Raw genomic sequence first — 113,536 nt, 5'->3', positions numbered from 1 at the left:
GGGGCCTGGAATGACATTAGAGTCAGAGGAAGGCTCTGAGGAGCTCCAAGACTTACAGTCGAACGAGGAGCCTGGCTCCTCTACTCGCGCTCAGGCTGAGACACAGCTGTGCTGGGAGCCTGAGTTGGACAGTGATGAAGAACAGTTGGGATAAATCCAGGATGCACGAAAGTGCAGGAAAGAGAAGAGAGTAGGACAGAAGAATGCAATGGGGTGGCTCCAAAGACAAAGGAGAAGGCATTAGGAAGCCACGCCTTGGCAGAATTATAAAAGGGAAGGTGTGGGAGGTGCTGTTTGCTGAAGGCAACTGTTCGTGTTGAGGATCGAGTTTCTGTGGACTGTATTTGTTTGCCTTGGACATTGACTCAGGTCTGTGAGAATAAAAGGGGTTGGTTTTTTCTTGCGGTTCCTGCCTGTTTCTTGGAAGAGGGGTTTCTCCTGAGGATTCACGTAGACTGGGACAGAACATCTTCAGTGGCAGACAATGTAAGACTTCTGGCTTTGTGAAGGAGATGATGCTGAGATACTCTTGAGACAGCATCTGGAGGACCACTGATTTGTCTATTTAACTGAGAGTTTAGTTCTATTGATCTTTAAGGCTTGGTTCAGGTTACAGCTATTCTGTGATATTGCAAAAAAGCAGAGGAGGACTAGATGGCAACAGAGTTAGAATTTGGCTGTCAAGGTGTCAACTGAAATCTTTGTAACCCAAATAAAATGGGCCCGATTCATGTATCACACTGATTTAGTTCAACTGAATCAGTGAATAAACCACGGAGGTAGTCCTCATTGAGTAACCATTTCAGTTACAACAGTGATAAAAAAAACTGACTTCTCAACCAATCCAACCAATATACAACCTGCAAAATTCGGCAGAGCAAAGGCAAATTGAAGTAAGATCTTAAGGTTAGTCGTGCTTCACTTAGTGACTGCTTCAATTAACAAGTTGCCAGTCCCAATCATGGTCTCTAAATGTGGACTGCTTGTTCTGGCTTACACCAGGCTTTGTAAATCATTGTAAGCCCAACCTCACCCATGTTATGACATATCATGTTGCAGTTACTCAACACCAATGAAGATTATGCTCTGTAAATGTACGAATGTAAACAGGATTGCAAAGATCAAAGTTTTGAAAACCAAATCAAGTCTTGATTTAGGTCCAGTTGTAACAAAATGCCCTGGTTTTCATATTCTCTCACAGCAAAGCAGATGCTCTTATGCTTTGCATTTGTTGAAAAAAATAAATTCCCCAAATAGATGCTAGTGGTGACCAATCCCTGGAATTTGTTAGTCCAGATGCTGTTTGCCTGTCCCAGTGACAAGGAAGATCAATAACTTCCCCACAGCTTCTCCTGTCTCCCAGTAACTCTTCAGATCAGTTGGACCTTGAGTGGGAATGACTGAACTAAGGTTTACATCTGGAGGACATCAGACTGGCTGAGAGGGGACAAAGAAGTGGTTTGCAAATATATCCCAGTGTAGTTTTTCCCCCCATGCAGTCGCCTGGGTTGTTGCTAAAGAATGAAGGCCACACATTTGGCAAGGCTCTCGTTTACCATGGTCTGCTGAATAAGCTACAATTAGCTGGACTCCTAGCACAGCACATTAAGCCTCAAATCTTTCTTCACAAGCCACAGTGGCTGGACTTGCACCACATGCTAAGTTAAAATGAAACACCCTGCAATAGGGCTTAGCATGGGCATGTAAGCCAAGCCACCAGGCACTGGCCAGAAATGGATTATAAAGTGCAAGACAGAGAGCTCAGGATTGGCACTTTATTGCTGGTCTCCTCCTGACGGTGTCTTTAGTGGACTCTAGAACCATTTCCAAAAAATACTGGAACATAGTAGGAGCTCATAAAGTCTGGCTCCCAGCTACGTGCCCCTTGATGCAAAGGGAACAACTGCATACATTTTGTATATTCTGGCTCTATTTTGTATGGTGGTGTCTGTTTCCTTCTTTTACAGAGATTCAGTCTCCAAAAGATCCTTTGAAGAGCATGAGAATATAAGCGCAGCATCAGTCTGCAACACTTTCAAGTAGCTGGGTATCTCCATGGGATAGCCATTAGCTGCAAATAGTAGTTACAGGATTTTTAAATTTATTTTTTATTTGTTAATTTAGATGCCACCCATCTCACTAACTCTGGGCAGCTTAAAGGTAAAAGGTAAAGGTTCCCCCGCACATGCGTGCTAGTCGTTTCCGACTCTAGGGGCCGGTGCTCATCTCCGTTTCAAAGCCGAAGAGCCAGCGCTTGTCCGAGGACATCTCCGTGGTCATGTGGCCGGCATGACTAGACGCCAAAGGCGCACGGAACGCTGTTACCTTCCCACCGGAGTGGTCCCTATTTTTCTACTTGCATTTTTACGTGCTTTCGAACTGCTAGGTTGGCAGAAGCTGGGACGAGTAACAGGCGCTCACTCTGTTACGCGGCACTCGGGATTCGACCCGCCAAACTGCCGACCTTCCAAATCGACAAGCTCAGCGTCCTAACCCACTGAGCCACAGCTTACAATAATATAAAAACATAAGACTGAATGATGGCGCAGTGTTTAGAATGCAGTATTGCAGGCTACGTCTGCCGACTACCAGCAGTTCGATTCTCACGGCTCAAGGTTGACTCTGTCCTTCCAAAATGAGGACACACATTGTTGGGGGCAATATGCTGACTCTGCAAACCAGAGAGGCCTGTTATCAAGCACTACAAAACAGTACATAAGTCCAAGGGCTATTGCTATTGCTGTAAAGGCATTAAAAGCATTAAAATTAGGGTTAGACATCCCAAGAATAAGACTAAGTTGCTTTAAGGAAGTGTTGACAGATGCAATGTTTGCATTTTGTACGAATGTCCAGAGGGTGTGATCAAATAGTCAAGAATGGTTGCACGTGACAAAAGCTCTACCTGGATTTTATGTGCATCCCAGGGGTGCCAAAGTACATTTTGGAAGTTGCAACCAAAATACTGCACACTCTTGCAAACAGGAATCTTTAATAGCAAAGGTGTAGAAGCTAGATCTGTTGGAAGAGGTTTGACTACCTTGGGACAGGCCAATCAGCATGAACCAGTGCCCACCAGTGACTTAATGTGGACAATCAAATTGCATCATCTAAAATGGAAGCATCAAACAGGCAAACTCAATCCAGGTAGCATCAGAACCAGAAACCTGCTTAATGTCCAGAACAAAGTGAGACAATTGTTGAGTTCTGGCCCTTAAAGAGAATATTGCTTTGATCTAGGGCTTTAATTTCCAGCAGCACTCATATCAGAGCGTCATGAAATCCAGAGATAGCTTCAATGCTTGAACAGCCCTAATATAAATATTGTTTTGATTCAAATGTCCTTTCATTTGCAGTTGAAAAGAAGGATAAAGGCTAGAACGGTTTGATTAGTAAATACAGCTAACAGGATCCCTCTCCATGGATTTAATCATTTTCTGCATTTGGTGGCTTTCAAAATTACACTTTGGTGCCAAGTTTTGGACTAGGTTGGAGAATCATAAAGAGCCTTGGGCATCAGAAGGTGAAAAAGGAACAATCTGAGAAGTCTGGATGAAATTCCAGGTAGTAATAACACAGTTGGGACATTGGTGGTCTTCTAGTCCAACCTGTCCCCCCTGCACAAGCAGAAGACCCTATACATTCCAAACAAGAGGCTGTCCAGTCTCTTCTTAAAAGCCTCCTGCGATGGAGCACCCACAACTTCTGGAGGCAGGTTGTTCCATTGATTTAATTTTTCTCACTGCTAACGAAGTTCCTCCTTAGTTCTAGGTTGCTTCTCTCTTTGGTTAGTTTCCATCCATTGTTTCTTGTCCTGCCTTCTGATGCAATCATCAAATAAATCAATCAGTAAAGGGTGCAGATAACTTGAAAACGTGGCAGGAAGACTTCAAAATTTAATTTCAGGTTTTCATGGGTAATGTAGATCAGCTTGAGTTTCCAAACTTTAACATTTCCTGACAGGCAAGAGGAGCAAATGGATTTAGGGTTCTCTATTAATCTTGCCCACTTGCCTTGGGATGGGTGCTGGGAAAGAGATCTTGGAACAAAACACAAAAATGCAGACTAGAGAAAAAGGTTTCCCTGCACCATTCCTTGCAGATTTTTTTTAAACTTACCTGCCTTTCAGTGCTGACTATTAAAGCACCTAAGCGCTTAGTAAAGGTAAAGGTTCCCCCACACATGCGTGCTAGTCGTTTCCGACTCTAGGGACCGGTGCTCATCTACGTTTCAAAGCCGAAGAGCCAGCGCTTGTCCGAGGATGTCTCTGTGGTCATGTGGCCGGCATGACTAGACGCCAAAGGCGCACGGAACGCTGTTACCTTCCCACTGCAGTGATCCCTATTTTTCTACTCGCATTTTTACGTGCTTTCGAACTGCTAGGTTGGCAGAAGCTGGGACGAGTAACAGGCGCTCACTCTGTTACGCAGCTCTCGGGATTCGACCCGCCAAACTGCCGACCTTCTGATCGACAAGCTCAGCGTCCTGGCAAGCTAGTAACTTTTTTGAGGGGACTTATTTGCATGATTTGTTATAGGTAGTCCTTGACTTATAACCATTTGTTTAGTGAATTTTGGAGTTATAACGGCACAGGGAAAAAGTGATTTACAACCAGTCCTTGCACTTAGGGCTGTTGCAGCATCCCCAGGGTCAAGTGATCAAAATTCGAGCATTTGGCAACCTACATTTATTTACAATGGTTGCAGTACCATGTGATTGCCATTTGCAACCTTCCCAATCCATTCCCGACAAGCTAGGTCGAGGAAACCAGGATTCACTTAATGACTGTGTGTTTCATGGGTGTGACTCACTTAACCACCATATTGTTCAGCAATGGAAATTCTAGTCACAATTGTGGTAGTAAGTGAAGTATTATTTGTAAAGTCCTCCGCAGCACAGCCTGGATTAATCTTTGCCACCTCTAATTAGTTTCCTTTCTCTAAAATTTCCTTTCTCTAAAAGACTGTCAATTATTTTGTGCTTCTTCTACCACAGACTGAAATCAGTACTGCCTGCCATGGTTACCTTAAACCAAACCTGTTCATTCACAGGTGCAGACCCTTCAGCTCTTCCAAAAGCGACCAAGCTGCACGTGTGAACCAACCAGCCTGCTTTCAAACTCACCAGGCTTGGCGTTCAAGGTGAACACACCTTTCCCGGGGGTGGGGCTGGTTTATTCTGCTTCAGATTGCCTTTATATTCTGTCGATCGATCGAGAGGCGTCCTCACCGGGTACCCTCCTCCTTCCGCCTTCTTTTATACCAGAACCCGTAATTTCGTTTCTATTTCAAGCCGAGAGTCAAAACTATACATTGGGAAAAGGGATCCTATTGTATTATTATTGTTGTTGCTGTTGTTAAGTGGGCTTCACAAAAAGGGACTAGAAATGCCAGGGGCAGACACACACACACACACACACACAAAAGAAGGGGAGGGGGCGTCAGACAGTCCGGGTCTGTCCAGCCTTTTATTCTCCTGCTGCAAAAGCTCTCTCGCCTCTTTCGAAAGCAATTGGGGAGGGGAGGGCGCCCAGCAAAGGCGAGGGAGACCCAGCCCACCCACCCACCCCCTCCCTCCTTTCCCCCCCCCCTCCTGTCTGGCTGGCAAGAACAGGGCGTGGGCAGCCGCCGCCGCCGCGCTCTTCTAACTCCTCTGCAAAACTGCCCTTCCTCGGCTCCCGTGCAAGGCTTGCGGCGCAGACTGCGTCGGCGGCGAGCCCGGAGACGCTGCCCGTGCCGAGGAAAAAAAAAAGGGGGGGCGACCGCGGCGGTGGAGAGGCAGGCATGGCACCCATCAGACCCCCCCCCCACACCCCCACTCCGGCGGCTGGCTTTAATGCAGATCGTCTCGGAAGTCCCCGGCCGTGCAAGCGGAGCCCTGCTACCCGTTTCCCCCAACCGCCGCCCCCCCTTGAGCCTTGCAGCGCCTGCCCGCCCTCCTCCATCCCCAGCCCGGCCGGGCTCTGCCCTCCTGCGCGCTACCGCCCCTCTCCGCCAGCCGTCGTTTCTCCCCCCGCGCCCCCCCCTCTCTCTCTCTCTCCTCCCCACGCCCCCCTCTGCAGCCTCGCGTCGCCACTGGCTGCTTCATTGCGCCACTTTACATGTTACCGCTCGGCGCGCTTCCCATTGGGCGGGCCGCGGGCTTCATTTGCATACCGCCGAGGGCCGCAGCCAATCGGCGGCGGGGCGGCCTGAGCCCGCTTCTTGGACAGAGTCCAGGGCGTGGCGGAGCGCGCAGGCGCGGTAGGACTTTTCCTTGTGCGGAGGCTCGGCTGGGCGGGCGGGTGCGCTGGCTTGGCTGGCTGGCGAGCGAGCGAGCGAGCGGCGATTCTCTTGCGCTGCTTCCCTCCTTCTTCCTCCTCCTCCTCCCTCCCTCCTCTCCGCCAGCTTTGAGGCTGGGCAGGGCTCGGAGCAAGCAGAGGGAAGAAAAGGCGAGCGCGACTTTCTTCTCCCTCCTTGCGGGGTTCATTGAGTGGGCTTTTGCCAAGCTCGCCCGGGCTTTGCACGGCCTTTCTTCGCTTTTGTGTTGCAGAAAGCCGCCTCGCCTCCTCCTCCTCCTCCTCCTCCTCCTCCTCCTCCTCTTGCAGCTCTAACGCGTGCAAAGAAAGCAGGGAGAACGGTTGGGGTCTGCCCCGATCCCCCGGGTTGTTGGGTTTTTTTTTGTGTGCCCCCACCCCCAACCCGCGATCGTAGCTTTTTAAATTCGCGTGGAAGAAGAAACCTCTTCGCCCCTTGACCATTGCCTTGCCCCCTCCCACCCCGAGGACCGACCGATTTTTCTTTTCGCTCGCGGCGGGAATAAGCCTTGCGTGGGAGAGTTGAGTTGCTTCCCCGGGAGAGCTCGAGATGTCTTATCAAGGGAAGAAAAACATTCCACGCATCACGGTGAGTGGCGAAGCCGGAGCCCGGTAGCGGATCTAGGGCGGTGCGGGAGGGAGGGTGGGTGGGTCAAGCCCTTTGTGTGTACATCTGCAGGCAGGGAAGGTGGAAAGCGGAAAGGCTGAGGATGGGTGGGGGGTGGGGGTGGGGGGAAGCCAGCCAGCCGGCTTGCTGGCTCTTCTGCCCCTCGAGAAGAAAGAAGTGCGCCAAACCTGATTTTTTTTTTATTTGGTTTGATGCACCGCCGATGGAAATAAAAAGTTTTGTGTTTTTTTTTTAAATGCTGGTAGTGGGATTAAATCGGGATGAAACGATGGTTTGCCTTGAAGTTGCAGTAGTGGGGGGCACCAACGAAACCTTCCTTCCTTCCTTTTTTTCCTTGCTTTCCTCGCTTCCTTCCCCCCCCCCTTCCTTTTTTTTTTCTTCTCCTTTCGGATCTGGCAGCCGCATCTCCGCGAACGGCTGTTGCATTTCACAGTCCAGCCTTGGAATAAGAGGCTTGTCCTGTGACTGCACCGTCAGGCGACGCGGTTTTATAAGCCTGGCCGGAGCTGCTCTTAAAAAAAGGGAAAAAAAAAAGCAAAACCCTCAAATTCTGGATTTGATTCTTCTGCTCTCCCGCGGAAGAAAAGACAAAAAGCCTTGCCCCTTTTGTTGTTGCAAACCCATCTTCTCTAAGAAGGTGATACTCTCTCTCTCTCTCTCTCTCTCTCTCTCTCTCTCTCTCTCTCTCTCTCTCTCTCTCTCTCTCTCTCTCTCTGTGTGTGTGTGTGAAGTGGGGGGGAATGAATCTCCTACGGCTGGGGATTTGGGGGCTGTGGCAGGAAAACCGCCTGCCAGTGCATGCAGACAAGCGGGCTGCAACATCTAGTGGGTGCAATCTGCTTTAAGGCAGCTCCGTGGGAAATAGAAGAAGGAAATAGAAGAGGGGGCAGTGGTGGCAGGTTCCTCTCGTGTCCCCACCCACCTCCTCCCAGCTTTCTTTTTTTGTCCCCCTCCCTTTTTATTCATACAAAGGAGGCAATGCAAGCAAGCCTTGGATGAGAAGCCTGGACACCCCCCCCCCACTCTCCCAGTAATGGCGCTTGGGCAAATGAAGTGCTCTCTTGGGGGGAACTGCGTTCATCCTTGGCTCCCCCCTTCCCTAGTAAAGAAACACTTCTGGGGAAGGTGTCCCCTCCCCAACTGGCCACCTTTCCCTCCCATCCAGCTCTCCCTCCTTTTTTTTTATAGAGCAAATAGGATGCTTTCCTCTCTGAATCCGAAAGAGGGGAGAGGAAATGGAACAGTTACATAAAAGTCGGATGATGGGAAGGGATGGGCTTGTCCAGAGAGTGTGTGTGGTTGGATGTGAGCTTGCATCAGTGATGATGGCTGGGTGTCAACATAAAGATTGATTTCTTTATCATTAGCCCTGATCTGATGTTCTCCTAAATAGGAAGAGGCTTCCCCTTTTATTTGACAGCCAAGTATCCCGGGGGCCCTTCTTTTCAAAGCAGGTTTATGTCAAGCTTCAAAGCTGAATCTTGATATGAAAGAATCCTCTCCTCTCCTCTCCTCTCCTCTCCTCTCCTCTCCTCTCCTCTCCTCTCCACACAAGGGCTTTGTGTGTTTTAGGGTTTAGAGGTCAGTTTGTCTCTGAATTTATATGGTCACAGAGTATTCAGATCCGAGATTTCTGATCTACCAAAGATAATGCACAGAAGAAAGAGAACGAAAGCCGAATTGGTCTGATGGTGCCACCAGGCTCCTGAGGATAACGCGCGGGCCTTCGGAGACGTGCTTTATTTCCATTTTATTAAGGTGGTGAAAATTTGACAATGCAGGATTGATAACAATACTCAAATGGAGAAGGGGAAATCCTTTGATCTCTTTCCTTTTAGCAGAGAAGTCTATTTTAACTCTGCAGGGTTAATGGTGTTACAACAATGGAAAAGGGTTGAGCACGTGATTTTGCACAGAGGCTGTTTTCCCTGGAAGCAAATGCTTTTTTGTCCAACTATTAACAGAAACAAAGCCTGGATCGTGATGGAAATTAATTTTGTTTAGTTTATAGCACCAGAGTTTATTTGCGATAGTCAACGTGCAACACAGAATGAGGCTTACTGGGTTGTTGTTAGTGTGTCTTTATATATGTTTAATGAACTTTATATTTTCTGGACTTTTTTTTTTGTTTGAGTTACACTTGGCCTTTCTCAGTTCCTCCCTTCCCAACCCAAAGTCATAGTCCTTCTGGTTCAGGACACTTTATTTAACTTTGGATCAGAAGTTGTGAGCTGTGGATTGAAGACAATATTTAATTGGTTTCCTTGAACCAAACACCCATAAGAGATGAGTCCCTTGGTACACATTAACAGATAATGTGTACATGTGTCAGAATGCAGAAATATGTTACTGAAATGTGTTTAGAGTTGTAGGAGAACCTTAATGTCAAGGAGAGGAGACATGAGACAAATATATGGGGCTTCAATTGAAGATGTGTAGATTTTTAAAGGGCAAAAGCTCTTCTCTTGTATGGTTCTTTCTATAGTGCTTCATTGTCCAGAATTCACTATTAAGCTGTGATTGGTTTAGTGACAGTGCATTGAATAAGCTGCAGTTTGTTAGGTTTACCTATTATACAAAGCCATAAACTATGCTTTACAAACCAAACTATCTGGGAACCCCATAGCACACTAATTTATAGCTAAACTACCAGAACTTTGTATTAAAAGAGAATCTACTTTAGGCTAAATTGCTTTAGGATTAAAGCCATGGAATTCAACTGAAGAACAGTTGAATAGACAATCATAATCTGTATAGTAAGACTATCAGAACTCAGATGTGAAGTATCACAATGTCACTGTGGGGCACATGCACAGCTAGCCTTAATTGGGAGAAAAAGTTACTGTTGTGTTATTGAGAGCAACTTGTAGGTTATACTAGTGGGCTCAGAAGAAAGCCGAGGGACTAAATCTTCTGAATCTTGATCACTGACTTCTTGGAGTCATCTACAGAACCTCAGAGATCTGCTTTCTCTGGTACCTGGGGCCACGGTTTCAGATTGTGCATTTCTGGGTCAAGTTAAGGAAGTTGCCATCAAATACCCATATGATCCACATACAGTCCTACTGTCATACAATCCACAAATGCTGTTACCAAGTCATCACTAGGAGACCTCAGTCTTAATTTTGGAATGTTACTTGGTGGCCCTCCTTCTGCAGGTCCTCAAGAAGAATGGAAACTTCCCAATACAAATATTCTATGCATTGTCTTGTTTTGCTCCAAGGCAAGGTAGCCAAAAGTTTAAAAAGACCTTCAAATGTTAAAAAAACAACCCAACAACAATTAAAATGACCATGAAGATTAATTGAACTGAAAAGGCCTGGCTAAAGAAGATCATCTTTATCCTTTCTAGAAGTTGAAAAAGCTGCATTCCATCACTTGGGAGAAGCATGAGACAATAGGTTTGGTAAACAGATCTTAGAAAAGGAGGACTTCTTTAAGAGTATCTCTCCTTCCTGGAAAAGAAAACAAGAGGTACCTTCAGATATTCGGGCCCTAGTTTGAGTGCTGTACTTTCTCTTCTTTTTCTGGAAAGATGCTTTGCAGTAGGAAGTTAGCATACTTGGAGTACCTGCATTGGACACACAGATTCAATGTCCAGCTCAGGGTGACACCCTCCAGAAAATAGTTCAGCAAGAGGAGTAGGCTAGACCAGGCAAGAGTGCCTTGATTCTGGCTGGGCCATTCATTATGTCTGGTGCTGAGGACCAGGTTGAGATTGCTCTGGGGGCAGTGCAGGAAGAGCTGTCCAGTGGGAATCCTGGGTCATCCAGATAGAATAGGTGTGACCTTAATTCATTGATGTCCCTCCTTGGACTTCTTTTTCCCAGTTTGAGAACTCTTGCTGCCATCTCCTCATGTCCCAACTTAACATTTCTGATCCATTTATCAACCTGCTCTAAATTGTGGACTAGAATCTGCTAATCAGCCTAGGGATTAGATTTACTCATCAAATCACAGCATGCTATTCCCATGGAGATAATCTATATTTTGTCCCTACAAGAGAAAGGTCATCTAAAGAAATGGTCTTAGCAAGGCTTTTAGATTGACATGGGTTCCACACAAGACCGTAAGAACGCTCTTGCATTTCTTCAGGATGGTTGTAGTCTAGTGTAGCACTTCCCCATAATTACTCACGGGATGGGATGGAGGAGCTATAACGGGTGTCAAACTCAATTTCATTGAGGGCCGCATCAGCATTGCGGTTGCCCTCAGGGGGCCAGGTGGGCGTGGCCTACTGGGTGGGCATGGCTAGAGTGTGTATGGCCTACTGGGTGGGCATGGCCAGCTCTACATCGTTCGCATCAAGGGTGCCTATGGGGGCCTGGGCAGGAGTGGGACAGATCTGAGGGTCTCTGGCAGGAGGAGGGTCTCTGGGCCAGGGCCAAGGCAGTGGGGGCCGTTCCCTCACTGTTTCCAGGATGGCTTCGCGGGCCGCATGAAACCACTTCACGGGTCGAATCCGGGCCCCGGGCCTTGTGTTTGACATGTCTGAGCTATAAGATCAACTAAGCTTTTACTTTCTCCTGTCCTCTCTCTCTGCATACTTGTTTCCCTCTTTCCTGGATGCAGTCGAAAGATTAGGAAGCGCTTCCAAGTCTTTAAGACATGATACCTAAAAATGTCTTTAAAAAAAAAACCATCTAGGTTTTACTTCATAATACGATTTCCAGAATCATATTATGGATGCAATAGAAAGGCATATTATGGATGCAATAGAAAGACTTTAGGATAAGATTATTTATAGTAGTCAACTTACAGGGATGTAAGGACAGGATATAATTTGTCAAATATAAGAACAGAATATCCTTCTTCTACAAGGTGTTGGCACTGATTCTCCCAGCAATCCTCTTTTGCTGATGGCTTTGCTTTTTGCTTGCTGACTTGCTTTCCCATCAGATGTCAAAGTCCTTAAACTTCATTAGATGTTGCCCATACTTTTATGAACAGATGTATGTTACACATTTGTTGTTGTTAGCTGCGAAGTTGTGTCCCATCGCGACCCCATGGACAACGTTCCTCCAGGCCTTCCTGTCCTCTACCATCTTCTGGAGTCCATTTAAGCTCACGCCTCCTGCTTCAGTGACTCCATCCAGCCACCTCATTCTCTGTCGTCCCCTTCTTCTCTTGCCCTCAACCTTTCCCAGCCTGAGGCTCTTCTCCAGTGAGTCCTTCCTTCTCATTAGGGGGCCAAAGTATTTGAGTTTAAACTTCATTAAGTTACACATAATACATTAGTTATCAAGGATTTTTTTTTAACCAGTAATGACAGCTAAAATATTTGCATAGTTTTCCATTTTTCCTAAAAAAATTTGTGGAGGAGGGAAGATAATATTTTTTATCATTACATTGCAGTTCCTGAAGATATTATATCTCTAATTGTGCTCATTGTTACTTAATAAACATATGAACAGAAAAAGCTGGAATGTATTTCCTAGAGGTTTTCAGATAGAAGCTAGATAGTCATTTGTCAGCTGCTGTAGTGAATCTTGGGAGCTGGAAGGTTGAATTAGAAGACCTGTAAGGTCCCTTCCACCATCTTTTTAAAACTGTGGTTAATGATGTAATTTAACTCGTGTATGAATTCATTATTTTATATTAGTAGCTTCTTCTGTGTCTCGGGCAAACAGGAAACCAAAGAGCATTTTCTGAAGCTTCTTCTTTCAGACATTGTGTATGTGGGGTTTTGTGTGTCAGAGAATATATAATTGTCCCAACTAAATAGATCTTTTCTTGGGATTAAAATGAGAGACTGTAATGTGCAATAAAGAGCTCAAGCAACCTCTGATTCCTTAATCACTGTTGGTGAGGCTGTGAGAGGTTAAAGGAACTTTTTGTACGTAAACTAGGCATGAGTGAATCTGTTCTGCTTAATTTAATTTAAGACCAGTTTTTGTCAGCCTTTGTCAGTTTGTAATATATTTTTATAGGAAAATCTGCATTATATTAACACACATTATTTTGCATGTGCTGCTTCCTCATGTATACTTTTTTTCTGCATGTTCTTTGGTGACATCAACTGCATCACAACATTTGGGAAAATGCACATAGAGACATCTGACTGTACTCTAGTCCAAGAAGGTATTAATTTTCCCCCCCAACGCTAGTCCCAGCTTGTGTAAAACTGGTCAGTGGTAGGAGGCAAACTGCAGATGGGTATGAACCTCTCCCATGTTTTTCCCCAAGATGTGAGAAAGCAGAGATGAATTTATCCTTCTCTAAGACGCAATAGGTGAGATTAGCATGCAACAGTTACATTTGTACAGCAGACTTTTTTTGTGGTAAACAAACACAATTGCCAGAGCTGCTAGTAGGTGAGTAAGGATTTGATGTCCACCCAACTGTTCTGAATCAGTTCCAGAGATGGATAACCACTTCCTATGTTGCTGAGTAGATTTGTCTCAGTGTAGGAAAGATGCCTTGAGATGTTAAGCAGCTTGCAACCTGGATACAATTGGAAATTAATCACTAAGGGAAGGTCTTGAGGACGATTTCCGTGGTCTTGTTTTAGGAAGGACTTCGATCTTAAGCTTTTGGTGTGGGACAGATCTATGCCCTGAAGATTTGCATCAGAGATTCTGCTTGCTTAGCTCATCATTTGGACTGACCAGGTTAACAGATCTTAAGAGAGATGTCCTTTGAAGTAGTAGCCTTAATCCTAGTTCCTTTTTAAAATACAGGTAGGGTTGAGGGAATTTATGTTAATTTTCCTTCTTGCTCTTGGCTTTTTTTATATTTCGGTGTTTGTAGATTGCATTTTACCTATTTGTAACATGCCTGCCTTTTAGTACTGTCCATAGGGTTTTCATGGCAAAGATACTGGAGTGGGTTGCCACAGAAGAAGGGGACGACAGAGAATGAGGTGGCTGGATGGAGTCACTGAAGCAGTAGGCGTGAGCTTAAATGGACTCCAGAAGATGGTAGAGGACAGGAAGGCCTGGAGGAACGTTGTCCATGGGGTCGCGATGGGTCGGACACGACTTCGCAGCTAACAAACAACATGCCTGCAGACAGTGTTGTCCTATACGGCAGCCAAAAAAATAAAAAACACAGCCAAAGCTTTCATTGAATCCAGGATGGGATCCAGGATGGAAAGCAAGACATGCAGCTGTTTGCTCATATTTGCAAGATTTAGTTCTTTCTTGCCCAATACAGGTGTGACAATGCACTGATTGCATAAGTTTGCATTTGAACACATTGAGTTGTCTTTGGCTAGAATTAACCCATAACATTTAGTATTTATTTTCCCATATCCAAATTATGAGGCAGATGCTGTACTTAAAAGCTGCAGATTCCAGAGTTTCAACTGTAATATCCTCACAAAAATCATATGCTTTACACCAGCGGTCCCCAATCTTTCCAGCCTGGGGGTTACGGCATGGCTTGGGGTGGGTGGGATGTGAGTGGCAGACGCGCATGCGTGTGCACAGCTCCATGTGTGCAAGCTGTGGGTGCACATCCCCTCCACTCGCACTCACATGTGAGTGGAGGGTGCTTGCGCTCGTGCACAAAGTTCCACTAACATGAGCGGAAGCCACTTTTGCGCTCACGTGCGAAGCCCCCTTTGCACAAGCGCAAGTGGCCTCTATTCACACAAGTGGAGCTTCACACGTGTGCACTTGCCAATCTCTCCCATGGCTCAGTTTTGAACACGCCGCAGCCCAGGTGTTGGGGACCCCTGCTTTACACCAAATAAAATGAATGCAGCTTTTTTCATCTTTCTGTCTTTCATGCTTTCTGATTCTTGCATAATAAAGTAGACCTTCCTATCCTGGTCCTGTCCAGATGTTTTGGATCATAACCCTCCAGAATTCCTTTCTAGCATGTGGCTTGCCGTTTTGAGGATGGCTGAGGAACATCCAGAAGGCACCGGATTGGGAGAAGTCAGCCCAATTCTACAGCAAGGATTGATTGGTCTACTTCTTGCCGTTTTGTTTCACTGACAGAAAATATTTGCAGTGTCCCCACTACTGTGCAGCCAAGCCATAACATTAAAGATTAAATTAGATACTGTACATCTACACAGGTAGTCCTCGGTTTACATCACTTTGTTTAGTGACCATTCAAAGTTATAACGGCACTGAAAAAAGCGACTTACGACTATTTTCATAGTTGCGACCATTGCAGCATGATCACATGATCAAAATTCAGACGCTTAGCAATTGACTTGTATTTATGACGGTTGCAGTGTCCTGGGATCATGTGGATCTCCTTTTGTGATCTTCTGACAGGCAAAGTCAATGGGGAAGCCAGATTCACGTAGCAACCATCTTACTAACTTAACAACTGCAGTGATTCACTTAGCAACTGTGGCAAGACAGGTTGTAACATGGGGCAAAATTCACTTAACAAATGTCTCACTTGGCAACAGAAATTGTGATCGTAAGTTGAGGACTACCTGTATAACAGATACTGTAGTAAATTTAATAGATGCAGGTGTCTGTTCTCACTTCCCCTCGAATTAGTCAAGATTGTTATATCAAGAAGAGTGTGGAGAAAGGGAATTTTACCCATAAAGGAGAATATTTGTAGTTCTGGATTAAAATGAGGGGTGCTTGGACTTGGTTGCTTTCTTGCAGACATTTCATTATCCAAACTGGGTAACATCATCAGTGCTAGTAAGAAATGGGAGCAAACCCTGTGCCTTACTAGGACTGATGATGTTACCTAGTTTTGGTAATGAAATGTCTGCAAGAAAACAGCCAAGGTCAGAGAGCACCAAGGGCCCCTCAGAGGGAATTTTATCCAATGGTGACATGATGCAAAAGATGCAGATTCTATCATTTGTGATGATTTATATCATTTGCATAATGGTATCATTACAGAAAAGTTGCAAATTACATTACAAATAATGTAATTTATAATACAGTTGGACATTTGCAATTTAATGGACACAGGGGAGCAAGAGATAGTCTATTAAATTAAGCTTTTGCTTCTATTCTGTTGTAGTTTATAAAAGATAAATAAACCTGTTAAAATCTTCTGGGTTTTGCTTTATCTTATTTTTTAAGTAGAATGTTTATCTTTAACATTCCAAGTGAGAAACAAAAGAGCAGCTGGGCTTTCTCTGCTTCTGGAACCAAACTAACTAGGGTGATAAGTTTATATAAGGGCAGATTTATATCTGAGGATTTTCAAAAACCATTCTCTTTCAGATCGAAGTAAAATAAATAACTTTTGTTTTGTTTTCCAAAAGGGGAATAAGGTTTGGAATTACAAGGGTTCTTAAAAGTTGGATGGAGAGCTGTGCTACTTGCTGGAGTGATAAAAAGGGCAGGGCGAGTGTGCTTTTCTTTGTATTCCTATCATTCATTGGACAACCCACAATCCGTTCTCCAGTTGTTTAGATCTCCCAGGATGCCTGATTTGGAAAAGCAGAAAAGGTGTATAACAGACAAGCCCAACCCCACCATAGCAGCAGTCATACTATTTATTTATTTTAGAGAATTTATATAGCCACCTACTCACGTGCAGCCACTCTATGTGGCCTACAGACAATATAATAATTATCATCATCATCATCATCATCATCATCATCATCATCATCATCCCCCATCCCTCTCAGCAACAACAAACACTCAAAGTAGCCATTTAATGGGCTCCATCCCATTCTGGCTACCCCAGCCCCACAGGCAAAACCACATCTTCAAGGTCTTACGAAAGAGTGTCAGAGTGAGGGCCAGTCTAATTTTTGGAGGGATAATGTTCCAGAAGATGGGAGCCACTATGAGAAGGCCTTTCTTCTGGGTCCTGCCAGACATACCTCCTTAAGGGACGAGACCCGCAATGCTAGCTCTATCTTAATAACAAATGTATTCAAAAAAGGACACCAATAATATTCTATCTAAAGAAGGGGTCCCCCATCCGCGAGATGCAGGCAGCACACAAAACCACGCACTCTCCGGTCCATGGAAAAAACCTCTCTCCACAGAACCGGTCCCTGGTACCCAAACAGTTGGGGACCTCTGATCTAAAGCATCCTGATAAGGACTTCCAAAACAGGTGTCTTTTTTTGTTAGGGAAGAAAACTTGTGGGAGATGGGAGGATAGGCTTCAGCCCAAGATTAATCCAAATGCTAAACTCTGAACTATTTGAAAAAATGCTGAAAGGCAGCCAATTTATGGTCCCTTTAGAGCACTGACGCTGATAAAGATGTGTTTAGCCCATTTTCTTGATAAATTGCCATGCAGTAGAAAGGCTTGACAGCATAATAGCCAGATGTCACGAACAGACATTGATCAAGCTTCTTCCTTGGTTTTTAGTGTGCAGAAAACTCAAACAAGGCAGACAAATGAGAAACAAGCCGCATCTTAATGTAATGGTTGTTAAGAAGGAGCTTGCTAACTGAATTGCTATGGTCCCTGCAGAACAATGTCATCTGGGAGAAATGCAGTTGTTTAGATTTGTTCCTTCTCCCCTGTCCAGCTTATCTAATGACTGTGAACAGATTTGTTTTCTCTGGAACATGCAGTAGCTTCATCAGACGGGTGAGCCAATATGTTTGATTCAAACCATGCTAAAATCCAGCTGGGAAAAATCTGTTTGGCATGCCAACTTCCACGGCAACAGGCTTTTGGTCAGTTTCCTTGACAATCCCTTAACTCGAAAGAACCGAGTGAAGATTTTAACCTCAGTGGGTTAACTGTGGGTGATTTCAGGAAGAAACTTGGCAGTTAAATTAGCATTTTTATAGGAAAATGTTCATCCCCCCCTTTTTAAAATGGCACAGTTGCCTTACCCTTTGGGGATTCTTGACATATTTTTAACTGGTGGATGTAGTTTTAATAAAATAGGTCAACCAATGAATGTAGCTTCTTTTTTCTTGAAAGCACACTTCAGGGGCAGATGACTGAAAGGCATTTGTTTGTGATTCTGAACTGTTTTGCTTTGAAAGTAGCTGAGTGTTTTACAGTATACGGAATGCCCTCTGAATCATCCAGAGATACTTTCTCTCTTCGTCTGGGTCTGTCATGGAGAAAGAGGGGGGTCAAGCTATTCTTCAAAGCACCTGAGGCCAGGACAAGAAGTAACCAATGGAAACTTATGAAGGAGGGATTCAACCTAGAACTAAGGGGAAAATTCCTGACAGTGAGAACGATTAATCGGTGGAATGGCTTGCCTCTGCCAGTTGTAGGTGCTCTCCATCACTAGAGATTTTTAAGAAGACTTTGGACAGCCATTTGTCTGGAATATGGTATATAAGATCTGCTTGAGAAGGGCGTTGGACTAAAAGACCTCCCAGGTTGCATCCAACGCTACTGTTCTGTTCTGTCCAACCCTTTGTTCTTGTTGATGCATTGTTTGATGCCTTTGTGTTTCAGAGTGATCGCCTTTTGATCAAAGGAGGCAAAATAGTCAACGATGACCAGTCCTTCTACGCAGACATTTATATGGAAGATGGGTTGATAAAGTAAGTACCCTATGATTTTGTTTCCATTATGGAACTAAATAAAAAAATGTCTTCTCGTAGAAACATGCTGGGCTTCACAGAAACATTGAAATCAAACTTAACTGATGCTTAGGGATACAAGAAGTGAAAAGAGCGATTTTGGGTTGAGTCCCTGAGAGCAGGGTCATTAAATTTTACTGTAGTCTGCCACAGAGAAAACTTTCATTGCACTGTAGTCCAGGTATATAAGTACAGATTTAAGGATGACCACAGAGATTGGCAAGAACTGGAAGACTTTGGTGCTTTTGACAGCATGTAGATTCTGGCATTTCTGCCTATTGGATGGAAATCTCTTGTGAAGAACTGAATTGTAAAGAGCAATTGCAGCCTTTCTCACTTGGCTTCTGGGCTGTTACTGAATTGGTGCTATACTTGCTGTGATTTAGGAGTATAAAAATTGCCCTCCAGGGTCTGCAGCGAGAGGCAATTCAAGGCATTTGCTGCAACTCTCATGAGAAGATAACAGGCTATCTGGCAGTCCCAAAGGTGTTTTTCAACAGGCGTTTTGGATTTTCTTGTTTTTCTTTTTCTTTTTTTTCTTTTAAAACATTTCACTTCTCATCCCAGAAGCCTCCGCAGTTCTGACAACCATGATTTGGATAATTGGGCATCTCCATAGACATTTAGGCTATCTGGTAATTGTTAGGAGTAGAAGAAAAAAGGCTGCAGACTGGACTAGAATAAATCAACGTTAACCTTTTGAGTTTGCGTCTTTGCTCTAAATCTCTCCTTTTAAGACTTTGAAGTCTTTCCCTTAATCTGCGTGCAACATCTCAAATTCGCTGTCCTGGATCCCAGTTTATAAAATGCAATATGAGCGAAGGGTTTCTCATTCAGTACATCTGGATGGAGGTCAGTTTGTTAGGTGAAATTTGCATACCAGGGATAAATCTTTGGAGATGGGGAACCAGGAATAATTAAAAGGTCTACATGATCAGTACACTTAAAATTAACTTACGAAAAAGACAAAAGAGAATAAATGATCTTCGCTTGGGACTGAAAAATCAGCCAAGATGGTGCCAGGCACATCTTTTTTGGAAGGATATTCCAGAACACGTGGGAAGCAGCATTTCCTGCACGGTGAGCTTACTAGTAAGATAGTCCTTGATTTACAACCACAATTGGCACCAGAATTTCCATTGTTAAGCAAGGTGGTTGTTCAGTGAGATACAACCAATAATAGGACCTTTCTTTTGCTATGGTTGTTAAGTGAATCATTGCACTTAGGTGAATCACAAGGCTGTTAAGTGAATCTGGCTTTCTCTGCTGACTTTGCTACAAGGGAAGGTTGCAAATGGCGATTTTGTGACGGTGATATTGCATCTATCATAAATAACATGCTGGTCGACAAGCGCCCAAATTTTGATCGCATGATTGGGGATGCTGCAACGTTGAAAGTATGAGGACCAATTGCAAGTCGCTTTTTTTCCCCAGTGCTGTTGTAACTTCAGCAAACCATTAAACAAATGGTTGTAATTTTAGGACTATCTGTACTTTCTGTTGGGACTAGGAGCAGATTGGAAGGCGGTGAAGATCATAATCAAACTGTCATATGTTCGTAGCATCTGATTTCTCCCTATGGTCTTGCTGCCCTAACATTTGATGTACATTAAAAAAATATTTTGAACCCGTGCTTCTCTCTATGCTTATGATACTGATACGAGAGTGCCTCTTACCTCAGACAAATAGGGGAGAACCTCATTGTGCCAGGAGGGGTAAAAACCATCGAGGCTCATGGACGAATGGTGATCCCTGGAGGAATTGATGTCCATTCCCGTTTCCAAATGCCGGACCAAGGAATGACCTCCGCTGATGACTTCTTTCAAGGAACAAAAGCAGCCCTGGCTGGAGGCACCACTATGATCAGTAAGATTTAGTTTATCTAATTGAAATGTAATAGCCAGTTTTGTCTAGTAATTAAGGTACCAGGCTAAAAACTGGGAGACTGTGAGTTCTAGCTCTGCTTTAGACATAAAAGTTGGCTGGGTGACTTTGGGCCAATCACCAGGAGACTGAGCATTCTAGTCCCGCCTTAGGCATGAAAGCCAGCTGGGTGACTTTGGGCCAATCATCAGGAGACTGTGAGTTCTAGTCCCGCCTTAGATATGAAAACCCGCTGGGTGACTTTTGGCCAATCATCAGGAGACTGTGAGTTCTAGTCCCGCCTTAGGCACAAAAACCCGCTGGGTGACTTTGGCCAGCCTTTCTCTCAATCCTTACGGTTGTTATTGTGGGAAAGAAGAGGAAGGTATGTTGGATATCTTTGCTGCCTTGCGTTAACTTGTAGAATAATAAAGGTGGGAAACAAACAAATAAATAAAACATGGAAACCACAAAATGATGCTTGTTGTGCAAGAATAAAAGGGCAGAAAGGGACATGATCCATGGAACAGATGTTTCAGTTTTAAAATGCTGTTGTGTAGAGAGAATGAGTGTTTTAATTGTTCAGGATGCTTCTAATTTTCCCTCAGGGCAATGTTTTGTAAACGTTTTGCTCTTAGGACCCCTTTCCGCTTATTAAAACATACGGATGCCCCCCCCCCCTTTAAAGAGCTTTTGTTTGCATGGGTTACATTTATCTATATTTACTATATGAAAAATGATGCATTTGTTAACACGTTTCATTATTGAACTGTGTAAAAATAACAATACTAAACCCATCAGGTAATAACATAAATATCTTCATGAAAAAAAATCCCCACCTTTTTTAACAAGTTAAAATAAAAACGAGAAGAGTGACGTTGTTTTAAATTTTTGAAATTTGACAAGATCTTCTCTGTGTTGTAAGTTTTTCACATAAACAGTGATATTTGAAAGAAGATTATGCCCACGTTCTTCTGAGATTTCACAGACCAGGCTCCTAGGCAAAGCTAATATAGCATCATCAGGGTTTTGAAAGAGAGAATTGTCATTTGATTCTTAAATTTTTTGGTCTCTTGCACTCTGCTAGCAAGATAAATTAAGCAAATTGGGCCATTTCTATATTTGTGTTTCTATAGTTACTTCTCAACTCCCAGTATTTCTTTTCCAGCTAATGTAATTTTATCTGCTGCTTCAATATTGAGATTCTACTCAAGTTGTTCCCTCGGTGAAAGCATTAAAGCACAGAGGCTTGTAAAGCAGCTTGGCAATTAGCCCTAGAGGGATTAGATGCTTATGTGTTCGTATTATGTCTAGATTTGTAAAAATTATATTTATATCTATTACAGCTGGCTGAGTTGATAGGATGTATTATGTCTAGATGCCTGGCTACTGGTGTATGGGCTGGGAAGTCTTTTTTTGTTGAAGGAATGGAATAAACAAAGATTAGAGTCAAGCCCCATAAGACTTTGCATTTTATTTCTTGAGCTTATTTAGGATATTATAGGCAATGCTGAGTTCTAAAGATTTTAGCAAATTGGTTGCTAGCAAGTCCATTGCTGGATTGGGAAGTCCTGGTATAGATTGGAGATGTCAAAATGTGAACCTTGGCCTGGGAAAAAAATGGGTGTCATTGTGGTTTGCATTGATTCAAAAACCCAACATGGGGTTTGTGTTTCAAAGCCCAGGATTATGAAAAAGATTCTGCTGCTCATCTTGGAGAGATTGGGGTATTTTTTTGAAGAAAAAAATCAGAGCTGTAAACATTTACACTTGTCCCAGGGGATATATTGATGAGTCCTTTACAGTCCACGTTCCCTCCTCCTCCGCTTTCCTCCTGGATATTTTTTTAAATTCCAAGGTCCAAGGAAAGAGAATGGAGGAAAATGTGGGTTGTATCTCATGTTAAAGTAGATCAGGGGTTTTTCAAACTTGGCAACTTTAAGACTTGTGAACTTCAGCTCCCAGAATTCCCCAGCCAGCATGTCTGGCTGAGGAATTCTGGAACTTGATGTCCACAAATCTTAAAGTTGCCAAGTTTGGAGACCCTTGAAGTCGATGGATAAGTATTGATGTACTGAAGCTGAATTCAAGCTTTTGCTTTTACCTTTGTTTATTGCAACTAATTACGTCAATTGGACAGTTACTACGATTAGCATCAAATCATAGCAACCGGGGGGGTCTATCAAACGCATATGCAAAATTGTCCAGAAGTAACCAAGAGAGGGATGTTGAGGCTAGTTTGAGCTTCTAGGTCCATGGTGGCGAACCTATGGCACGTGTGCCACAGGTGGCATGCAGAGCCCTCTCTGTGGGCATGCACACCATTGCCCCAGTCCTAGGCCTTCAGCTGGGTGTTATAAAACCTTTTCGCTTTAGGCCTCCAGTGCCGTGTGCAAAAGAAAAGAGGTTCATTCAATCAATCAATCAATTTCAACTTCTCACGGGGGAAAAAAAAAGATCTTGCGAAGTTGGAATTGATTGATTGAACTTTTTAGTCCCACCCAGTCTGCCGTTACCACCACAGCCACGCCCACCCAATGGGCCATGCCCACCCAGCACTCAACAATACATAAGTGGGTTTTGGGTTGCAGTTTGGGCACTCGGTCTCTAAAAGGTTCGCCATCACTGTTCTAGGTGGACACATTGCATTGTGGGGTGCTTGTCCTCTCTGAGCTTGGTTGTTTTCTTGCAGATGTTTTATTACCAACTAAGTAACATCATCAGTGCTGTCATCGATGACCCCAAGCCCAACCCTGAGCTATAAATATTCACTTCTGTTGGTAGCACATTCACTAAATTGCCTGTGTGTCTGTGGTCAGAGGCTGCAAACAGGTTCCATGGCTTCAGGGGCAACATGTGAGCAATTTCACCCATTGCAGTATCAATCATTTGTGGGCTAGGCCGTCTTTGAATGATTTTGTGCAGCATACCACACAATATACTATGGTTTACATAGCTGGATTTTTCCAGCTTGCTAATTCTTACAGAGGAAGGCTTGTTGCAAATTCATGTCATGCTACGAAATATTGGTTTGGTATGTGAGATGGAAAATTCGGGGGTGGTGGTGGTGGGGGGAGACTTAAGCAAGTACTATATAGCATAGTAAACCGAAATGTAACTCATATTGTAGTTTCTATGAGTTGATGTTGATGAAAAGAGACTTTACTATTTTTATTTTGGGTTGGATGAACTTACTTGTCTTGTGCAAACCCAATTATATTTCATTCCACAAACCATGGTTGAACAGTATGGCTTACCATGGTTTGAAGATAGCAGGGTAGAGCAAAGTTGAATGCTTATAAAGTTTTATACTTTATAAATATACATTCTTTGGATGCATCACTATATGGCAAGAAGAGTATATGCATAAAGGCTTGATTTCCTTAGAGGGCGTTTTCTAAATAAAGGTAAGGTAAAGGTTCCCCCGCACATGCGTGCTAGTCGTTTCCGACTCTAGGGGCCGGTGCTCATCTCCGTTTCAAAGCCGAAGAGCCAGCGCTTGTCCGAGGACGTCTCCGTGGTCATGTGGCCGGCATGACTAGATGCCAAAGGCGCACGGAACGCTGTTACCTTCCCACCGTAGTGGTCCCTATTTTTCTACTTGCATTTTTACGTGCTTTCGAACTGCTAGGTTGGCAGAAGCTGGGACGAGTAACAGGCGCTCACTCTGTTTTCTAAATAAATTTGGGTAAAGTTTGTATATCTATCATTGCAGTCCTTGAAGCTAAGTCGGTGCTAAGCCTCCACAGTGCTTCATCTTGGCTGTCCTACCCTTCTCCTCCTTCTTGCTGATCTTTCTGAGGAATTGTTGGTTCTCAGCCTTAACAGCTGGATTGGATTTTTGCACAAATATTATGTTTATCATCTTTCTTTCTCACTCCCTCTTCCCTCACAAGTTCCAGGGCTGGAGAGTAGGTTAGCCCATGTGTCTTTCTCATGGTTCAAAAATCTCACATGTGGCATTCTGAGTCATACATAACTTCAACAAAAGGCCAGGGGAAAAAGAGGGGAATAAGGTACACATCAGAGTAGGAGAGAAGGATGCACCATATTTTCAAAAGAAATTACACATTCATAAAATCAAATTTAGGTTTGCAGTGGGCTTTCAGAAGCAAATTTGTCTATGTCCTAAATTTTAGAAGGCCATACTGTATTCAATTTTTAATTCCAAACACTTACATTTTTAACAGGGACAAAAGGGTTGGTCAGCCAAGAATTGCCGTTTTGAATTGACATTATTGTCTATCTCTTGCCTCCCATAATAGAAACATCTGGATGGTTTGGTCTAGCTATTTCTGTTCTCTTTCACACCTTCTCCTTCTCAAATCAAGCAAAGCAACCACTTTTAAGTACTTTCTGCAACAGTATATTAATTTACACATATCTGTATAATACTCCAGATCATGCAAAATAAGAATTGAAACAACTCTGCTTCAGTATGTAGCAGAGATGGCAGGGGATATGTATGGCATAGCGTGGCATGCTTCAAATTACTTCTCTTCCAGAACTTCAAGAAAGCAGTGTACAACAGTAGGAGTGATCTGAAGGCCGTGCTGCAAAACAATTGGATCATCGTATGGAGATTTTTTATAGAGTATCTCAGAGGTTCACCCACCAGCGCTTGATGCACTGGTTGGGATCACAGGTACATCAAGAGTAGGACATATACTAGCTTTAGACTCTTATAAGCCATGAACCTTAGAATCACACAAGATTTAATGGGATGTGTAAGGATTTAATTATGGTTTGTCTTACATTTCTGAACCAGAGGATGGTCTGCATCTTCAAAGAGGCTATTGAAAGGATGAAAAGTAGACACTTAATGCAGGTTCAAACCACGTTTAACTCCTACTTTAATAAGAGGACAGTGTTCTCTCCTGCTGCTTCTAGTTCTTTACAGAATCATAAGGAATTGCTTTGGTTGGTTCACAGAGCGATGAAGCCATGTTTTGTTGAAGTGGGGCCACAGCAGCTGAGTTCCGGCACTATGCTATCCATAAATCAAACCATACTGAGTCTTAATGAGATGTGAGTCCAACTTCATAAGCTGTTTATTTGACTGTGCCTTTGGACTGCCCTAATCTGAACGAGAGGGCGGTATGCCTGAGCAGTCCAAGTAGTGACTATTATACCTTAGAATGACCCAAGCTAAATATAGTTACAATCTCTCAAAACATAACAAAGAAACAGATGTGCTTCTGTAGTCCTCCAGGACCTGAGTTAGATATTTTGTGTGCTGATTATGTGCTGCTGAACACTTATGGAACATTTAGAGGAAGAGAAGGGTCAAAGTAACTTAGAAGTACACACGTACGTACATCGTAAACAAAATAAACATGCACTCCCACCATACATCCCAAGATACAACTGTGGAAACATAGAATTCACTCTGGTGCAATACGAGAGCTTCTGGAGTGTAGTGATGCAATGTAATTCCAAACAAAATGAAACACTTTTTTGCTGCCTAGATACATTACACGATCTTTTTGGGTCGCTGGGCACCCATAAATTACCTTTTTCTTCCAGTGCTGCAAAATAGCTATTGAGCGGTTTAAGATGACTTCTTTTTTTTAGAAATTCCCCATCCATGGACACCACAGTTGTCAAAGATTGTCTTTGGCTTCTTTCTCTCGTTCAAGGATTTATTACGACTTGGGAGACGCAGTTAAATCGATCGCCAGCTTCCCCCCCCCCCCCACACAACATCTCTTCGAAGACTTCCTTGGGGTTTTCAAACGATAATCTGTTTTAAAGAGCTACATTGATTTTTTTTTTTAAAAAAATGGAGAATAACTGTTGACAAAAAAAGTGCCGCTTAATCCCTTGATGGGTTTTTTTTTAAAGCAAGAGCTTTCTTCTTTTATCCAAGTAACCCTCCCAAGTTACAAAATTTAATTAGAAACATATAAAAATGAAGAATGAGAATGACTCTGCCTTTTCCCCTTCCATTTTAGCTATTTTTAATCATCCGAATGCTAGAAAAAGTCACTGGCGGTTGGATATATGTGTGCATTTTTGGAAACGTCTCCTAGTTTTTGATTTCTTTGGATCCAGGTTTAATTATGGGTTGTTTTTTTTGGTGTTTTGAAATCGAATGACCAAAGGCTAGACATTTTCTGCCTCCCTGCCCTCTGCTTTCTCTAACTTTCCTCCCAATTTCTTTTAAAAAGGGACCAGTTGATGAAATCGAATCCAGCAAACAGCATGTCACATAATTTGTCTGTGCGGATTTCTTTAGAACAGAGTGGGTAAACAAACTACTGCGATATCTGCAATTGATTTAGCAACCGTTAAACGCATATGAACTGTTATTTTGTTTTTCTGATCTAACGATAGGGCCCGTCCTTCTGCTTACTGTTTTTAATTCTCAAAGGATGAATAAAAATATTTGTGGGGAGAGGGGAACTTTGGTTTGCGTTGACATCTCAGTTTGAGTCACGTGTATTTTTTTCAGATTTTCCCCAGCAAGATGATAAATCTTTGCTATTCAGAAATTCAGTGCCACGTGCTGTAGCTAACTAGTAGCAGAAGTTACCCAGATGTGGCACAGGGAAATAAGTAGCTTTTGCTCTAGAGTTTATTACTCTTACCAAAGATTTGCCAACTTTATCTATGTAATCCTCGTCCCTGGTCTGCAAATTCTTGCAATCTCTACATTTCTGATCCCTAAAAGCTGCATTATTCTTGCATGAACTCAAAAAATCATGTGAGAGTTTGGCCATTTTTAATTCTTAACTTAGGATTAATTTAAATCAAGTGCTCGTGGCTTTCAAGGGGTATAGCATATTATTTAGCAATAATATGTGATCAAGCAAAAGATCTTGACCAACTTGAACAATGGGCCCTATCCAACAAAATGAGTTTCAATGTGGAGAAAAGCAAAGTCTTAGGCAGGAAAAACCAAAGGTACAAATGCAGATTGGGCAAGACCTGGCTTAAAAACAGTAACTGTGAGAGGAACCTTGGTGTCCTAGTGGACGATCATTTGACCATGAGCCAGCAATGTGCAGCAGCAACCAAAAAAGCTAATACAATCCTCGGTTGTATAAACAGAGGCATAGAAGCAAAATCATGTGAAGTATTAGTACTGCTTTATAAAGCCCTAGTAAGACCACACCTGGAATACTGCACCCAATTTTGGTCGTCATATCAAAAAAAGATGATGAGAGTTTGGAAAAAATTCAGAGAAGAGCAACTAAGATGATCAAAGGTCTGGAGACCAAAAGATACGATGAATGGCTGTGGAACTTGGGTTTGGCTAGTCTAAAGAAAAAAAGAAATAGGGGAGACATGATAGCAGTATACCAGTATCTGAGGGGCTGCCACAAGGAAGAGGGGGTCATGTTGTTCACCAGAGCACCAGAGGGAAAGACGAGAAACAATGGTTGGAAACTGATCAAAGAGAGAAGCAAACCTGGAATTAAGAAGAAACTTCTGACAGTGAGAACAATCAACCAGTGGAACAGCTTGCCCCCAGAAATTGTGGGCGCTCCATCACTGGAGATTTTTAATAAGAGACTGGACATTTACCTGTTTGAGATGGTATAGGTTCTCCTACTTGAACAGGGGGCTGGACTAGAAGACCTCCAAGGTCCCTTCCAGATTCTATTCTATTCTATTCTATTCTATTCTATTCTATTCTATTCTATTCTATTCTATTCTATTCTATTCTATTCTATTCTATTCTATTCTATTCTATTCTATTCTATTCTATTCTATTCTATTCTATTCTATTCTATTCTATTCTATTCCTGTCCCCTGTCCCCTGTCCCCTGTCCCCTGTCCCCTGTCCCCTATCCTGTCCTGCCCTATCCTATCCTATCCTATTCTATCCAAATAACAACAAACCAGAGTTAAAATGTACAGATCTAACATGATTTGGGAATCCAGATATTGCACTCACGGCAAGGGGTGTCCAACTTTGCAGTCTGAAATTGCAAGCGCTAAGCGGATTTGCACAAAACTCATCCTAAATCTGAAAGAATTGATTAAATAATATTACAGAACAACAGAGGTGGAAGGGACCTTGGAGGTCTTTTAGTCCAACCCCTCACTCAAGCAGAAAGGATTGGGGGGGGGGGACGACACCCAGTTCGGTCAGCAGCCCTGACCCACGAACACCCCTCGGACTCCTCCCTATTTCCTTTTATGCCCACTAAAGATGAGACTTAATGTCTTTGTTCCACTTGAGAAAAAGCAGCAGTAGATTTTAAGGGGCAAATAAGAAGACTGTTAAAATTGATAAGCCCATCTCACCAAAAGGTAACTTCAAAATCCACATTCTTCTCATTTGAAAAATGCACCATTCTTTATAGCAGTCAAATCCACATACAGGTGTGTATTTCTCTGTCAAAAATCTTTCCACCCCCCCTTTCAGCATCCCAGAATTAAAGATAACCAAGAAAGGAAACATAATTTTCCTAAACCTCTACCCCTGTTACCTTCTTGGAAGGAGTTGTATTTTTTATTTTTTAAAGTAGACTTCGTGCGTTAATGTTTTTATAACTGAGACTTCTTACTAGCAATGTAAGGCCGTTTCAGAAGTGTCTGGATTAAGCTGAGTGCTACTGCGGTCATTTTCTTGGCTAGTCATCTTTTTATGCTCCAGGTTGGAAAAAAAAAAAGCTGCTTCTCTCTTCCCCAGAAAATTGCTGCTAGTTTGTTTATTCTATTTGTTCTTGGCAATTCTTCTCTCCTGCTAAAGGTCAGAAGAAGCAATAAAAAGAGAAGCAGCTGGATTCTAAGTGTTTCTAGAAAAAAAATCACAAGTATTGGTAAAAATACTAATGCACATATTTATTATTAGCAGAAGTAGCTTTTTACATGGCCAGTCATTTAAGTATTTTGAATGGATAGCTGCTACTTAACTTAGAGGCTTCTGTTTTTCAGAGGTTACAATGTGCATTGTTTTTTTGTTCCACGCTGCACCAGACAAATTTGATAAAGGATGGGATGGTTGAAAATTGAGTCTTAGGAATGTTGCCTGTTGGGTGCCCAGCACAGCAGGGTGTTGTTGTTCCTAGTTTTGCATGTAGTGGCATCAACTCTAGACTCATATGTTGGGAGGAAACCAGCCAGCTTGTACGTAATTCTAACTGAAATTGGCTTTTAAAGAAAATAGTTGGGAAGACAAACAACCCAGCGTCATGTGATGCTGGGGTCAAGTAAATAATGTTTGGCTGAACTGTGTTACATTAATGTTCAAACTCCTAAATTTTCTGGTAGTGTAGAAGATTTCTACCATATAATTTATTTTTTTCATCAGCTTTCTGTATACGTCAGTTGATGCCGTTCATTTGTATCTCTGCATTGCAAACAAGCCAGGTTTTTTCTGCATTTTGTTTTCCTAAAAGTAGAAAACGTGGACAATGGACAAAACGAAGAAAAATCCAGGATACTTTTAATGATCAGCAAAGAATGTATGTGTGTGGTGGAGTGTCTACAGAAATGTGTGTCCAGATGACTGTGTGATTAAACCCCCATCCCTTTCTGGGTTTGATTGTATCTGGCACTGTTCGTCAGTAATGTTAGGAAGAATCTCCTGGGTTACAATTGGTATCTCTAGGAGTGGCAGGGAAAAATTCTGAGGCTGGTTGGAATATGGGCATTTTTATTTGGGGACAATACTACAACATTGTGTTGCATTTTTCATTATCCATTTAGAATTCTTTATTTGCAAAGAGTGATTGGACTCACAAAGAATTTATCTCCAGTGCATAAGCTCTCAGTGTACATACAAGCAACAAGTGATCGATCATCATAATTATAAAGTACATTCATCATAAATCATAAGATACAACACTCAGTCATAGGATACTAAATAAGCAATCAAGGTAAACCATACTACGATACTAAATAAAACAACATAAATCGAAGCAGCAATGTCATAAGAAGATAAGGAATAGGTAATAGGATGAGAAGGATAATAGTAACACAGCCCTACTAAATGCACATAATCTTAAAATACATTCAGCATAAATCATAAGATACAACGCTTAGTCATAGGGTACTAGGATACTAAATAAGCAATCAACATAAATAACACTAGGACAGGGCTTTTCAACCAGTGGTACGGGTACCACCTGTGGTACATTGGCACCTAGCAGGTGGTACGCAACCATCCTAGAAAAGTGGTAGCGGGGGAGGGGAATGAGCTGAACTGGTGGCAGCACCGCACAAGCCTGAGCGAGAGATGGCTGGAGCTGCAGGGCTGTCAGGGCTCAGCGGAAGCGCCAGGATCAGTGCCAGGATCAGTGCCAGGCTCCAGCTGGAGCTCAGCGCTGATCCTGGTGCTTCTGCTGAGCCCAGAAGAAGTGCCGATCAGCTGGAAAGTTGCAGCATCTCCAGGGTCTTGTGATTTACATTCAGATACTTGGCAACTGATTCATATTTATGATGGTCACAGTGTCCCAGGATCATGTGAAGTGACCAAAACCTGCTGCAACCACCCAGCAGAAGGGGGGGGGGAAATAAAAACCACACACCCACCCTACCCCACTCACCAATTCTCAACAGAAATGCTCACAACAATGAAAACCTCGGACAGGAGGAAGAGCGCTGCCAGGCGGGCAGGCAGATGTCTTGCTCGGCTGTGGCTTGGGGGGAACTTTTTTCAGTGCCGTTGTAACTTCAAACAGTCACTAAGTGAACTGTTGTAAGTTGAGGACTACCTGTACTTCATCACTTTTTTCCTTTTTTTTTTGGTCATCAAGTTTTTGACACCTTGCTAGACGACTGGTGGTACTCGGATGTTGCCATATCCTAAAAGTGGTACAATGGGTGAAAAGGTTGAAAAGCCCTGTACAAGGATACTAAATAAAACAGTATAAATCCTAAGATACAAGCAACAAAGTCATAAGAAGATAAGGAATAGGTAATAGGATGTGAAGGATAATAATAATACAAACCCACTAAATGCACATAAAAAGTCTTCTTTGCACAGGAGATGCAAAGGGGATGCTCATACTGCCTGGCGTAGATGCCATGTTATGCTTCTCTTCTCTCTGCATAGACCTTCCCCTCTCTGTAGTATACCTGCAGGGACTTGTGGCTTTGTATTGTTGGTAAGATGTCGAGACTCTAGAAAGGGTACAGAGAAGAGCAACAAAGATGATTGGGGGACTGGAGGCTAAAACACATAGGGAACGGTTGCTGGAATTGGGTATGTGTAGTTTAACGAAGAGAAGGGTGAGGGGTGACATGATACCAGTCTTCCAATATCTCAGGGGCTGCCACAAAGAAGAGGCAGTCAAGCTCTTCTCCAAAGCACCTGAAAGCAGGACAAGAAGCAACGGATGGAAACTAGTCAAGGATAGAAGCAACCTAGAACTAAGGAGAAAATTCCTGACAGAACAATTAACCAGTGGAACAACCTGCCTCCAGAAGCTGTGAATGCTCCAACACTGGACGTTTTTAAAAAGAGACTGGACAGCCATTTGTCTGAAATGATATAGGGTTATAGGTCCCTTCCAACAACTACTACTTCTTCTTCTTCTTCTTCTTCTTCTTCTTCTTCTTCTTCTTCTTCTTCTTCTTCTTCTTCTTCTTCTTCTTCTTCTTCTTCTTCTTCTTCTTCTTCTTTTTTTCTTCTTCTTCTTCTTCTTCTTCTTCTTCTTCTTCTTCTTCTTCTTCTTCTTCTTCTTCTTCTTCTTCTTCCTTCTCCTCTTCTTCTTCCTCTTCTTCTTCCTCTTCCTCTTCCTCTTCCTCTTCCTCTTCCTCTTCCTCCTCCTCCTCTTCCTCTTCCTCTTCTTCTTCTTGGATTCTTTCACTTTACCTCTGTGTTTGTGTGTGTGTGTGTGTGTGTGTGTGTGTGTTTGTGTGTTTTCCAGGAAAGAAAATGAATACACAGAATCCTGTGTAGTTCATGGATATATTGATTGAGCCGATCATCTCTAACCTTTTAAAAATTATTATTATTGTTATTATTATTATTATTATTATTATTATTATTATTATTATTATTATTATTATTATTATTATTATTATTTATTGCAAGATACAATGTTTCAGTGTGGCTTATTGGCAACTGCACATAAAAACACACAGATGAACTAACAGAGGGCAGCCTTGTTGTCTCGTTTGGTATAGTGCCTGTTTTGGTTTGGGCTTTTTGAAAAAAAAAAATCTAGAACTGATGAATCTTTTTCAAGCGGGAACAAAAAGAAACAAACGTTCATTACAAGAATTTATTTACTTATTTATTTATGGGTCCCGTCCGTATGTGCCTAACTCACACAACTGTGAGGTTGAATGCTGTTCCTCGATGTAAAACCAAAATCCAAGTTCAGTTAGGAATAATAAGCAGTAATAGATGATTGGGAAGAATTTTGTATACATGTGTCCTAGTGTGATCTGTTCACTGTGCCTTTTTAGGTTGGGTTGCTTTGAATCTGTTTTTCCAACAATGATTGGAAGACCTTCCTATATTTATTCATCCTAGCTACAGGATTATTGTTCTTGCTTTTGAATGCAAGTAGTCCTTGATTTACAACCTTTCATTTAGTGACAGGCTCAACAGCACTGCAAAAAGTGACAGTTTTTCACACTTAAACCACAACTGCAGCATCCCGATGGTCACGTGATCAAAATTTGGGCCCTTGACAAGTAGCACGTACTTAAGATAGTTGCGCTGTCCGGGGGTGGGTGTCCCCATTTGCAACCTTCCCAGCTTGCTTCTGATAAGCAAAGTCAATGAGGGAAGCCAAATTTGCTTAACAACTGCTTGTTTCACTTAGCAACTGGAGCGATTAGCTGAACAACTGTGGCAAAAAGGTCACAAAAGGGGGCAAAACTCACTTAACAACTAACTTGCTTAGCAGTGGAAATTTGGGGCTCAATGTTAGTCATAACTTGAGCCCCAGGTAAGGTTTCTTCTGAGAAAAATCTTGGAAGTTACACGGGTCTCTTGTTGGAACTTAAATTAAGTCTATGCAAGCGATGGTCCACAGTGGGATTTTCAAGGCTGTATAAGGTGACCACGTCCTAGCCCTTGTGGATTGTTATGGTGGGGAAAAAAGAGCGCACCCAGATGATGAGAATCACATCCTGACATCTGGCAGGGAAGCGATAGTTGAATATTTATCCATTGTCTCCGTTTCTGGAGCTCCACTGGGATTTGGTTAATTGGTTGTTTATTTTATACTCGCAAGTTCCATTGAGGAGCAGGGCATTATCTGCCCATGTATTATGTAGGAGATGTTCATGCAGAGCTTTGGACAAGCAAAAGATAATCCGTTCTGCTGTTTCCTCTCTGAGCTACAGAAAGCATTTTTCCATATACGATGATGTGATCCATTAAGTTGAGTCTGACTCTTGGCGATTCTATGGGCCTGGTCTCATATAGAGTTTTACGCGTTTGATACATAGGCAAAACCAGTGCTCAAAAAATTGAATTGGTGCTCCAAGTAGACGTAGTCCTCAACTTACAACAGTTCATAGTGACCATTCAAAGTGACAATGGCCCTGGAAAAAGTGACTTGCGACCGTTTTCCACACAACCGTTGCAGCATCCCCTGTGATCACGTGATCAAAATTCACTTGGCAACTGGTTCATATTTATGATGCTTGCAGGGCCCCAGGGTCATGTGATCCCCTTTTGTGTGACCTTCTGAAAAGAAGAGTTTGTTGTGATTCAGGGTCAGCCTGTGGGTTCGGCAGTTGGGTCGGACGACTCAGAGGAGGAGGAGGGGGGTGTTGAAGAGCTTGCTGATGATGGCCTTGAGGCTCCGCAGAGCCCTCAGCCAGGCCCCTCCCACCTGGTCACGACGGAGACCCAGCTGTGTGAGCCTGACAGCGTGGATGAAGATGAGCCACAGCTGGCCCTGTTCAAGGACGCCCAACGCAGGAGGCAGTCAGTCAGGAGTAAACAGAGGAAGGCAATGGGGCACCTCGGAAGGAGGCAGAGAGAGGCCACGCCCTGAACTGTATTTAAGGGGAATGTGTGGGAGGGCTGGTTTGCTGAAGGCAACCGCTTGGATAGTTCCTGTTTCTTAGCTCCTGTTTCATGGTTGGTGTCTTGTCTTGCTCTGTTTTATGTGAATAAATTTGGCAGGCTTTATTCCAGCCTCTTGCCGTTTGTAAAGGGGTTGTCCCTGCTTTTGCTGCAGGGCCGGTAGCAGGCTGGTACAGAACAGAGTCAACAGGGGAAGTCAGATTCACTGTGTTACTAACTTAACAACTGCAAGAACTGTGGCAAGAAAGGTCAAAATGGTCCAGACGTCACTTAACAAACGTCTCGCTTAGCAATATAAATTTTGGGCTCAGTTGTGGTCGTAAGTTGAGGACTGCCTGTACTATGCTATACCCCTACAGACACACCCCACTTGATTTTAGCCAAAAGCTGAAAAGGGAATTTTTCCAGATAAATTTGAAACTGTTGACAAATGGACAAATCTGATTTTGGCTGACCCTCACATTCTTGTGAGCAACATAACTGCCAACACAGCAATTTTCAGAAAGAGCCCTTTCTTTGGTCCTACCTGGAGAACTTGGAGATTGAATCCAAGACCTTTAGCAACACAATGCACAAATTATTTCCCTCTAATAGGCAAGACTCCACAGGGTCTTGAGGGAGCAGTAGGGAACAGATTGGGGTACGTAGAAGGCAGACTGGGAGGATTATGTGAGAAATATACACGGTGTTACGAGGAATGTACAACAGTTCAGACTTTGCTGTATCCATCTAGACTAGAGCAAAACCAGAGAAGCTCCATCCCATTGGTGTAATTCAGTCCAGCAGATTCTTATACACATACAGAAAAAAACCTGCTGCATTAGGCCATCTTACCCAGGATGCTGTGACTGATGTACAGTGTCTATTCCGGTGCATTCTGAAAACTCAGAAATATAGTCAACAGGTTAATAAATCATCTTCATTGTTGCATCCTAGAAGTTGAAATTCAAGTTCTAGGATGCAATGCAACTCCTTGTGAATTAGTAAACAGCCATCAAGTTTGCTAGCCATGGATCACCCAATCATCCATGAACTTGTCCATTGGAAGACTAATAGAATGAATGATACATGATACAGTCACAATCATTTTGGAAATAAATTCCATATTGCATTGCATAGTGTAAAAAATTCATCCTTGAATCCTCTGGTGAGATCTCTTCCCTTCTCCAAGGACCATCCATCTCCCACCATTGATGGTGAGAGAACCAACTCTTGCAGGACATTAGCTTGCAGTGTCTGCAGTAGCAATAGGAGATTGTAATTTTTAGGAAGGAAGAATTTCTCACCTTCAAGCTGAAGAACTGTAGATAGATTAGTCCGCCCTTGGAGTTGAATTGACTTCCCATCCTTAATCCTGATTTTAAATATGACAATTGATACTCCTGTCAGAGCCACAAAAGACTTTCATGTGTACTTTTCTCATGGAATTTGATTTGTGTGATACCTGAATCTGTTTTGCAAATAGTATATTGATGAGATCTAACACATGATGCTTCTCTTGGCTTAATGCAGACTTGACTTCTTAAAGGTGTCCAGTATTGTATTTGAGAAGACCTTCTTCTTCAAGAGTATCTTACCCTTTTTAATCCTTTTGTTCTGTTGTTTTATTTATTTTTATGATTTTTTTAAAAAGTGACATCTGCTTTGAACATTATTAGTAAGATTGAGATAGCTTCTTTATTTAAAAAAAATTTAAAAGCCATATGTTGAGCTTGAAAAAGAGAAAGTTGGTGGTATGTTACAAAAACTTGGATTTTACACTGTCTTGGTTTTTGATGGCTTGGTAAGTAGGACAATGTTCACATTGCTTAGTGATAGTAATTCCAGCTTTCCTGGTTGCATTCATTAAACAAAGACTGTGTATGTTGTTAAATGAGGACCTCAAGTGACTGTGATGTTTGGCTTCCTGCCTGCTTCCCCATTGACTTTGTGTTTTTGGGAAACCAGCAGAGAATATAGAAAATCACAATCGGGTTGCAGGGATGTTACAAGAGTCAAAACTAAGGGGGGGGGGTCGTCATAAGTACCACTTGTTCAGTGCCATTATAACTTTGGATGGTCGCTGAAATGTTCATAACCTAAAGACTACCTGTGTGTGAAGGAGGATGTTGTCTTCTTTGTTGGCAGTCTGGGGCCCTGTCCTCCAAATGTGTTCAACTTCAGGTCCCAGAATCCTTGAGCCATGATGTCTATTTGCCTGTTGGTTAAGAATTTTTAGAGATTTTCCCAATGCATCTGGCAGCAGGGTTAGAAGTTCTGCCCTACTCCTCTTCTTCATTTAGAATCCTGTCATTTTAAACCTTGAAAGTGTGTTAACTTTTCGACATGTGCCACTTTTCTTTCTTCAGTTGATCATGTTGTTCCTGAGCCCGGCACCAGTTTGATTTCGGCATTTGATCAATGGCGAGAGTGGGCAGACACCAAGTCTTGCTGTGATTACTCTTTGCATATGGACATCACAGAGTGGCACAAAGGGGTCCAGGAGGAGATGGAAGCCTTGGTTAAGGATCACGGTAAGTCCTGACAAGTTTTGAGTACCTGCGCAAGAGTCATATTCTAGGCTAGTGCCAAGTGAGCTGGGTTCTAGTTGTTGTCTAAAAATGTACTTTCCAGTTCCCCCTTGCTCAGATTGGGATGAATCAATCTGGGGACATTGTAAAGTAGTGAGGAACTTTTGGCCTGAATGGTCGTGATCTAGTTTTCTTTCGTTCCAACATATAGCCAGCAGCTGTGACTGGCATTTTCAGAGGGCAGAGCCAGTTTTGCTTTGTGGTGTACCTCTTGGCAGCTCATAGGCTGAGAGGCTGTGTTATTGAGAGGCACACCACAAAGTGGCTTGCTTTGCCTCTGAAGATGCCAACCACAGCTGCTGGTGAAATGTCAGAACAAAAGAAAACCAGACCACAGCCGTTCAGCCCAAAAACGCATCACTGCCTCTCTGATCCCAAATGTGAAAGCCTAAAAAATAAAGCAATATGTGAAATTATACCAAGCTTAGAGTTAACCATAATAGTTAATGCTGTACTGAGCCGTGATGGCACAGTGGTTAGAATGCAGTACTGCAGGCTAACTCGCTGCTCACTGTCAGTAGTTCAATTCTGACCGGCTCAAAGTTGGTTGAGCGTTCTGTCCTTCTGAGGTTGATAAAATGAGGACTCAGGTTGTTGAGGGCAATATGCTGACTCTGTAAACCACTTAGAGAGGGTTTTAAAGCACTGTGAAGTGGAATATAACTGGAAGTGCTATTGCTATTTGCAGCAAACCATTACAGGGTGGAATTTTTAAAAACTCCCAATTATTTTTTTTACCCTCCTCTTCTTCCCCCCCCCACGTATCCTCCTGACACATTCTATGTCTTCTGAAAACATTACTTTTCAAGTTGAGAAGGTAACCATTGAGCTTTGTTCAAGGATATGTGTATTTTCCTCTTGGATTTAAGCTTGAGGTCCTCTTAAAACTGTTGGTCTTTTCCTTTTGAACATGGATGAAGGTTTTAGTTGCACGTGCACGCTTGGCTAATTTATCTTGCTGCCAGGAGTGTGATGTGGCAGCAACTTTTGGACACTAGAATGTACTGTAGCTGTAGGAGTTGAGTGTCATCTGACAAGAATGGCTTACACTTTCTGCAGAAGAGGTCTTGCTTCATGATTGTCACTTGTTGGGGGTGATTACAGGACTTTTCATGTGCTTTGATTAGGAATCATCAATCAATTAACCGCCCTGAGTCCCTTAGGGAGAAGGGCGATATAGAAATCTCAATAAATAAATAAATAAATAAAATAAATGATGAGACGTTTATGAGGTTATTATTATTAGCATATGGTATTAGCCAGGAGACCACAATACTATTGCCGAGTAGTAATTTGGCTGCCACTTGACCAGCCTATGTTATAGGAAATAACTTGCGGGCCTCCCAAGGTGTGCCACAGGAGGGCAAGCTGGCTTTGCACCACAAAGAAAAGTGAGTGGCTGTTCCTGCAGTGTCATCCTAGGCGTCCTGTCTTCCTGGAGCTGCCTCATAAATGGGTGCCGCAACCAGGAATATTCAGAGCTGCTTCCTACACAGAGCACCAACTTGTCTCCCCACCAAAGTGGTACCTATTTATCTACTCTCACAAAACATCCTTTCAAATTGTTAGGTGGACAGAAGCTGAGGCGAGTGACAGGAGCTCACCCCGCCAGGCAGTGCTAGGACTCGAACCTCTGGAGCAGAGACCATCTCCAGTGTCATTAAGCCACTGAGCCACCATGTACCCCTCTAGTTTATGAGGTGAAGCCTACCTGTGAAAAACAACTTCATGGTTATTTCCTGTCCACCTCTCTAGCATTCTGAACTGGTGCATATTAGAGCTATTATGGGATAGGATTTTCCCAGCCCATAGCAACTGACTGGTGTTCTCCACACTCGTTGAAGGTCAGTTCCTACAATTCTATAACCAGTGGAAGTTGCATTTGAACATGACTGTTGGACACCAGGTCTAGGCTAAAGATACACTTCATCATTGCTATTCTAGATTCCTCGGTAAATGGACTGCTGATTCACTTTCAGTTTTATCTTTCTAATAGGAGTCAATTCCTTCTTGGTGTATATGGCTTTCAAGGACCATTTCCAGCTAACAGATTCCCAGGTAAGACTGCTGAGCAGGTTATGAACATCGCACTTCTACTTTAATCCTAGGCTGGTCCTGGTTGCATTCCACAGTATAACTGGCTCTGTGAGAGCTGGATGAACAGGAATATCCTATTCCCAAATTAAGAAGTAGACAAAATGGGTTGGCTGCTTCCTGAACAAACTTGTGTCAAAGAATTTGGCAGCTCCCTGCAGCTGGGTTGGAAGCAAATGCTTCTTGAGTAGCAAGTACAAAGTTGGAATTTGTGCTAGTTGCTGGAGCTTTTTTTTTAAAATCTTCTCAAGCACATTCCTTTTCTTTTCCCCCCCATTATTGTCATTTGGATAATAAGTTGAACTCTGGCAAGGAAAACAAAACACAACTCTCCTTGTTCCTATCAATCAGAATTTAATGCATGCAAACACATTTGAACAAGGTTCTGGAAAATGATTTCTCCATTAATGTTCAAAAATGACCAAATTTCTTTTTTCTTTTTTTTCTGTTTCTCTCCTTATGAAGACAACTTCAATTTCTTTTTTCTCTCTCTCTTCCTCTCCTCCTAGACCAGGGGCTAGGCAACCTTGGCTCTTTTATGACTCATGGACTTCAACTCCCATGACTCAGGAATTCTGGGAGTTGGAGTCCCTGAGTCATAAAAGAGCCGAGGTTGCCTATCCTAGTCCTACACCTAGACTCATTTGGAATCAGGTGGAAATTTAATCATAAATAAACAGATGAACAACCTTCTAAATGATTTTTCTCTCAGTTCACTGGACCACTCTTTTGTCCTAGATCAGTCTTCCCAACCTAGCCTCTTTCAATAACGGATGGAAGTATATTTCCCCAAATTGTATTGAAATTGTAGGCGTGGCGGCCAGCTGTTTGAGCGGATCTAAATTTCCATGCAAATGGACTTGAACTGCTAAAGAGCAGCAGGAGAATAACATCGTTTATGTATTAAATGTTTGACTCATCATTAACCAGAATTTTCCAGATTCTTTTGCTTGTAGGCATGTGTATGAAACAAGATGACCTTTGAGCCGTTTTTAGCAAGGTTGACTTATGCTTTTAATTTAATTAGCTGTTGGCCTAGAGCCTTTACTGCAGAGCTGATTGTATCAGGACTATAGCTTCAAATCCTCCCTTGCCTTTGGTACATAATGTCCAACTTTGGGAGAACCTTTTCCTTCCAGAGTAACCTACTGCATTCTTACCTGGCAATATTTTAAAGTGGAATAATATTTTGCCAGGCTGTGGAAGAACGGTGGTATAATTGAAAATATCTATACAGGGCCCTGTCTTTTTAGAGTTTTGATATTGCTCAAAACTCATTTGGCCAGGATAAGATAGATCAGGAGTCTTCTTCAAACTTGGCCCTTTTATGACTTGTGGACTTCAACTCCCAGAATTCCTTAGCCAGGCACGCTGGCTGAGGAATTCTGGGAGTTCCACAAGTCAGAAAAGGGCCAAGTTTGAAGAGCCCCGAAATGGCTGAATGGGTTTGTAAAGATCCAGTTATAGAGTCTTTGATATTTGGTGTTGAAGAAGATTGCCCAAATGTAGATCACGGGGAAAGTGATTTATACAGACAACAACAAATTTAAGTAGCATTTTATGGCTGATAGCAGTGGGGGAAAAAAATAACATAGAGTTAGACAGCATCTCATTTGTTTTAGTCATATGGAATTTTTGCCCTAAGTCTGAAAATCCCTGGACATTGTCCAAATAAACATAGAACTGAGGTCAGTGACCTTTAAAAGACTTTGAAGTTTCAGAGTAGGAATCTGAGTTCTTAAAGTAACATGGAATGGATTGGGAAGTAGCTCAGGAAAATGCCTGTTTTCTCTTTTTTTCAACAGATTTATGAGGCCCTGAGTGTAATCCGTGACATTGGTGCAATAGCTCAGGTCCACGCTGAGAATGGTGACATCATTGCAGAGGTAACTCCTGTTTGCAGGGCTGTTAGTAGTATTTCCAAATGGGCTGATTACACATGGGATTCAGAATTTGGCCGTACAGTTTGCAAAGGATGTTTTTAAAAAATGATGTCGTAGAATGAGAAAATAGCCCAGAATGTATTTCATCAGAGAAACGTGCTTGCAAAATGGATATGATGTGAGAATTACATTAAAAAGATCCAAATGGTAGGAGAAATGTATATGCTGTTAATACTCTCGTGCCTGTTTGATGGTTTGTAACAGTAACAGTCAAATGGGCGAAACAGTAAGGCAACATTTTTTTGGAATTAATGTGCCACAAATGAGCTCACTTAGAAAATGCTTCTGAAATCCAGGATCTGTGACTCACGTGCGACTGAAATTTGACAAAGCTATGGCTGTTTCAGTGCTGCCACACTGCCACGTTGCTGTGGTCAGCTGCCATCACGTGATTGTCATTTCCCGGGCTCCCTGCCAGCTTCCACCAAGAAAAATCAGTGGGGAAGCCAGAAAGCACTCCCCTCCTGCCGCTTTTTTGCCTGCCTGTGGTCATTAAGGAAATATCTGAGACAGTGACCCAGTGGGTTGTGGGTTGTCTCGTGTGCAATTAAAAGTAAACTGACTTTAAATTAACATTGCAATAAATTGTAAACTCAGTGAAAAATGGCGGAGAATACAATTAGATTAACGAATACAAATACAAATATTTGAAGCTTGCAGTTTTTAAGTCCCTGTAAGCTGGTCCTGAGATAGACAGCTAGAGAACATCTATAGTACAGGCTAAAACAAGATTGTGATTGAGTGTACTGTAAGAGCCAGCGTCATCTTAGTATGTTGTGTAGACCCGACCATCACATTAAGCCATGTTATGGTTTCCTTATTTGAGTGGAATGTTTGTTAATACAGCAGTTGTTTTCTGTCGCCTAGGGCAGGAGTCTCCAACTTTGGCAACTTTTAACATTTGTGGACTTCCAACTCCCAGAATTCAAAATGCCTCATGTTGAATGGAGAATTCTGGGAGTTGAAGTCCACAAGTCTTAAAGTTGCCAAGATTGGAGACTTCTGATCTTGCAAGGGGGTTAAGTTTTAACGTGTTATATGAACCCCACCTAGAAATTGGCCAAGTTGATAAAAGACCACCTACTAGAGTGGAGCTAGAGGACCTAGTTCAGAATTCTTAGATCTGAAATTGGCTAGTAAAATAAGTTTGATCTCTGCCTTTTTCCTACTCCTTAGGAGCAGCAAAGGATCTTAGAACTGGGAATCACTGGTCCTGAAGGACATGTTCTGAGCAGGCCTGAAGAAGTGAGTGCCTTAAAATGTTTAGCATGTTCCTTGATTTTGGCTACATTTCAGAGGCCAGCGACATTGATGGAGCAGTGCATCCTAAATTCAACTATCTGTATTCTGTATTTAAAAGGTAAAGGTAAAGGTTCCCCCGCACATGCGTGCTAGTCGTTTCCAACTCTAGGGGCCGGTGCTCATCTCCGTTTCAAAGCCGAAGAGCCAGTGCTTGTCTGAGGATGTCTCCGTGGTCATGTGGCCAGCATGACTGTGGAACGCTGTTACCTTCCCACCGTAGTGGTCCCTATTTTTCTACTTGCATTTTTACGTGCTTTCGAATTGCTAGGTTGGCAGAAGCTGGGACGAGTAACAGGCGCTCACTCTGCTACGCGGCACTCGGGATTCGTCCTGACCTTCTGATCGACAGGTTCAGCGTCCTAACCCACTGAGCCACCGCATCCCTATTCTGTATTTAGTGTTCTCTAAATAGAAAAGTCACTTGCATTGTATATGCACAAGGTTTGTGGGTAAAACTTTTGCATCTTTTAAGGTTTTTTTTAATAGTGTTGAGCAAGTAATTTTTTTTCCTGCTGAATGTGTTAAAAGAAAAATAACTTTAGAAATTCTTTCACAATAGAACACATTCAGAAGTAAATGAGTAAAGTGTTTTTTTTTTAATTTATTTAGTGGTAGGTACACTTTTTCACTGTATAAGCCTGCCTCCAGCCACTCTGCCATCCATATTTTCTCATTAAAAACCCCATGGAAACTTGGTCCCCTGGCCCTTAAAAAGTCCTTGGATGAAATTCCCTTCTCTTGGAAAAATACAGAAAAGTAAACCACCCAATTTCTTTGGTGACAGGTGGAAAATTTCAGGAGGTTGTTTTATGTCCAAGAAGGAGGAGGAGAACAAAGCTGTGAAAGATGATTGAATACCTCCTTTGAGTGTAGATGTTTCTAGTTTTGATTTGTCAGTATCTCAAAAAAAAAAAGGAAAAGAATTTAATGTGAAATCTGGAAAAGTTGCTGGGCCTTGTAAACAGTAAGAACTAAAAACATGTAAACCACTATGTTCCAGAGGAAAAACATTCCAAGGAACTCTGTTTTTCCTTGTCATCATGTGAGCCAGCTGTTTAGGCAATGGACCAGCAGTTTACTGGAAGTAATTCTCCTGAAACAGAGAATGCTCTGTATGGGCTGTATACGGTCAACTCCAGTACGTTCCATCTCTGGAATAGAAAGTCTTGTTCCTATTTAGTACTGACCTAGATAGGCTACAAAAGTGCGTATCGTCAAGGCTATGGTCTTCCCAGTTGCAATGTATGGCTGTGAAAGTTGGACCATAAAAAAGGCTGAGCGCCAAAGAATTGAGGCCTTTGAACTCTGGTGCTGGAGAAGACTCCTGCGAGTCCCTCGGACTGCAAGGCGATCAAACCGGTCAGTCCTAGAGGAGATCAACCCTGACTGCTCTTTAGAAGGCCAGATCCTGAAGCTAAAACTCAAATACTTTGGCCACCTAATGAGAAGGAAGGACTCACTGGAGAAGAGCCTAATGCTGGGAAAGATTGAGGGCAAGAGAAGAAGGGGACGACAGAGAATGAGGTGGCTGGATGGAGTTACTGAAGCAGTAGGCGTGAGCTTAAATGGTCTCCAGAAGATGGTAGAGGACAGGAAGGCCTGGAGGAACGTTGTCCATGGGGTCGCGATGGGTCGGACACGACTTCGCAGCTAACAACAACAACAACAAAGATAGGCTAAGAAGCTGTTGACCTGGTAAGCTCCATGTGGGTGTTGGTTTTGAAAGAGCTTCTAAAGGATGGAGCACCAGCAGTGGTGGTTAGTGACAAGTGAGCCATATTCTTCTGCCAGGAGGTGGAGGAAGCATCCCAGAAGGTTTGAGTTTGAGTGGGAGAAAAGCAATCCAGGTAGTCTTCAACTTATTAACAACAGTTTGTTTGGTGAACCATTCAAAGTTAGAACGGCACTGGAGAAAAAGTAGCTTAGGATCGTTTTTCAGACTTAACAACTATTGCAGCATCCTCACGGTTATGTGATCAAAATTTGCAACTGACTCGTATTCATGACGGTTGCAGCGTCCCGATGGGAAGCCAGTTTTACTTAACAATTGGGTTACTAACTGAAAGAGCTGCAGCAATTCACCTAACAACTATGGCAAGAAGCGTCATAAAATGGGGCAAAACTCACTGAGCAACTGTCCTGCTTAACAACAAAAATCTAGGGGTCAGTTGTGGTGCTAAGTTGAGCACTGGGGAAAAAAAAACAACAGGTGAAAAATTTGACTTGGAGGGCAGGGGAGAGGAAGGAGACGGAAAGCAGATAGGACTCCTCATCTCTCTCATTTCCCCAATAAATTGTTGCAGAGTTCATATGCTTTTTTGCATTGCTCCCAAATCAACATCCTTAGCTATGCATCACTGAAATTAAGGCTGTGGCGAACAGGGTCTCAGATTAATTCAATTCAGAATTAGACCTGGAAGGGACCCTTTTGGGCACCAGGGACCGTTTACATGGAGAGAGGTTTTTCCATGGACTGGTGGGGGCATGGTTTTGTGTGCTGCCTGCATCTTACAGATGGGGCTTTGCTTGTTTGTGCGGACCGGTTGCTGGCATGCCGCAGCCTGGTCCTGATCCATGGACCGGGGGTTGGGGACCCCTGTTCTAGTCCAACCTGCTGCTCCTAGAATTAAGGAAAAAGCTCCTAACAGTGACAACAATTAATCAGTGGACTAAGACTCACTAGATGGCTTTGGGCCCATCACATCTCGTCAGTCAAAGCAATATCACTGAGTTGTTTGGGAGTTGTTTGTTTGCAAGAGGGAATCCTGCAGCAGCCCTTTTAAATTCCAAGAAATTATTATTTGGGAGAACAAATGTCTTTTTTTTTTTTTTTGGCAATGCTAGAATTGTGACTAAGCTTACCGGGCTGGGACTGCCACAAAAACCTGAAAGGTGACATTTTATAGCTGTGTTTTCCCACTCCCAAGATTGCGGCAGCATTTAATGCAGCTTTTACCTGTGGGGCTTGGGTTCTTCCCAGAAGTGGTAATTGGCGTCAGGCCACAGGAGGTTTGCGATTTAAAAATAATGAAGTACAAGTAAAGAAGAAGTTCCGAGTGAGGTGGACAAGCAGAGCAGAATTAAAATTTAAGAGTGAAAAATTCAGAACAGATGAGCTATAATAATAATAAAAAGGCAGCTGGCTATGGAACATGCTGCCATAGGATGGGCCAGAAATTGGTTTGGAAAAAAGGATTTAGAGAAATGCAGAAATGTAGGTAAGTCCTTGACTTATGACCACAATTGAGCCCAAAATTTCTGTTGCTAAGCGAGACATTTGTTCAGTGAATTTTGCCCCATTTTACACCTTTGTTGCCACAGGTGCTCAATGAATCTCCGCAGTTCAGTTAATAACACGATTATGTGATGATTATTATATTTTAATACCTGTATACCCAGACAACACACTGTTCAATGTAGAAATGGAATTTTAAAAATAATAATAGTAAAAAAAAATAACAAAAAAGTTAATAACAGGATTGGGAAGTGACTTATGAACCATTTTTCTCCTTTAACTACCACTGCAGCATCCCCATGATCAAAATAAGGACGCTTGGCAACTGACTAGTACTTAACGACGGTTGCAGTGTCCCGGAATCACCTGAATCCCCCTTTGTAACCCTTTTGACAAGCAAAGTCAATGGGGAAGCCGTCTTCACTTAACTGCCGTATTACAAACTTAACACCTGCAGTGATTCACCTAACAACGCTGGCAGGAAAGGTCGTAAAATGGGGCAAGACTCACTGCACAAATGTCTCGCTTAGCAACTTAGTAAATTTTGGGCTCTATTCTGGTTGTAATTCGAGCACTGGCTGTAGTACTGATGAAGGATGTGTGAAAGCATTGTGCTCCAGCTGATCCAGCTGTTTCGGCAGTGATCCAGCAGTTTACTGGAAGCAAATCCTCCTGAATCAAGAGTGGTCTGTGTGGGCTGAACATGATTAGCTCCAGAATGTTTCATATCTGGAATAGAAGATCTTGCTCCTATTTCAGGGGTCCCCAACCCCTGGTCCGTGGACCAGTACCGGGCCGTGGCATGCCAGCACAAACAAGCAAAGCCCCATCCGTGGGATACAGGCAGCACACAAAACCATGCCCCCCTCCGATCTGTGGAAGAACCTCTCTCCATGGAACCGGTCCCTGGTGCCCAAAAGATTGGGGACCGCTGTCCTATTTAGTACTGACCTAGTGCTAAATGCTCTCAGAGATATCCAGTTGGTTCTTATAAAATATGGGATGCTGTTTGTCATGGCAACCACACCCATCTACATTTCCTGACAACAGGTTGACTGTCTTCTTCCAGATTAGTGTCTCCCCCCCCCCCCCCGCTTCAAAAAAAGAAAAAGACATTCTAGCTTTGTGATCTTTTGGTAGCCTCTCATCAAAGTAGGACTATTCCTATCCTACTTTGCTTAGCAGCAATAATTAGAGTGGTGACTTGGAACCTTTTGTGGAAGTTTGACCGGCTAAAAAGAATGGCTCAATTGTACGGCTTTTAATCTGTATTTATTTTAGAACTGCAGAAGGCTGCTCGAAACTACAATGCAGAATTTGTATGCGGTTGAGGCACAGACACAGATTTATTCAAGCAACGGACTCAGCCCTTTGGCCAAGATCAAATATAGCATCCGTTCTTACCAGTTCAATATGCAATATCTTGTTCAATCCCACAAGTGACTGAGAATTGGTATAACTGTCCATTCATTTGATACCACTTTTGCAAACAAAGTCTGTAAAAGTTGGGGAACATATAGAGATGTTACTGAGATGGATTTTGGCTTAAACTGCCAATTGTTAATCCACCTCCAATCACAATATATTATTCTATCTGACTTCTTCTTCTTCTTCTTCTTCTTCTTCTTCTTCTTCTTCTTCTTCTTCTTCTTCTTCTTCTTCTTCTTCTTCTTCTTCTTCCTCTCCTCCTCCTCCTCCTCCTCCTCCTCCTCCTCCTCCTCCTCCTCCTCCTCCTCCTCCTCCTTCTCCTCCTCCTCCTCCTCCTCCTCCTCCTCCACCTCCACCTCCACCTCATGATGATGATGCTTTCATTTGCTGGTCTGTGACCCTAATAAAGATTGATTGATCTCTGCTTCTTTGTCCTTCTCTCTTCCTGCCTAATAGGTGGAGGCTGAAGCTGTGAACCGGGCCATAACCATTGCCAACCAAACCAACTGCCCCTTATACATCACCAAAGTGATGAGCAAAAGTGCTGCAGAAGTGATTGCCTTGGCCAGAAAGAAGGGTGAGCTCTATTAATAGAATAGAATCAAGATCATGTGAAGTGTTAATATCACTTTACAATGCCTTGGTAAGGTCACACTTTGAATACTGCATCCAGTTTTGGTCACCATGATGTAAATAAGATGTTGAGACTTTAAAAAGAGTACAGAGAAGAGCAACAAAGATGATCAGGGGACTGGAGGCTAAAACATATAAGGAACGGTTGCTGGAATTGGGTATGTCTAGTAGTCTAATAAGGGACGCGGTGGCTCAGTGGGTTAGGACGCTGAGCTTGTCGATCGGAAGGTCGGCAGTTTGGCGGGTCGAATCCCGAGTGCCGCGTAGCAGAGTGAGCGCCTGTTACTCGTCCCAGCTTCTGCCCACCTAGCAGTTCGAAAGCACGTAAAAATGCAAGTAGAAAAATAGGGACCACTACGGTGGGAAGGTAACAGCGTTCCGTGCGCCTTTGGCGTCTAGTCATGCCGGCCACATGACCACGGAGATGTCCTCGGACAAGCGCTGGCTCTTCGGCTATGAAACGGAGATGAGCACCGGCCCCTCGAGTCGGAAACGACTAGCACACATGTGCGGGGGAACCTTTACCTTTACCTTTAGTAGTCTAATGAAGAGAAGGACGAGGGGTGAAATGATAGCAGTCTTCCAATATCTCAGGGGCTGCCCCAAAGAAGAGGGAGTCAAGCTATTCTCCAAAGCATCTGAAGGCAGGACAAGAAGCAATCAATGGAAACTTATCAAGAAGAAAACTAACCTAGAACTAAGGAGAAATCTGACAGTTAAAACAATAAACCAATGGAACGGCTTGCCTTCAGAAGTTGTGTGTGCTCCAACACTGGAAGTTTTGGGTGCTTCTTCTCACTGGAAGAAGAGACTGGACAGCCACTTGTCGGGAATGGTGCAGGGGTTTGAACTAGAAGACCTCCAAGGTCCCTTCCAACTCTATTATTTTGTTCTGTTATTCTGTTAAGCCTGATGAGGAAAAACACGACTAATTTTTCCATTCTTGTTTCATAGCAACTGTCATAAATCTCCTAAACGGTGGGATGTCTAGCTGGACTTCTTAACTTCCAGAGCGGCTGAATTTTTGCAGGGAGCTGGTTGCACATTCCAAGTAGCTTGTTAGGCTGTTGGCTGTTTAAATCCATTTCCTTTCTGTAATTCCACCGGCTGGCTCAGTAGCTTTGCTAATGCTAGTTTGCAATAGGAAAGTGACCTCATCTTTTTAGTCCCCGCTAACTTCTTGGTCTCCACCCCGCCCTGCTAAGCAGGATTCCCTCCAACAGCTTCTTCCGTCTTTTATTTACACAAAACATAAACCTGCTTTTCCATATGTCAGTGCAGCAAGGCAGACAAACAGGATTTTGATTTCCCTGCACTGACTCCTCCCTGCAAATTCAGAACTGGATTAAAGAGGGTGCTTCAAGATTGGTAGAGGATTGAAACCCGAAGGGCTATTTGGGAGTCCCAAATATGAAGTGGATAGCAGATGCTCTGTTTATATGTTCAGCTGCACAGCTGAACTGGGCAGAGTTCCTTAAGCTGAGCCAAAAGCACAAGATCAGGGATTTCTAATTTTGACAACTTTAAGATTTGTGTCTATGGAGATTCTCAGTCATCCAGTTCATAGTGGATGAGGAGTCCACTATGAAAGAGAAGTCAAGGAGGCCATTTACGTGTCAGAATTGAACAGCCCTCTCTCAACAGAGGGGATACACCATCATCTATCTCCAGTCTACAACACAATCCTTTCAGCAGTTCCAAGAAGGCTCCACACCCATTTGCGGTATTCAGGTGACCCTGACAACACAGACAAATCTCCAGGTGGCCTCAACAACTCTAAAAGAATGCAAATGACCAGCCGTCTACAAGGACGGCTACTTCCATTCCCCACCATCCAGTCAGAGCTGAAGAAGCTTCTTGGATGAGAAGCAAGACGTCTTCAAAGAAAAGCAAGAAAGTCTAGTTGTCTCGTGAAAAAGCATGTTTGGGTTTAAGACTTGTGGCCTTCAACCCCCAGAATTCTGGCTGGGGAATTCTTGGGAGTTGAAGTCCACAAGTCTTAAAAAGTTCCCAACTTTGGCAAGCCCTGCGATAGATTAAGGTCTGGCGGTTGCTCTTCGCTCTTCTCTGATCTGCTTTTGGAGTGCTGAAAAAATGTCCTGTATCCCTGGTATTTGGGAGTAAATCCTTTGTGGGTGTCATAACTCCTGTGGCGTTCCTCATTCTGATACAGGCAGCCCCCTTTTCCTTCTGAAGACGGTCTTCAGCACTTGTGAGATGGAGCCTCTGAAATAGGACAATCAAGGACCCGCTTTTAGGACTGCAGTTTTGATTGTTGCCTGTTTGTTGCTCCCAAAATAGACGTGAGCCAGAGCAGGAGTGCCCTGGGAGGGGTCCCATTACGGTCCTTAACCTACCTCCACCCCCTGCACCACCACCACCCCGAAAAAAAAAAAGAATATAGCAGCATTTCACAGGGTTACAGTATGAAAATTGTGGCTTGATATCGTCCCCAATGTGTGGTGGACTAGGAGCTGTTTTTTCTGAACAGCCTCATCCCTGCAAACCCATTGGTAACGCGGCCTTTGTCACGTTCATGCTTTACACTTTGAAAACAAGTCTTTAAAAATAAGACTTAAGGTGTGAAACAGCCTCAGAACATATGTTTATTTCTGCTGCTCATCACCAGGCTCTTTTATTAGTCCCAGGCAAAAATATTTCCCCACAGTTCCACCCTTATTAGAATTTCCAGTTAAATAGCATTGAGAACACCTATGCTCTTCTTCGTCTTGCATTGTTTAAGCTTTATTCATTTTTATAATAAAGCTTTGTTAGATGTGGTTGTTCTGTGTTCCCCCCCCCCTTCTCCCCCTTCCTTTCCCTGCCTTTATGCAGGAAAGTATTTGAACGGGCACGGTGCAGTCTAAATAAACCCAGATTAATCAGATAAGCGTTTTTGCCTCTGGAGGTTTTACAGCGCTTAATAAAACATTTTTTATCTCTGCTCCTCAGCTTAATGTGTGTTTCTGCAAAGTGCAGTCACTGAATTATGGCACGCTGAGGCCTTACTTTGCTTTTATTTATCATCAGCTACTCTGTTGCATGGATTAAAAAAGAAGCTGGCAAGGGGTGAAGTTAAATGGCTGGCAAGAGGGTTAAGAATCAGACAATAACAATAGGGTTAGATGTGAAGCCTTGCAAAAAAAGATTTCCCATTGCATCCAAACTGGGCCACTCAGACCGTTGGGAATAACTGCTTGGAATGGGAGTTGGGCGGCATACAAGTTTAAACAATAACAGCAGTAGTAGTAGTACTGTAGTAGTAGTAGTAGTAGTAATAATAATAATAATAATAATAATAATAATAATAATAATAATATGTGCCTTGGCCACTTGAACACCATTGGCATTGACAAATTCACCATTGGTCAGTTGCAAAAGACAGCTTTACTCGGAACACAGGATGCCTCTTAACACCTTCAAATATCCACATCTGCCTATCCCAGGTCTTTGGGGTTCCCTTGATAGGTGGATAAAAATGCCAAATCCATTCTGAACATCTGGACGACTGCGACAAACCATAAATCCTGTAACGATACCTTTAACATCATCAAACAACACCTGCCTATCTTGGGTCTTTGAGAAGCACTCACTAGGTAGATAAAAATTCCAAATACAATCTAAACATCTGGCTGACTTTTGCGACCAACCATAATAATACTCGCTTTGAGAAAACTAGCCTTCAATGAATCTTGTCCTCAAAAGCATCTGTCATACTGAGCTTTGCAGTATGAAAACAGGTTCACTGCCTCGTTTTTTCAATAGGAGACCAGCAGCCATCCTATTGAGAATGAACTCTACATTTTCCCACGGATCTTTTCTTCATTTCTTCATTGACACTAGAACAATGCCAAAAGTTCCCATTTTTCCCCCTTTTTTTTCACTGTTCTTAACTAGCAGTGCTGGGAAAATACCTTGGCCAGAATCCGACCAAGGGCTACATTAAACAGTACCATTCTTGAATCTGCATCTGCATTGGATAAGGCACCTTCCAACGCTTATTTGTTTGCATGTTGATTAACTAAGTATTGTTTACGCAGCACTGCCTTCATGTTGATTCTTGGTGGATAGCAAATCTCACATCCATTTAAATCAGAGGTCCCCAACCTTTTGGGCACCAGGGACCGGTTCCGTGGAGAAAGGTTTTTCCGTGGACTGGAGAGTCCGGGGTTTTGTGTGCTGCCTGCATCCCATGGATGGGGCTTTGCTTGTTTGTGCGGACTGGTTGCTGGTATGCCGCGGCCCGGTACCAGTCTATGGCCCGGGGGTTGGGGACCCCTGATTTAAATGATGGCCCCACCCTATAACCTGACTTTGCTCTGGTCTCCAGTTCTTCTTTCATAGTAAGCCAAGATTGAAGGTGAGTTGTTTATGAGCCTCGCAGTAATTCTCCTGTTCATGCGGTCTTGATTAACAGGCACTGTGGTTTACGGTGAGCCCATTGCAGCAAGCCTGGGTACTGACGGATCTCATTACTGGAGTAAAAACTGGGCCAAAGCAGCTGCTTTTGTCACTTCTCCACCACTGAGTCCTGACCCGACCACTCCGGACTTCCTCAATTCTCTGCTGTCCTGGTGAGTTGGAGGTAGTGAACGATCCTTACATGAGTTGATTCTGATCTCAAAGCACGGGAAATGTGTGCCAAAGCAGGAGGAAAAAAAAATCTCTGTTCCATGCAGATGGCTTGGATTTGCACCGAGTTGACGGTGGATGTTGTGTTAAAAGGCTGTCTTCACGCCTTCTCTTCTTCTTGGATTTATTCACCTCCTCTGCATTACTTTGGGATATTTGAGATCTAGCCTGAGAATGCGGCCCCAGGTTCTCAAGGAAAGTCTTACTATGCAAATATATCCTCTTGGCACCGCTGTGATTAAACCTGGGAAACTTTTCAAAACTTTTCAGAATTCCAGTCCTTCCTTCCAGGCTAAGATTTAAGACCACGGCTGGTAATAAAGAGGTGATTTATAAAGATGAATAATTTCTAGTCCTACCTAACGTTTGTTTCATGCAGTGAGCATTGATGTAAGTGCAGTTTTTTTTTTTTTTGCTTTTGCTGTCATTCTGACGTTGATGAATACAGCAACTCTTGTCTTCTGCTTCCAGTGGAGATCTCCAGGTTACTGGCAGTGGCCACTGTACTTTCAATACTGCCCAGAAAGCTGTTGGAAAGGACAATTTCACTTTGATCCCACAAGGAGCCAATGGAACTGAGGAACGGATGTCCATCATCTGGGATAAAGCCGTGGTAGGTTGCTATTGTTTGGGTTGGGATTAAGTCTACCAGTGCCAAACATGTCAACCATCTGTAACCAAGTTCCCTGCAGCCACGGATTGGCAGAAGCTTTCCAATGCTAACTTGGTTGATGAACATTGATACAGATGACATGAATCCATTGGCATGTAGGGAATAAATTTGGACATTCAGATTAGTATCGGTATCAAAACATTTAGGGATTCTCCCTTGCTTTGATAGGACAGTATCATTTGAGATCACATTGTGATTAGCATTCATCTACTTCTGTAACTGTAATGATATGTGGGAGTGGCAGACAGGAGGAAGAACTGTAGCCTAGACAATCAGAATTGACTTGGGAGGCCGGTGTGTGGTGTAGTTGGTTCACATGGTGTGGTAGGATGGAGGGTTTGTTGTCACTGTGTGTTGGGGGGAGAGAGCACGGGGGGAGGCTCAGCTAATCTCAATGTACACATGTACTTTGACAATAAAGGTTTATTATTATTATTATTATGCAAAAGGGATCTTAGCCCATGGAAAGAAAAGGGGCAGGAGAAGCGTTTCATAAAGAACTCATCCTAGTTTTCTGGAAAGCAGAATTAAGTCCAGTCTTTCCCAGCTTGGTAGACTTTGTTTGCTTAGAATAAATTTGTACCTGGGCAATAGAGTTCAAAAGCAAATAAAGCCAAAGAATCAGGCGTAATCCAACAAAATAATTCCTTTTGCAGGCAGCTTGAAATTCCCCTTCCCCCTCTCAGAACAGGATGGGCATGGATGAGCACAAGCTGTTTCTTTGATGACCCCATTAGTTTTTTTTCCCCTATTACTGGATTGGTTTTTTCCAGTGTGACCCGTCTTTCCTTTGATTTAGGTTACTGGCAAAATGGATGAGAACCAATTTGTTGCTGTCACTAGCACCGCAGCAGCCAAGATCTTCAATCTGTATCCACGGAAGGGGCGCATTGCAGTGGGATCTGATGCTGACCTGGTGATCTGGGATCCAGACAGCGTCAAGACGATCTCAGCCAAGACGCATAACATAGTAAGTTTGCAGATTAAAAACTAGGGCAGTATACGGGTGAAAATGCCGGGCTGCAGTGGGAAAACCTAGGGGCTGGCACACCATTCATCACAGAACAGCCTTGATGCCATAGGGCATGGAAGTTAAGCCTGGAGTAGACTTCTGCATCGCTGTGTGTCATAGAACATAGGCGTCTGTCGTCTGGAGATGGTTGCGTAGTTGTTACATTTATATTTCTGCAAATGTTAACATTCTGGGTAGGGGTGCTCAAATAACAAAGCACCAACACGAAGTCAGAACAACCAATCAGCATAACATGTAGTTGCGATTTGGGAGTCGTGTGCTTCAGCCTGCCTGCAACCATTTGCAACCTACGTTTACCCATCAACCCCTTTGCAGCCTAGGTGTGCGTCTACACCTATGCCCAGTTGCAGAAAAGTCTAAATCAAGGTTTTCTTCTACCAGCCCAACCTACCTTGATGATGGTTGTGGGGAAAGTGCTTTGAAATACATACTACCTCCTCCTACGCTGCTGGTCCAATCAAGATCACAATCCAAATTTTGTCTTACCTTGACAAATAATGGAAACCTTGCCAGCCAAAGCTTGGCAAACATGTTTTGGCTAAAGAAAAAAAAAACATTGACAGACTATGTTTTAAGTTATTTGGGGGTATTCAAAAGAAGAAGCGAACTCATCAATTTGTGGAAGATTGAAAATGGGCTGCTTTTTCTCCTTACATTTGGCAATTCCTAGTATGTGACGCAGAAAGAACTCTTCTTGAATTTCTGCAAGATTCCAGTAGTGCTGGGGTAGGCAACCTTGGCTCTTTTAGGACTTGTGGACTTCAACTTGTGGACTTGTGGACTTCAAGTCCCAGAATTCCTGAGCCAGCATGGCTGGCTCAGGAATTCTGGGAGTTGAAGTCCACAAGTCCTAAAAGAGCCAAGGTTGCCTACCCCTGCACAAGTGAAATTCAATAGGCTTAGAAATGTATCAATATATTTGCATTTAGATACACACTCCCTTTTGGATTTATGCATTCATTTTTAATAAATGCAAGGGTATCCTTGTAAGCATAATTGCGTCATTTTTATCGATTTAGCAGAATACCAATTAAATTGAAAATAATTTTTGAGATTTGGTTTAGAGATTCCACTGTATATTTCAGCCCCGGTAGAAGTGGAGCACAGCATTCTCTGAACCTCTGCAATAGAAGCAGCGACACAGTCGAAAAAGAAATGTTGTAATTGACCTTTTAGACAATTTAATAGGAGCATTTTCTGCTTCTTTGGCCTTGAGGGAAAAAAAAGAGAGAACAAGTGCTTTGTTGTCTTATTTACATCTCTAGCTATGGCAGAAAGCCCAGAGAATTTTTAGAAAGCAAGTTTTCTGTGTGTTTTCCTCTTACGAATCTTCTGTCTATTACAAAGATGCAGTTATTTCCTCTAGACAAGGATATGGGCTGAAGGCAGTGTTTATTTATTTATTTATTTGATTTATATACCGCCCTTCTCCCGAAGGACTGAGGGCGGTGTACAGGGCAATAAAAATAAGAATACAGGATACAAGATTTAAAATTAAATGATTGTGCCCAATGTAGTAAGTTAGTTAAAAATAATGTTAAAACCCCAAACCCATCAGACCAGGCCGGCTTGTTCCAATAGATAAGTTTTTAGATCACGCTGGAAGGAGCAAAGGTCGGGGGCCATCCGTAGTTCAGCTGGTAAGCGGTTCCAAAGGACTGGCGCACCCACCGAGAACGCTCTCCCCCTGGGGGTCACCAGTCGACATTCTCTGACCGGTGGTACCCTGAGGAGGCCCTCTCTGTGGGAGCGTACAGGACGGAGGGAAGTTGACGCCGGCAGTAGGTGCTCCCGTAGGTAATCCGGACCCATGCCATGTAGGGCTTTATATGTCATCACCAGCACCTTGAATCTCACCCGGAAGGCAACTGGAAGCCAATGCAGCTCACAGAGCAGAGGTGTAACATGGGAGTATCGGGAGACCCCCAAAAGAACTCGCGCGGCTGCATTCTGTACCAGCTGAAGCTTCTGAGTGGTCCTCAAGGGCAGCCCCATGTAGAGAGCATTTGTGTTGACCATCTCTAAATTTCTCTTTTCACATGGAGATTCCTTCAGGCAATTGGATGTCTTTGGGTGATCAATATTTGGTGGCAAAACCTGAAAGAATGCAAAGTATCCTGAAACCAAAAGGTGCATCTGGTGGTAAGGCTAAGCAACAGATGCTGGGTTTCAAGCTGGCTTCCAGAAATACCTTCGCCAACTTTAAAAAAAAATCACCCATAGTAATAAACGGGCAAGCTTCCTCTGGGAGAAAATGTTTTGCTTGCTGTGGCCCAGTTTGCTTTCCCAAAAAATTAAAGATGATGTAGAGATCATGAGATAGAAAAAAAATCTGCCTTATCCAAACTTCCTTAAAAAGAAATACAGTTAATCGGTTTTCTGGAACTCTGCTTCCTGATCTGAGACTTGGGGATTGGCAAATGTAACCTACCTTGGAGAACGCCAAGTTGGAGAAGATTGCAAAGGAAGAGGTCAAGAGCTAGTTGAGGTTCACTGGGTTCCGACCGTTTTTGCAGCATGGAGGAGGGAAGCTTCAACGTGGAACGGCCTGGAGGAAGATACAGCTACAGTATATCTTGGCTGTCTCACTTACAAAATGGACTTTCCTTTTTGTTAATTTTAAATGAATTTTTATTATTTTTTTCACACAATTCATACTAGACTTGGCGCTTATTTTATCAGTGGTTAGAAAAAAGAATAAAGGATTAGGAATTCAGTTTGTATTTGTGAATGATAAACTCAGACAATACGTTGTTGAATAAGTACTATTGAATTGTATGCAAAATGAACTTTAAGCCCTGAAAATCAGCATCTTTGTCTAATAAAAACATTACAGGTAATCTTCAATTCGCCACCACAGTTGGGACCTGAATTTCTGTTGCTAAACCAGGCAGTTTTAAGAAACTCACTGCAATTGTTAGGTGAATCAGATAATTGTTAAGCAAATCTGGCTTTCCGCATTGACGTGGCTGGTTGGAAACCAGCTTGGAAGGTCACATTAGCAATAGCACTTAGACACCGCCCCATAGTGCTTTACAGCATACACTGAGTGGTTTATAGTGTCAGCATATTGTCCCCCTTAATCTGGGTCCTCATCTTACCGACCTCGGAAGGATGGAAGGCTGAGTCAACCTTGAGCCAGTCAGGATCGAAGGCCTGGCTGTGGGCAGAGTTAGCCTGCAATGCTGAATTCTAACCACTGCGCCACTATGGCTCCTAAATGATCACAAATGGTGATTACATGACCTTGGGAGACTCTAAGCATTGTAAATAAATACATGCCAGTTGCCAAGTGCCTTAGTCCATAGGGTCATGAGGATCCTTCAGCAGTTGTAAGTGCAGGTGTAAGTCACTATTTTCAGTACTGTGGTAAGTTCAGATGATCACTATATGAATGGTTGTAAGCCAAGGACTACTTGTATCTCTTTGGAGTTCTGTTTCTGTGCTTCTGACAAGTTCTGGTAGCCTTGGCTCACTCCAGGTCCTTTTGCTGTAGTGGGATCATCTTGCAGGATCTGGGAATGGCAGTCTTCTTCCTGCCCTATGGAACATCTTCCTTGATGTCTGGGGAGCACGTGCAACGTGTTACCTAGTTGAGTCATGAAAAGTCCGCAAGAAAACCATCAAGCTCAGACAGCACCAGGGACAGCACAAATCTTAACAGTGTTCATGCAATTCCAGAGATGACATTTCAAGGATGGATTGCTCATCAACTGTGGACCTCCCTCCTTTTGTCTTCCAGAATGTGGAGTATAACATCTTTGAAGGCATGGAGTGTCGTGGGTCTCCTTTAGTGGTCATCAGCCAAGGAAAAATTGTACTGGAGGATGGTAACCTCCACGTAACTGAGGGGTCTGGCCGATACATTCCTAGAAAACCTTTCCCTGACTTCGTTTACAAACGTATCAAAGCCAGAAGCAGGGTAAGTAGGTTGAATCATCACCACCTTTATGATCTGGTCTTGCAAATTATGAAGTAAATATAAAATGGGTCTGTTAGAAGGAGAATCTAGCAGTTGGGCACATCTTGGAAGATTAGCAGATTGCTTTGTTAGAAACCTCTGGATGCTTTTGATCGGGGTTGGAAATGTATGGAAATATAGAGAAGAACTATGAGTTTGGACTGATCTCAAACTTCCAATCTGCAGGCTGGCTGAGTTTCTTGAAAAAAATATTGGTTAATATCTCAAAATATGCAGCCTGCTTCTCAGCACCCATGTAATCATATTTCATGTGATAGAGTAAATGGTTCACACCATTACTGGGAACATCCCTCAGTGATGCAGTGCTTGATAGAAAAAAAAGGTTTTTCTGTCTTGCAATCCAGGACTAACACTTAGTCTTTTGATGCTTCTGATTTGGAATCTGTTAGCAAAGGTGCTTCGTACAAAGTCCCACAATGGCCCTGGTGCACACCCTGTCAGAATATATGAAGTTTCCTTTAAATTTCATTGGAGTGTGCAAGTCTGTCTCCTTGCAGCAAATGTACCCCACAGGCCAACATTTTGCATGAGGTCTTTGTAAGCTTTTGATGTTCTTCCACCAGCTGTTGGTGGTCTCACAAGGGCTCATGGGTTTAGGAGAGCAGAAGACTTTTGAGGTAGTCTGGTGTGGTCTGCTGAAGGTCTTGTGTTAACTATATAAGGAGATCATAAGCAGAAATGCTGAAAACCAGGGAGGTGGGGGTTGGGTTTCCAACCTTGGCAACTTGTAAGACTTGTGGATTTTGGCTGCCAGAATCCCCCAACTTAGCAACTTTTAAGACCCATGGACTTGAACTGAGAAGATAGGAATATGTATAGGATCCAAACAAAAACAAACTGGATTATTTATCCCTACATTGCCAGGCATTTTCTCATTCTTTTCTTTCTTTTCTTCCTTTCTGCCTCGACATCGCTTTTTCTCCAAGCTGGCTGAGTTGAGGGGTGTCCCACGCGGTTTGTACGACGGCCCTGTTTGTGAAGTATCGGTGACACCAAAAACGGTCACGCCAGCTTCCTCAGCCAAGACTTCCCCAGCGAAACAGCAGGCTCCACCTGTGAGGAATTTGCACCAGTCTGGATTTAGCTTGTCGGGTACATACTTTCATGAGGCTAAACGATTGTCATGGAATTTTTTGCTTTATTTGACTAGCATTCCGGGAGGGAAGGAGAAAGAGGGAGAGGATGTAAGAGATTTCTGCTTGCTAGCTTAGAAGGTTCTGCTTACTACTTCTGGTTCAGTGTTGTAGGAGAAAATACAGAGACAGTACAGCGAAACGTAGCTAGTTTATCATCCCCCGGGACACGTTTTGGGTTGCTGGAATGGAGATCTCAGTGAGATACCTCAGCATCTGCAAACTGCAGTTTCCAGAATTACTGACTGAAAAGATCGCAGTTCAGAATAATGCAACGACATCAGGCTATGCAAGGTCGTCCTTGACTTTACAGCGGCTTACAACTGAGCGCAAATTTTCCATTGCTAAGGCAAGCGAGTTCTGCCCCATTTTACGGCCTTTCTTGCCACGGCTGTCAAGTCAGTCACTGCAGTTAAGTGAGTAAAATGGTTGTTAAGTGAATTTGGCTACCCTATTGACTCTGCTTGTCAGAAGGTTGCAGAAGGGGATCACATGACCCCGGCACACTGCAACCGTCATAAATATGAGCCAGTTGCCAAGCCTCTGAATTTTGATGAATAGACTGTGAGGATGCTGCAAGTCAAGGACTATGTGTGTGGGTTAGTTCACAGAGGAGGAGGAGGTGGTGGTGGTGGTGATGGAACTGATGGTGCCACCGTAAAAACAAAAAACTGAGCAGCCATCACAGTACAGATTCTATTGCCAGTCGAATAATCTTGGAAGACTTTTAATGAGATGACCTCACACTTGTCTATGATAATAGAAGACAGTGTAAGTCTGAATGCCTTGAAAACTTAAACCATTAATGTTGTTTTCAGATCTGCTTTTAAAAAGTGCAAGATAAGAAGAAATCAGTTAGAATTCCCCTGGGCCAAGCCATGCAGACCAAGCCAGTAAGGGATCTTCCCATTTCATCCATCCAGTACAGCAAGGGTCCACAACCCCTGGTCTGCAGACTGGTACCGGTCCGTGGCCCATTTGGAATCGGGCTGCGCGAGTGGCGGGCAAGCGTACAAGGCTTCATTTGCGCATGTACGGGATTAGGTTGTGTGCGCGAAACCATACCCTCCCTCTCCACCACCAACGCTGCCGGTCCGTGGAACCAGAAAAGTTGGGGACCACTGGAGTACAGACCAAGTCCAGATGAAATGACCATATTGATCAGTCGAATTCACCAGATTGCAGTCAGCCAAGTCAACGCTTTCGACTTAGTTTGAAATCACCGTTGAACTGCTCACTTTATATATGCGTACATCTTCAGTTTTTCACTCTGCTTCTCTCCCTCCCTCTTTCCAACTCCTAGGTGCACAGATCGACGATAATATCCCACGGCGTACTACACAGCGCATAGTTGCGCCCCCTGGTGGCCGCGCCAACATCACCAGCTTGGGTTAAAAGCAACACCGGAGGAGAAAAAGTCCACTTAGCAGATGGCAGGAGAGGGTGGGGACACTTGAAAAGACCTTTTTAAAAATTCTTTTAGAGCCTGTGAGGGTTACTGCGGATGAGCAGTGGATGAGGCCATAATCTCTCTCTCTCTCTCTCTCTTTCTCTCTCTCTTTGTCCCTCCCCTTTTCCTTTATTGTTAACTATTTCCCACCCCATCTCTTCACAAAACCTGCTCACTTCTCCTTTCCTCCATATTTGGGAACAGACACCTCTCCTCTCCCACTCCCCTTTTCTGCTTTTAGAAGAGATAAACATTGACGTGTATAACTTGTAGTTGACGTGACCATGAGCATCATCATTTCTTTGCTTTGCCTCTTATTTTTTAAATTTTCTTTTAAAGGAAGGATAAAGTGAATTTCCCGTGAGCTGCCTCCCCCCCCCCCCCAATCTATTAAGGCTGGGTTTAATAAAGGGTTTAAACTGGACATTTCCAAAACTGGACTCACCAATCATGCGACTTAGAACATGGGAATAACCATCCAAAATCCAAACCCATGGATGGCCTTCTTTCTATTTAGAAGGAGGAAGATTTTGTGCTGCTAAGTCAAGGTGTAATTGCGATGTGGAGAGAATGTATCCCGTCTTATTTTGATATTTAATACCTTTATCCCACTCTTGAAGCAATTGAAGGATTCTTCATTTTCTTATATGTGAGAGTGTGTCTGCGCATATGATTATGGACTTGTTCCTGCCTGTTGCGTTGTTTGAGATGCCTTATTTTAGGATGGAAAGAATCTTTCCATTTTCCTATTTTCTTAAAAGAGTTTTAGGGTCTCCATAGCTCCACCATATTCTGGTCATTTCTTGCATCAACTCAACCTTGAGTTTTGCCATCCAAATGATGGTCTTTCAAAGGTTCTCCAGTGTGTTCTTCTAAAGATTTGGAACCTAATGCGTACCTTCTAAAAGACATCCTCCACTGTACTTTCCCTAAAGTTACCTGGTTCTCTATATAGTGGACTCTTCCTTGTTTAAACTCTCTCATCTCTATGGGAAGTAGGTTCTTAGAAAATCCAAGGCACAGACTCTTTGAGGGGTTGAGAGCTCAGAGAAGGAAATTGGATGGGGAGCATCTTTACTTCTTGCACTTAAAAGAGTTTTGTATTGAAAAAAGAAGACATCAATCCATTCTTGCCGCTATCCCAAATAAAAAGGGTCAGCTGCAGAACTTAATTGTCACCATGGCTTGCTTCTTACATTCTAACAATACACGAATTGTTTCATAGCTTAGAATCTTAAGTCTACTACTACAATATCCCCCTTGAGCTCAGTCTTCAGTTTTCTACCAATAGTACTATTACTATTGCTAAACCACCCAGAGAATGCTGCAAAGTGCTGTGGAGCAGTATATAAGCCTAAATGCTGTTGCTGTTACTAGTGAAGTCTTAGAGAGTTGGATCTTGACTGAGTGAAAACTGAGATATGGGAGAGACATGTAGGACTGTTTCCCAGAATGCAAGAAAAAGAAAATGGATGGAACCCAGTGTGGCAAATAGAAATCCTTGCAGTTCTTTGATCAAAATGCATCTGGATTAGCTTTGGAGGTAGGACTGCGCAACCTGTTTCGTGCAACAGCTGTTCTGTGCTTGAATTGAAGGTTTGAGGGAGCTGCTGCCTGAATCAAACCATGCACTCTTTGGAATGTTTTGTTCCATATAAGAATGAAGTAGGGTTGTTCTGATCTGCATGCAGAACAATTGTAGTTGCTTTGATCTGGACGCAAGTGGTTTGGGTCTTTGCCACCTTAGGGTACTTGCCAGGACTTTGCCAGCTTAGGGTACCAGCTTAGGGTACTAAAAGAAAGATGGCAGTAGACATAATGAGGAATGCTGATGCGATGCTCCTTGCTAGACATGGGTGACAGCTGAGGTGAGAAACAGAAGTCTCTGAGAAGGTGTTAGGTTGAACCAGTGGAACATACTACTTGGAACTGCTGAGGGGAGAGAATAGGTGTCGTTCATCGGCTTCACCCTACTTGCCCATCCAGTTTTTGCTTGACCAAAGCATTGAGCTTTTAGGTTTTCCTGACCTGGAGTGGTCCTGCAGAAGTTCTAAAACTCTGCATTGTTTGGAGTTGAAAATGAAATGCTTCTACTTTGTGCACTTGTGCACTTGGCAGCGACTCTAACCTGCATTGTCCAGTCACTGATCTTTAAATCCTTTGTGCTAACAGAAGGCAGTGCATTCCTGACAAGCTAGTAGCATGGCCAACTTGCCTTGAATCATCCTTCTTTTAAATATACGTGCAAAGGTCTGAATGTGGGTGGATTTGAAGTGCTGGCCTAGGTGCGCAGAGGCCTCTTAATTAATATTTATTATTGGTCCATTGAAGTGGATGATTCTCTTGGCTTGTTCCGATCCCATGATAGAATCCAAATGTGTATAATTTGCAGGATTCAACTGTATGTAGGCCATACAGGAACTGGCATAATTTCCTATCCTTACCTGATCAGAGTATATAGAAATACGAACACTTCCGTTCAACCTTCTAGGAGGTTTGCAGGCAAAGACTTCCGAATCTCCCTTTCCCATCTTTGTTGAGTTGGTTGAGTCATTATTTGGTTACATCCTTCCTTTATTGTCTACTTCTTCCTTTCTTAAATAGTAGTCCTTGTGTACATGTATGGGATTAATTTGTGCCTTTACTTAATCTTGGATGCAGGTCTTGGAAGGGTTTTATAGCCCCCCCCTTCTTAAATCCAGTTGACCCCACTAAAGCAAAATTTTAAATTTCTACTTTCCCTAAGCTAGACCAGAAACCCCTTGAAACCTATGAAGGATATGATTGAATTCAAGGCCAAAAGATTCCCAGATATTCCCTCATTAGTAAGTCATGAATGCTCCTTCCTCTTTTTCTGCTGACTTAAGGTCAGTCCAACATGCCTTTGTTCCTGTTACCACTTCCATGCATAGACCAAGCATAACGTGGTATTGCTTCCCAGTTCTTGAGTTGACATCCACAGATGTAGTCAACTTTACTAGTCTGTTCTGGATCCTTGAACTGTATATATTTTTTTCAGCTTGCCCCATATTGGGCTCACCTCCACACCATCACGTCTACTGGAATACGTGTGAAGCCTACTGTATGTGTTTGTAGATTCTCAACGTTCTGGTAGCTGTGGGGCAATGGGTGATGTGCATAATCCAGCAAGTTTGTGTTCCTCCTTCCATATATTCAGCCGTATGAAGATAGTCCCTAGGACACTTCCTATCTTTGGTCTACATTCTCCATTGCTCAGACAGGAGTGTAAAAACACCTGTCGTTTGGATGCTGAAATGTATGGTGTGATAGGTATGAAATTGGAAGTTAACCTGACCTTTTTCTTCCTTCCTTCCTTCCTTCCTTCCTTCCTTCCTTCCTTCCTTCCTTCCTTCCTTCCTTCCTTCCTTCCTTCCTTCCTTCCTTCCTTCCTTCCTTCCTTCCTTCCTTTTTTTTTTCTCATGCTGTTAACGGGCAACGAATTCCAGACCATTTCAAATGGATTTCTTAATTTTTTTTATTTACTTACGAGATTGCACTTTTATTAAGAAAATATTTAGTACGTGTAATATATATATGTTCAGCTATTTTTAATGTTATTTTTTTCATTTGTGCTTTAATAATGAATTTAAGCATTTTTTTAAAAAAAAAAATGGGAGAAAATTCTTTTGTAAAAAAAACAAACTCCAAGCAACCGTGTTTGTTTCAGTTGTGTGAAATGCATGCAGCTCTCTGCTATTCACTTGAGTCTTCCTTCTCTCTCTCTCTCTCTCTCTCTCTCCCCCTCTCTTTCTCTCTCCCCTCCATGTTCATAATTGTTGTTTTGCTTTGTGCTTTGAGATGGGGAATAGAAAAAGTTTTTTTTTTTTAAAAAAAATTGCAGGCTGTGTAAGCATGTTTTTCCTGTGGGAGCTCACTCGTTCCGTGTGTCTGTTTTTAATGACTGTCCTATGTAAATGCATAAAAAAAATGACACTGAACATGGAATTAATTTACCGCAGTGACTTGATGCTCTAAAAGAAGAGGGAAATCATAATTGCAGATAATTAAACTATGTAGAATTTAATACTAGATGGATTTTACCCCTTGGATTTGTGCTTGTGAAAATGAGTGAAGGAGCTGTAAGTGCTAAGATGATCATGTGTGTAGACAAAAACAAAAACAGGAAAAAAAAAACCCACCCCAACCCTGATATTTGATCATTCTCTGGATGGGGAAAATAATGGCATAAAACAAGTCGTGTGTTCTTTTTCTTAAAAAAAATTCTGTGTTACATTACCATGGGAACTCCTTAATAAAGATGAAATGTTGTTGTTTCAGTTGCTGAGCTGGGGTCCAAGAGATTGATTTTGTGTGTTGAGTTTGTTGTGTTTGTCCATGCTAAGATTGCAGTGTCAGCCAGCCTACCACAACCTGGGGACTTCCAAAGGCCTGAACTTCCAACTACTGTAAATCCTTGACCAGTTAATGATAGTAATAGTAATAATAGTAACAACAATAACAACAAAATAACAATGACAACAACAACAATAAAGTTGGAAGGTACCTTGGAGGTCTTCTAGTCCAACCCCCTGCTCAGCAGGAAACTACCATTTCAGACAAATAGCTGTCCAGTCTCTTAAAAATTTCTAGTGTCGGAGCATTCACAACTTCTGGAGGCAGGTTGTTCCACTGGTTAATTGTTCTAACTGTCAGGAAGTTTCTCCTTAGTTCTAGGTTGCTTTTCTCCTTGACTAGTTTCCATCCATTCCTTCTTGTCCTGCCTTCAGATGCTTTGCAGAATATCTTTACTGCCTCTTCTTTGTGGCAGCCCCTGAGATATTGGAACAATGCTATCATGTCACCACTCGTCCTTCTCTTCATTAGATTAGGCATACCCAATTCCAGCAACCGTTCCTTATATATTTCATTTTCCAGTCCCCCGAACAACTTTGTTGCTCTTCTCTGTACTCTTTCTAGAGTCTCAACATCTTTTTTTTTTTACAAAACTGGATGCAGTATTCCAAGTGTGGCCTTACCAAGGCATTGTAAAGTGATATTAAGACTTCACGTGATCTTGATTCTATCCCTCTGTTAATGCAGCCTAGCACTGTGTTGGCTTTTTTTGGCAGCTGCAGCACACTGCTGGCTCATATTTAAGTGATTGTCCGCTAGGACTCCCAAGATCCCTCTCACAATTACTACTATTGAGTAAGGTACCACCTATATTATGCCTGTGCATTTGGTTTTTCTTGCCTAAATGTAGAACCTTACTTTTTTCACCATTGAATTTCACTTGATTAGATAGCGCCCAATGTTCAAGTCTCTCAAGATCAAGTTGTGGAAGGAAAGGCTGGTGTCACCATGTTTCGTTGAACTTCAGGTTTTCTTCTCCTGCGTAGCTGAAAGGGTATACTTGGAACCTGGCATCAACTTGAAATATAACAAGAAGATCCCAACTTCAAGTTATAGTTAAGGTTGCTGACTTTTAAGGATCCAGGTGATAACACCAAACCATATATAATAAAATGTGAAAGTTTCCAAAACATACAGATTTGCAGTTTAGTGCCGATAGTGGAACACCGAATGTTGAACCTATCGTGATGCCCAATAAGACAAGCATTTATTTTTGCCTAGATGTGCAAAGCATCGCACTGAGACCCCAAGCATGCACAACTTCGTGGACTTATTTTATGGAATGACGCACAAAGGTGCCTTACAACCTTGTCCCACTTAATTCAAAATGTAATTCTCGAGTTGTGCCTGCTTGCAAGTAATTTCTGGTGAGCAAAATGGAATTTCCCCTGAGGTAAGGATCTTTTAAACCACAAAGTAGTTTGATCTTAGCTTACTGTGTTAAGTTAGCCATTGTGTACAAATTGATTTAGGACTTAGCATTACCATTTGGCAGTATTTGAAATGATTCAAGGTAATACTTCTCATTCCATTTCCCTCTTTTTGAATAGTAATTTTATTAAAGGTTACAACAGTGAAAACTAATACGAAAAAGAAGGTGCTGAAAAGAAACAGGAAAAAAATAGAAAGAAATGAAAAAAAAGAAAAATAAGAATAAAGAAAAAGAGATAGGTAAAGAAATGACTCTATCACAAGTATAAACAATTTTAGTAACCTGTAACCTTCTCTTAAAATACAACAAATGATCTTATATTCCATCTATATAAACAAATCCTTAAAACCTCATTTCAAGCCTGAAAATCAGCAAAGGTCCATTAAGGATTACCGGAGATGACAACATACCTGTTTTAACCTTGATCAAATAAACTTTATATCCCTTCCTATAACTTCTAATAATCTTGATGGTTAGCCCCTTTAAATAATGTTCTAGAACCTGGATATATTTTTTTTGTCCCTCTTCAAAAAAATAATAATACAAACTTCAAAGCTTTAGCAAGCCTCTTAGAAATCCAATATAAGAAAATTATTCTTTGTTATTTGCATATCTCCTTTAATTATTAAGACGTAAGCTGGTTTCTTTAATGCATCCAGCGTAACACCTTTTCCACGTGCTTGTCACCTTCCATTTTTTTAAATCCACTTTCAAATCAGTCTGCATTTTGTCAGATAAAAACTCGTTCCTCTTCCATAACATCTTTTAAACATAAGGGCAGACGGTATTAAAATTCTGGTGCCATTGTTCCAAAATATCTTTCAAACATGGCCAGTGTTAAAAAATTTTGAAATGTTAAAACGATGGAAACTAAACATGGTGAGAAGCAACCTAGAAATAAAGTGAAATTTCCTAACCGAACAATCAACCAGTGGAACCGCTTGCATTCAGAAGTTGTGAGTGCTCCAACACTGGAGTTTTTAAAGAAGAAAGTGGACAGCCACGTGTCTGGAATGCTCAAGCAGGGGGTTGGACTACCAGACCACTAAGGTCCCTTCCAACTCTCTTCTTCTGTTATTTTGCTTCATTCTGTAATTGTAAGTGAAGTTTGATGAGTATTTCCTTGTCTAACAGCTGTAAGCCAGCCAAAACCTCTCTTGTTGGGAGGGAAATTACTGAACAGTGTGCCTACTTGCCAGCTCTTCATTCATTGGCTCTGCTTTTTTGATTCATCTTCAATCTTCCAATTCTTTCCCAGCAATTTTAATTCAAGAGTAATAAATCTGGTCTATTAACCATGATCACAGAAGTCGTTTCCAGCTTCTTAGGGCTTCTCACATCTTTCATGGAGGAACTCCCCCCCCCCCCCCCGCAAAGAAAGCAAAGCCGAGACATGGATAATAGAGCACGTGAAAAGGGAAAGTCAAAGGTTCAGCAATCAAAACGAAAGTGAATAAAAGTGAAAGAATAAAAGTGAAAATGCTTTCATTGTGACTAACCCCATGCAACTTTAGCTACCTAATTTTGATTTCCATAATTACCACCTGAGGGGGAACAAAGATCCTGGTGTGGAGCTTGTTTGTTCAGCATGCATTCTGGATTAATTATCTACTGGGAGTTCCTGAATGAAGAATTGTTTCGTCCTACCAGGTGCGTTAATTACACACACTATGTTTTCTTTGAATTCCCATGCAGTAATAACCATATTATTTTTCACTCGCTATGTGGCTTGATGCACTCTGCCTTTCTCTGACTGGGATATAGTGAGTCAGAAAGAGAAATTACCTGCAATCATCTTTGGAGATCTTGGTGGAACCCCAAGACGGCATGGGCTATCTTTCTGGACAGCAATCAAGTTAGACTGGAACTCTTCAAAATTGCCACTTTCACTTTATAAAACTTTATAATAACAGGAATCCTAAGAAGGAATTCTAATTTCCAATACCCACTACTCTTGGGTTTACAAAGGCCCTTTAGCTTTATTTGTGAACCAGACAACAAACACTCAGCTTACTCAGTCATTTCCAGTAGATACAGTATGGATACTTCTCAAGCTTTCTGTTGACATTTATTCAAAAGCCTCTAAATAGGACTAGAACTGAATCCAAAGCTATGTGGCTTCAAAGAAACATATTTTGCTCACTGCAAATGGAAGAAAATCATGTCCATGTTGCAATGTATAATTTAAACTATAGCCAGCTTGGGACAGAAAGACCCATCTTCACTAAGTAGGCGGAAAGCTTAGATAAATGAAGCTTCGGCTATCACATCTTGCTTTTTTTCTCTTTACATTTGATCATCTTTTGCCGAGAATGTTTATTGCTAACTAAGGTATATTAACCATGGTAGAGACAAAAAGGTAACGTTTGAGAACACTAGATGGCAGCCAAGTTGATGGAAAAACAAATCGAGAGTATAGCAATAGCAATTGCAGTTAGACTTATATGCTGCTTCACAGTGCTTTACAGCCCTCTCTAAGTGGTTTACAGAGTCAGCAAATTGCCCACAACAATCTGGGTCCTCATTTTACTAAGCTCAAAAGGATGGAAGACTGAGTCAACCTTGAGTGGGTCAGGATCAAACATCTGGCAGTTGGCAGAATTAGCCTGCATTACTGCATTCTAACCACCGAGCCACCATGGCTCATATACAGGTAGGGTGTTTTTTTTACTTATGACCACAATTGGGATAAAAATGTTGGTCACTAAGTCTTGGGGGCTTGTTAAGTGAGTTATGTGACCAGACATGATTTTACAACAATTTTTTACCATGGTCTTTAAATGAATCACAATTGTTAAGTGAGTCTAGCTGCTGTTTGTTGGGAGCCAACTGGGAAGGTCATAAATTAACAATCACAAGACTGCAAGGGTGGCATGACGGTCGTAACTGAGGATGAGTCATAAAAAACTTCCAAAGCTGTTGTGAGTTGAAACTATTATTAAATGAATGGTCATATGTCAAGGACTCGCTGTATTGTTTTTGTAAAACCAGCTTTTAATCCCCAGCAGGACTTTAAAAAATACAGTGATAATTGAGTCTGTAGCTAGTAGTAACATTACTATAAAAAGAATAGCCATAAAAATATCCTTCCGAGGTAGGTAAAATGAGAACCCAGATTGTTGGGGGCAATTAAGCTGACTGTGTAATAATGCCGCTTGGGGTGTGTGTGAAAGCCCTAATAAGCAGGCATATACATAGAATGAAGGCTACTGCTAAGCTTGTAAGCCGCCCTGAGTCTTCGGAGAAGGGCGGGATATAAATGGAATTAAAATAAAAATAAAAATAAATAAGTACAGAGCAATTTATTTTATTTCCTGATTTTTTTTAAAAAAATGACAGAAACTTCTAATGTACATATGCATCTGTAATTTCTGAGTTTATTAACTAATAGAACCTAATATGCAATATCGAATGATATCAAAGATGGCTTTAAAGTACAGCTAGTCCTTGACTTAGCAAGTTTATTTAGTGACCCAAGTTAAAATGGCACTGAATAAAGAGACTTATGACCGGGTTTCAAATGTCTGTTGTAGCAGCTGCATGGTTACCTGATCAAAATTAAGATGCTTGGCAACTGACCCATGCTGGCTGGGGAATTCTGGGAATTGAAGTCCACAAATCTTAAAAGTTGGCAGATTTGGGCACCCTGGTCTACAACAGGGGTCTTCAAACTTGGCCCTTTTATGACTTGTGGACTTCAACTCTCAGAATTCTTCAGCCAGCATGCCTGGTTGAGGAATTCTGGGAGTTGAAGTCCACAAGCCATTAAAGGGCCAAGTTTGAAGACCCCTGATCTACAATTTCTTGGCCATACAAAAGCTTGAAGCTGCAGAAAGAGACCAGGGGCCCTTTAACTCCAGTCTTAATTTAGTGGACCTAAAGAATCACCTGATCCTTCTATGCTGTTCTGGGCTTTCTTTGATTGCAAACAGATGTGGAATAGTAGCCATTCTGTTCATAGTTAAGTTTGCCTTCAAACTGCATGGAATTCTCCTGAGCCCTGACGTATCTTCATTTTTTTCTGTGAGTAATTCACATTTTATTGATTTCTTCAGGTTCTTCTGTCTAGACAGGACATTTATTTGGTATTGTATATAACATTTTTTGTTCACATAACATGTGGCTGGATTGATTTGTTTTTATAAATATTTCCTGTGCTGCCCGTGAAGAATTTGGGACAATTCACATTCAAAAATAAAACATAATTAATTGAAAAGCAGGAGAGATTGGTAAAATGAACATAAATCCAACTCAGGTTTGACTAAACAGGAGCAGCTCTTGTTTCCTGAAAGCAGGACCAAGTATAATTGTTGAAATATATTTTATGAAGTTTAATAACTCCTGGTCGTGTTTCCTTTGATGATGGGAAAGTTTATTTCATTATTCAGGGTAGTTATAGTGGCAAACCTTCAACAGTCTTTGACACCTATGTACTTCCTCAGAAGTTTCTTTCTTCCTTTGGCCTCAGTTTCTTCATAATAATAGAATAACAGAGTTGGGAGTGACCTTGGAGGTCTTCTAGTCCAAGCAGGAGACACTATACCAGGGGTAGGCAACCTCGGCTCTTTTATGACTCATGGACTTCAACTCCCAGAATTCCTTGCATTTTTACGTGCTTTCGAACTGCTAGGTTGGCAGAAGCTGGGACGAGTAACTGTTACGCGGCACTCGGGATTCGACCCGCCAAACTGCTGACCTTCTGATCGACAAGCTCAGCGTCCTAACCCACTGAGCCACCACGTCCCTCAGATTCTCTTACCACACCCTATATCGATAAAGTAAAGTTGTACTGTGGTGTTTCTAGTGATAACTGTTTCCTGATCTTGCCTCCCTTGGAGGATTGACACACACACACAGACACACTTTTTTTAAAAAAAGAAATTATACCACTTGGGTATTGTGCTGTTTCGTAGTGAAGTACGAGCGGTTGTGCTCAGAAGGTTGTGTGTATTGCCTGAATGAATAATAACAAGAAATTTCCCACCAAAATTAGCAACAGAAATTTTGGGCTCCTCTCAGGGAACTATATGCAGATCGTGGTGGAGAGAATTTCCCTGAGGATGGTCTCCAGAACGAGTCTGAAAGTTCAGGAGGCAAAACCTTTGGCAAAACCAATGACCCACCCAGATTGGATCCTAAACACAAGTTTTACTCTACGAGGTTTACTGAACTGTTCAAAAGAATAACCCTTCCTTTTAAAAAAGAGAAAGAACTGCAACCCAAATGGCTCCTTAATAATTAAAAGCAATGAAACTGGGAATAAAAGAAAATAGAATTACAGTAATTTCATAAGTAATCAGCAATGAATAGAAATGAATGAATGTGTCAGACTGGCACCGATTTGCTCCCTAGGAAAGAACGACTCTTGACTCCATAAGGCAGGGCTTTTCAACCTTTTCCCCCATTGTACCACTTTTAGGATAGGGCAACATCCGAGTACCACCAGTCGCCTAGCAAGGTGTCAAAAACTTGACAAAAAAAGGAAAAAAGTGATGAAGTACAGGTAGTCCTTGACTTACAACAGTTAGCTTAGTGACTGTTCGAAGTCACAATGGCACTGAAAAAAGCCCCTTCCCCAAGCCACAGCCAAGTAAGACACCTGCCTGCCTGCCCGGCAGCGCTCTTCCTCCTGTCCGAGGTTTTCATTGCTGTGAGCATTTCTGTTGAGGATTGGCAGCGGGGGTAGGGTGAGGGGTTGTTTGGTTTTTATTCCCCCCGTCTGCTGGGTGGTTGCAGCAGGTTTTATGACTGTCATAAATATGAATCAGTTGCCAAGCATCTGAATGTAAATCACAAGGCCCTGGAGATGCTGCTACATTCAGCTGATCGGTACTTCTTCTGGCCTCAGCAGAAGTGCCAGGATCAGCACTGAGCTCCAGCTGTAGTCTGGCGCTGATCCTGGCGCTTCCACTGAGCCCTGACAGCCCTGCAGCTCCAGCCGTCTCTCGCTCAGGCTTGTGCGGTGCTGCCACCGATTCAGCTCATTCCCCTCCCCTGCTACCACTTTTCTAGGATGGTCACGTACCACCTGCCAGGTGCCAATGTACCACAGGTGGTACCCGTACCACTGGTTGAAAAGCCCTGCCATAAGGGTTAGAGAAAAGGTACTTTTACGAGAGGTGTTGAGTGCAGCGTGGAGCAAGGCAAGCTCTGAAGAAAAACCATGCGAAAATCATATATGGCAGGGGTCTCCAAACCCTGGTCTGTGGACCAGTACCGGGCCGCGGTATGCCAGCCACCGGTCCACACAAAAGGAAAGCCCCATCCACAGGATGCAGGCTGCACACAAAACCACGCACTCTCTGGTCCATGGAAAAACCTCTCTCCACGTAACCAGTCCTGATGCCCAAAAGGTTGCGGACCTCTGATATATGGAAAGCAACCCCCAGCGTCCAACCCCCCCGCCCCCCTTGGGAGAATAGTCCAATCAGGTCCTGTTCTGATGTTTTGGGAACCCGGTTCCTCCTTCCCCAGCACTCTGGTTCCTGTCTGCGTCCATACTCCCCAATTCCCCCATGATTCCTTCACACCTGCAGCACTCTTCCCCTCGCAAGTCCCCCCCCTCTCCCCCAGGCTAGGGCAGGTACTAGCGAGCTTCAAAGAAGACAAAGATACAGTATGCAGCTGACATTGTTTAAAGTGATGGTGCAGTACAGGATTCAGTCACAAGAGGGCTCCAGAGCACATAGATTTACAAGCGCTTTGGATGATTTCAAGCCGGAGATTGGAAGGCACAGTATATAGAGCTTGCCTTGTTAAGTTGAAACTGGGTGAAACTCGAGAATTTTGTCGGGTGTACCTATGTCAGTGTAACTGTTAGCATAAATAAGGGAGATCAGAGCAGTAGGAGCTGTGTGCTTTTTTTTTTTCTATACAGCTGCTTTCCTATACATCAGACTTCAGTTGAACTTTACCTGACTTGGTAACCTTATGTTTTTGATCTTTGGCCAATCCATCAGTTTCATCATTCTCTGCTTCTCATTTTTTCTCCAAGTATGCTTCAAAGCTTCCATTTCAGATGGAGGGTATTTATTTTTATTTATTTATTTTATTTTATTTGGATTTATATACCGCCCCTCTCCGAAGGGAGAGGGGCGGTGTACAGGGCAATTAAAACACTATAAATAACACATAATGTATAAAAATTAAAATAGAATTAAATTAAATAGCCCTAAACAATAAACACATTCTAAAATTTAAAATTTTTTAAAATTTAAAAATCTAAAATCCCAGTCCCTCAGTCCAGGCCGGCAAGTTCAAATCGCCAACTCTTCAGGTCGCGGCGAAACGAGCGAAGGTCGTTTGTAAAGAAAGGAGGAAAAACTGTAAAGAAAGAAAAATTTGCAAAGAAAGGAGGAAAAATTGCGTGAAAATACATGCACATACGTTTAAGTCCGTCTCTCCTAATTGACGCATATTTTGCCATCAACATTCATTGGATTTAAAATATTTTTGTTTTAAGTTAGAGAATTGGGTCATTTTTCTATGAAGCAGGACTGTATTACAAAATTGAGAGAACTGTTGATGTCTAAGGATGGACATTTCTGGTTTATGCATTGGTTCAAAAGTACGGAATTAGGTAAACATGAGGCAAATTCTTTCAGAAGCTGAGGTTGGTTGTGCAAACTTCAATGCCTCTAGATTTTTTGCATTACAGCTACAGACAAATTTACCCACATTTCAGCCACAAAATTCCAGATGACTGCTAGATGGCAACATTGTGATACAGGAAAGTAATTTGGTAATCAAATAGCAATATAGCAATAAGGCTTATATACCACTTCACAGTGCTTTACCTGCCCTCTCTAAGCAGTTTACAGAATCAGCCTATTGCCCCCATTTTACCAACCTCGGAAAGGATGGAAGGTTGAGTCAACTTTGAGCTGGTAAGGATCGAACTCCTGGCAGTCGGCAGAATTAGCCTGCAATATTGCATTCTAACCACTGTGCCACCATGGCTCAAATAGATTTGAATATGGTAGGCTTATCTAGAGCAAAATTTCATACTAAAATCACATGAGTTGAGTTATATACCAAGCTGCCATAGATCAGGCGTCTTCAAACTTGGCAACTTTAAGACTTGTGGACTTCGAATCCCAGAATTCATCAGCCAGCCACAAGTCTTAAAGTTGTCAAGTTTGAAGACCCCTGCCTTAGATAGTTGCAGAAGTAATACCTCATATAGCCACTGGGCCTGTATTACCTGTTTCTTGGTAGCAATCTATCATACAACTATTCCATCAGCTATATTGACTTCTGCTCTGAGTTCAGTTCAAAGTGGTTTAATTTCTAAAATTCTGTTTTCTTTTGGACTGCCTGTAGATCCCTTTTACTCCTTTGAATATTGCATCGCCAATATTGGGGGGTTAAACTGTGTTCTGTAGGATCTTCTCTCTATAGAATATTGTCAGGGACGTGCCTGATACGGTAATGATAATAGTTGATTTTTTTTAAAAAAAACCTGGTATTCCAAATAGTTTAACCTATTTCTGAACATTTTTGTTTGCAGTCTTAAATAAAACGGTGAGTGAAGGAGAGGAATGGACTCCAATTTTCTTAATCTTAATTTCCAGGTTTTTTTTTAAAGGGCCAATCTCTTTTTCTCTGTAACAGAAATAGATTGTGGACTTCTTGTATTACAAACCAATCTTGTTTAGCCAAGCAGCACTAGACACGGAAAAACTGCAATTCCCAGAAAATGGAGCTTTCCTTAGGAACATTCACTCAAGAAATTCTGGAAGCTGGGGTTGGGAAAGCTGCATAGAAAGGTGCTGCTGGTTGAAAGACTATTATTCTCTTGCAAGATGGATTGTTTAATGCCAAAAAGACTGCTGGCTAGCATTCTGGGTGATTCTGGTGGAATGTCTATGGGCAGATTTATTTACAGACATCTAAGGAGAGCTGGTGTTCTGTGGTTCCTGAAATCACCGGATAATTACAGTAAGGCGTTTGGAAAAGAGAGCATTTTCTTGATTGATGAAATGGAGACTTAAAGATGTCAGTCAACCCTCCTAGAAGGGTTCTTGTGCTTCTGTTTGTTATAACTTTTATCTTCTGTATCACGTCACTTCGAGGTGAATCTCCTTGTCACAGTAAATCAAACGTGAAAAATGGGATTTTTTTTCTTCTATCTGCTTTCACAACATCTTACACCTGTTTCTATTTTGCATTTTCAAATGCTATGCATGGTATGCAAATAATGATTGCTGGAAATATTTAAAATAATATTTAATAGAAGAAGATTGTGGCAGGAATTGATCATTCTTACCATAGTTGGCCTATTATAAAGAGACTTTTGGGTAGATCATCTTTCTGTTTGCTGTTGTCATATTAAGAATTGTAATAGTTTTTATATTGTAAGTAAGTCCCTTATAATTACAAATGTCAATGGGTCTTAGGGCTAACATATACTGTTACAAAACCCAAAGGCATATGCACAACATAGAATTGAAACAACACTCATTCAGTTTAAGCAAAATGTGATATGTTTTTTTTTACTTTCTTAACTTGGGAGAGTTGGAAAGGTTAAATGAGGTTAGGAAAGGCTTCCATAATTGCAAAGCTGGTGACTTGCTGATTCTGCATCTGTCTGAAAATGGGTACAGAATGATTTTTTTTCTTTGCAATGCTGAAAATTGTGGGTTGTATGTGAGTTTTGCTCCTGTTTTGCCACACTGCCAACTCCTGGCGCAGACAAACAGTGCCACAAATATTTCCTGCTAGATGAGCTAGCTGAATAAGCTCTTCAGGTATATGGATTGGACCTCAAAACCTGCCTGTATGGAGCCATTCTCTCTTTTAGCAAATGAAGTTGCTACAGATCATTTTGTAGCAATAAAATAGCAGTCAGGGAGACTAATGTGACGATTCAAGAAGTCATATTTATAATACAACATGGATTGTCCTTTCTTTCTTTTTCTGATCTTAACTGAATGAATTTCTTTGCAGTTTCTGGATTAGAGAATATCCTTGCACCAGAATCCACCCCAAATCCTTTTTGTGTAGCATCTATTTCTGCTCAGCTTGTAGTGTTTGATACTTGAGAAGACAAAATATCATTACTATACCATATCCCTCCCATAGCCAGAGATGGACAATTCTAGAGAATATACCCGTTTCCCCCCAAAATAAGACCTAACTGGAAATTAAGGCCTAGCCTGATTTATTGGGATGCTTGTAATATAAGCCCTACCCCAAAAATAAGCCCCAGATTGTCAGCCTGATGGATGCATTTAGTACCATATTTTCCCCCAAATAAGAACTAACTGGAAAATAAGCCTTAATGTGTCTTTTGGAGCAAAAATTAATATAAGACTTGGTCTTATTTTTGGGGAAACATAGGTACAACATTGCCACCAGTTAGGGTGCTGAGAAACTCAACTAGAACAGGGGCAGCTGCTTGTACTAAATCAGGGGTCTTCAAACTTGGCCCTTTTATGACCTGTGGACTTCAACTCCCAGAATTCCTCAGCCGGGCACATGTGCCTGGCTGAGGAATTCTGGGAGTTGAAGTCCATAAGTCATAAAAGGGCCAAGTTTGAAAACCCCTGAACTAAATAAAACCAAAAATAGTATACTGCCCTTAGACTGATTTGCATAAAATGTTTACACCAGTATGAATACAGATTACTACCATTTCCTCTAGTCACACCCAGCCTGTAAAACATTTAATAGTAAAAATATTATTTTTTAATTATTATGTTTACAATTTATTTTTTATTTTTTTATTTTTCCCCCTCAGATATTGTACATGTGTTTATCCCAAGTATGTTTAAACCCAGTTAGTGACGACTGATTCTCTACTTCCCCTGGAAATGAGTTCTAAGCTTCCTCTACTCTTTCTGTGAAGTCTCAACAGCCGTTTTATAAGATCTATAGATCCAGATTCTAAAATTATGTAGCTACATCCTTCTGGGCAATATTTCCATCAGAGTGCTTAGAAATCAGTTATCTTCAGTCAACAATATCAATCTTCAGAACCCATTAGGCTATTTTAGTAGGAGAATTTCACATGTGCCGCTGAAGGGTTTGTTTTACAAAATTAAATTATGATAACAGGATAGTTTCAAAGACTCATATTCCAGAGAAGGGTTAACTATCCAGTCATCTGTCTTATATCAGGCAGGCAGTTGATTTTAAAATATGTTGGCCTTTGTTATTTGAATTTTCTTTCTCTCCATGCTAAGAATTTGGATTTTTGAAGGGGATCCAATAACTTTTCTGCTGGGACAGCCAACTGCATTTCTAAGAAATGGCACCTTTCCTGAGCGCTCAGCAAAGTTTATTATTTACTAATGATAATGAATATGTAATGTCTCTTTTGCTTTGACCAAGCTCCCAGAATGTCAAATGTTCCATCAGTTGGAGTCAGCTGATTAGAATGCAGAAGCAGGCACATCTTTTCAAGAAGTAACTTGTATTATAGCAGCGGTTTTATGAACGAGGAAAAGTTAAACGAAACAAATGCATTTGCTTTTGCTTATTTAGATGCCACTGCATGGTTCTGCAACAGGGTAACTTATTTATAGCAGTTTGTTCCACTGATCAAGAACTGACTTGATCAGGCATGAAAACAGGAGAACAAAACAGGGTTGTGAGCTGGAAATAGATCAATAATTTAGTGATGATCAGGTTTAACCAGTCAGTTCTTTCCTTATGAATGGATTTCTCTGTTGTGCTCCAACATCACTTTACACAACAGTTTGCAAGGTACATACTGCATGTAGATACAACAATGCAAGAAAGAAAGTTTAAAAAAACACACACGAGCAAAACAATAAAAGGAAGATTAAATGTATATTTTTACTGAATTTAATTCAACCAATTTATTGTAATGACATCTGAATCAAGTGACATGGGAAAGCCTGGGAAATTGAATGTTCCTTTTTATTATTTTTAAAGAGTGGTTAAACTTAAACTCTTTCTCCACCTACTTTAGAGTTCACCGTACGAATGTTGTAAAACTCTCCAAATCATATTGAATGGAAAATGGATGGTTGCTTTTTGGCACTGGTGCCCAGTTTAATTTATTATGGTCATAGACCAGTCCAACCTTGGATTAAATTGTTGATTTCTACTTTCACTTTTTTCTCCTTTAGTGCAGACATGTCAAACACAAGGCCCGGGAGCCGGAGCCGGCCCACGAAGTGGTTTCATGTGGCCCACGAAACCATCCTGGAAACAGTGAGGGAACAGCCCCCCCTGCCTTGGCCCTGGCCCAGAGACCCTCCTCCTGCCAGAGACCCTCAGATCTGTCCCACTCCTGCCCAGGCCCCCATAGGCACCCTTGATGCAAACGATGTAGAGCTGGCCACGCCCACCCAGTAGGCCATACGCACTCTAGCCACGCCCACCCAGTAGGCCACGCCCACCCAGGCCACACCCACCCGGCCCCCTGAGGGCAACCGCAATGCTGATGTGGCCTTCAATGAAATTGAGTTTGACACCCCTGTTTTAGTGTATTATATCTTGCAATATGTGCAACACACCGGTAGAGGGCACACATCTCCGATTCATTTTTAGGATGTCAACTCAAACAGCGTTCTGCTATTTTCTGCTTAGAAGAAACAGCCTCATTCAGCATAGACAGTTGGAACTTAGCTTATTTTTGCAGTTCTGTAATGCAAGTTAAAAGAAAAATGCAAAAAACTCTGCTCTTCTGTGTGTATATTTAAAAATTAGGTTTTTCTTCCTTGTAAACAGAAAGGATTTGAAATGTATACAAAGAAAGTTTAGCTACAGCACGTCTCTTGATTATTTTTAAAGTGCTATTTCAATGAAATGTTTGGAACATAACTTTTTTTTTTTGGCTAAGGTCAAGCCATAAGAAATTACTGCCATAACCTACAACTCATTTGTTTAAATAACAGATGTGAAAAAGCCTGCTCCATTACTGTTTTTTGTGTGTTCTCCTTTGTAGTGAAGGTTTTAGTTCAAAACTGAGGAGAATCAGAGGACATTTTAGCTAATGGGTCATTGGGCAACACAAACAGTTTATGATTGAGTTGTTTTGACCCCAGGGAACTTCACTGAGCTAAGGAAATAGGGTGCCTCTATGCTTTTAAATAATAATAATAATAATAATAATAATAATAATAATAATAATAATAATAATAATAATAATAATAATAATAATAATAATAAGAAGAAGAAGAAGAAGAAGAAGAAGAAGAAGAAGAAGTTGGAAGGGACCTTGGAGGTCATCTAGTCCAACCCCCTGCTCAAGCAGGAAACCTTATACCATTTCAGGCAAATGGCTGTCCAGTCTCTTCTTAAAAACCTCCAGTGTTGGAGCATTCACCACCTCTGGAGGCAGGTTGTTCCACTGGTTAATTGTTCTAACTGTCAGGAAGTTTCTCCTTAGTTCTAGGTTGCTTCTCTCCTTGACTAGTTTCCATCCGTTGCTTCTTGTCCTGCTTTCAGGTGCTTTGGAGAATAGCTTGACTCCCTCTTCTTTGTGGTAGCCCCTGAGATATTGGAACACTGCTATCATGTCCCCCCTCATCCTTCTCTTCATTAGATTAGACATACCAAATTCCAGCAACCGTTCCTGATATGTTTATAAGCCTCCAGTCCCCCAATCATCTTTGTTGCTCTTCTCTGTACCCTTTCTAGAGTCTCAGCATCTTTTTTATATTTTCTTAAACATTATCAGGTCATAGAGGTAGATAAAAGCTGAACAGCTGAATGCTGGGTGAAAGTTAGAAAGACCAAAAGCTTTCTAAAAGTCAACGATATATATTTTTTGAAAAGCGAAGCATTAATTAATTTATTTATTTATTTATTATATTTTTATACCGCCCTTCTCCCGAAGGACTCAGGGCAGTGTACAGGGCAATAAATATAAAAACAGAATACAAAAGTTAAAAAACGATTAAATATAATGCCCAAATTTAAAATTTAAAACAATAATTAAAACATATTAAAACCCCAACCCTAACCCATCAGACCAGGTCAGATTGCTCAAATAAATACATTTTTAGATCGCGCCAGAAGGAGCGAAGGTCAGGGGCCATCCAGAGCTCAACCGGCAAGCGGTTCCACAGGTCTGGCGCGCCCACAGAGAACGCCCTCTCCCTGGGGCCACCAATCGGCATTCTTTGATCGGAGGCACCCTGAGGAGACCCTCTCTGTGGGAGCGCACTGGATGGAGGGAAGTTGATGCCGGCCGCAGGTAATCCGGACCCATGCCATGTAGGGCTTTGTAAGTCATTACCAACACCTTGAATCTCACCCGGAGGGCAACCGGCAGCCAATGCAGCTCGCGGAGCAAAGGTGTAACATGGGAGTATCGGGAGTATCAAGTTGGGGTTTTTTTTTTAGAACCCTAGGAATCCTTCCAAACTGGACATTAACTGTACAATGACTCCCAAGTTATTGAATTTTATAGCCATTGTACCGAGATGAGATCATTTTCTTTATTGTCATCATCATTTCCTTGTTCTGTGCCATCTCCATCAGACTGGAGAAGATGAAAGACCAATAGTTTGAGACTGGCTTGTTTAGAATTCGCCGTCCAAAGACCCATGGAGAAAATGTCAAGAGAAAACCAAATTATTAGACAAGTCTTGCTTTCAGGGTCATGAGAAAAGAAACTCAAACAGAATGCTTGATTTGCTCCTTTTGCAAAGCAGAAGAGCCAAGGATTCCATTATGGTGTTCTTTGCTCCTTGGTTTTGGCATTTTATTTTGAACGGGTTTTTTTCCCCAGTTCTTGATTTGCACTGCTGAAGCTCCAAAAGCATTTTTGTTTTTGTTTTCAACTCTGTCCCTGAATGCTTCAATGATTGGAGAAAATAAACCTCAGTCGCTTCTCTACATCTTTGTTGAACAGAGTGTTTGCTTTCTGTCATCTGCTAGTCAGCTCCTTCTCTCTGCAAGAGTCTCTGCCACAGATATTGGTCTTGCTGCAGTCCATATTAGCAAGCTTCAGAAGATTAATTCTGAACCTGTCTATTGTATTTACTGCTTAGGTTTCTGCCCCAAATGGTGCTTACAAGATTTATCTTTCTAGAGGTAATAATAATAATAATAATAATAATAATAATAATAATAATAATAATAATAATAATAATAATAATAATAATAATAATAATAAGTTGGAAGGGACCGTGGAGGTCATCTAGTCCAACCCCCTGCTCAGGCAGGAAACCCTATACCATTTCAGGCAAATGGCTGTCCAATCTCTTCTTAAAAACTTCCAGTGTTGGAGCATTCACCACTTCTGGAGGCAGGTTGTTCCACTGGTTAATTGTTCTAACTGTCAGGAAGTTTCTCCTTAGTTCCAGGTTGCTTCTCTCCTTGACTAGTTTCCATCCATTGCTTCTTGTCCTGCTTTCAGGTGCTTTGGAGAATAGCTTGACTCCCTCTTCTTTGTGGCAGCCCCTGAGATATTGGAACACTGCTATCATGTCACCCCTCACCCTTCTCTTCATTAAACTACACATACCCAATTCCAGCAACTGTTCCCTATATGTTTTAGCCTCCAGTCCCCTAATCACCTTTGTTGCTCTTCTCTGTACCTTTTCTAGAGTCTCAACATCTTTTTTACATTGTGGTGACCAAAAATGGATGTAGTATTCCAAGCGTAGCCTTACCAAGGCACTTTACAAAGTGGTATTAGTACTTCACGTGATCTTGATTCTATTCCTCTGTTAATGCAGCCTAGCACTGTGTGGGCTTTTGTTTTCTTCTCTCTTTCTGACTTTTTTTTTCTTGTTTCCTTTCCTCTGTTGAGTGGGATCTGCATCCCATTTTTTCATTCCAGTTTATGTGAAGAATGACTAAGTTTAAAATATTGCTTGTTGATTACAGAATTCAGTATGTCTGCTTATTTGTGTCAAGGATGATGGTATGCAGTTCTACAGATTTGTTTTAGCCTAATCCATCCATCCATCCATCCATCCATCCATCCATCCATCCATCCATCCACCTCTCCATTACACCATAAAACTTCAGGAGCAGCCTTGCCGTTAGTTGGAGTTGGAGTCATGCACCAGCTCAGACAGCCCATGTTGGGAATTACAAAAAAGCAGCAAAATATTATTTGCTTAAAATCTACCTTTATTTACAACATTTAGGGAGAAGGATTCACACCTTAATACAGAAGATTCCCAAAGTGAATATAAAGATAAAACCAGTAGCTTTCCTTTGGGGTTTAGTAGAAAAAGACTCGGAAATTTTTTTGGGGAATGTTGATGTTATATTTGTTGATGGCAGCAAGAGTGCTTTATGCACAAAAATGGAAGGATACTTGGATTCCCACAAAGTGGCTGCAGAGGTTGATGGGGTTAGCAGAGATGGCTAAAAGGGCTGGTTTGATTAAAGAAAAAGAAAAAAAATACTTTTGTTTCTACTTGACAACCGCTTCTGGACTTTGTGCTTGAGGTGGGGAAAAAAAAAGAAACTTTAACTTTGGGTTTTATTGATTAGATAGATCTGTTGTTATAGAAATGTCTAGTTTATACTACTATGTAAAAGTAAAAAGTTGAGATTTGATACTATGATCTTATGCTACTGCACCAAAGGGAGTTGGAATTCAACGCCTTTTCTTTCTTTTTCCCTCTTCCCTTCTATTTTCTTTTGTATTTTTGTTTTTTATATTATACACTAATAAAATTAAAATAAAATAAAAAAAATTGGGGGAAAACTCTCTTGGAAGGATGTGGATAGAAACTGACCAGGTCTCTGTTGCAGCCATTCTGCTAGTTACTAATTGAAGAAAACTTGAAAGAATTGGCTGCAACCTACACCTTGTGACTACACTAGTTGAAAGAGTGCAGTTTCCATTTGAGCTGGGTAGTACTTTACTCTGGAAACATTCTTCCCTGGCTTCCACCACTATTTCTGGATTATATAAAGCGCTCCACACAAGGTCAGATCCCTGTCCATTCAAGCTGATAAAAGGTAAAGGTAAAGGTTCCCTCGCACATGCGTGCTAGTCGTTTCCGACTCTAGGGGCCGGTGCTCATCTCCGTTTCAAAGCCGAAGAGCCAGCGCTTGTCCGAGGACGTCTCCGTGGTCATGTGGCCGGCATGACTAGAGGCCAAAGGTGCACGGAACACTGTTACCTTCCCACCGTAGTGGTCCCTATTTTTCTACTTGCATTTTTACGTGCTTTTGAACTGCTAGGTTGGCAGAAGCTGGGACGAGTAACAGACGCTCACTCTGTTACGTGGCACTCGGGATTCGACCCGCCAAACTGCCGACCTTTTGATTGACAAGCTCAGCATCCTAACCCACTGAGCCACCGTGTCCCTTCCTCAAGCTGATATTCGATAGCTAATAATTCTGCAGAGTTCAAGGAAGGAGATCTCCCAGCTGTATCTGAGATGTCGGGGATTGAACTAGGCACGTGTTCCACTTTTCCTAAACATTTCTTGGGAATGTTTAGGAAGACACCGAAGAACGTCCCCACTCCGTGACCTTTCTCAGGAACCCTCTGCCCCATGATGTTTGAGAAGGAGCCATCGGAGAGCAGTTGAGCATCCAAATTGTAAATTGAAGGTTGCAGCCAACTTTCAAATTCCATCTGACAACTAAGTGAGCAACGAACCAGGGCTTAAACACCAAGAAAGGATTGTGGATTGGAGTTATTTTTGCCTCCCTCCCCAATTTTATTTCTTTGTTTACCCTGTTGCTTTACAAGAGGTGTCCTTGTGAGTCAGTTTTTATTAGTATGATAGATTTTTAAACTGTTTGACAGAGAAGGTATTTATCAGAGGCCTTGTGATTCTCAAGATAATGGAAACTGAAGTCTACTTGTTTGTCATGTATAGTTCAATATAACCATATTTTAAAACACTGATATGTCACTCAAAGGAAACTTTAACAGAGCCCCGAAACTCCTGAGTAATAGGTTTGTTTTGTTTTTCCTAGAAATACTTCTGTATGAGAAGTGTGTGGTTCCCATATACTGTAGGCTCTCTAAATAACCTCCCTGAGCTAAAAGGAATGTTAGTTATTCTAAGTATTTAGCTTCGGAAGTAAATCTCGAACAAATGAAATGAAGGAGCAAGTATTAAGCTGCAGCATACGGTATTTCCAAGTTTTGAACCTGGAAAAAGGACCTTGCACAAGGACAGAACGGTATGTTTCTGAGAGCCACCTGGGTGTACAAGTGAATGCAGTAGAAGAAACTGGAAGGTTTTATGAGTTCCAATTCTGCCTTAGACTTGAAGTCAGTGGAAGTCTTTTGGGCCAGTCCCTTTCTTTCAGCCCCAGGAAGAAAGCAATGGCAGAGCACCTCTGAAACGTTTTGCCTGGATGGATAGATAGATAGATAGATAGATAGATAGATAGATAGATAGATACCGGTAGATAGACAGACAGACAGACAGACTGACTGACTGACTGATTGAGACTGACTGACTTTATTTTGGTCAGTGACCAGATAAAACTGAACATATGTTCAGCAGTAATTCGGTACACCAGGCTATGGACAATTTATATATATATATATATTTTATATAAAACCATGTCATTTTCCAGAAACCTCCTTTCTTAAAAGTATCTCCAAAGCATCCCTGGAAGCATCTGAGGGGCAGGATAAGAAGTAACAGGTGGAAATTCCTTAGAGGAAGATCCAACCTAGAATTAAGGAGAAATTTCTTGACAGTGAGAATAATTAATCAGTTCAATAGCTTGCTTCCTGGAATTGTGGGTGCTCCGTCACTGGAAATTTTTAAAAATAAACCGGACGGCTATCTATCTGGAATGGTATACGGTCTCCTGATTGAGAAGTTGGTCAGACTAGAAGACCTCCAAGGTCCGTTCCACCTCTGTTGTTCTGTAAGCCGTGCAACCCAGTTTGTTTCTTCTGCCAAGGCCAGCCTTCTCTTTCCTTTCTTGCCATGGAGATCTGTCACAGCTCTCATCTGCAGAGGAGACTCTAAAACTCTCTTCACTCCAGTTAGCAGCTGAACGTGTTTATTTTTATAAAAGTTTGAAATCAATTCCCTGGTGGGTCTTTTGGAAGAGATTTTGAAGTTACTGATTTATGTCTATGTGGCATGTGCAGTGTTGTGTGCATGGGTCACTCCTGGGAAGATATGACACAGCATCCAAAGATAGAAACATGGAAAAGTTGGGCCAGGCACATCTCTGCTTTTTCACTTCACTTGTTTCTGCTCAGTTCCTCTATGCTAATCTGAAGTTGTGTTCTTTTGCCTCATGTGATTAATTACCTTGAGCTATAAACAGTTTCATTCAACCAGCCCTGAGAAGGAGCATTAAGGGTCACCATCCCCACATGAAATGAAGGAGAGGACCAAAGAAGGATTTTTCCATGGCTGCCCCAGCTCTGTGGGATGGCATGATTCTTAATGAGCCAAGAACATCCCATCATACTGTATACCTTTTCAGAAAGCTTTGAAGACCATCCTATTCCTACAAGCTTTAAGCCAGGGGTCTTCGAACTTGGCCACTTTAAAACTTGTGGACTTCAACTGCCAGAATTCCCTAGCCAGCCTGGCTGGGGAAAATTCTGGGAGTTGAAGTCCACGTGTCTTAAAGTGGCCAAGTTTGAGGACCCCTGTTTTAAGCCTATAAGGGTATGTCTCTGGATTGATGTATAATGGGTTGTATTTTAATTAGATTTGATCTATATGGTTCAATGAATTTTTGATGGGTTTTTTTTTTGGCTTTTTAAATTAGTTCGTAATGTAAAACCCAGACATACAAAAGAACATACTAAGAAAATAAGGAAGACAGAAGGGAAGGGAAAAATGTAGGGAAAAGGAAAAAGGAAGAAAGAAAAGGTGTTGACTTACAACTCCCTTTGGAGCAGTAGAATAAGACGATAGCATCAAACCTCTGCTTTTTACTTTTATGTAGCAGGATAAACTAGACATTTCTATGACAACAAACCTATCAGATCGGTAAAACTCAAAATCAAAGTTTCATTTTTTTTTCACCTGAAGCACAAAGTCCAGAAGTGGTTTCCAAGTAGAAACAAAAGTAATTGTGTTTTTTTCCTTTGATTTATAGATCAAAGTTCCATTTTTTCCCCCAAGTCTTTTTTCCATTAAACTTCATGTTTGTTGTAATGTACATAGTTTTTTTTATTTATTATAAATTGTTTGAGTTTTGAAAGCTGACGGGATGTGGACTGCTATATAAAGAGATAATGTAAATAAAACAAAGTTGTCTAAAATGGTATAGGGTTTCCTGCTGGAGCAGAAGGTTGGACTAGAAGACCTCCAAGGCCCCTTCCAACTTTATTATTATTATTATTATTATTATTATTATTATTATTATTATTATTATTATTATCATCATCATCATCCTCATCCTCATCCTCATCCTCATCCTCATCCTCATCCTCATCATTGTTAAACAAGGTATGAACAAAATGGATCTCACTTCATTCAGTTTATATCTTGGCGTATCTAACTTCATTAAGAAGATGCCTCTAATTGCTGAGGGCATTTAGTTCAGCCCGCATGGCACTGTATGTTTAAAAGTGCACATTTATAAACAGAATTCCTTCAAATCAAGGAGAAGAACATGGAAGATAATATTAGTCCCTCTCCCAATTTGGAAGTGATGTCAAACATTAAGGAATAGAAACTCCTATTTTGAGACAAGCTGATTGGCTGCCTGCCTGGTTTATGAATTTGATTTAGAGTTAAGGAAAATTCCAGACGCTGCAGGTTCATCTGGTTACTCCCTAGACTGGCAATTATCTGTATCATGCTTAGCCTGTCTTCATTCTTGCTGTAAAAATATGGTTTGTTAGTTTTCAATAGTCATAAGATTCTTGAAGGAGGATCTGGGTGCTATCTAACCAAATGAAATTCAATGATAAAAAGTAAGGTTCTACGTTTAGGCAAGAAAAACCAAATGCACAGGTACAGGTACCTGTAGGAGGTACTTGTAGGAGGTACCTTGCTCAATAGTAGTAACTGTGAGAGGGATCTCGGAGTCTTAGTAGACAATCACTTCAATATGAGCCAGCAGTGTGCTGCAGCTGCCAAAAGAGCCAACATAGTGCTAGGCTGCATTAACAGAGGGATAGAATCAAGATCACATGAAGTCTTAATTTCTTCTTCTTCTTCTTCTTCTTCTTCTTCTTCTTCTTCTTCTTCTTCTTCTTCTTCTTCATCATCATCATCATCATCATCATCATCATCATCATCATTATTATTATTATTATTATTATTATTATTATTATTATTATTATTATTATTATTAATTTCTTGCAAAAAGCTAAATAGTCCAAACCAGCTGAACGTGATAATCCTGCATTTTTTTGGAATCTTCCTTGTGTTTTGTGGAAAGGCTGTTTTACGTGGGTATTTTCTTTTGTGTTCTGTCATATTAAAGAGAGGACATAAGTTGTGGGAAGAAAAAAAAAAGTCTAAGCCAGGCCAGATCGAAGCCTATGTTTGCATCAAAACAGATAATTTGCCGTCCCAAAGGTGCTTTTACAAAAAGCAACTGGACCTCCTTTGTTTTTGCTTGAAGAGGTTTCACTTCTCATCCAAGAAGCTTCTGTTCAATTCAGTTCTTCAGAAGCTTCTCGGATGACAAGCGAAACCTCTTCGAGCAAAAATAAAGAAAGCCCAGTTGCCTTTTGTGAAAAGTACCTTTGAGACGACCATGAACTGGCTGTCTGAGAATCTCCATAGACATTTAGATAATTTGCTGTTCATAATAAATGCAGTTTTCCATAGACTTGGTGGTATTGCTAGGGAAGAAGGGGGGAAGAAAAGAAAGGAAAACTTTCCATTTTAAAATCTTACTATCTCAATTGATTTGAATGGAAAGTTGTACAGAGTAAGCAGTTAAATCAGATGCGGTTACCATCCGGGGCACAGTTTTGATAGTCTTCTTATGTTAATCTATGTAGCATTTTAAATCATGCCATTTGTATTGTCTTGACTTTGATCTTGCCATTTGCTAAAGGACAATTTTCATTTAAATTCAGGTCAGTTGGTCAGCAGCTCTACAGAAAAAGATTCATAACTCTAAGCATGAAAATAATTATCCATTGACCTTAATGTCTGGGAGATCACTGGAAATGATCCTCCATTATTTAAGATGCGAAGGTTTTCTTGAAAGAGAGTGTCGGTTTAGAAATGGGGCAATTTTAAATAAATGCCATTTGCGACATGGGATTAGCAGTTAGGGCCCTCAAAGCTGCTGCCAATTTTAAAAGAAAAAGAAAAGTCAAGTCTTGGGTCTGTATGAGAGCATCGCTATCTTTTATGAACTTTCGCATATTCTGCCACACATATTGCGAGTTTTCATTTTTGGATAGGTATTGTTTACAAGTGAGCCATAGCTGATCTTAGAATCATAGGCCTCGAAGGGACCTTGGAGGGCATCTAGTCCCACCCCTTGGTCAAGGCAGAAGACCTTATACCATCCTGGTCAAATGTCCAATCTCTTCTTTAAATTCTCTAGTGATGGAGCACCACAACTCTGGGGTGGGGCAAGCTATTCCATTAATTTCTCTTACTATCAGAAAATCTCTCTTACTTTTAAGTTGGCTGTCTAATGAAGGAGAATATTTGTAGCTCAGGGTTGAAATGAGGGGTCCTTGGTGCTCTCTGAGCTTGCTGGTTTTCTTGCAGATGTTTCATTACCCAAACTAGGTAACATCATCAGTGCTAGCAAGGAGTGCTGTTTGCTGTCCGTTTATATTCTGGGGTCTTGCCTGTCTGGGTGGGTGGGTGGGGGCAGTCTTAGGGATTCTTTGGTTGGGCTGTTGGCTGATGGCTCTTTGGCATTTTCTCGATTGGGTTCTTGCTTACTTGATTGCTGGTCTGAAGGTGACCTTGGAGTTAATCTATGCTGATGTGAGTGCCAATTACTGGTGGGAAGGTGCTGGAGTCTTTTTTGGGCTGGTTGATGACCTCTTTTGCATAATTTATCGATGTTGTTAATGTCTATGTGTCTATTGATGGCTGATTTGTCAGAGTGTCAGGCTTCTAGAAATTCCCTGGCATTTTTTTGGGGGGGGGATTTGGCCTGGTCTAGAATTGTCACATTTTCCCCATTGAAACTTATGGTTGGCTCTCTCCTTAATAGTCTTCTGTCCATTACTTCTGCTATCCTTCCCTCTGGAAGTTAAACCAGATTGAAGGCAGTGAGGACTCAAAGGGAGACCAAGCGGATGGTCACCAGACTGTGGGCTGGACTAGGAAGTTGAGAAACTATCCTGCAGTGGTGGAACTTTTCCCTTGTTGCCATTGAAACTATACAGAGACGTGGTTTAATCCCCAGGAATCCACTTGGCAAGAGGAAGACTTTTCTTGTTTTAGTTTTAAGTTAGGCTAGCAAAAGGCTAGCAATCTGCAAAGGTTAGCAAAAACAGCAAAGAAAGCAATCATAGCAGGATAGCAGATTAGGTAGCTGGAAACTGAAAAAAAAATAAACAGGGTTAGCCAATTGTTGATTTTTATTTAATCAATTTATTGATTGTCTCAAATGCAAACACAACTTTAGGTGGCACACAAAATACTTAAAACAAAAATATAACATCTGTATCTGTCTTTCCTTCCTTCCTTCCTTCCTTCCTTCCTTCCTTCCTTCCTTCCTTCCTTCCTTCCTTCCTTCCTTCCTCCCTCCCTCCCTTCCTCCCTCCCTCCCTCCCTCATCTGTCTGTCTGTCTGTCTGTCTGTCTGTCTGTCTGTCTGTCTGTCTGTCTATCTATCTATCTATCTATCTATCTATCTATCTATCTATCTATCTATCTATCTATCTATCTATCTATCTATCTATCTATCTATCTATCTGCTTACCTACCAACCTTGCCATACCCTATGACACGGAACAAACAATAGCAGATATTTAATTATTTTTGACCCCATTTTCTGGTCACAAATAAATACATAAAAATCTCCAAAGCTGCTTACAAATTAATTAAAAATAAAGCCACTCTAACCCTCAGGCTTAAGATATAAAAAGCATGGCCTCAGAGGGAAAAGGGATTAGGGACAGGTGATAAAAAAGGGAAAGATGTTGTGATGCTGCTTAGAGCTTGCTGCACCAGAGAAGGAGAGCAAGGAGTGCTAAAGTGTAAATATTCTGAATGCGGATAAAAGGGAGAGATTGATGGAGAGGATGCTTGCTCCTGACTCAAGTGTATTTATTTCTCTTTCAGAATGGTTCTCAACAAGTCCTCCTGGTTCTCAACTGTCTTTCAACCCTGTTTTATACATGAACAGTAAAAAAAACACAGCTGAGCTGGTAGCTCCTGAGCGATGGCAAACGTGTGCTGCATTGCAACAATATGAAGCGAGATTTGTAGGGTAGAAGCATTCATTCAGATAACATAGCAATATGGATTTTTATCCAGACACGCAATGATCTTTTTAAACATTTGACTCTGCCTTAGATGAAATGAGGAACTTAAATATGATGAGATTTTCTGCTAGTTAAAAAGATTTCTAGGAAAGGCATTTTCAGTGACATTTTTGGATTCAGACAATCCAAAAATGATGAGATATATATATCACTGATGGGACCCTAGTTTATTTTTCTAACTGCTACTTATTACATTTGGGGGGGCTTGGTGGTAGGCTTTGTATAAATATAAATATAAGTTATTAGCTGTCCATCTTATCACAGAGTAACTCTTGGAGGCATATATGTTTATGTGCCTTTCTCTCTCTCTCTCTCTCTGTGTGTGTGTGTGTGTGTGTGTGCATAATACACACATATACACACAAACACAAATATAAATAAATTGGGGAGGCAGGTGCTGGAGAGAAAGTGGGATCTGTTGTTAATCAACTATCTCCACTGTAGTGCTTACCCCAGACCCTTAACACACAAAGTATGCATAACTCCTAGCTAAAATGCAAAACCTAAAAAGAAATCTCATCATCGAACGTAGCCATTTAGTAGCAAATAGTCTGCTTGGCCACAGAAGTGTGCCTGAATTGCTCATTGCTGTCCCGGCTTGAGACTGTGGCCTGGAAGGAATCAGTAACAGGGGAATACTGAGAGGTGACTAATAGGCTTCACATACATCAAAGGAATGATACGGCTTTATCTTCACTGATATGCAAATCAATTGCTCAGAGGCACTGCTTCCTGAAAACCAAGGAGGCCAAAATAGCTTTGTGGTTCAAAGATTGCTCCTGTGTCGAATTATTTTTTGCTAGGCGAGTTTCTTTATTACTTTGAATGCTGGCTGAAGGAGAAAGATATACATCAAAAGAAATAATGATGAAATCAATAAATTTAAAAAGCTGGGAAATGTGACTTGTTAGAAGAGTCCATGTTTGGAAACAGAAGTTCCCAGGTTCAGTTCTCTGTGTGCAAGTCAGTGGTGGGAAAAGTAAGGTTTTACACTTAAGCAAGAAAAAACAAACAAACCCAGAGGTTATTGCAGCAATAACTGTGAGAATAAATAGGAGTCCTAGTGGAGGACCACTTAAATGTGAGCCAGCAGTGTGCTGCAGCCACCAAGAAAGCCAATGCAGTCCTATGCTGCATCAACAGAAGGATAGCATCAAGATGACATGAAGTGTTAGCACCACTTTTTAATGCCTTGGTAAGACCACACTTGGTAAGACCACACTGTGTCTAGTTTTGGTCACCACAATTCAAAAAATACAAAGTACAAAGAACAGCAACAAAGATAAGTGGACTGGACAAGCAGTTGTGAGAACTGCCTTTGTTTTCAGAAGTTGTGCATGCTCCATTATTGGAGTTTTTTAAAGATGAGATTAGACAACTATTTGTCTGGAACGCTTTAAGTTCTCCTGCTAAGGAGAAACTCCCTGACAATTAGAACAATTAATCAGTGGAACAACTTGCCTCCAGAAGTCGTGGATGCAGAGTTTGCAAGTGTCAGGTAGACCCAGAAAAAGATGGTCTCACTGCTTTATGATTTGAGTGAAATAGTATCCATCAATCCAATTTGGTAATGGTTTTTGGTTGCACTGCTATGTAATTTCAAAAGAGGGTCACATATCCCAGTCATTGCATCTGAAGTTTAAATAAGCAAATCAATCAATGAAATGGAAGGTGCAAAAAATGCCAATACCGAGAAGGGCTACAGAAATTATGAAGAAGCACCTTGTGTTCAACAGGCAGGCAAATTTATCATGATGTCAAGTGTCTGCCAGGTTCCAGTCTTTGGCTTTTAGATAATAATAAAGGTTTCAGTAAGAAACCCAAAGAAAATGTCTATATATACACAGAAGCACATACACACACAGAGACACACAAACACACTTTTAGAAACACACAGACACACAAACACACAGAGGGAGAGAATTGTAACATTAACTTAAAGGGAAGATGTCTGTGGAGATTTTCACTCAACTAGGTCATGGTTGTCCCAAAGTTGCTTTTTTTTTTCCAGGAGGCAACTCGACTTTCTTGTTTTTCTTTGAAGACATTTTGCTTCTTATCCAAGAAGCTTTTTCACTAGATCCTTCCACTCCCCACCATCTAGTCAGAGCTGAAAAAATGTCTTGGATGAGAAGCGAAATGTCTTCAAAGAAAAACAAGAAAGTCCATTTGCCTCCTGAAAAAAAAAACCACCCTTGGGACAAACATGACTTAGATGACTGAGAATCTCCATCGACATCCAGGTCATGGTTGTCCCAAAGGTGCCTTTTCAAAAGGCAACTGGAATTTATTCAAGAAAGTCTAGTTGCCTCTTGAAAAAGCACTTTTGGTTAAAGGGAAGACAGCCCCAAATTTCAGTTGATCTTTCACCTACCCAGGAGAAAGAGTAGGAAGGAAAAAAGCTCTAAACACATTATCTTGTATAATGCTCACATTTTTCACCTTGTACAGTATGAGTTTGTACCATGTCATATACCACAAATGGGCAAGTTTTGGATATCCCCCCCTAAATGAATAAAACTCTAGTTATTTTGTAAGATCTTTAATTGATTAGAACAAAAAAGAAAGAGAAAGAAAGAGAAAGCCATACAAGCCCACACTGTATACGCAAATGTACATATTTGTTGTGATTCAGGGTCAGCCTGTGGGTTCGGCAGTTGGGTCGGACGACTCAGAGGAGGAGGAGGGGGGGTGTTGAAGAGCTTGCTGAGGGGATTGGACAGCTTGATGAGAGCCCCCAGCCAGGCCCCTCTCATCTGGTCACGACGCAGACCCAGCTGTGTGAGCCTGACAGCGTGGATGAAGATGACCCACAGCTGGCCCTGTTCAAGGACGCCCGACGCAGGAGGCAGTCAATCAGGAGTAAACAGAGGAAGGCAATGGGGCTCCTCGGAAGGAGGCAGAGAGAAGCCACGCCCTGAACTGTATTTAAGGGGGAATGCGTGGGAGGGCTGGTTTGCTGAAGGCAACCGCTTGAAAAGCTCCTGTTTCTTGGTTTGTGTCTTGTTCTATTTGTTTTTGTAGCAATAAATTTGGCAGGCGTAATTCCAGCCTCTTGCCTTCTTGTAAAAGGGGTTGTCCCTGCCTTTTCTGCAGGGCCGGTAGCAGGCTGGTACAGAACAATATTCATGTACATTTATTTACAAAACATATGCCTAGTTAATTATAATCATCCATACCCACTCTATATCTGTAAGCAAAATAAATTGCAAGTGACACCAGGTTTTTAATTCCTGAATAATTGGAGACATAAATATATATTTCTGACGTCGGGAAAGCTTAGTCTCTTAGCAATAAGAATGGCACTGAGGATCCATTTTTGTTACCCTGCCATCCATTTCCATGTGGCTTGCTCAAAAGGGTATGAACACCAAATATCAAACCTCAGAGTCAAATGTGCAAATTAAAACTGCTTGTAAAACAAAAGATCCTATTTACAAAAATAATTTCAGTCTGTATGTACTAAGCATCCCTTTTCTCTCTCTCACACACACATTTATACAAAAGCATGCAGGTTATATCGTCCTTCTCTCTCTCTCTGCCTCTTTCCCTTACTTAATAGCAACTCCATGATTCTGTTCTACTTACAGGTAATTGACCCAGCTATTTGTCTCATGCATTACAGTTAGTCCCTGACTTACGGCAGTTCATTTAGTGACTGTTTGAAGTTACAACGGTACTGGGAAAAAAAGCGACATGACTGTTTTTCGGCACTCACGACTGTTGTAGCATCCCCATGGTCACATGATCAAAATGAGAACACTTGGCCACTGACATGTACTTATGATGGTTGCTGTGATCCCCTTTGGCGACCTTCTGATAAGCAAAGTCAATGGGGAAGCCACATTCACTTAACAACCGGGTTACTGACTTAGGAACTAAAGTGATTCACTTAACATCTGTGGTAAGAAAGGTCGTAAAATGGGAAGAACTCACTTAACAAACTTTTCACTTAGCAACATAACCGTTGGGCTCAGTTGTGGTGTTAAATTGTGCACTACCTGTAGAACAAGTGGAATGACAGTTGAGCCTGTTGTCAAAATATCCTCACTTCCCAGAACAAAACAGCAGAAGACTCAATAGATATCTGATGATGCTGGCTGAACCTGTTGACAACTTTCTTAATAATGTCATATATTTCACATAGCTTAGATTCCTATTTCTGTTTTTATTCTAGCTTGCAATTACTGGTTTGAAAGTTGTTTTGTGCTGCTGGCAAAAATAAAAGGGAACAATCAGCATGGAGACCTAAACAAAAAGATATTGCAAAATGAAAAAAGCTCTGTAAAGTTGTTCAACCATGGAAAGGAATCTATATTCTTTCAAGTCACGTTCCTGAATTTCTCCATCAATACTTTATACAATATCTGATGTTCTTCTGAATTGATTTTATGTGCACTTTTCTTCTTTAGTATCTTTTATTACTTTGAAATTATGTGGTCCTGGGATTAGATATTATTGCTTTTATTGCTGAGTGTAAATCAGGAATAAATAACCATAAAATGGTCCAGCGAAATCGGACCAGTATGATAATTAACTATGACTGCTAAATAAATACATATTTAAGATGCATGAAATTTTCCATAATATCACAGAATAAAAGCTAATATGGTTGGGTGTATGGAAACTGACTTGAATCATCCATGCAAATATATTTGAATTTTAGCTGAGTAACTTTTCCCTCACATAAATTTGTACATAGATTATTGCTGGATTGTGTTTAGAATTATATTACTAAAAAAACTTGATGGGAAGGTGTCAGTGAATTCTCTTTACCCAAAATTGAGGATAATTTCATTCTTAATGTGTTTAAATCCAGAAAAATGTGTATACTTATGAAATTGAAAGTTTGGGTTGAATTCCTTATCTGTTTTAAGACCCCTTGTTGTTTTGTTCATAATTTAATTGCCTTGTTCTGTTCCATAATCAGCTTCATAGGGGGAAATTTATAGCTAAAAACTATTAAAATAATTAAGTAACATGAAATAAATGCTGTTTTATCCTTCATACTTTCAAAGACTTTAATTTTTTACAAAATGAAAAAAAATCATAAACAAGAGGCGGCAGAGCTGAAGACAGAGAAAGCAAATTTCATATCCTATTAAATTCAACAAATGAGGAGCTATTTTCTGCCTCTCACACAGAGTAACAGAGTTGAAAGGGACCTTGGAGGTCTTCAGTTCCAACTCTCCACTTAAACAGGAGACTCTATACCATTTCAGACAAATGGACATCCACTCTCTTCTTAAAAGCCTCCAGTGTTCGAGTATCCACAACTTCTTCACACCTGACAATTCACACCTGATTCTTCACACTTGACAATTCCCAAGACTATCTCACTCTGTTCAAAGAAGACTGCATGTGGATGGAAGCTACCTGATTATTAGAAGTCCTACAAGATCATAAGAATTATTATTGCTGATCCCAGTTCAAGAATACCTGACTTTTGAATCTTAACTCCATTGAATCATTCCTTTGAATGGCTTCTTCTCAGAGAAATGCATCTCCATCGGCAGCTTGCCTTTTAAAAGGAATTTATCTCATGCTTCAGAGTAAACAACGCATGCAATTTATTTAGCAGACTAGCTTCGTTAATGCTTCCCAAGCCCCTTTCAATGTAACAAGAAGAAGAATGGCAAATGCTTGGCACTTACAATAAAGTAGAGATCAGTTTAGCTACCCATCTTAGAAACCAAGAGCAGATGGAAATATTAGCAGAAAGAGAACAGCAAAATTAATGTTTTGGGTTGAATTGAAGATATTCAATCTGTGGCTTGTCTATTGAACTTGGTCAACTGATGTTGCAGTTTAGTTCAAAAATTGATCTATAAGAAGGATTGACTTTGTTACAGGTAACTGAAGCAGATCAAATGAGTTCTTATATAATGTGAAAATGTGATGAGTCATTGGGTTCTTACAAATCCTTTTCTGGAGGCGCTACCCTCTGCAGTTCTCTCTCTGTGTGTGTTTATATGTATGTATGTGCCTGTAGGTGGGATATAAAACATTTCTTTTCAGCAATGCTCATATGTGGAATTCCTAATCCCTCCATTGTTGCTTGCTTTACAGGAAAACTCAGAAGATATACATATTTATCTCATTTTAAAGAATTACCCCAGTAGAGAGCACAGTGCCTGTCTGTCACTTTCTAGGTTGCCTGAGTTTAAGCTAGCATTTGTTGTATCCATCCTACCTAAGGTTGAAGTTTAGACTGCATGTTTCTTTATTTAGTGTATGGCATACAGTATAATGTCAGGGAAATCTACAAATGCTAGACACAATGCAGTCCTGACAGCCTAAATTGCTAGTTTGTTCTGTTCAGCACTTGAGTGTCTATCCTTGGTGCACCACAGGGGATGAAGTAGCTTACACCAGCTGACTAGCTGTGCTTGGGTTGCTGGCTCTTCCAGGCTTCTTCACCGGTCTCACTTTGGCTCACCTTGCCTCATGTTGCATTGCCTTGTGCATCCAGCCAGCTCCAGCATCGGCTTCAGCTCTCAGCACACAGGAACGCAGCTAGGTTTTTCCCCACTGAAATGGTATCAATTTATCTACTTGCAATATTGCCTGCTTTTAAACTGCTGGGTGGGCAGGAGCTGGAAGAAGGGAAGATCAAGGACACATACTATTAATATATTGATCATGGCATTATAGGAATTAATTATTATTGTTTTTTTCAAATATATAAACCCAGACAACACGCTGTTTACTAAGCACTAAAGATTGCAAAAAATCAATACAATATGTTAAAAAAATAAATAAATTAGTTAAATGCAGCTAATATAATCATTTTAGCCTTTCCCCCTCCCTTCTGTTGCAGTGACGTGAGAAAAATGTCTAGGGAGATTCTCAGTCATCTAGCTCATGCTTGTCCCAAAGGTGCTTTGTCAAGAGGCAACTGGCCTTTCTTTGTTTTTTCTTGAAGGTGTTTCGCTTCTCATCCAAGACGTTTCTTCAGTTCCATTCAACTTCCTGGATGAGAAGCGGAATGTCTTCATGGAAGAGAATGAAGTCCAGTTGCCTTTTGAAAAAGCACCTTTGAGTGACAAGAGGGAACCTATTTTACACAGATGCAACTTTGTCATGGGCATGGTGAATTTTTGACCTCCGTTGCCTATATCTGATACAATTCAGTTGATTAATGTGCTTGGCAGCACTGTTCTAAGTGTGTAGGAACTGCTGTGTTAAGAACAAGCTTTTACCAACAAGGACCATACAGTTTTATATAAACTGAAGATGTTGGAAGCAGTTGAGAACATGTATGGGTCACAGGAGTTCATATCTCTCTAGGGAGAACAAATTGCAACCCAAGTCTTTTAAGGGGTGAACTATTACCCTATAACCTTATCTCAGCTGAGTCCACAGTTACCCCGTGTCAGCCAATTGCAGCACAGTTCCCACTGCATATAAAAATATCTCTAATCCCCCTGATTTGGCAAGAGATTTAAATGTTGCAAGATCACATTCCAGCTATTTATTTGTGTCTCTCATTCTACATATTATTCACTTAATTTCAGTGGTGAAGGTCAGCTCTGTGTGCATAATGCAATGGCAAGAAAATGCAATGTGGAAGCATTCAGTTTTCTTCACGAAAAAGGACAACAACCAACTGTTTTAAGTAAGAGTGGCCAAATTCCCACAGGGTCAGATACTGAGTGCAGAGAAACATGATCAGGAAGGTCCCAAAATAGAACCAAGAAAAGTGGGCCTTGTGGATGTCATCGCAGTTCTGCATACCCAAAGATTTCTCCAGATAGGTGGAAGAAAAATAATAATCATATTGTTCGGTTTAGATATCTGAACTGTGAGTTTCAGGAAGGGACAGAAATAGTGAGGTTTTTTACCCCGTCTTTTAACGGACTCATTTGGTCTCTTTAAACCACCCCCTGGGTCTCAAAATCTCCTGATTTTGTTTTAACCTCTTTCCCTCACCTCTTCATTTTTTGTATTTTACTTTTTGTTGAAACTTAATATATACATCCTATCTATCTATCTATCTATCTATCCAGTGCTTTTTTTGTAAAAGAAAAAGGTGCCGGAACTCACACATGTCATACAACCCGCCTTGCCTACCCTACAAGGTTCCATCCAAAAAAAGGTGCCGGAACTCTGTTCTGAGCGTTCTATGACAAAAAAGCCCTCTATCTATCTATCTATCTATCTATCTATCTATCTATCTATCTATCTATCCATCCATCCATCCATCCATCCATCCATCCATCCATCGATAGATTTTTCTTTCTCTATATAAAGTTTTTAAAAGACTCATTTTATCTCTTTACTACCACCTTGGTCTCAAATTTATGTTTAGAACTTAGAATAATAGTGTTGTAAGGGACTTTGTAGATCATCTAGTCCCACCCCCTGATGCAGCTGGAGATCCTATACCATTTCTGACAAGTGGCTTTCCAGTCTCTTCTTGAAAGCCTCCAGTGATGAAGCACCCTCAGCTTCTGAAAGGGAAACTGATCCATTGGTTGATTGTTCTCACTGTCAGAAAATTTCTCCTTATATCTACCGGTAAATTAAATCTCTCCTTGAGATGTAACCTAGATTTTTTTTTTAAAAAAATGTTTTAACCTCTTTCCCTAACCCAGGGGTAGGCAACCTCGGCTCTTTTATGACTCATGGACTTCAACTCCCAGAATTCCTGAGTCAGCATGGCTCAGCTTGGAAAGTTCTCTCTTTTCCTTCAGCATGGCTGGCTCAGGAATTCTGGGAGTTGAAGTCCACGAGTCATAAAAGAGCCAAGGTTGCCTACCCCTGCTCTAACCTCTCTAATTTTTGTATTTTGCCCTTTGCTGAACACATTTTAAAAATAATTATACTGGAAGGAGATACGATAGCAAAAAGTTTGGGAACTGCTTCTCTCTTCCCTGATAACTGATAGTACCAAGGTTATAAGTGTCCACAAGGCATGGCTGAAAAAAATATCAAGATGGTGACCTCAAGGATATAAATGAAACTTCTTTGTTTTTTTTATGTGTTGTATCTTAGCCATCCTGTTGGGGCTGCCATCTTGACTCCCCCCCCACCCCCATATTCTGCAAATACACTTGACCATCTTGATAGGACAGGAAAGGGTAATAGAATGTTTTAGTCATAAAATCGCTGTAGGATTTTATGAACTGACTTGAACGTCAGAGAATGACAGAGAAAGGGTTCTGCATGGAGACAGGTAGTTCTCGACTTACAGCTACATTTGAGCCCGAAATTTATGTTGTTAAGTGTGACATTTATTAAGTCAATTTTGTCCCTTTTTACGACCTTCCTTTCCACAGTTGTTAAGTGAATCACTGAAATTATTAAGTCAGTGACATTGTTGTGAAGTGAATCTGGCTTCCCCATTGACTTTGCTTGTCAGAAAGTCGCAAAAGGGGATCACATGACCCCAGGACACTGCAGCCGTCATAAGTACATGTCATTGCCAAGTGTCCTCATTTTTATCACGTGATCATGGGGATGGTGGTTAAGGGTGAAAAATGGTCATAACTTAAGACACCTTTTTCAGTGCTGTTGTAACTTTGAACAGTCACTAAATGAACTGTCGTAAGTCAAGGACTACTTGTATTCCAGGGTTTGTGGGTTTAATGTTGCTCACGTAAGTTTTATTTCTCCCATTGCTAAAGACGTTTGGCAGAAAAATATATTTTAGAAGCAAAAATATATTATCTTAAGTCAGGGATTCATAAATTTCTGTCATATATAATATATTAATGGCTAAACAAATAAGGAAGAAAAGTATAAAAATAGTGCATGGGCCCATGTTATCTCAGCTCTGAAAAGGAGAATTCGGGTTTCTTTCTTAACCATAGATTTATGAGCCCTTGAGGTAAAAATTTATCAGTCATGTGTGAATGTGAGATCATGTTACACTAGCCACATATTATCGGTTATATTTTTGTTTTACTAAAATGAAATAGAATTAATTTTTGATTCAGAGGATGATTTAAGAAAAAAAAAATGATGGCTCATTTTAGACCATAAGAGATTAGTTTCAAAGGAATGTATATATTTTAAAATCCAAGTGGCTTCATACACTGCTTGGCTGATGTCTGAAGTAAAACAGAGATAGGGTTTCTTTAAATATGGGACACGTAACCCTTCCTAATTACTTTATTTTATTTTTAGTTAACACCTTGGCATTCTGTATCTTAAACTTCTCTCAGCTATAAAGACTTGAGTGATAGATTCATGCAGCTAGATAATACAATTAACTTGCAGAGTTGAAGACTGGTAGCTTCTAATATGGGGTTTTGTTTTTTTTTTTGACAGCCCATAATTACTTAGATTGTATTAGTTGGAATATCTGTATAGCTCTCATTTGGGTGCTGTTGAGATTTTAAACCGGCTCCTGCTAATTAACTCACCAGACGCCAAATCTTATTTTTTCCTCCCTGGAATAAATAACATAGGTCATACAATCAACAAAGAAGCTTCATTAAGAGCGAATAAAGTTAATCTAAAAGTTAAACAACTTTTCCTTTGAATTCACTCTTCCTTTCTTGTAGTTAATGTTCCCTTTCTAAAAAAAAAGATGGATTCGTTCTAATATCTGGAGATTTTCAGGCCATTGCGAACAGTTAAAATATCTTTTTTTCTACAATTGTAATAAAAATTATTCATAAAAATTATGTTCAGTTATACAAAAAGAAAGGAGGCAGTCATTCTGACTTAAAATGGACAACTTTAGGCCATTTTATTTACAGTTAGATTTCTTTGAAATTCCTGTGGTTTATTCACACAGGATTGAACATATCAGATGTCAAAGTCCCTTAGAGATAAAAATAAAGTGCATAATACAGAGTCACAGTCAGCAACAATATCCAAGAAACCACCAAAACAATTATGGACACATTAAATATTTCTCCAAATACATATTTCTGTTGTTCATTAGGTCATTGGTGTTCCATATGCCAAATCTTTTGTTTGACGTGTGTCCTAAACTGATTTAGTTCAAGGCATTTCAGATACAGCAAACTATTAAAATGATAACAGAAAATGGAGTAATACTAGCATTTTATGCACTCAGGCACTCTTTCTCTAGATGCAACTGACTGAAAGGGAATTGCACAAATAGATTTTTGTGTTGATTTGTTTTAGGATTCTAAAGGTGGAACTAGAAAGTACCCATACCACCAAGGCATTGCTTCAGATATACAGAGCACAGGAATTATTGTGGACAAAAAAAAAGCTTTTTCTACCTTCTCACCACAATATTTCCCCATGTACTTTTTTCTTTATTCCCTTGAGATGTTTAAACCTACCTTGGATGATAATGGAATATTGGAATTGGAAGATATCCAATCCATAAGTAAGAAATTTCCTACAAAGAGAACAATTTATCAGTGGAACAGCTTGCCACTCAAAGTTGTGAGTTCTCCAACACTGGACGTTTTCAAGATGAGATTGAATAGCCATTGGTCCAGAAGGGTACAGGGACTCCTGCCTGAGCAGAGGATTGGAGCAGAAGACCTCCAGGCTCCTTTCTAACCCAATGATTCCATGTTCTATGAATAGAAAGGAAGAATGGAAAGACATGAACAGGATGGGATGAAAAACAAGAATGTACAAATCAGTGTTTCTTTGGGTTTGTTGAGCAGTCTGCTGAGTAAAAATCCTTGTCTAGTTCAATGCTTTTTCCTTGCGAGTTATCTTGACTTGTATGCATATCTGGCAACAAATAGAGACTTACACTGAGCCTTGAACCATTTTTTTTTCTATTTCCATGGGAACCTCACTGCTTCCCATGGAGATGTCGCACATTCAAGTTTCTATTCTAACTCTTTCATAATCAAGTAATAATATAGTGTTTATCCTGAGGAAATCTATATTTTTTCTAAATGGTGGACTCTTTGTTTATACTCTAAAGGGTTTGCATGCTGATTTTCAGAGCAAGGAAAGCACATGGTTTGGCAAGACACAGAAAGAATGGATGTCTGCTTGTATTCATTTTTTTTTAAAAAAGGCAGCATATTCAGGGCCAGAGGTTTATTGACTTGGGATGAAAACCAGAGACATGCTCAGCAGTTGAGATTGCTTGGAATCGACTGAGTTAGTCCCAGAAAAGCAAAAATTTGCTGGTTGGATTTGTGAACATAACACAGATGGCTCCTTGGAGAAAATTAATAGCCGTATCTAAATCTACCACTGGATCAATAGCAGAACATTTTGACATTCAGCTCAAGATGCCACCGTTATAGAAAACTCTGAGCCAAATGAGCAAATCTCCCTGCATTTGCAGTCAGAAAACCTGGGTTTCATTTGCTCCAGCATTTAACAGATAAAAATATGGATATTCTTGTTAGATGTATTTAAGAACCTGGGGGGGGGGAGAGGGGAGACAAACAGTTACCAAAGAAATGTGCTTCTTTCCAGATCAAGTATTGGAAGCAAGCATTTCCCTCTGCCATTTTAAGACATGGTGAAACATTTTCTTTTGTCTGTTGATTTAATAACTCCACACTAGTTTGCTGTATATTGCATTAATAGGAAGCTGACTTTCTTCTTGCAGGAGGGACGGAGTGGGGACAGGGAGAAAGAGGGAGAGAAGGAGAGGGGGATCGAGAGATGGGGAAAGGAAAAAGAGATGGGGAAGGGCAGAGAGAAGAAGAGGGAGAGAAGGAGAGAGGGAGGGAGAGGGGAGGACAGGGAGAGGGAGAAAGGGAGGGAGAGAAGGGGAGGGAAAAGGGGAAAGAGAGAGGGAAGGAGAGAGATAGGGGAAGGAGATAAAAGGGAGGGAGAGAGGGGGAGAGGGGAAAAGGGACAAGGGGGAGAGAGAGGGAGTGGGGGAGAGATGCTTTTAAAAACCCAGAAAATATTCAAAACTATACGTATCAACTGACTGCTGAGTACTCTCATCAGCATGTAAAATGATTCTGTCTCGTTTTCACATCCATTTACATCCAGTGGAGTTAAATGGAGCAACAACACAACTCAAGATAAGGCAGCATCCTATAAGAGAAGGAAATGCCAACTCTCTCACCTAGTTTTAGATTGCAGCACAGAGGGCGTCGAAAGAACGAAGGGAATATTTCCTGCGGACATCTCCCTGTCTACGTCGAATTGGAAATGGCATTAGTCTTCTTGTTTACAATGAGCCATAAATTTAGTTATTGATTTTACTGCAAAGTGTCAGCAAAAAAAAAAGTGTGTGTGTGGGGAAGATCAGTTTTGCCTATATCTTTGTCCACCTTGGACATTTTATAGCATTGTCTGTTCTCCAGCAGTAGTTCCTTCTTCTCTTCGAACACAAAGCATTTGCAATGCAGCCTTGTGGGTGATTCCAAATGTAATTAAATCACAGTGAATTAATTACATTTGGAAATCTCTGAGTGTAGTAGTCCCAATGCATGCAAAAATATTCAGCCAATGTCTAGGACTTTGCCTTTGCGTTCTTTTTGCTAATAAGTTACTTAAGATGCTTGTGCTGAGGGGGAAGTTCTATTTATTTAATGTGTCTGGGCTAGAAGGGGAAGGCTGTGCATATGTATGATGATGATGTATGATGATGTATAGTGGTATACACACTATAAATCTACCCAGCCATCTATCAAATCCATTCATTCATCAATGCAACGGTAGGTGGTTTTGATGTCTTCAACAAGATTCTTTGAATCTGAAATCTGAATTAGATGCATCTCCTTGACGCAACAAGATGACATGTCTTGGCTTAACAAGGTACTGAATTGAATTTGGGTTGGACACCAGGACCAGAGATTTACTTTTCCGAGCTTTCGGACTCGTGCAGCCCATCTTCATGGAATTTCTCTACTGGAATATATTATATATTATATTAATTTTATTTGTATACCGCCCTTCTCCCGAAGGACTCAGGGCGGTGTACTCTGGACTGTATTTTTAGGTATTCAGTAGAGAAATTCCCTGAAGATGGACTCCAAAAGATTCTGGTACTGACCCTAATTTAATTTCACAACATTATCCTGGGACATATATATTTGCCTTCATTTGTAAAAAGGTACTTTCCATTATTCCCAGCCAAACCTCTCCCAGACTTTGTAAGTGCTAGATGATGCAAACAAAACATGCAAATGAAGCAATGGAGCCATGTAATACTCATTCCCCAATACTATTGAAATGCATTTAACCATATGTTTCAAGAAAAAAATGCATTCAGAAATATATATTGTTGAGAATAATACGGTAGGTTTAATAATATATATTAAAATAGACTTTCATGCAAAGAGTATTTTTGTAACCCCTCCTGCAAAAATAGAATGGAATGACTTTGGAACAAAGATAAAAATTAGCACGAGCCACCAATAGATTGATTTGTCTTTTTAGTTTTAGACCATCTGAAAGAGTTAGAATAGAATAGAATAGAATAGAATAGAATAGAATAGAATAGAATAGAATAGAATAGAATAGAATAGAATAGAATAGAATAGAATAGAATAGAATAGAATAGAAAATCTGGAATGGAATGGATTGGAATAGAATAGAATAGAATAGAATAGAATAGAATAGAATAGAATAGAACAGAATGTGTTCTAGTCCAACCCCCTGCTCAGGCAAGAAACCCTATATCATTTCTGACAAATGGTTGTCCAATCTCTTCTTACAAACTTCCAGTATTGGAGCATTCACAACTTTGGGAGGCAAGTTGTTCCATTGATGAATTGTTTCTGTCTTTTTTGAACCCCCCCCTTTTTTGAAAAGGGTAGTTGCAAATTACTAATTTCCCTGCTAGTACCTCATCTATCTCAGAGTTTTGGTATTTATTATTCAAAATGCAAGGAAATATCTTTGGGTCTATATTACTTTTGAGGTAGGCTGCTTCAGGTGTGGTATAATATTGTAGTTTGACAGTTTAAGCACCTTGGAATGAGTCTGCTCCTAAACCATTATTTTTAATTTCTTTTCTCTCTGGCTTGAGAGAAAAAGTCAATTTGCCCTTTCAATCATTACAGGAAATTGCACTTCAGCCATGGTAGATTGGAAATAACACTCAGATTCCCATTTTTGGTCTTGATTCGTGTGCATAAGCTATTTTTGGAGGATTTGATCAAATCATAGCTTACACAAAACCAGAAGAGATATTTTCATTCCATGGGAAGAGAAGAAGGAAGAAGCAAGGTAGGAGAGGCTAAACCCAGGAATCCATCTCATCACAAGTACATCTAGTAGTCCAATGGAAGAACACAGGTGATATTGGACAAAGATGACATGTTGCTTACATGGCTGAAATTCCTTAGAAATTCCTTTTCAGCCCAAGGACCATATGGGCTTTGGAGTGCATACCAGAAACCAAACTACAGAAGTTGCAAGAAAGCAAACTACGACAGGACAGGATAAGGATGAATCTATTGTTGAATTACTCTTCAACTAAAATTAAATTGAAGACAGTGGAGATTATGTCTCCCCTATTTCATAATTGATGAATTTGACCATATTGCAAGTTATAACGATGCGGTAAGGATGCCAGGCAATGTTCAAGGCTTCCAGAAGACTCTCTTGAAACCACATCCCTGGGGAAAAAAAACTTGTTCTGTTAGTATTTTTGCAAACTGCAAAGAAGTATAAGCAATGCTCTGAAATTAGAGATGACCTTCCTTAAGGATAGATTGTTGACTTGAATTTATGTAGTATTTATTCTCAAGATACTCAACTCACAAAACTTGGTGTTTGGAGAGTTCTAAAGGGCAGGATTATTCTTGTGTTTATTTGCTAAAATTGCTGATTGGATCACGAAAGGCTATCAGAAATCCCAAATGGAAGCCATGTTGTCCTTCTTTAAGAACTTATTGATGGTTCTTATGAAAACATTTGGCCAGGAAATGGAGATGAACTTTGTTCCTTTTGGCTCTAATGCAAAACTTACAAATACAGATTCTTAACACAGTTTCTTAGCGGGATGGTATGTCATCCTATATTTCCTTAAAAAATATGTTCAAGTATAAATGCATCCATTTCGGAGGAAGAAAAAAAAACTTTGGGGTACTGTGAGAACAATGGATGAGTGTGGCATTCTTGCACCTATTTATGTGGCCCATTTCATTGTACAATCTTTTTTACTTCCTATGCTTTCATTAAGTCCGAAAGAAAACTTCACTGGAGAATTCCTCTAGGAAGTTTCTTCCAGGCTGGAAAAGTATGGCTAGGCAAGAGGTAGAGGAAGATTTAGAGCAAGAAACCATAGTCTCGTTTCTAACAATGAAGTCAATTCAAAAGCTTCAGACCTCAAAAATTGAAATTAGTTCTCAAGCATCCTGAAAAGAAAAAGAATATTTCTGAGAAATTGGAGGCAGATTTTAACGCATTAATCATGCTTCTTGAAAGGAATGAACCATAAGGTCATGAAATTGATCATGATCATCTTACTAAGGTTTTACAAAGCCTTAGTAAGACCACACTTAGAATACTGCATCCAGTTCTGGTCACTATAAAAATTATGTTGAGACTCTGGGAAGAGTGCAGAGAAAGGCAACAAGAATCATTAGGGGGTTGGAGGCCAAAACATATCTCTAATCTAGTGAAAATAAGGCCTAAGGAAAACATCATAGCAGTGTTCCAAAATTTTTGGGGCTCTTTCCAAAAACAAGGGGGTCAAACTATTTTCTAAAGTACCTAAAGGCAAGATGAGAAACAATGGATGAAATAACCAAGGAGAGAAGCAACCTAGAATGAAGGAGAAATTTCCTAACAGAGAGAGCAATCAACCAATGAAACAATTTGCCTTCAGAAGTTGTGGGTGCTCCATCACTGAAGGCTTTCAAAAAGAGACTGGACAATCATTTGTCTGAAATGTATAGGATCTTCTGCTCAAATGGGGAGGGGGGGTTGGACTAGAACAGTGGTGGTGAACCTATGGCATGCATGCCAGAGGCGGCATTCAGAGCCCTCTCTGTTGGCACATGTGCCACCGCCGCCAGAAGCAGGTCCATCAGGCCGCTACCGCCGCAGGAGCCCCTCCTAGCACAATCAGGAGGCGAAGCGGATTAGTAGCAAGCTTGAGTAGAAGTGGTAGAGCAGAGGTCACCAACCATTGTTGATTGGTGGACTGGAAGAAAAGGGAGGGGGAAGCATTTTACATGTGTGCATGCATGCATGGGGCTGCAAGCATGCACACGCTGCAAATAGGGTGGGGGTAGTGCCTGCGTGATACTAGTCCTGCCCCGTTCTTGCGTGGTACAGCGCCTTGCATCTGCACCCGTGGCAGCCATTTTTGCACCTTGCAGCATGGTGGCCCATTCTTGTGCCCCCCTGGCTTTTGTATGGCAGAGGCAGCATTCAGAGGCACCTCTCTGCCCCCCCCCCAGGGCACCACAATGCTGATGTGGCCCTGGCACTTTGTGATAAATAAGTGGGTTTGGGGTTGCAGTTTGGGCACTCCATCTCTTTTTAAGAAGAGACTGGCCAGCCACTTGTCTGAAATGGTATAGGGTTTCCTGCCTGAGCAGGGGGTTGGACTAGATGACCTCCAAGGTCCCTTCCAACTTATTATTATTATTATTATAAAAGGTTCACCATCACTGGACTAGAAGATCTCTAAGGTCACTTCCAATTCTATTATTCTATGGTCTATCAATTTGTAAATTTTCTCTTTCTTACTGGATTATTTCCCCCCATTTTAGCCTTTTAGTAATCATCATCTGCTTGATGGTTCCTGTTTATCATGAAAATAAAGCTTTCCTTGTCTTGAACTCAACTCCTGAAGATTATGTGGACACATCTATGTAGATATCCTGGCAGTAGTTGCTTCCTCCTGGGATCTCTTCTTCTTGTAAATAATTACCCCCTCCCCATTTTACCTCTGGAAAATAGAAAATTACTGAGCTATTTCTTATTCTTCAATCAGATAGTAACTTTTAGAACAGGATGAGAGGTGGCTTTTTAATTTTGTAGACGACCCAGCAATTAGGACTTTTTTTCCCCCCTCACAAAGTCCCTGAAATAGCTCTGTGTAAACATTGATCCAGATGTCTATCAATTTGATTAGCATACTTTGTTCACTGCACAAAGCCAAGGAGCAGAGCCATTTACAGGCTGTTCTTCCCTACAGGGAGACTGAAGCAAGGAACACGTTTTGCAGGTATGAATGCAAATGGTTGATTGCCAAAGCTTGCCATTAGATGCCTCCTGCTGGACCAGGTTGAGGACAGATTCTCCTGGAGAAAATTGATCTATGTTATGGCTAAGAGTTGACATTAACTTGCAGGCACATAATCATCAATCAAAATAGATTCAGAAGCAGATGTCTATATGTGGCTTGCTTAAATAGTTGTGGGGATCGTTGTCTCCCAAAAGAATGTTCTCATCTTTTTCCTTTTTTCCTTATTCTGCTTAATAGCACCTCCAGAATTCAGAAACAGTAGAAGACGCCACCTATCTATACCTGGAAATTGAGGTCTTCTGCATGCAAAGCATGCTTTCATATTGATCTGCCATTCTATACCTATCTCTTTTTAGAGAGCTAACTTAGCAGCTTGACTGTAGTAGGGGTTTTTCTGGGAACAGGGTGGACTAGCAATTGCTATCCCAGGTGAACTTAAAAATCGAGCAACTTTTAAGGCATGAATTTTATTACTGTCTCTTCTGATTTGCCAGCGGGTATACTCTGCTTCTTGTAGAAATGTAACTTAAGTGTGCACCGGTCTTTTTACGTACAATCTGAAAATTGAGTAGTGTAGGTTAAAAAAAGGGGGAGATGCAGTGACCTATGTGCTGCCACCACGTGGCTGTGTGGAGAATAAGCTAACAGTTGAAATGCTGGGCTCCCTGGGCAAAAGATTGGCCGTTTGAGACCCAAGCACCACATGATGACTGAGCTCCTGTTCTTGCCACAGCTCCTACCCTCCTAGCAATTTGAAAGCAGGCAAATGCAAGTAGAATGGTGGGAAGGTAACACCGTTCCATGCACCTCAACCTGTAGCCATGCTGGCCACATAACTGAGAAAGCATCTTCAGACAATGCTGGCTCCCTCAGCTAGGAAACGGAGTCAGATATGACTGGACAGTAATAACCTTTACCTTTAGCCTAAAAAAAGTAATTTGACTTCCTTTAATGTGAACGAAAACCTAATTTTTAAATTAGGTTTAATTAAGTTCAGCTAATAGAGTAAAACCTACTGGTGGTGGCATCAGGACCTGATCTGGTCACCCCAAGATAAGAGACTATCAGGAAATTTCTGGGTTGCTGGCTAGATTGAGAGAGGGGAAAAAATACACTGGTAGAAGGCAACAGCAAAACTTTCCCATAGTACTGCCAAGAAATCTATACAAACCCATCCATGCAGTCACCATGAGTTGAACTTGAGAGTGTCTGTATTGTAATATGATAATGCCTGATCTATTTTATAATTGTTCTCATCACACGTTGTAGGTGAGCTGCAGATGGAGAGTCTCAGGGGGTGACCTTAAGTGAAGATACAGTTATCAAATGTAGGGTTTTTACCTAGTGTTTGTCTACTGAACAGAGTAGCAAGGCTGATTACTACAAGCTCTTGAATTTATCTGCAATTTCTTGGCTGTGTTAAGAGAGCTGCAATTTCAGCTCCTGGGGCTGTGTCTCCCAGAAAGACATATGAAGCTGCAGTATACTGAACGTACAAGTTATATATTATCTTTACATCCAGAACTACTCTCCGCTACGTAGATTTATTTATTTATAATCCATAGTCTCTGTGCTTCAATTTGAGGCTTTTTTTTTCTTTTTTGGCTATTATGCTGCAATAATATTATATAATTTATTTAGGAACTTACATTGTAATCACCCAGAAATAGTTTTTGCAAACAACTATGCAAATCTGAATACTGAATAAGTACAGTCAGAATTTTTATTGTTAAACAAGGCAGTTACACCCAATTTTATGACCTTTTTTTGCTGGGATTGTTAAATGATTCACTGCAGTTGTTAATGAATCAGGCAGTCGTTAAGCAAATCAAACTTCCCCCATTGACTTGGCATGTCAGAACACAGATGGGAAGATTGCAAACAATGATCATGTGATCCCGGGATGTTTCAACCATCATAAATACATGCTAATTGCCAACTATCTGAATTTTGATCGTGTGACCATGGGGATGCTGCAACAGCATGCGAGGACCAGTTTTTTCAGTGCTGTTGCAAGTCGAGGACTTCCTGTATTGCATACACAAGCAACTGCTTTGACCTCAGCATGTGTTATTAAAATTCCCAGCTCCACATTGTCCTGGGTGTGACTTGAAACTAATTCATACTTTATTTTTGCTTTTAGAAAAATCCAGCTCGGAAGAAGTGTGTTTGAGTTGCGAGTGGCAATTTTGATCTTCCATTGCCCCACCCTAATGGTGTTATTCTTGCAGGTATGTTTAATTTAATTTTCAATATTTAATCACGAGATCCTTAAACCATTGGAAAAGGAACTGAACCTCACTGCCTTTCAGTCCCTAATGAAAAAAAAAGTTTGTTTAAGGTCGAAACAAGATCTGCATGATAGTGTTTCTGAACACTAAAAATATTGTAGACATGCTAAATAAAGCTAGAGGGCTGCAAGAGATTCCATGGTATAAAAACAAATAAGCTGATTTATACATGGGAAAGGCACAGGAAATGGACTCAGGATACTGGATTGGCCACTGGACTATGCGCCTGCCCTGTGGAATCAGCTTCCCCTTGAGCTCCGGATGGCCCCAGATCTCCGGTCCTTTTGTCGCGACCTCAAAACATTTCCATTAGGCTGACCTGGACTGACGATAGGGTTTTTTAAAAATGTTTTTAATATTTTATCACTGGGGCTTGTTAGTTTAATCCTTTTTAACATTTGTATTATTGTGTTTTATTGTTGTTAGCTGCCCTGAGTCCTTCGGGAGATAGGGTGGCATATAAGTCCCAATAATTAATTAATTAATTAATAGCTAGCTAGCTAGCTTTTCAGGATTTTTGGTAGAAATGTTTCCAGACCAATCTGGAGATGCCAAAGGTGGAATTTTAACCATTTTTCATGCAAGGTTTCAGGCACACACTAAGCCAGGGGTCTTCAAACTTGGCCCTTCATGACTTGTGGACTTCAAATCTCAGAATTCCTCAGCCAGGCATGCTAGCTGAGGAATTCTGGGAGTTGAAGTCCACAAGTCATAAAAGGGCCAAGTTTGAAGACCCCTGCACTAAGCTAATAGCTGCCTCTCTGTTTGCTACCGTTATGCTATCCAAAAAAGGTCCACCTATTTTGTGTGAAGTATTTTCTTCTTTTTTAGGATTCCCAAAATTTTGAAATATTTGACAGGTGATTTCCTTTCATTCAGTAATGTTTCCTTCCAGATGTAGTGAAGCTACAGTTAACAATGGTCTTCAAGAGTGGTCACAAAGAATTGTCATCTAGTAACATTTGGAGACTATGGATTTTTCACTCCTGATTTAATCCAACATGAACAAAGAGAACCACATACAGTACGTTAGGGTTGCCATACCTATGTTGCAAAAATTTGGATGACCACTAGACAGTTATACAGAGATACTAAAAAAAATCACATTAGACCATCATCATCTAGATGTTTTTCTACATAGATGTGGTAGCCAGATATATTTTCTCATTGTCCTCTGGTTATTTGATCTTCAGATCCCATTGAACCCTATCAGAATAACTAATGGTAAACATTATTAGAAGATTTCTATTAAGTACAGTAATGTATATTCCATCTTCAGATGATGGTGCATGAAATAAGCATATACTACACCAACTCACTGGTCCATCTAGCATAGCATTTTAGCTCCACCAATCCAAAGTTTCTTTCCAATCCTACATAGGAGGCTTAAAGCAAAGAATTTCTCCATGAGAAAATGTACTCTATCATTACATCATGACTCCTCCAAAATAAATAGTTCTGAGTCACGCACTGAAGTTTCTCACAATTTTTTTTACTGTGCCCACAACATAGTAGCTTCCATCATGAAAATGCCAGCCAGGAAAGAAAAAAATTACAATTGTTCGGCCTATATCGCAGCATTTTGAGTAGAGATCCATTTCTACTTTCCAGTGCACTCTTACATACACAGCCACACGACATTTTAAAAACAAGAATGGTAGATTCTGGTTCCCAATTTAGATTCTGGACAGAAATTGGCATTTTAGATTATCTGTTAAGATGCTGAGCTTTTCCAGCAGCCCAGGTTTGAGACGGTGCTGGCTCAATGTCCTTGAAAAGGAAATGAGCACCACCCCCTATAGTCAGCAGTAATTAGTGGAGTAAAATCTTCAGTGACTCCTTTTTTTTTTACTAAATTGCAAGCAGAGGTAAGGACGCATAGGCTATAGCCATACCTGCAGTCAACATTTTGCTTTTCTGTCTTATAAAGTCTAGAAGCATTTCCACCCCACTTGCTAGCAAATTAGCTCTGCAGGCAAGCAAGAAAAATGTGTACAGTAAGAAGGTTCTACACTAAATCTTTTCAGCATGAAAATAGTAGCACCAGGCGATTCTGTAATGACCTGAGTGGAAAAAATAAAATAAAATGGGAAACATAGGATCCAGAAGAAAGCAGCGGTTTTTAATCCACATTCTAAGTATTTTTTTTCTTCTTGATTCTCAGGACATCAGTATAAACAGAAGAACCGTGCAGGAAAATTAAATGAAAAAATAAAAATAAAAAAGGAATGTAACATTCCATGGGTAAACATCCCATGTGAACATTACCACTGTCAATTCCAGTTTGGTCCTGGGAAATTTCTACAATAGCTACTTCCTGAGAGACACTTAAGATATGAACTTCCTTTTTATTTGATACGTCTGATGGACAGGATGTCTCCTTTTTAAAAATTGTACCATTTCATCTCCTCTTGAGAGTTGGTGTATATCCTACAGCAGAACTGAAGCATGGGGCTGTAGCCAAAAAGGAACAGCAGGCTAATTTCTATTACACTTGTGATTATTTTGGGTAATTTATTCTCTGTAATCCTTTGACACTATAGGAATGCTTTTTTAAACTCTTGACTCGAACAAGGGTAAATGATGGGGTTGATGCAGCTGTTTAGATAGCCAAGCCAAAAGGCAATTTTAAAAATGGTATTGGAGGGCTTGCTGTCAGGAAAGAAAGAAAGAGCCTTGGTGGAGCAGTGGGCTAATGCCTCCCTAAGTAACACCAGCTGCCTGCAATTATTGCAGGTTCGAGTCCCACCAGGCTCAAGGTT

The 113,536-nt window shown here is 41.3% G+C and overlaps 1 protein-coding gene across 1 annotated transcript; it reads left to right on the top strand.

Moving 5' to 3' along the window:
* The first annotated feature begins 6,433 nt into the window (after positions 1-6,433).
* Positions 6,434-62,724, top strand: DPYSL2 (dihydropyrimidinase like 2). Its single transcript, XM_081333549.1, has 14 exons — positions 6,434-6,881; positions 18,243-18,331; positions 20,052-20,236; positions 36,533-36,697; positions 38,751-38,812; positions 40,654-40,734; positions 41,968-42,036; positions 47,213-47,333; positions 51,807-51,963; positions 52,493-52,634; positions 53,494-53,664; positions 57,470-57,649; positions 58,636-58,801; positions 60,146-62,724. The coding sequence occupies exons 1-14, from the start codon at positions 6,843-6,845 to the stop codon at positions 60,235-60,237; spliced, it is 1,719 nt and encodes a 572-aa protein (XP_081189675.1). The 5' UTR covers positions 6,434-6,842; the 3' UTR covers positions 60,238-62,724.
* The last annotated feature ends 50,812 nt before the right edge of the window (positions 62,725-113,536 follow it).

Source organism: Vipera berus (genome assembly GCF_964194415.1).
Source record: "Vipera berus genome assembly, chromosome: 8".
Lineage (NCBI taxonomy): Eukaryota > Metazoa > Chordata > Lepidosauria > Squamata > Viperidae > Vipera > Vipera berus.
Note: the sequence above shows the minus strand (reverse complement) of the source record. Positions and strands in the feature narration are given on the sequence as shown.

Excerpts from the sequence above, each read along its gene's own strand:
- DPYSL2 (XM_081333549.1), top strand. The coding sequence starts at position 6,843 with ATGTCTTATCAAGGGAAGAAAAACATTCCACGCATCACG. Across the intron at positions 20,237-36,532 it reads TGGAGGCACCACTATGATCA|TTGATCATGTTGTTCCTGAG; the intron begins GTAAGATTTAGT and ends TTCTTTCTTCAG. Across the intron at positions 42,037-47,212 it reads TTCTGAGCAGGCCTGAAGAA|GTGGAGGCTGAAGCTGTGAA; the intron begins GTGAGTGCCTTA and ends CCTGCCTAATAG.